This window comes from Uloborus diversus, chromosome 6 (assembly GCF_026930045.1).
Source record: "Uloborus diversus isolate 005 chromosome 6, Udiv.v.3.1, whole genome shotgun sequence".
NCBI classification, from domain to species: domain Eukaryota; kingdom Metazoa; phylum Arthropoda; class Arachnida; order Araneae; family Uloboridae; genus Uloborus; species Uloborus diversus.
The window spans coordinates 55,251,894-55,396,072 of NC_072736.1; the positions used below are offsets into that span (position 1 = coordinate 55,251,894).

At 32.4% G+C, this 144,179-nt stretch overlaps 2 protein-coding genes across 2 annotated transcripts; one reads left to right on the top strand and one right to left on the bottom strand.

The window, feature by feature from the left end:
- Window positions 1-315: 315 nt before the first annotated feature.
- On the bottom strand, window positions 316-19,505 carry LOC129224392 (uncharacterized). The gene is made up of 11 exons (XM_054858840.1): window positions 18,553-19,505; window positions 13,347-13,449; window positions 11,108-11,167; window positions 10,692-10,747; window positions 7,515-7,659; window positions 6,714-7,262; window positions 5,745-5,856; window positions 5,264-5,384; window positions 4,341-4,455; window positions 596-705; window positions 316-479 (listed from the first exon to the last, which is right to left on the bottom strand). Exons 1-11 carry the CDS (start codon window positions 19,299-19,301, stop codon window positions 398-400), a joined length of 2,202 nt encoding a protein of 733 aa, XP_054714815.1. The 5' UTR covers window positions 19,302-19,505; the 3' UTR covers window positions 316-397.
- A 323-nt stretch (window positions 19,506-19,828) lies between these two features.
- LOC129223754 (3'-5' RNA helicase YTHDC2-like) lies at window positions 19,829-67,815 on the top strand. Its single transcript, XM_054858114.1, has 29 exons — window positions 19,829-19,874; window positions 24,075-24,175; window positions 27,148-27,238; window positions 28,892-29,118; window positions 31,010-31,209; window positions 34,346-34,512; window positions 34,902-35,004; window positions 36,540-36,696; window positions 37,137-37,191; window positions 37,282-37,450; window positions 37,636-37,662; window positions 38,724-38,835; window positions 39,707-39,899; window positions 41,864-42,036; window positions 42,341-42,431; window positions 43,177-43,264; window positions 44,826-44,906; window positions 45,888-46,196; window positions 46,641-46,806; window positions 47,481-47,587; window positions 52,641-52,912; window positions 53,131-53,384; window positions 53,593-53,705; window positions 55,487-55,784; window positions 56,248-56,537; window positions 57,413-57,564; window positions 58,419-58,503; window positions 66,544-66,734; window positions 67,761-67,815. The coding sequence occupies exons 2-29, from the start codon at window positions 24,076-24,078 to the stop codon at window positions 67,798-67,800; spliced, it is 4,311 nt and encodes a 1,436-aa protein (XP_054714089.1). The 5' UTR covers window positions 19,829-19,874; window position 24,075; the 3' UTR covers window positions 67,801-67,815.
- The last annotated feature ends 76,364 nt before the right edge of the window (window positions 67,816-144,179 follow it).

A 144,179-nucleotide genomic window follows, 5' to 3' on the forward strand; every position in this document is an offset into this window, starting at 1 on the left:
GTTTTTGATAGCATTTTTAATCATACATTTTGAGTAAAACCAGTAGTGCCATCCCCCCCCCCCCCCCAAGAGCCATAACAATCCTCCTAATACCCCAACCCCTCTGAAAACGACCTCTCCAAAATGAGAAAAATTCTAAAAACACCTCCATACAAATTTCAACCCCCACAGTCTTCGCTTTGACCCCCCCCCCCCCCCTGGTAAAACGAATCACTTTGTGAGATTAGAATTAAACTCATTGGCACTTGTATGTTGCTCAAAAAGTTCAGCATCATCATAAATATAAAATTCTTTAATAATAATAGTTCTTATAAAGTGTTAAAAAAAAACAGGAAAGCATTTTTCATACAATATGGATAGCTGTGAAATACAAATTAAATCATTAAACTGTGTCAACTTAAGCTTTCTTCCCCACTGTAGTACTTTGGGCTTTTCTCGAAATTGTTTTGGCAGTTCCAGCATATTTCTGCTTATCTTCCCTAGATAAGAGAAGAAAAAAATGCATCCGTAAAAGAACAAATGTGAAATGCTCGAAAACTCAGTTGCTTAAAAATGTTACAACATAACAGTTACTTTTGTGAGCCGACAGTATTACCTGCTCATCTGTATTTTATTTCTGCAGCCTTTTCCACCCTCCCAGTGAGAACCAGATTTTTTGGTCATGCTTGAAGAACATCCAGTGCAAGGTTTATCACGGTTGTATTGCTGGTAGAAAAAATATGTTGCAATAAAAATGATGCTAATCAAGTATAATATAAATATATTTGATAAATATGCATTATTTTGAGAAATTATACATATGTACTGGAAACAAAATAAATTGTGTTTTAGTCGACCCCCTGCTTTTAAGAGGAAAATCAGGAAATAATTGAAATCCTGCATTTAATTTGAGTTCATACTTTCTGAAAACATTAGGAGCGTTTTGCCGCTAATTTTGAACTTAAACGTTATAAAAAAGAGGAAAATGAAATGTAATGAACGTTTTTGATTTAAATGATGTCTGATTTTTATTCTTTTGCCAAAAAGGGTTCACTTTTGCGATCGCGATTTTTGTAAAGAGTTAAATTTCGCTGTTACGAATTTTGTTACCTGTTGCTTTTATTTTGATACAACATCTATAAAATTTTACATTTTAGCCATATTGCGTTATTTTTCAAAAATGAGCATCAATTAGGGACGATCAAGAAAATTCATGAATGTGGCAATTCTCGCACTTTTTTGCATAGTTGGCCGTTTATGGTAACTATTTTGTAGTCAGACCATGTAAAGTTATAGCAGAATGTGGAAGAATTTGCTTCTTTTGCATCTGCTTAAAAGTGTTGGACAAAACGGGAAAATGTTCGGGGAAAATTTTCAGAACTTCTGCCCAGATATAAGTAGACTCCCTAACTTCAAACCTCATTTTTCATACTAAATTTCTCAACTTAATCCGCAAGTATATATGGTACATTAATGATCATGTATACCAGCACACAAAGCATGCATACATGTATATGTACACTGGTGCAAGAAATTAAGAGAATTTTCAGATTTAATCAATTATCTCCAAAACTACTGGACCGATTTTAATTAAACTTGGTATGTATATACATGGAAACAATATAAAACAAAATAAACATCCAAAATTTAAAATACACAAGCATGATCATGAATAACACTTGTTAGAGTTGGAGGGTATGAAACAGCTGTTGCAAAATTGAACAAAAAAATGGGTTAGTAGGGGGTATTGTCCCCTCTTACAGACATATAGGCCTTACAGTGTGACTCCATACTTGAAATGAAGCAGTTTATCAGATCCTGGGGCAATTGTTTCCTCTTGTTGAACAAGGCTGTACTCAGGCTATAGAGGGTCCCCGGAGTGGTGTTGCGAATTGCTATTGAGCTCCCAAGAGAGTCTCAGACATGCTCTATAGGATTGGAGTCTAGACATCTGCGTAGCCAATACATCCAGTGACTATACTCCCCTTCAGGAAATTTGTCGATCAGATGAGCTTGATGTGGTTTTGTGTTAACATCCATTAAAATTAATTCAGGGCTAACAGTGCCCCTCAAGAGGTGAGCATATAGCTCCAAGACCACATCCCTATACCTTGCAACTGTCCACAGAGTCAGGGGCGGCAAATAGGGGTGGTCGAGAGGGGGCGATCTCACCCCCAAATTTTTCGAGAGGAATGATAAAAAATGAGCAAATTCAATTTACGTAAATTCCAAATCAATGTTAAAAAAAAAAACAATCTTGCTGGTAATCCGTAATGGTTGATGAAACTCGACACATTTTCATATTTTAAGTGTGTCTATTTAATGAGGGTTCATAACTTTCTTCTGTTAGAAACACATTCCAGCTGCTCAATGCATAGTATGCTTTCATAGATACTCTTTAAAAATACATACTATTTTTTTAAAAAAATCACATCAACAAATACCTTTTCCAGGTGCTCCATAACTATGCAATCCCCCCCCCCCCAAATATCATGATTACTTGCTGTTAGCCAATATGTGTTTCGTTCCATACTAAGGTAATCCATATTAAAAAAATTCGTTCCCCCAAATGAAATGCTAAAATGCCGCCCCTGCACAGAGTCTCTATCAAAAACATGGAGGGGTGTGCGGGAATACAATACGTCTGCCCTGACCGTCAAACCTCCACCTCCATAATGGTCAATTTGGCGGATATTGGAGGGCAGGTAGCGGGTCCCGGTTCACCGACTATTCTTATCCTACGTTCATGTGGATAGAAGCAGGAACCCGCTACCTGCCCTCTAATATCCTCAAAAGCGACCATTACGGTGGTGGTGGTGGTTTGACAGTCTGGACAGGCATCATGTTGAATGGCTACCCACCCCTCCATGTCTTGAGAGAGGATCTAGACAGTTGCGAGGTATAGGGATGTGCTCTTGGAGCTCTATGCTCACCTCTTGAAGAGATCTATTATCTTTGAGTTAATGTTAATGGATGTTAACACAAGGCCACATAGAGCTTTTCTGGTCGACGAATTTCTGGAAAGGGAAGATATTCACTGTATGGATTGGCTAAGCAGATCTATTGACTTCAATCCTATAGAGCATGTCTTGGACACTCTTGGGAGGGCAACAGCAACTCGCAACACCTCTCCAGGGACCATCCATAGCCTGAGAACAGCGTTGTTGAACAAGAGGAAGCAGTTGCCCCAGGATCCCATGAACTGCTTCGTTTCAAGTATGGAGTCACACTGCAAGGCCTATAAGTCTGTGAGAGGGGACCATATCCCTTACTAACCCTTTTTTTTGTTCAATTTTGCAACAGCTGTTTTATATCCTCTGACTCTAACAAGTGTTATTTATGATCAAGAAGGAGAATTTTAAATTTTGGATGGATATTTGTTTTGTATAGTTTCAATGTATATACATACCAAGTTTCAATAAAATCGGTCCAGTAGTGTTGGAAATAATTGACCAAATCTAAAAATTCTCTTAATTTCTTGCACCAGTGTATATCAGTGGCAGGGGCGTACACAGGGGAGAGAAGGAACACCTGTTGGCCTGGGCCTGAAGGGAACCCAATATTTTAAAAATGAGGGGCGAAATATAGGGGTTAACAATATAGAGGCGGCCAATAAAAGTCATTTGTGATGGGCCCCAAAATTGCTGTGCATGCCCCTGATCAGGGATGATTTGGTGTCGGAACTCTGTTCGGGTACTGCTTTTTGGGAAAAAATAATTTCCCTTTCATAGAAGTCCCAGCTCAGCATTCAATTATTTCCCATCAGCATTCTGGAGCAGGAAAATATGAGAATTTGCAAATGACCTCTGATATACTTTCAATTTTCGTGCATGCTTTTCCTTCCACCCAATAAATTACGCATAAAAAAATCTCATAGCTAATCTTACCTTATGTTTTTTTAAAATGTATTCTTATTTTTGTTTCCATTTATTCATTCATTTAATTTTTTAAACTTAAAACGTAATGTAGAAACATGAAGGAAGATAGATAATTGCTGCAGTTTTAAACCTTTGTCAACCATGGAAAAATTTACAATCATGCACTGCTCAAATTAAATACTGTAAAGGGCCCTGCTGAAATTCTGCAATCAGGCCCACATTTGTTAAGGTTGGCTCTATTTATGTAAATGCATTTAGCATATTCTTGTTAATCAATGTTTTTTTTCACCCTTTGTTGATTAAAATGGAAAATTAAGCAGGTAATTGCATGAACTCTGTCCCGGATCTCCCTCAAAAATTTCCTGGGGAAACACATTTCAAGTCCTATAGTCAGTGAGTATGTTACAGAGGGGCTGAGTTTGAGAAATACCTATATTGTTTTTGCAAAGTATAACATTTTTTAAAAGCATAAAATAATCTCACTTGTTCTTTGGCACAAAAGCCGCACAGCATACGAGAAGCAAACTTCATTTCATGGTCTTTCTCCTTTTCATCATGACATAAATCACAGGGATATATTCTTCCACAGCATGGGAACCTAAAGAAAATATTTTTTGCCATGAGGAACAAAAGAATCAAATTAGTTAAAATGATAAAAGTTTGGAAGCATAAAAAAGTTTTTTTTTCTAGAAAAATGAAGAAACGGTATGCTTTATAAAACCAGTGATAGAGGCAAAACATTATGTAAAAAACTATTTTGAGATAAGGGTTAAAAAATATATATATATATATATATATATATATATATATATGCTAAAATCTGATGTAGTTAAAAGAAATGAATTTCCTTGGTCCCCCAGTGCAAGATTCAATAAACACTCTGTAGTAGGTTCATGATTTTCGTTAAAATAGATTGACACCCAGGCTCAACAATAGGCTATGTCATAAGAAACTAGAGGCCCGGCCCTTGAGGGGGGGCCGGTTGACACTGACACAAAAAAAAAGAAAGAAAAAGAAGGTTGGGGGAGGGGAGACTCCAAATAAGAGAAAATGCAAAGATTAAGTACAATTTACTCTTTTGGTATTTACTGTTGTGGCACTTAAAATAGAATTAATTGTTTTCTAGTAAGCAGTTTGGATTTTCTTCTCTCCCCCCCCCTTTATCTTCATTTCCCTCCTTTCTTTTCTTTTTTGGGGGGGCAGGAGGGGCCTGGCTACATAACTGACAAGGGGCCCATCTTGGCTCTCTGCTGCCCTGTTAACATCTAAGCACAAGAAAAGTATCAAGAGCTTATTCCACTAATCATAATTAATTCCTCAGATTGTTCTATAAATAACAATGTTTTCCAGTATTTTAAGAGAAAAGTATAAACATTGCAAATATGTACAAGAAGCAATAAGCGTACCTCAGCCAACGGAAACTCTTTTTGTAATGTTTACAAGTCCCAAATTGGGGCAGTGGCTCTCCTTCCTTCACAACAGGATCTTTCTGCTTTGCAATCTTTTTAGCTGGTATATATTTAATTCCTAGAAATAAATACAATTTAAAGATAAAACTCGCAAAACGAAGAAAACATTTAAATATGTATGAGCTATTTCACAGACTCAATTGAAACTGCTACTTCCAAACTGCATTTTTGTGCTCTGTGTCTTTTTCTTAGCACTGCTTTTGCAGCAAATTGAAGAGCAAGTTTTGAAATGCATGTGTTGACAAGTAAGCCACTGCTAAATACAAGTTAGTAGTTGAAACCAAAAACTCACCTTGGTGTTTTGGAATCTTACTAAAAGAAAACGTTGTTTTAAATCAATTTACATTACTTTTAGAATAAAAACCAAATATTTTCGTGGGCGCCGTCAAAAAGAAAATCTAATAAATAGATGACTTACCTGTAAACATAGACTCTTTTGAGGCTTGAAACTTGACTCCTCCAATGCAAATGACCAATTTTTGATTGCAATACAGACACCACATTTTATGAGTTTGGCTGTAATGCAGTCCCTAAAAAAAGAAGGAAACTCATATTCAGAATTACGACAGCTATAAAAAGGCTACTTTTTCAATATTTATCTTAAAATAACATTTAGAGTTAGTATAAATTAATAATTTTTTGGATAAAATATTTAAATTCAAAATATATAACCAATTTTGTGAACAAACATTTAAAAAAGGAGTAAAATAGTTTTTATGGTATAATGGAAAATAATTCTGCATTGTAACATTAAAAACATACGACTACTTCAGCACACGCCAGTCCTTTCAGAGTTTTCCAAAGGATGTGGGGCAAAGGGTATGACTTCAATACATTTTATTGGAAAAAAGTATCAAAATACAAGCAAAACTGTAAACTAACAATAGGTTTTCAAAAGCCGGAGGGGGGGGGGGGAACAATTGATCCCACTCCCCTGATTGCCAAATGACGAGCCTGCTCCAGCAAGAGGACTCAAAAAAAAAAAAAATTCTTTTTTTAAAAAATTTAGCCACCTTTTCTAATATTGTGATAAAGAGCCATTTTTAGTCTTGCCCTTGGACAGGTCTGTCATTTAGGGAGGTCAGGGGGGGGGGGTTGAATTGCTTCCCTGACTTTGGGAAATCAATATATTTACATGTAACTGGGTTTGTTTTTTTGCTGTTTTTGGCTATATTTTACCCTTCCCTCTTCACCCGGAAAAGTTTGAAATGCCCAGAGTGTGAAAATGTCTTCTGCTGGTACTACAGTCACGATTGTACATCAATTCAGACTAAGCCTGGAAATTAATGTCTCTACCACAGCTATTTTTTGTTCTCATTAGTCAGCTAATTTACTATTGTCAACAAAAAAAAAAAAAAAAAAATTAACACTAAGCCTTAATACTTACGCTAAGAGAAACTTGCTTACTACAGTTCAAGCAGTCAACTAAAAAATAGCACTCTACTAAATTTATGTCTACCACTTTGCAATTCAGTAGAATCATAGTTCCAAGAACATTGGAGTATGGATGAAGTGTGGATGGATTAAAAACGAAAGCAATGTCTTTGCTGCATTTTGTGCATCTGTGACAGCAATTCTTTTTTGCAACATAATTCAAATTGCACAGAGTTTTACAGCGAATACACTGCAAACTAACTGATATTTTAGAGCATGTCATTGCAGCAGCTCCTTCAGTCAGCTCTAAGTTAGAAAACAAGATTTTAGTGCCTTGATTTTCGGAATTGTTATTTTGTCTTTCTGTAGTTCCTTTCTGTTGTGGTATTTTTGGAGTTTCATTTCTGAGCATCTCAACATTAACACTGGTATCAACTCCTGTAGGTTCATCATCGGAAAGAGAGCAGGGATCCTGAGCCGTTTGCGATTCATTAGATTTGAAAAGGGCCTCAGGGGGAACGAATTCAATACCAGCTTCTTTTGCTTTCATATCACGTTGCACCTATAAAGATAAATATGAAGAGAAGATCTGAGTGTATGACAGAAAATGAGATAGTTCATGCAATGGCTAACTGGAGCATGATAATTTTAATTCATTAAGAGCAAAGAGCAGATTTTTTTTCTATTGGTTCTAGTAAATTTACATGCAAAAAAAGCATAATGCTTTCAAATAAATGAATAAGTATAATAATAAAAAAAACATTATATTCTGTAAAAAAAAAAAAAAAAATCAGAATGAGAACATCAATCATACCATTTTTAAACCAGCAATAAAAAGTTCTTCCAAGTTTTTGTCAAACCACTTAAGAAATGGCCGGAACATCATCTCAACTTTACTATTCTTCTTCAGCTCTTCAAGCCTTTTTTCAAACCATTCGACAATGCTTCGATTTAAGTACCTTCAAACAAAAACATCGAATATGAAAAATTAAGTAAAAATACAAGAATAAAATTTAAATAAATGCAGTCAATTTGCGATAACTCAAATCTAAAGGGACCAACGAAAAACTTCGACTTATTGGAAGTTCGACTTGTTGCTAGTTTCGGTTTTCGACATTTCAATATCAAAACCATTGAATATTTTTATTAATATGTACATATAACGGACAAAATTACAGAACTTAAAAATTTTTTTTAGCACATTATGCACAGTTTAATAGAAAATATTGAGAGAGAAAAAATCAAAAGCATGTGGTTTTTATTTCGATACTGCTGGAACCCCTTGAGTAGAGCTGATTCTACTTCAAGAAGGTGCACATCTTCATTGGTTGCAAATTCAGATTGATGGATTTTATCACTTTGGAAGTTTCTCTTTTTCTTTTAATATCATTGACAGAGTACTTGCTTAGACATCTTTAATAGTAAAGAAAACTCACACTGTCTCTCAGGAACTTATCAGTAAATAAGCAAACTAAAGAATGAAGGGGAATGCATCTTAACTTAGGTCAGCTTTTGAATAAAGCTACTAAAATCAATTGTCTTGACAACTTGACAGTTTAAAAGCAAATTCGTAGTCCAGCAGCATATCAAAGTGTATAAACAGTACAAAACAACAAAAGAAAACAAGCTAACTCATTTCCGCACGTGTAACTCTTTTCTCGCACATTGACTCAACAGGTACGCTTTTTGCTTTAGAGGTCTATTGTGCAGGAATTGCAAGTAAAGGTGAATTAATTTTCTTTCATAGTCACTTCTTTCTTTTTTTTTCGTTCTCCCGAAAGAAATTTCGGGTCATCTTGGAAAAAACTTTGAGTCAAAGGAAGTTAACTTCGAGATATTGAGAATAATTAGTATGGAATTAAAGACAAAGGGGTCAGGACTTGATAAAAACTTCGAGAAATCGGACTCCGAGATATTGTGAATTGACTGTATATTGCTTTGATTTTCAGCAATAATTAATGTAACTAGTTATTGAAATCAAGCAATGTACTGTAGTTGCAGATAAAAGAATAGGGAATGAAACAGTCCTTGGAAACACAATGCAGCTAGTTCACAAGCTCACACTGATTTCACTACTATTACACTAGATCCCCCAGCACGTCTTTAATTTTGTGTAAGCTTACCACATTTTACCCCTATCTTCTGCACAAAAACCAAAATCTTCAGCATTTTCCTTTCCAATTCAGAATCAATTTTTACGTTTCGAGTTTGCGTATTTCAGACTCTCTGTGCCATAGTGAGTTCTGCAACAATCAAATCTAAAGTACTAATAAAGGTTTTCCTTATTAGCCGAAAAATATTGAGCATTATAATTAATCAAAACTCCTTGTTATTTAAAACTGTTTTTAGACAATGATGTTATAAAAGTTGGTATAAATCGTTTCACTTTAATTAACGTTTAACAAGTAGTTTACATTATTTATTATTATTAAAAATCACATAAAATCTTTTGCATTTCCATCCATTGCTTCTGCTTTTTTTTTCGTTAATCTTCTGCATTTTTGGAAACAGTTGGTAGGTATACTATTACATGCAGCATAGTCAAATAATTTCCTTTTTCAATTTTTTATCATTTTTAAAGTAATGAAGTAATATTCTGATAAATTTAACAATTAAACATTCTTTCCTGAAAAGGTTCAAGAGAAAAATAAATAAATAAAAAACACTGTCATAATATATTTCTAGCATTATAACAGTAGAAAATTTTCACAGAGCCCTTTCAAGATATTTTTAGTTTCAGTTTTATAACAAATTAATTTCACTTTTTTCCGAAATTTTGAAGCTACTACTCTCAGCATTTGAAAATTCTTTAATGTTATTCCACCGAAAAAGCTGCCATGTTGTCTCCCACATGACAGCACATATAATTCATTAAAAAGGTAATAATTTCAAAGTGTGAAGAAAAAAGTTTTTTGTTTTAAAAATCAGAAATGTTTGATTTCTTAAGTAACAAAACTCAGTTCATTCCCCTTTTAAATTACTATTTTTAAGGAAAGACATTGCTGCCACACGAGGGATGAAATTCTTATTTTCTTGTATAATGGCTCTTGAAAACTGAACTCAGTGGCGCAATAGCCTATAGAGGTCACTGGTCTACTGTGTCCATCTCAGTTTATGAGGCCGGGGATCTGGGGTGCAAGAGTAGATGTTATGATTAGGCAAGCCCCTTTTCAGTTTGTCAGCAGGCCCCTCCTGCCTCCCAAAAAAAGAAAAAAAGAAGAAAAAAAAGAAAAGAAAAGGGGGAATGAAGAAAACATGGGGGGAAAGAAAAGGGGAGCATGCCCCCTTTTCTTTCTTCTTTTCTTTTTGCGTCAGTGTCGCCGGGTCCCCCCAAGGCCCAGGCCCCTAGTTTCGAACTAGGCTGACATGGCTTCTCCTCGGGTCTGCGGCTAGGTGATCAACCAAATGCGGATACCCCACAGTTTAGTTACCAAGTACGGTTAGTACTCATTTTATTGATCAACTGAAAGGATGAATTAACCATGCTCAATCTGAAAATAGAACCCTGTATAAACTCCCAGATGCAGCTTTTTCTCCCAGTAGTCATTATGTATAATCTTTTAGAAGTTCCTTGGAGTAGCTGGAGTGACTGATGCCTTAAGGATAATCTTCATAGTTTGGTAATAAATGCAGCCAAGAAAGCCAAAAAATGCAAAAAAAAAACCAGGCAAAACTCAACATTGTAATTAAACTTACAAGAACAGTCCACTAAATTTTTATATATATAAGGAATTATATATATGAAATATATATGTAATATATGTAATATTCATATATATATATATATATGTAATATTCATATATATATATACATATGTAATATTCATATATATGAAATATTACATACTTTAAGGTTTTTGTTAATTTGCAAGCTCATTATAAAATTTTTGGATAGGTTTGGTATGCAGTAAAGAAACTTGATCCAGAAAAAAATCAGTGGCAAAAAAGTAGAGGGGAAAAAAAAGAACAATCAAAATAATTTGAAACTTACTTTACTAAAACGAGGGGGATATTTTCTGAATTGCGTAACACTTCAACTTCACACACCTAAAATGTAGGATTGAACCTAATGAATTTTCTGTTGTAGATTTAATTACAGAAAAATATAACATTATTAAGAAAATATAAAAATCTTTGTGCAAAAAATATACATGTCAAAAACAGCATTAAGAACGGGAAAAAGTTGCAAATGATTTCATACATGTTTTGTTTTTTTTTTAGGTTAAGAGAAATTTAACCCAAAAACACATGCATGAAGGAATGAAATCCCAAAGCAATCTAAAAAATGATTACTTCATAAGTCACCCCAATTCAGGGATAATTATAGAACTGTGGCAACACAGAAAAGTTTGAAAGAAATGAAAAGCATCATAGAAGTAACAATATGAATGAAACAAATTAGCTTACTTCTATAGGGTAGCTTTGTGGAAAATTTGCTTCAATTTGCAAGCTTCTCATATCAAATGGCTAAAAGAAAATAATTGTAAGTAAATGGTACATTAATGCAGGGTGAAGAAGAGAGGACGCACAAATTTGAAAGTACTAAAATTTATTAAGATGGAAATTTTTCAAATAGAAAGAGAGTGCGTCCCAAATTTAGTGTTTAAAGTAAAAGGATCGAATCTAGCATTTAATGCTTAAAAAGCAGAAACTCATTTTCTAAATAAAGTGAGAACACTTTAATAAACACTGAAAAATTCTGGTTTAGAAATTTTGCTTATTCCTTATCATTAGTTAACAAGAAGCATTTCTCTTAAACATGATCCTAACGTACAAATTAAATAGAAACACAATTCTCAATCTTGCCAGATTTAATTCACTGGCTGATTATTTATTGTTTTTATATCTTTTCTCATTCTGCCTCACTCTGTTTTAAAAAATATTTTAAAAGACAGAAATCCACCAAAAAATGGAACACTTTCGCCCCTGTATACATTTTTGAAATTGAACAATAGTGCAAAAAAGTGTTGGTTGTTTTCTTTGCAACAACACTGTGATGGCAGAGAAACAAATTCTACAGAACTCATTGACAGTTCAGCGGTTCCCAACCTTTTCCCCTTTGTGAAACCCTTCCAAACTCCGAAGGAAGGTGGCGAACCCCTTGGGTACTAGGTAATAAGAAGCAAAAAAAAAAAAATGTGTGCACACATACACACACAATAAAATTTGGGAGATTTTTTTTTCAATTTAAAAATATAATAATTTTTATATATTAATTTTTCAATTTAAATTAGCTGCTCCATACATTATAACAAGAACGTAAACAAAATTGCAAAATATAGAATTACAAATATTGCTACGCACTAAAATGATCTCAAAAACATGAATACAAAACTATTTCACCAAAATATAAACAGTGATTATTCAGTATTGGGCTTCAATCTACTTTGAAAAAACTTTTTAAATGGTTTCAAAGTTTGGCTGAAAATTTTCTGACACAAGGGTATTTATCTCTATCACTAAATAAGAAGTCAATTAAAGAATGACCTTTAAAATATATTTCAGAGAGCTGTCTCAGAACTAAATGAACTTTTTTCTTCCAGTAAAACAAGAAAGATCTGTAGGTTTAAGTCTTCTTGAAGAGGACTATGAGCTCAGCTGTTTGATAAGGATATACTGTGCACATTAATCGTTTGATTGCTAAAGAATTTTCTTGTAAATACGGAAAAAGTGCGGAGTAAAATGCCTATATTGAAAAATAATAGAAGCGTATATTTTTCAATACACGCATTACTCTAATTTTTACACAAAAGGTGATTTTTAACAAAACAAATATTTCAAGTGTAATTTTCCACACAAATCTCATAAATTCCTTGCTTATATATAGCGCAAATTTAGATGGATTGTTAAATTCCGCTGATTTTACTTTTACTGCAAAAACTTACACAACCACACTTTCACCTACGAAAATTTTCTAAAGTAATTAATTTTCCATACTTACTGTGTTATTTTTGGGTTGATTCTTTCTTTCTCTTTTTCGACAATAAAGCTGGAAAAAAGTTGTAATCTATGTTTTGTGAAAATTATAGCAACAAACAGTGCGATCTCACTTCTATGCATTTTTGACTCAACACACGGGAAGAGCGATAACTCTTCGTTGGACTCAAATGGTAAAGAAACTAAACTTCAAAATATTTGAGACACTCGCTTATGCTCCATGTTCTGTTTTTATCAAGTTTAAACAATTTTTTCAATCAAAAGCTTCTGAAGAAACGAGCATTTTCCCATTCTTTCATCTGAGGACATAATATTCACAAGTAGAGCTTTTGCAGCATGACTTCTGGGCTATCATTCTTAATGAAAGCGCTAAAACCGGCGCTTTGCAATGACAGGCTTCCATTCTTTAAATGGAAAATATGTCAGCAAGTATGCAAATACTTTTTCATGCTAAGAATATCGAATGTGTGAAACCAAAATGAATAAAAAAGAAGCAAAATTTGCTTGAAATCGCTTGAACATGAGACTTTATCAGAAACAGGTGTGTTAAAACTCTGCCATTACAATATTTTTTTGCGAGCCCCTAGGGGTTCGTGAACCACCGGTTGGGAACCGTTGACTTAGTCTGACAAAAGTGGTTGCTAGCAACAATGCCTAAATTATAAATAAAATACAAGGTTGTAAATAATAATAAAAGAAAGACACATACCCAATCCGGGTCTGAGGGTTGAAATTCAAACTTAAATATTGCATCTTCTTCTATAACAATATGGTTTACAAATCTTTTCTTCAGCTGCGTTATTTCATTGTTCCTACATTAAAAGCAATTTTAAAGCACTTAAATATTCAAGCATAAATGTTTAAAAGTAAATAAATTGACAAAATTAAAAGTAAATATGAACCCCTGAATTTTTATTGTACATTCATTTTAGAAATGTGTCGTTCATGAACGAATGGGTCAAAAAGAACAAATCCTTAAAATAAATGGATCTGTTCATTCACTTAAAAAATGAACGACCGTTCTTTTGAACGGTGAGCAGTTTGGAACATAATACTGATGCACTTGACAGGGTTCATACTCTATTTGGATGAAAAAATTCCATGACTTTTTCATCACTTCAATGAAAATTTTCATGACCTCGTTACACGAAGAGAATAGCACTATTTAATCTCAAACTTGGTAATATTTGGAAATGAGCAATAGCAAAAAGTCTATATGAATGCCACAGCCTCATTGAAGCACTTACTCGTAATGAAAAAAATATAAGTGCACTTTTAAAACACTAAACTATTCTTATTTGTCTTTGTCATATAAATTTAAGTAAAGTAAAAATGCAGTGAAGCGAATATGATGATGCTTAAATGTCTGATATTTTTTTTAAAAAACAGGCAGAATGATATTGATTGGGACAAAGGTTGAATGAGTCATCACTAAGTTTCAATAAATTTGCTTCAAAAGTTACCTTTTAGTGTCAACAGTGCCTTTAATCATCCACGTAACTTGACAGTATTTTGGTTCTTTGAAGGAAAGCCACACAGTTTAGTTCTTTATGTTTCTAAACCAGATCTTTTTTGAAAAAACTATTCAGTAATGAATCAATCTTCCGATTCAAAAGTATATTTGTTTTGTTTACAAATTTGCATATTTTCAAATGCATATAAATTAATAGGTTCAGAAATTCTAGAACACGTTTAATTCCTGACATTGAACGCAGCAGTGGGTCACATGGATTAGTTTTGCGTGCCGTATGTTGGGCACTACTGTTTTAGAGCACTAGAATTCCTCTTTTTCTGTATTCTATTGCCTAACTTAAGATCTTTATTTTCTAAAACATTCAATAAATCAAGATAAACTCTGATAAATTTAATAATAAAGTCCTTAAGAGTGATGGAATCGAACTCGCATACAATTGAATTGCTTTTTTTTTTGAGTGGGCGTGGCAAAACTAAGAACGTGAAATTTTACTACCACAGAATATGAAACATAAGAAGTGTTGAAAATAAAAGAAAATTCAAAATAAGTGATGTCCAGGCAGTAAAATCACATCGCAAAAAATGGCAAGCGGCTGCGACAGAAGTGGATGCAATGAAATTTCAAAATTAAGATTTGATTTTTGGATCGTTCAATTTTCCACTTTTAATAGCTTTTATGTGCTATACTGTTAAATCACTCAAGATTTCTAATGCTCTTTTAACTACTGTTCCTTTCTCTTTGTCCAGGAAATTTTTCCATGACTTGAAATAAATTTCCATGACTTTCAATGAAAATTTCAATTTTCCATGACTTTTCCAGGTCTGAAATTCTGTTATTTTTTTCCCATGACTTTCCAGGATTTCCATGACCCGTACGAACCCTGACTTGAGATAAAATCGCATTTTTTCTTTACTTTCTGCTTTATACATAATTTTACTTCAGTCGATGCAGTAAATTTGCAATTTTCCAATAACGTATCTATTAGTAATGTTTTATTTAACTTGTTTGGGCTTGAATGACAAAATGATTGTATATTACACTTCCTGTCCCACACACCTGCTAAAATCCTTCTCATGCTTTCTGTCCCAAAATTATTTATACAGATACCTTTTATAACACTTTTCTAGCAATCTTTTTGTCTTTAAGGGGGGGGGGGGAGAACAGTTTAGAAGGCCGAAATTTTAGGGTTTCTCGTGATTTTTTTTAACAGGAAAAAAAGATCAGAATTTCTTTAAACTTAGAGGATATTTTTTTTTTCATATTTTGAAGTACCCCTTGTAATTTTTTGAAGTCATTTTCACCAGAACTAGTGGAGTTAGAAGCTGCTGTCCATGGGTGGTTGCCATCAGAGCTTGTTGCTGGTGTGCCTTATCCAAACTACAATTTTTGCCTGTAATCATTGCATTTTTTCTTTCTCGTAAACAACATATTTCCATAGCATATAAACCAAATTGTGATCAAAAAAGTTGAAAATTGCACGTATTTGAGGTGTTTGATCACAATATTATGTTTTCTACCTTTTTTTTTCACACCTCTTGAAATTAAAAAAAAATATTTTTATTAGTAATATCATCAAAGAATTAGGTTCGTATAGAGTATAATTGAACAAAGAATATTCGCACAAGTTTTCAGAATTATTTATCAAAAACTCTTTGAGCTGGAATGCACATCAGTTGAAAAAAGTTGTTTCATGAAAAACGAGATTTAAAAAAAAAACGCGATGAACATTTTTGAATCTCTACAGTTACTTTAAGTGCTCATAGCGTCGGAACTAATCAGAAATTTTCACCCTAATTTTGGCAACATATTCATGAAGAGTTATACATACTAACATTTAATGTTTTATGACGTGAAAAAAGTGAGTTTTTTGACCGGTCTAAACTGGTTTCTCCCCTTAATAACAATCTATATCAACTAACATCTGTTTTTATTTCACTTTATTTTCAACTTGTTTGGCGACTTCCAAGTCGCTCATTTTACATTCCATATCCAGAGATTTTTAATAAGGGTTACACTTGTCTAATTTTTCCCCCATTTAAAACAGTGTTGCTTTTTTTTCTGTTCTCATCGGTACTGTGGATTAATTTTGAAGCTCCCTAATATTTTTAGGTGAGTCTTTTTTAAATTAAGTTAGACAATACTCCGGCTCAGCTACCGATATATTTATTGTAACTTTTTCGTTTTACATGGTTTATTAGTATTTTATATATACAGTGCTGCAGCAGGAAAAATTTAATAACTTAATTTTCTGACATGTTGAAATGGAACCTGCAATTTCTAGAATTGAAAACATATCTTACCCTTCGACCACCAAAAAGTATCTTACAAAACGAACTATAATTGCTTTATACATCTAAACCTAAATAAAGTTTTTTTGATTCATTTTTCATAGGCATATTTTCTTACTTTTAGATGATTTTAGTTATCTTTCCTTCTAAGAATATCACTGGTCTAATAAAACATTTCGAATGTACGTGAGCATGTCGTGCAGAGAGATCACCTACAACTTTTTCAAAAATGAATGAAGTCGTTCAAATGAACGAGTTGAATGAATGGATCAAAAGAATGAACGATCATCTGATGAACGGATCATTAAAAAGAATGACATTGCCCACCTCTAATTCATTTATAATTGCAATGGGGTTAGGTAAAAAATTTAAAAAATCTGACATTTTATCATCGAAAAAAAGCTTTCTCTGTTTCTATTACATTAATGTTCAAATATATATATATATATATATATATATATATATATATATATATATATATATATATATATATATATATATATATATATATATATATATATATATATATATATATATATATATATATATATATATATATATATATATATATATATATATATATATATATATATATATATATATCTCGTCTTAGAACTTGTAAGTTCAAATATAATGCTATAAATATGAATTATTGATTTTTTCCAATTCAACAAAGTGATGATTATGAATATTTTGATTTTGATTGATTTATCATTACTGGTTAAAAAAATAGATTGGAACAGTTTCAGTATAATCCCCGGGAGGTGACTTTTCCGCTTGGCAACAATATGTAATGCCAATCTGTGCTAACGCATTTTAATTTTACAGCAACCCTTGTCAATTGTAAAGGCAAAACAAAACACATATTAAAATAACTGGCAAGCTATCCTCAAAAAAATTGCAAAAAAATATATGTTGCCCACCCAGGTATCATACTGAACCTGTTCCAAACGTTCAGCTTAATGCTTAACCTTATTTTAAATTACATCCTTCAAATAATTAAACAAGTAAAAAATTTAACTATTTGCTCTTTCGAGCATACAAAGCCTTGCAGTCCAGTATAAAAACCAAAAATCCTCAGGAGAGAGAGTGTCTTAAAAAAAGAATAATTGCAGTCCTTCAGCAGTTAAAGAGGTTTTATTGAGGATTTTATTGTTCTAGTTTACCTTATGTAATGCTTTTGATTTTTCACATCTTTTCTAACAATGAAAAAAAAATATTTGTGTATAATCCTAATTTAAAAATGTTTTTTATAGGGTTCTTTAAGCCGGGCTTCACAGGTTTTTAGTAAACCAGATTCTGCATTTATGTTTTGTGTTAATACGATGTGTTAAAATGAATGTGTAAAAAATAATTTTTTTTTTAAACACAAGAAAGCATTTTAGAAAATTGGTGCATCATATTTACCAAACATATTGGTTCCGTATCTTTGAAAATATAATAAACGCCAACGTTTAAAATTATGGGAATAAAGTACAGCATAAATTTTGATTTAACGAGTACCTCAATTTAACGATACATTTCATTGGTCCGGATGTAACTGCATTGAATGTCTATGCTCCTTGATTTAAAAATATCTACTCCATATTTACTCAACATAATAGTAGCGTATCTTCGAAATTATAATAAAAGTCAAAGTTTAAAATTACGGGAATGGAGTACAGTATAACTTCGATGTAACGAGTACCTCAATTTAACAGTACATTTCATTGGTTTGGATGTGACTGTATTGAATGTCTATGCTCCTTGATTTAAAAATAACTTTTCCCACTCCCTTGACAATTAAACCAAAGTTATACTGTACATAAATATATGCTAAAAATGTCTCATTTGTGCAAATGAATTGGGTAAGTAATAAGTGCAGGACTATATAAACATTTTTATTTCTCAAAGCTTATGTTCATGCATAAATAGTATGATATGCAAGCATATTATTCTGACTAATGTAATAAAATTTACTGGCGAAAGGGGGGGGGGGGCTCAGCACTTATGCAAATTTAGCTGTGAGCCTAATAGTTTGCAGGCTTCTGCTGTGAAAAGCAATATTTTAGTATGAAAAACGCATTCTGTATATCATTTGAGTTTCAATTGAAAAATCTACATAGTTGAAAAATATTCTTTATTTTAAGCAAATCAACTTTCTGCTCACTCACCTAATGTTTGAGATGTCTTCATTTGACAAGGAGTCCAATTCAAAAATATTTTGATTGCTTTTGATCACAGCTCTAACAACTGTTTCTTTCTGAAGTGGAATATTCACACTACTGTTGCTTTCCTTCACCTGTTGCTTCTCTTCCGTACATTCTTCAGAATTTATCTCAGAATCAGTTGCTGGAAGGGCACTTTTTGGATGATAAAATTTACACTGGTCACCATTTCTACAAAGACCTCTTTTATAATATTTACAAAGAGGTACAGATTTCGTTTGCTTTGAATTCCTATTTACATATGTTTTAGTACTGTAGCCCTCATTTTGAAGAATACCTGAGTGTCTTTGCTTGAAATTGTTATAGAATCTATAGGAATGTTGGAAAAGACAATCAGAGTTTCTGCAGTAGCCTGCTTTATAATATTTACAAATTTTATTAGAATATTTAGGATGTTCATTTACATATATTTCATCGTTGGATGAATGATTATGTTCATCACTTTCAGAACTAGGTGTTCGCTCATTAGATAAAATATCTAGGTTTTGATTGCTAGTACCAACCAGATTAACATTAGAAACAGCTGGGACTCCATTATGTAAAAATTTACAATCGTTATTTCTCCAACAACGACCGGATAAAAAGAATTTGCAAACGCCCGGATTTCTTTTCGCAATATTATTTAATTTTATGCTGGGTTTTTCGTTCACTTCTCCAGAATACTTTTTTTTCACAGTCTCTTCTGAACAATCCATACTTGGAGCTACTGTTTTGAAGAAAAAGCCTGAATTTGAAAATTTATTTTGTGAGATTGGGAAACATTAACATCAACAGAAAACATAAAACAGCAAAAATAATTTAAAATATTTTAAAATGTTACGCAATAAAACAAAATTAATGACAAAATAACCTTATCTACATAACATCTTCTTCTGACCGAAAAAAATTAAAATATTTACACATAAACAAAAAACAAAGTAAGTGCAAGTGGAAGTTTTGATTCTTTCATTATTATTTAAGCTTTGATCATTTTTTCTCTAGGTTTTGAGCAAATAAAAATAAATAATGGACCAAAAAGTCGAATTAACAGTTAGTTAAAGATTACAATAATGCCTATCTGTAAAAAAGGAGCAGTATTTAGTTATCACATGGAAAAAAAACTGTTTTCCCAATTTAGCTTTAACCGTGTTTCGCCAAATTTGGACAGCTGACGCTCGACCAATCACATTATCGTATTTTTTTTTCTGCTCTGCACCGATTTGTTTTTGTTTTCTATCGTATTGGGTAATGAAATTTTTTCGCATCAACCCAACATATTTACTTTGAAAGTAATTATTTAGTTTTCTTCTTTGTCAATTCCTTATTTTAGGTTTTTCCCATCTTTCTATAGTATTCCAATTGAAGCCATGACCTTTAATTTGTTTGGGCATATTTCTTCACGTAATTAAACTTTCTTACTAGCATTCACAAATGTTTGACTTCCCTTTAAAAGAGAAGTCATTTTAAACCTAGAGTTATTTCGTAAGAAATCTATGAACTTATTTTTTTTTTAATGAAAAGTTGACTGGCTCAAGTGGCACCCAGCTATTTATGACGCAAAATCAGGATAGTTTTTACTCAAATAGCACTCCCCAAGAAAACGTTAAAACTCTTAGAAATCCAAGAAACATCGCTTTCAAACATTTTTGGTACAGTTGGTACTTTACTCAGCAAGTTTTTGTCACTCAAAATCGTTGTGCAGTAAGACTCTGAATTTTAAATGACAGTTTTTAAGCTTAGCTAATTAAAATAGGAATTCTAATGAAAATTAATTGTCAAAGCATATTTTTAATGTAATAATAAGTGTAAAAACTCCTTTTTAGAAAATTTTATCTATTTTGGGAGTTAAGACCATTGTAACTATGTCCATGTATTTGTTTTTATCTGTGAATCTATAGTTAAAATCTGTGCATCTGTATGTGTCTCTATAATCCTATCCTCTCCACACCATCAATGTCTCTCAGCCCAATACTGGTACTTCTGAATACAGAATTCCCGGAGAAAGCTATTCTGCCCTGTTTTATCCCTCTGAGCTTTAACGTTCTGGAGATAAAAGTTAAAAACTGTATCATCATTTGTTCAGGTTGAATACAAATTTTGCATCTGTATCCAAATTTGCAAAGAAATCACCAGAACTGTCGTTCAGTTTAGCTAATTACTGGCGAGTTGCAGGTAGTAAAGCTCCCTGAAGAACTTCACTGCCGAAGGCGGTGCATAGGGATTGACAACAAAAGGTGAATTCCATTGTAACAGACGTTACATTCACATACAAAATCAATTATAAAAAGATTATGAGATGCATATAAATGCTTCTAAATAGGAGCAAGTTATTTTTTCTTGATAAAATCAAGACTGAAGATTACTTTGACCAAGTTTCAAAATTTATTTTTGTATTTAAGCTGCAAAAAATAAATAATATTTAACTGTAACGGACGTTACATAAAGTGGAACATCATTTGTGCTATGGCATGATCAGATTAAAAAGTCTGTGAATCTATTATGTAAATTTGTTCAAATCTTTTTGATTTAACATCACAAAACATGCCTCTAATTTATCAGAACCTTGGTATTAAAATTCAGTTATTCTCTTTTGTGATAAAATTTTTTAAAATCTCTGTAACGGACATTACGGGCTGTAACGGATGTTACACTGTATGACATGGACAAGTTGTATGCATGTACTGAATGATAAATTAATAGTTGAAAGGTGATACCTTAACTTCTTATAGACCATATAATAAAATCACACAGTCATAGTCAATCATTTCATACAATAATTATAAAAAGTTAAACCTATAACCTAATTATGATATTAAAAAAAATACCTTCGACAAACATTTTTGCGCACAATGTTTTTGTGACATTTACTTCACTAAAGAGAATGTTAACATTTCATGAATTCAAAAACATATTTGCACTTTATTCACATTAAATGAAAATAACCCTTGAGCTGAAACTAGCTTCACTGGAGCGCTGATTTTTCCGGAAAGCTTGATTTACCTTGTACCATTCTGCATCTGTTTTTTTCTGCTCTTTTCAGACCAGTGTAGAAAAGTTCCCGGTTTGTACCCTCAATTATTTCTTGGACTTGGTCAGGATATATCTCACCATTCAAAACAACTGTTATTATAATTCTTATAATATAAATGTTTCCGCTGATTGGCAAACAGTGGCGGATTTAGCCGGATCATTTGGGGGAGCAGCATTCTCAAATTAGCTCAATTCTCATTGGTGTCAATCCTCCTAAGAGAGCCCAAACCAAAAATAGATAATACCCTCCCCCCAAAAAAAATCAATGGCACAATCTGAACCATTGATCTACCCCCCCCCCCCCCCATGCATGGCCCGAGTTACTACATCCAGTCAGAAGTTGAGCTGAATGAGCCTCTAAATTGATATCATGAAAAAATGTCTGAACATTTTAAAAATAAAGATAAATTTTTCTGTTTCAAGGGAAAGGAAATAATTCTGCCCTGACTAGGAGTTAAATTTATTTAAAGTAAAACACATCTGATAAAAATCACTATTTGTTTTTTTAGTTTTCGTCATTTTTTTTAAACATATTTTTTCCTTTCCGAAAAAAATTCCAAAGTTCATAAGGTTTGGAGGGAGGGGGACAATGACCCCATCTTAATCTGTCCCTGCTGGTCAGTAGTTTTGAGTTTCTCCATCTTTGAAGGGACGGAACAATCTCCTAACCTTCAAACTTGAGTCAATGTGATTAGATTCATGGATTGCACTAAGTTTCTCTACAATTCAAGCCTTGTCACCAGAGTTTTTAAGCATTGACTACCAACATTACAAAAAAATAGTCTAAAATTGGGTCGGAATTTCAATGTAAAAACATTTCCAAGGAGAGAGAATTTTAAACATTGTCCTTTTCCTACCTCAAAGATGGTCCCTACAATTGCGTTTTTAGAGCTTCAATTCTAAAGATGTGATTGGGGAGAGCTCTCACACCTCCCTTTCCATAGCATCATATTTAAAATTGTCTAAAATTTTGTTTTTGGTGTTTCAATATCAAGAAGTGCTTGAGGAAGAGATCACGAATTTGTCTCCTTGACACTACCAAAGATGGTCAACCATCATGATTTAAAAGACTTCAGTTTAAAAAAATTCCGGATAAGAGCCTCTGAAATTCTCTTCCCCTGTCTAATATCATCAAAGATCATCGCAAGCTGTTTTCAGAAATAAAATTTTTCAAAATTTAGCTAAGGCTTAGAGCCCCTTAGTACCCTATTTATGAAAGAAAATTAAACCGCTTAATCAAATATTGAGTACGTCACTATTTATCTTCAAACTGTATTTACAATTTTAATCTTTCTAATGACCTTTCTCTCTGCTTATTTCATCACATTTGATATGAAAACTGGTAAAAAGAGGTGCCATCTTGATATTGCATATTTTCTTACAAGGAAAAAAAGTACCATTGAGGATCTAAATTGATTGTTAGAAATAGTTCGAGTCCACAAATGAATCAATCGGTGAACAATTTGAGTAAAACCAAAATACTGGTAAAAATTCTTTTTTTTTCACATTCTTTTTACTTGAAACACTTCTAATTACAACCCCTTTAATCAGGATTTAAAAAATTAGGCGTACCTCAAATCTTATATATACATATATTTCGTTTTATGTTAATTTGTCATTAGCCATTCGCTCCCCAAAAATGCTTGTCTATACCCCCCCCCCCACTGGCATGTGCCTTTTTCAGGACCCAGTCCAACCCTGGCTACATGTTGGCAACCATTATGAATTGTTTGATGTGTTGAATACATTTTTATAATTGCATTTAAAAATGTGTAACGGATGTTACATTCAAGTTGTAACGTCCGTTACAAACTTATGTAACGTCCGTTACATGCCTGTTTCTGCATGGTTTTTATTATAATCATATAAATTTTGGGAATTATAGTTTCTTCAACCTAAAAATAAAGAAAATAATTAAAAACAAAACTTTTTAAAAAATGTTTCACAATGTGAGGAGAATTTATTTACCTTTATGTAACGGACGTTACATATAATACATGATGTTGTAATTATGCCCCTAATTAGACTATTTATGTTCGAAACAAGCCCAAACATGGTTTTATTTTACTTTTATAGTTTTTATATCAATATTAAATTTACTCCATTTAAATTGAGAATCATAATTTGCATTACTAATAAGGTACAAAAATGATCATTTTACTTGCTAAAAAAAAAACAAAAAATAGACATTTTACCATCTCTTCCTCCACTAAATAAACATAATATGAGAAAAAAGCAACACTAGATTCTTGTTCTAGGGGTTATAAGCTTTCCAATGATATATAACTCTTAGGGATTTGTTTAAATTGATTTTCTGACCTCTTGGTTTCATGTTAGCTGGAATTCACCAAAAGAGAGCAGGCCCCACAATTCATACATATTTATTGTTATACTTTTTCATTGTTTGATTTTTCCTTAATTTAATTATTTATTTTCTTATGTTTTTCTGTTCTTTCAAGAATGACTCGTCACCGGCAAGGAGGGGTCAAAGTGGGTGAAGATTTTCGAATAGCAGTTCATCTTGCAATAAAGAATTTCAGGCATAACGAAGAACAAAAAGGTAGGAAATAATTGTTTATTTTTCTATTCAGTAGTTTTTGGTTTAAATCATGTTTTAAAAAAACTGTTTAACTGAGAAAGGTGGAAAAACTAATCTTTTGTGAACCGTGTATTTTTCAATGTTTTATTGTAATTATTATTTTTATTTCCTACAGGTGAAAGCTAAAAATTTTTTCTTTTTTTAATGTTTTTGATTGTTTTAACTAAAAAGCTCTGAACCAATCCCATTTCCTATATTTTTAGGAGGGTCAAAGGATACCTACTCAATGTATAGTATATCAAAAAACAATAAAACCCATGCCCACATATATCTAAATACATTAATTTCTCAAATTAGGAGGGGGAGAAGTGCAATTGTCCCTTCCTGATCCCCTAAATGACGGGCCTGCTTAAAGCCCAAGATATTGTTTGTTACAAATTAATAAACAATTTCAAATTCAATTATCCATTTTTAACTTGGATGTTTTCAAAAGGTGGATATAAGATGGTAATTGAAAACCATGTAGATGACCTGCACTTGTTCATTTTCTTCTAATGCTTCTCTCTATATTTATTTATATTCTTAATATGTTGATATGTAGTCATGGTGTTGTGCAGTCATGCTTTTAGTGCTTAATAATAATATACTAGTAGAAAAAAGTACATTTATTAGCTATCACTTTATCACACATCTAGTCACTAAGAAGGGTAGAGAAAGTCTGCAAGCTTTACAAAATGGACGGAAAAGCAAAGCAAGTACGAGTGAAAGGTTTTAGCTTTTGTTTGAAAGTCATGTTTGTATTTAGAGCTTTAGTTTATAGTTAGCAAATTCTTTTAATGTTTAGTTCAGAGATCACTATTGAAGTTATTTCTAACACTTTCCATCTTCTAAAGCTTTTCAGAAAGAAAACCTAGTGCACTTTTTCTTTTGTTTTTTTTAAAATTACACCCACCATCGTTCTTTCAAACATAAGGCGTCTTGCTGTCCAGTATAACAATGAAGTGGCTTCAAAAGGTGTTAGGGCCTGGAAGTCATCACAATTATGAATATCATGAAGAGAGGAGCATCTATAAAGATGCTCCGCTGTCATTGGAGAAGTGTCCTCACAGAGCACACAGAGAGGTGAATCTGCCAGGTTGATTTTATATAAATGGGCCTGTAGATAGTCATGTCCAGTAATGGTTCAGAAAGAGGCAACTCCCAGGGCTCTGGGAAGGAGAGAAAGGCGTATATGCTGTTCATCATCCAGAAGGCAAGCCCAGAGCTTTCCGTCAGCTTTGTTCCTCAGGGCAGAGACTGTAGCATGTTGGATTTTGCTTGTGAGGAGTCGCTTAGCGTTTCTAAGTGGAACCGGGCGAGAAGGTGGATGCAGGGACGCAGCCTCTTTAGCCAAGATGTTCGCTCGTTCATTTCCATAGATGCCACAATAGTCTGGGATCCACTGGAAGACAACCTCTCTTTCGGAATGCAAAAGAGAATCAATGAAGGATATAGATTGTAATCAGTAATAGTCTGAATCGCAGCCTGAGAATCAACAAAGAGAACAATATTTTGTTCAGCTGATTCTCCAATAAATCTGATGGCCATAAAAATTGCATTCATTTCTCCATCGAAGTTATCCGCCCAAGTGTCGAGAGGCTCCTGAAGAGTAAAATGTTTGGAGTAGGCACCAGCACCTGCTCTACCAGCTGAAGGAGTGGCCGATCCGTCAGTATAAACCCTAAACCAATCCTGATCAGGGTACCTCTCGTGTATTGTGGCCAAAGCAATTGAGTACATCTCAGTCTGATCAGTATCTGATTTCTTGACAGGCTGTACCAGATCAAACCTAGCTGCAGCATATCTCAGAAGGCCAATATAAGAAGATGGTCTATAGATTCCAAGTCTGGAGTTGGAGACCTCAAAGGCTTCTGCAAGTCTTTGGCACTTAAAAAGAAAAGAATGTTGAGATTTTAGTCTAGTATGCGGAAGAATGTAATCAGGCCAGAAATGCTCTTTTCTGAATAATCTTTCAGCAAGAGAAAGGGAAGCCTTGATTCGTCTGTCAGTTAAATTAAAATTTTTTGTCTGTAGCTACATAGCAGGAATAAGGGTGGACACCACAGCACCAGTGATGAGTCTTAGTGCTTACTTTTTCTTTTGTAAGCTTTTTAATCATGAAACTCCTCTTGAAAGCGATAAGAGTTCTTGTATCAGAAGTATACGCATGTGTGTGACAGTCACCTGGGGCACTATGGTACCTTCATTAGCTCAGCAAAATGAACTCTAATACAAAACTCACAAAATTTGAATTTGCTAATCCTATGAAATTTACCTCAGATGCCTTAAAAATACCCCAGATGCTTTGCCTCAGTTTCCTTATGCTTAATTCTTTAATGTGCCATGAAGGCGTGCCTGAAAACTCTTGAGCTAATCTGAGTTTCTCAACTCCTTATTGCTGTGTTACGCTCAATTCTAAAGCTTAAAAAATGCTTTTGATTACGAACTGATAAAGATCCTTCTCTTTTTATTTCCTAAAAAGATATGACAGGTTGTTAAATGCTTTATTGTAATTTTTTTCAATGAAGTTTCGCAGATGCAGATAATACAGAGGAACATGCAATTATTACTTTTTTGTCAGGCGACAAATGTTGATTGTCAGTTTTGAGTAGCCCCCAATTAATAATACTGAAAGAAAAGTAAATTTTATTGAAAAAACGTTTTGGTTGCATAGTGGTACTGCACTTGCATATAATTTTACATTTTTGCTATTGGTCGTGAAATAAGACTTGGCAGAAGTGCAACATTTTTTTTTGCAGGAAGTTTTAAAGAATATATTTGAGTTCACAGATAGTGTTAAATTTTATCAGATCTGAAGTTTTAACTATATAACCTTTGCTAATGTCATTTTCATTACTCTTTATAGTTTAGTTTTTGGTTTCAGTTATGTTTGTTTTTAGAAGTAATTATAATATATTTAAAACTAAAACAATTATTTGTTTTCTACTTTGCAGAATATGAATTTCCATCATCATTTACTTCAACTGAAAGAGCCTATTTACATCGTTATACCCAAAACCTTGGATTGAAGTCTAAAAGCAGAGGGTAAAGAGATATTTTTTGCTTTTCTATAAATTTAAATATCTCCATATAAGTTCATTGACCAGTTATATTCATTCCTGACATAACTTCATCTTCTGAATTTGGGCTTGAAATTTTATTTGAAAGCTTGTCAAATTTTGATGACCATTGTAATGCCATCAAAAGATCCTTGCTTATAAAAAAAAAAGTTTTGTGCCCTTGTTTTTAATATTTCAATAGGTGCTGCTTAATGTGATCACGTTTAATGTTATCCTTCACTTAATGTTATCAGAATCATGAAGTCCCGGAACACTTGTATATTAATATGTGTTAAAAAGTCGGACATTGTAATCAGTGTCTTCATTTATTGTTAATCAATTTTCATAAACTTTCATTTTTTCCCCCTTTTTTGTTCTTCAATCAAAAGAAATGCAAATGCAAACTCTGTCAAGCAGCTTCCTGGAAAATAAGTTCCCTTCTTATCAGTAAAGCAGAAGAATTTTATGCCCTGCTCAGTTACACTAAAATCTTAACTCTAAACGGTCAAACATTTTAGCCATGGACAAAAAGCGCAATGATTTAACTGTGAAGGAAAAAAATGACATTTTAAAATGCTCTGAAATTTAACTGAGTCAAAGAAATGCTGCAGAACAACTAAGCATTTCTCAGCTATTACTTTGTAAGTTCCAAAAAAATCCTGATGAGATTGAAACAAAGTGAATATAAATGAAAATTTAAGCAACAATCAAAAAGCGAAACTGTGCTGGAAAAGATGATGTAGTTGAATCTGCTTTGAAAAGCTGGTGCACAAATGTCAGAGAAAAGGATAAACAATTGAACGGTCGGAAAAAGCAGAAAATCTTGTTTTTAAAATGGAAAAAGAAGACTTAATAGCATTGGACGGAGAAAAAGAGCTATTCCATTCTGCTAATTTATAATTTAAAACTGCATTTTGTTGAGTAATTATAATTTTAATTTGCAGTTGTAAAAATAAATCTCCAGCTCGGTTATTCACTAATCTAAGCTGATGAGTTCTAATATGAACGAAACTGCAGTCTCTATGTGATAAATGGGCTGTCTGGTATATTGCATGTAATAAGAGTATTGCCCTTTTTCTGCACTTAGAAGCCTCTCAGAAAGAAAAAAAAAAAACTCACTGGGATTAATTTAACTTCAAACTGAAGGGTGTTAGTTATAAAAGAAATACATAGTCAAGAAGTCAGTTTTGGACAATGAGCATTTTCTTTAAAATACTTATTTGGTATTCTCTTAATATGTACACTTTTTTATTCTAAGAATTGATACTTCTATTATTTGTTCTTGTTTTGCTAATTATAAAGTGCTTATAACTATTTAAAATATGTAAATTACCCTTATATGAAAACGAAATCTTTCAAGACAAAATTAAAATATGTCCTTTCTTTCATTAAAAGGAGAACAACAAGGTAGCAATTAGTCTCTCAGTTTCTTTCTTCAAGTCTCTTATTTCCAATAACTCATCAACTGAAACTGTCTTCCTTTGTAAATATTTATTGATAAATTTTTAAACACTTAAATAATAGATTGAGATAAACTGAGGAAAACTGCAAACCACATAATATTTTGTCACCATGTTTCATTTTAGTACTTTTTACCATATCATTTTTTGTATCTGACTTATTTTATGCATTTCTCTAGAGAGGGAGCTAATCGGTTTCTCACTGTCTACAAAAAAGAAGGTTCAACAATTGTTCAAGCTGATGCTGTGTTTGAATTGGGTCCAACCTCACAAAGACAAACATTTAATCTGTTACAAAGATTTCCGGTGACTGCAAGAGAAAGGCAAGAACTTTTGCCGCCAACCGAAAGAGATCGTATTTTAGGCCAGGACAGTAAGTTTTCAGCCTTGTCTTTAGTTAAAAATAGTTAGCTTTAATTAAAGCAGCTTCATGTATACCGTATTTTCGGTAATAAGCACCGTGGCGCATACAAGCAAAAAAGTAAAATAATTGCCGTTGTGGCGCATATAACGGATGCGGCGGGTACAGTGTTTTTTTTTTTTTTTCATGTTTAAAAAAAAGTTGAAAATGCTGCTAACAGATGGCATCACATCGTTTGCTTTCATTTTGAGAAATCCTTCGCACTTGGGCGACAAGTAAAACAAAGAGGGGGGTGGGAAGGTGAGCCAGCGATTGCACGTTTTTCACTGTGGAGAGAAATGCTGATCCCTTGTGTGCGAGCAAGCCTTCTCACGTCGGAGCGAAGGGACAGGAAATCCTTCGACCTTGGGCGACAAGTAAAGCAAAGAGGGGGATGGAAGGCGAGTCAGCGATTGCACGTGTTTTACTGAGGAGAGAAACGCTGATCCATGTGGGCGAGCAAGCCTTATCCCGGCGGAGTGAATGGGTCAGGAAATCCTTCGTCCTTGGGTGATAAGTAAAGCAAAGAGGGGGAAGGGAAGGTGAGTCAGCAATTGCACATGTTTCACTGAGGAGAGAAACGCTGATAAACGTGGACAGGCAAGCCTTATCGCGTCAGAGCGAAGGGGTCAGATAGAGGAGGCAGCAAAAGTACTAGTAAGAGAGAGGGATGGATGTCCAGTTTGAAAAGGGAATTTACCACCTCCCTCACAAAAAGGGGTTGCTTGGTCAAGCAACCTAATGGGAAACTTGTCTCCTAGCTCTAATTTTATTATTCACTCACATCATTGTGTTGCATTTTTTGCTGTCGTTCGTGCATTCTTGGCTTATGTTTTTTTACGGAATTTGTACACAGTTGCTTTTGAAACGGCTCCTAAGCAATTGAAAAGTTATACTGCAACCCTTAAGTTTAAGATGATAAGGCAGAAGCAATTGGAAATCGTTTTGCTGAAAGAGTTAGGCATTGAGGAGAGATGCGTTTGCTGTTGGAAATCGGATAAATTAACCATCGAAAGTGATGGCCAATCGAGGGATGCATACAAAAATCATTAAAATAACCATTTTTAAAGTTTTTTTTTTAAATAATTTTTCATGTTTTAGAATGTGTTGTCAGCTCTAAATTTTCAGAAACAGCAACCCAAGATTATGCAGTCTCACGCAAGGCAATTTTCTTAAACTTACGTTTCATTTCATTAAAATTATAATAATTCATGTAAATCACTTGGTTTGACCTCTAGGATTCACCTTGTAAAAGCCGTGAAGGAATAGTATATATTTTCTGTTCTACCGGTGAACTTTGAATTTGTGCTGAAAAAAAGTTTCAATCCTGTTCAAATTTACATAGCAACATTGAATAAAATGAGTGTCTCAGATACGAGTTTTGTAAAGTGACTTAGTTGCTTGGTGAGCGAAAAGCTTCCTACCAAACAGCATTGAAAACAATTTAAAGGATCTATCCTCACTGACAAGCAGTTGGTGATGGGTGCAGGTTCTAGCGAAAATAGTTGTGATGAAAGAGGAAAACAGGGAGGATGTTAATTTGGCAGATACTTGGCGGGCAAACTAGACATCATAACTTTTTAAGGCTGATGTTTTTTGGGTTTAGGATGAAGGCCATTTTTTTTATAGGGAAGTGGTAAAGGTTTTCTTAACTGGGAAGTTTTAACAACAGGGTTGTTTTTGATGAGATTGTTTTTACAGTATTATTTTAAAATTTACGAAAACAATTTGTTCAACATAAATAATTTGAAGGCACTCAATAAATTTCTTTGTTTTCATGTTTAATTCATTTATATTCTGCAATTTTGTGTAACACTTCTATTTTGCTTTTAATTACCATCGAGTTTTTCTTATGTTGAAAATGTTTTGATTGCTTTGTGAAATTTTCCTCTGACAGCCCTTCGGGATGTCAATCGTTCAATGGGTCGTCTTAGCAGTGGAATTCCAATGGTTCCTCCAAGAAGATGCGAAAACGAATATACTCACTTTCGTCAAACCTTACCCATCTGGAACAAGCGGGAGGAAATTATTCAAATGATTTCTTGTCATCAAGTTATTTTGGTGTCCGGTGAAACAGGCAGCGGAAAAACCACACAGGTTAGCATCTAATTATCTCTTCAAAATGATTCAACACCTTTCCCAAACATATTGATTGTAATCAAGCACGGATTGAGAGTGGGATCATGACCCCTCGAATTTGGGGGGCTGTCAAAATCGGCGGTTGGATTATCCATATTTCAGATTATATGCAAGTTTTTTTCACATTTTTTTAAAAAATGGTCATTAAATGATTTTTGAACTTATAATTCTGTTATTGTTTGTTTTTTCCTATAACATATATTTTTTTGCGTTCAATGCTAATAGATGCAATGTATCAATGTTTTTAGCTATAATGTAAATGTATCTCTTAGTGTAATTCATATTTATTAGCTATTGTATACAGTAGTATCATTTTATACCTTTTATTCGCGGTTTTTGCTTACGTGTGGTTTCCGTGCCACTCTATTCCGTGGGTAATCGGAAGTTAACTGTATTCTTTTTTTGAGCAATTACGATTGCTTATTGTTCTCACTTGACTGTTTTGATGTCCTTTGATTTTATTTTCCCCCTGCCACCCTCTGCAGCATCACCGTCGACCGGCTCCTCACGATGCTGCTCCTACAGCGAAAGCCGTCTCCAGGTTGCATCCATGTCCTACACACACGCGCATACATACACAACTACACACACGCGCACGCACATATACACACAAACACATAGACACACATACACCTACACACACACGCGCACGCACATATACACACAAACACATAGACACACATACACCTACACACATACACACAAACACATAGACACACATACACAAACATATACACACACAAATACATACAGACACCTACACATGCACACACACAAAAACATACACACACACATACAAACAACTACCCACACATTCATGCCTTCACACAGACACAAACACATATGCCTACACACTCATACACATACCCCACCCCACATATACACACATTCATACACACAACTAACCACACACTTGTGCCTGCACACAGGGGCGGCAAATAGGGGGGGCAATCGCACCCCCAAATCTTTTGAGCAGAATGATAGAAAATGGGTGAATTCAATTTACGTAAGTCGGAAATCAATGTTGATTAAAGAAAATCTCGCTAATTCTCAGCAACTATTTGATGAAACTCGACACATTCTCAGACTAGAAAAAGTATTTTGCGTTATTTCGATGATTACTTAGAAATTCATGAAGTATTTTCCGGTCTTTTCAGAACACAGAAAACTGATAGAGAACCATGGTTAATTTTAACTAAAGAAGACATTGCCTCATATAGGCTAAATATTTCATACTTGTGTGCCCAGTGTAACGATGGCATGTCCAATGTGAAAGGCTAGTGAAAAGTGGTGTGGCTGCATGATTTTCACAAGAAAATTCCTTGATATTTTACATTCACTTTCACGCTCATTTTTTAAGTGTATTTATTTAATGAGTGTTCATCGCTTTCTTCTGCTAGAATCACGTTTCAGCTGCTCAATACATTACAATGCTTTCATAGAAACTTCTTAAAAATGCATGTGATTATTGAATAAAAAAAAGACATATCAACCAAATACCTTTTATGGGGCTCTATAATTATGCAATCGCGGAATGACACAAGATAATCTTCAAGAGTTAAAATGATAAAACCATTTTTCTATAGCTTCAAAGCAGTAATTTGACGACTGGAAGAATTATTGCAAAAAGGTTCTTTCAGTGGTGAAAAAGCTCATGCCCTTTAGCATGTATGACTTCGTTCGAATTTTTATCCAATTTGTTTGCATCGGGAAAAGGTTCTTGAAAAATGCTTTACTCTATTAAAATCTATATCTTCAATCCGCTACTCGACTTTTCAAACCACAGTTCAATCTACAATTTATCTGTGCTCCATACTACCACAGTTCAATCTACAATTGAAACTGAAAATAGATTTTTTATAGATGTATATTTCAATCAATTGTGAAAATTTTCAAAAAAATTCTTCCTTCAAGCAAATTTTAAAGAGGTGCAAAAAAAAAGTAACAAAAATCCACATGATGATATGAAATCAAACATTGATTTTTGAATATTTTGTATGAAGTAATAGATTCAGTTTCGAATAAAATTAACACAAGTTTTGATGATAATTATTTTTCTGTATGGTTGGGTGGGATTATGGTTGTTTGGATTGGATTTTGAAAACGAAAAATAAAATGTTTCAACTGTGAGTAAAATTTTTAGCGTGAGGCAAGAAAAATTACAAGCAGTATACCGACAGAATAGTTTTCACATCCAGAGACTGCAGTTTCGTCCTTGTTATGGACTCATCAGTCTGGAATAGTGAATAACAGAGCTGGAGGCAGATGATATGTCATTGAAGTTGAGAGCGCCGACATGACTAGATTATTCAATGATGAAAAGTTTTAGCCCCTCACAGTTTTTGAAGTAGTCTGAGCAATTTTGAAGAGCAAGACATAAAATGTGTTTTCATACATAACTTTGTGTTACTTCAATTATTTTTGAACTATTACAATCAGCTCAGCTAGTAGAGAAAGATTTTTTTTTATGTCTCAGGAGGTTGGAGAAATATTTTCGAAGCACAAAGGGGGGAAAAAATACCTTTTCCATTTAGCTGAACTGGCAAAACAGCACGACAATGGGCAATGATAGATTAGTAACACGATTCCCTACTCTTCCGAATTCCAAAAATCATGCATTATAACTTTTCCAAAAGGTATAAAAACTTTAGTAGCGAGATGTTTTGTATGATAACTTTTTAGTCAATGAATCAAAATTTTAATTGTTTCTAAACACTAATTTCATTCATACTAAATCGATTTTATGACAACTTTTTGTTAGCTAATGTGTGTTTGGTTTCGCTTTGGGGTTATACATATTTAAGAAACTCGACCCCCCAAGTGAAATGGTGAAATGCCGCCCCTGCCTGCACACAGACAAACACATGCCTACACACACATACCCCTACACACAACACACATACCCCCCCCCCCACACACACAAACACACACGCCTACATACACGCACTCATGATTGCGAAAAACATAATTTGAATTCAAGATGTCAAAATTCAAATTAATTTTTTTTTTCTTTTTGTGGCTAAAGTTGTAGCCAATTTGATCATTGTAGCTAAGTTTGAATGATTTTTACTTTTCTTTTTTTGATTTGTTCTAGGTGCCACAGTTTATATTAGAGCACTGTAGCAACATTGGTCAGCCTTGTCGTATTATTTGTACTCAGCCTAGGAGGATAGCAGCTGTGACTGTTGCTGAAAGAGTTTCTCTCGAATGTGATGAAAAAATCGGCCAGAGTGTTGGATATCAAATACGTCTTGAAAGCAGGTATGTGTTTGTTTAGTTTTCAAGTAGTGATTGAAAATTAGATATTACTGAAAGATTTTTCTATGTTAATTGAGTAAAAAAGCTGTTTTTATTATTAGTCTCCCACCACACAGTCAATTTTGTTTGTACCTCCACCTTCCTTTGGTACCATTTCTCAATACAACCTTTTTTTTTTTTTGATTTATAATATTTATAAAGAGACGCCTTTATTGTTACTATCCAATTTGTTCTAATGTTGCCTATCTTCATATTTTAAATTTCTCTTTTATTTGATGTTTAAAAATAAAAAGATAAGCATTTATGCAATAAATTAGTCATTTTAATTTGATGATTGTATTTAACATTATGTAATTAATTATATTAAGTTATATTCATTCTTATAATTTTAGGGTATCCTCAAAAACTTTACTTACATTCTGTACCCATGGTGTACTTTTGAGAACTCTCATGGGAGGAGATGCTTCAGTAGCTACTGTGACTCATATTCTCGTTGTAAGTACATTTTTCTGTTGTTCATAATTGGTTGAAGCTACACATATTCACATAATATTAACTATATTATGGGGAAAAATTGAGTAATATCAGGGCCGGATTTAGGGGAGGGCAGGCGGGGCTACTGCCCCGGGGCCTCCACAACAAAGGGGTCCCCACAATGAAGTTTTTGCAAAATATCCTAACTTTCATGTGTCGAAAATATCGGATATATACATATATGTCAAAATATTCGGATATATATCAAAGTATTGGATATTTTCGAAAATATGATGATCTTTTCAAACCCTGATTAGGGGCCTTCACTCTTTCCTTGCCCCGGGGCCTCCACACTTCCAAATCCGTCCCTCCCAGACGTTCCAATGTGACATGGACAGTCCCGGCTGGTTTACTTCATGTCCCGATAACATACTTGCCAACTCTACTGTTCTTAACGGGAGACTCCCGTTTTTTGCTACCATCTCCCGATTTCCCGTTTTTTACGATTTTCTCCCGTTTTTGCAGTTTTTTCAGTCAATCATCAAAAAGTTTCACTTTCTTCTCAGTAGATGGCGCCCTTTTCTATTCTACCAATGTTAGGGAATAAGATTTTTTTCTAAGTAATAACTCATTTAGTCAAAAATAGTTTTTTAAAAGCTTTCCACATTGCATGTTCAACGAACCACGTGCTTTGCCGAAAATTGCAGCAGATTTCAATCTTTTTGCATCTTGAAAATATTTCAATTATTTTGAAAGAGTGAAGTTTTTTTAACATGTGCTACCCTATACCTACTTATTTTATATTTTATTTTCATTATATATTGATTTTTTTTTTCCGATTTCAGTAATTAAGTTTTTGTAGCTACCTTTTTGGTAGAGACTGGGGAATGTACGAAACTTTAAGCAAATTCACTCCTTATTATTTTGTTTTTCCTTTTCAGTGTATTTTTCTTGCTGCTACCAATTAGCTTACATCTGCGAAAAAGCCCCATTTCACTTTAAATTTAGTATTTATGTGATTAAAAAGCATAATTTAATCATTCTGTTGGGAAGATATGTCACTAGTGGATTACCTATATACCTCTAGTGGAATCTCCTGTTTTTTTTTCTTCGAAGGTTGGCAAGTATGCGATAAAAAGATAGATTTGTTTACCAGATGGCCAAAGAAGTCTAAATATGATTAATCATTTCTGTACCTCAGAGCCAGACTGTCGTAAGTTGAAATATTGAGATTTTCTGTTTATTACTGCATTGTATGTAGAACCCTAGTTTACATGCAAATGTAATTCTAAAAAAAATATCCTCTGTAATAACTTACCAGCGTTAAAAGAGCGCGCTTCCTATCCTTTGCATGCGTCAGACAAATGATTTTCCAATCTTCAGCATGGTTTGATTCAACTCGAAGTTGAACCGAATGTCAATCCGGTGTCCCGGGCTGGACATTTCAGAAATTTGGAAGCCTAGTCATGAGTATGTCTGTATGTAAAAACTTCTGTAGATAGAAAAAATTCATATTTAGATATGAATTGAAATTTCTTTTTTTTTTTTTTTTTTAGGATGAACTGCACGAAAGAGACCGTTACAGTGATTTCTTGCTTGTAGTTCTTAGAGATTTGCTGCTGAAATTCAGAAATCTGAAATTAGTTCTGATGTCTGCATCATTAGACACACAACTGTTTTGTAAATACTTCAGCAACTGTCCTCTTATTGAAGGTATAATTGAGTTTGTTCTTAAATCTTTATTTGTAAATGCATCTTTTTTTTTTACATGCATCTGTATTTTTCCTAGACACTGAGTTTACAGTAACATTATACACTTTTTAAAGGGGGAGGGGGGGGGGGAATGATGCTAGAAATACTCGATTGAAAGATTATTTATTGTATACTTTTGAACCCAAGTACACTGTAATAGTTTGACATGTTTCATTTTTCTGGCAGTGTTATGTATTTTTGTTTAGTTTTTGCTCCTTTTCTATGTTTTCCCCTCCCTCTTTTCTATTTCTCATTTCAAATCTCATCCTAAACTGAACATTTATAGTTTTATGTGTTATTGTTCACTTTATAAGATTCAGGTGATATAATATCAATTGTGCATGAATGTTTACAGATTCGAAAATATAACATAAATGTATTTTACTTCTCTATTTACATAGTTCCTGGCAGAGTTTTTGATGTGAAAACCTTTTTTCTTGAAGATGTACTAAAAGGGTAACATTTTTTTATCTAAGTAGCTTCTATTTCATTACTACTTCTTATTGAGGGACATTTGTGTAATTGTATGTCTTTTTGATAATTTAGAACAGGGTATTCCAATAAAGCTATGCTGAAGTATAAAAGAGATTTTGAGAAACAGAAGTCAGCAAAAAAACTGGATTCTTGGTGTTCTGTTCAAAGTTCTAATTTTTCTAGCAGTCTAGAAATGCAGCCTTCCGTTCAAGACCTAACCAATTACTTTTCAGATATGGGTGTTGATGAATTTACTCTTTGCCCACCAGATGTAAGTCTTGATTTTTGGAATTATTCTTGCGACTTTTGTTTCATGGCCTAAATTATTATTTCCTACCTCATTTCTTAGATAGCATTATATTTCATATAAAAGTACATACTGTATACACTTGCATATAAGTCGAGAGTTTTAGTATAAAAAATGAGCTTAAAAGTTTGGATGTTAACTTATATGTGAGGCAGAATTTCCAAAAATTTTCCTCGAACAGTCCACAGAAAAAAACTCAAAGGATTTCCCAATTTTGGTCCAACTCTTTTTAACAAATACTAAAAAAGTAAATGCTTGCACATTCTGCTATAATTTTACATGGTTTAACTGAAATAATGGTGAAATAGTTGCAGTAAAAAACCGACTCACATTTCATTTTCCTTCTTTTAACAATGTTTATATTCTCCCAATTTTTTCTGAAAGTAGAGGCTTGGCTTAAAAAGGGTTTTTGATTTTTCCTCCTAAAATCAGGACAGACTTATTTAGGGTAGACTTATTTGCAAGATCAACTTATAGATATATATGTATAGTGCATGTTAATAATGTAAATAATTAATAACATTAAATTCCCCCTCCCCCCTTTTTTTAAAAGTTGTGTGTGTTTAATTGAACTCTGCCTTTTATCTGTATTAATTTGTTTCGATCTAAAAATAGGATTTTTTAACCAAAACTTTGACTATGTATCATGTTTGTGTAGCACTAATTACGCAGTGCTTATCATTTGCCACTTTCTTTCTGTATTGTCTTAAGCAGGTTTTGGATAAAACAGGCAGTGTGGGAAGTGGATTATAAAAATTAACATGAATTCATATATTGACTTTCATTCTGCATTAAATAGTCTGTTGTTTTCTGCAGTGGGCAGGTAAAAGGTGCGAATTTTTGATTTTTGCATCCTTTTTTTATTTGCAGGGGCTACAGTTTTTTTTATTTATTTATGTTTTGCATTTTTGTCATCTATTGTACGTTAGCTTTATTGTACAAGCTTGCTTATTTGGTTTCTGCTGCAAAAAAAAAAAAAAAAAAAAAAAAAAGCACCAAAAAAAATAAACGTCTAATTCCAGCATTTCCGTAATGTTAGTATATTGAATTCAAAACACTTTTCTTCAAATATCTCAATAACTAATTTCTGCAGATACTGCTATTTACCTGCCCACAGCAGTATTGTGTTATAATGTTCCATATATCAAACCATACTAAATTGTGCATTTCTTTTTGTAATTTGAAGGATGATGGGGAAAGGGTAGAGCCAGCTCCACATCTGGTTGCTGCAATGGATGCTGCAATTGAGGAAGCTTGGATGTCTGGGAACAAGGATTTCACTGCTTTGATGCAATTAGTTTTATCTGAAAATATATGTGGTATAACACTTTTTTTTTTGCTGTTAGCGTAAAATTTATTATTTTTTAAAGGAATAACTCAAAAGCAATTTTTAAAATATGGGAAACATTTGAATGTTTCATTTTCATGCATGGAACATGATGTACAGTGGTCACAGTTGATATGAATCATGTTTGTTTCAAACAGTTTTGATGTAGTAAAGCAAAAATATGTAATTAATTTTTAAATGAGGAAGTCTGCATGCAATCTAAGAGAACTTATTTAATTATTTTCAACTGTAACTTACCGCAGCCCACAGAGCACCGGCTTGCACCAATTGCTATAGCAGTTGGTAATTTGTGTTGTTATACATGAATACTATTTTCAAATTGTAAATATTTATAGGTAGAATCCCACTTTCGGAGAAGAACATCTGTAAAATGTTATAAAAGTTTGCATTACATATAAAAAATGAATGAATTGTAAAAAAAAAAAAAAAAAAAAAAAATAAAAATAAAAATAAATAAATAAAAGATCTCATGACCATAAATTCTTGAGCTAGATATTTACTTGCATTTTTTTTCTACTTTTCATGTTACTCATTAAAAATAGCAGATTTTAAAAAACATTTATACTTCTTAAGGGGGAAAAAAAGTCTGTCTGTAAATATTACATTTATCAAACTGCTTTTTCTTTGGATTTTTGGTGCAGTTATAACAAAATGTGTAATGCTATTTGATGATTAAATACATTGCCATTGTGTTCATTGTATATTTCATGTGCAATTAATTTAATAGTATTTATATAGTTTATAAAGTAAAAAAAAATATTATTTTATTTTTTCATAAAAAGATCTTTGATTGTTGTTTATTTATTTTAATAATTGCAAACTATTTTTTCCACTTTTCATAGTTGATTTCCAGCACAGTGAAACAAATGCCAGTCCTTTAATGCTTGCTGCTGGAAGGGGAAACATGGATGTTGTAGAACAGCTACTTGCACTTGGCGCAAGTATTCACTTAAAATCATCAAATGGCTGGACAGCCATTGATTGGGCTAACCAGTTTGGTCATAAAGAAATTGTAGAATTGCTATCTGGTCAAAGGTAGGAATTACTTCCAAGCAAGTTTTACTACACAAGCACACTAATTTTTTATTTGTGTTTAACTATTTTGGCAAGTACAAAATGTTAAAATGGTAAGTTTTATTGTATTTTTTAAAAAATCTAACATTGTAGGTTAATTAATTTATAAAGTAATTTGCAATTATTTTTGAAATTGTATTAGCAGGGGCAGATACAAGGGTAGGATCATGGGGGTCATGACCTCCCTTAACTGTCAATAATAGTATCATCCACATTGCATTCAAAACTGTATGAATAAAATGTAAACAATTTCAGTAGTTTTTCAATTCATCAAATATTTTTGAAAGTAATATTTGAAATAGTACTTCTTTTCATTCCTTATGGAATTAATTTGTAATGTCTTTGCCTATTAGGGACCTTATTCCTGGCCGATTCAGTACTTTTTATTGACTCCCAAGCAGTTTCCTAAATTTTTTGTGCACAAAATCGTGGATTCGTTCATGGGGGGAGAGAGGGAAGCATTCTTTAGCATGACCCATCCCTAAAGTGGTAGTCTGTATCAGCCGCTGTGTATTAGTATATAAAATGCGCCCGGCTGGTGGCGTGATGGTTAGGCACTGGCCTTCTACAGATTCTGACCTTTGGTGGCCAGTAGGTGGATTTTAGAGATGCAGAAAATCTCAGTGCCCATGTCGTATGATTATGCGGCATGTAAAAGATCCCTTGAATATTTGTTTAGCTTAGAATATTCCTCGGCTAAATTAAATTCCTAGTGCAATTATGCATTAAAAGAGAGCCCAGGTGCCTCCATCTGGTGGAAAGTGGGCGTCCAAATTATCCGTGCCATTGACATCCTGCGCTATAATGGTGGCACAAGAAAGACTGGATGCTGTAGCGGGAGATTGCACTAGGTCTGCTAAAGAACAGCACCCATTAGGAAAAAAAAGTATATAAAATGCTGCCAAGAACTTCAATTTGCTTCAGTAAAGTAATAAAGTTAAACATGGTGGTGATACTTATCCCACATGAGCTACCAAATCTAGACCTGGTGCAAGAGTCCAAAAACATTAAAAGACTAGAAGCAAGTGTGGATTATCAAAAGCATCCTTTACATAAAATCCAGTGTATTCAAGCAAGTGCTGTGAAGACATTTCACCGCTAGTACATTTAGGCTGCACAGTATATCGCTTTGTGCCATACTGTTAGTATAGGCATTTCAAGTGTCTGCTCGCAAAGCGTGAAAAAGTGGTCTGCTTCTATCTGTTCCTACCTGTCCCCTGATACGGCATCCAGTCTTTCTTGTGCCACCATTAAGGTGCAGGGTGTCAATGGCATGGATAATTTGGATGCCCAGTTTCCACCAGATGGTGGCACGTGGACTCTCTTTTGATGTCTTCATTGAACTGGAGCCTACTACCAGGATTTTTTCTGAAGTGTCAAGAGTTTGGGGGAAGTACTTTTCAAAGTTGATTTGCCTTGTTTTTGAGATTCAATAAATCTCTGTAATGGTCTACCACTCATGAGATGCTATCAGTAAATTCCACAGAGATTGCTTCGGCAAGCTGGCTTACCACCTTATACCCTTTACTCTGACATGGGAAGAGATCTCTTGCACACGGTTTTTGTGGCAAGAAGATAGCCTGATCAAAAATATTCAGCCTAGAACTATTGCCAATGTTGAGCCAGTTCGTAAGATGTTAGAGTGAAGAGCAAGTATCACTAGAGTAGGGATCCATATGTCTGAAAAGATTTCATTGTCCACACATTTATAAAGATGGCTTTAAAATTTTTTTGAAGGAATATTCTGGTAATTGGAACTAATTTAAGTGAATTTGTCTTTTCCCCTAAAGATTAATGAAATTTCGATGACTATATAAATGTGTGTTTTATTTTTTAGCTTATAAATGATTGTTAAGATCATGTCATAACAGATGGAAGGAATCTAGTTTTATAATAATTCTCTTGACTTTTCTATTTATATTTAGTTCCCAATGTAAATCATCTGAAAATGATGGTAATTCATTTGAAAATCAGTTGGAAATTAGTGAGGAAGATAAGATATTATTAGATTCATACACTCATAGTGTTGATGAAGATAAAATAGATCACGAATTGGTCTTGTGCTTATTGGAAAGAATTTGTGGAAGTCAAGAAGAAGGTGAACAAACTTGTTTATATTTTATACCTTATTCTATCCTTATTTTGAAATTTTAAGTATAAGTTTATTAAGATATATATGTGTTAAGATTATTCATTTAAAGTTTAGAGAGTTCTAGAATGAATGCATTATGAACATGCACATGTAATAGTGTGAATTGTTCAACCGTTAATTAGCATTTATTTTTGGTCATTTTGAACAATTAACTTATATATATAGGTTTAAAATCAGCTTTATGAATTTTGTCTTTTGTACCTATTTTTCAGTAATAGTTTTGTTTTGATCTGTTTTTTTTTTTGGTTAGGATCTGTGTTGATATTTCTCCCAGGATATGATGACATTGTTACTCTTAGAGATGGAATTCTGAATGATACTCGAAATATTCCCGAAAGCCGGTATGATAATAAATCAAAATGTTATTTGAAGTTTTATTCTGCTAATCACTTTTAATTGAGCAAGGAAATTTTCAGGAATTTTATTTTTCTATTCTTAAACTAAATTTCCATTTAAGTTTCAACTTCTCAGAATCATTATATATTCAGTAGAGTGTACGATAAAGTACTTTCTGTTTTAGAGGTGCTATAAAATGACGCATTTTTTAAATATATTGTACTATATAATTTCTGTCATTAATTATAGTAGCATCATAGTAATTTATGAAAATCCTTTCCAAAAAAGAAAAAAAAAATTTGTTTTTAAAGGAAAGAACTTAAGTAGCATCTGGAAAACATCTGCTTTAGTCCATCACATGTTTCAAAAAAAAAAAAAAAAAAAAGTTAAACAAACTTGTTGAGAATAGATCTTTTTCTCTCTTTTGGCTATTTTCTTTTATATTAAAAATTTCTTTTAAACCTTATTTCTTGCTTGTGTTTGCTACTTTATTTTCATACTCTTGTCAAATTAACCTGTATTTTTCTTGTTGATTATCTAACAGTGCTCTTGGCATTTAAAATTAAGAATCATGAAGAATTTTACGAAATTTTACCACTTTTTGTAAAACTGATATTTTTGACATTGAGTGTTTTTGTTCCTTAGTGCAGATATAAACAATAGATTTTTAATTTTGCTGAGAATGCTTCAGTACAGTTATAAAACTGTTGATCGTGGCATATTATGTTAATAATTTCCTTTTCTTGATAGAGCAATGATATTTACACTACACTCGCAAATGCAAAGTTCGGATCAAAAGAGAGTTTTCAGGCCTGTACCTCCTGGCATGAGAAAAATTGTAAGTTAAACTTTCTATGAAAGCTCTTTTTTTTTTGTTTCAGTATAAAGCTTTGTTTTTATGCTAATATAATAATATAAAATGCTCCACTTTAAAATTGAAAAAAAAAAAAAAAAACATAAAAGTATAATATTTGTTTTCAAACTTGTTATATATAATTTTTGTAGTAAGTTATCGTCCTAAGCCAGGGCTAAGGCAGAAATGCCTAAATACACCGCCAGCTCGGTTACTTCATCCGAGGACTGCAGTTTCATGCTTTTTAGCCCGGAATAGGAACCACCTGAGCTGGAGGCAAAAGACCTCTTAAGGGAGCCAAGAGAGCCAAACACACTGGTAGATAATGTAGAATTAGCACACCAGATGAGTGGCCGCAGCAATGTTGTGGTTCAACTCAAAGATTGATGGCAAAGCATGGTATTTTGTAGTAAGTTTCGTAGTTGAATTGAGTAGATTGTACTACAGATTTAGTATTTACTACTTTAGAGCAATGTAAAGAACATTGCTCTATCAAGAAAAGAAAATTGTTAACATAATGCACCACCATCAACAGTTTTCTAACTGTAACTTACTACAAAATGCCATGCTTTGCCATCAATCTTTGAGTTAAACTGCACCATTGCTGTGGTCACTCATCTGGTGTGCTAATTCTACATTAATTACCAGTTTGTTTGGCTCTTTTGGCTCCCTTAAGAGGTTTTTTGCCTCCAGCTCAGGGGGGTACCTATTCCGAGCTGATGAGTGCTAAAAAGCACAAAACTGCAGTCCTCGGATGGAATAACTGAGCTGGCAGTGTATATAATTTTGTTTTAAAATTATGCTTCACTCTTCGAAAACAGAAATGTGATCATGATAAATGAGGTGTTTTTTATAAGAGCAGTTTTTAAAATATTTAAAAAAAAACTAAAAGCTTTCTCTTAAACATTTCAGTTTTTTAAATTCTATGTTTTGTTATTTTTGTAAACTTTTTTATATAATTATTTTTTAAATCAAAATTTAGATTCAAACTGACAAGATATTAACTTTCAGTTATTCATTTTAACAGCTATAAAATAGATTATATAGCTCTATAATCAAAGATCAAAAAGCTTACTGAAAGCGTGGCATTCTACATGCACCCTACTGATTAATTATTTGATTTCTTAAGATTTAAATGAGCATGTTAATTGAATGTAATTTATTTTATTTCAGATTTTATTTTTAAATATAGTATGGTATAACCCCAATTTAACAATGATGGTCAAGGAACTGGAAAAAGCTATTTTTTAATCAACGATATCGTTACATTGAGGAGCATATATATTCACTGCAGTCAAACCCGGACCAGTGAAATATATCACTAAATTGGGTATCATTAAATCAAAGTTGTAGCGAGCTAACTTTTTTCGATTGTTTACAAAATCTTTATGTGCATTCAAACTAATCAGGTTTTAGATTATATTGCTCTGCAGTGAAACTTCTTATAGCTTACTGAAAGGGTTTCATTCTACAAGCTTTCATTGGATTAGTTATTCAATTTCTCATGGTTTAAATGAAGTGCTAAATGTTGTTTCTTTCCTTTCAGATATTAGCCACAAATATTGCTGAAACTAGTATCACTATTAATGATGTGGTGTTTGTTATTGACTGTGGAAAGGTCAAGGAGGTAAAAGAATATTTTTTCCATGTCTCATTGAATTACCAAATTTACGTTGCTTGAATAAAATTATTTGAGTAGATTGTTCATCATAAAACCATTTTATTACATTTTGATATGTTGCTTTTTAACTGCATAAATTATTAATGGTTTTATAACACTGGTAAAACAATGTTTAAAAATCTGGTGTTTTCAGAATTAGTCAGTATTTTTGGGATTTAATTAGTAATGTGGATTATGCCCTTCAACTATTCATTTTAACAACTAAAACCTTTTTTTTTATCATCTGTTTTTGTCTCATTTTGCCTATAGGCCTTTCATCATCAATGTCATAATCTCAACTTTTGTGAACTTGTTAAATTTTTTCATGAATTAGGTTTAAAAAATGCAAAAGGCATGTTGTTTTCTTGCGCATATTTCATAGTTCTGTTGGTATTTTACTCTGAACTATTACTTTTCAAAAATTCAAAGTTCGTTTTTGAATGGGAATAGATATTCGTTCTATTTTCGGCTATAAGAAAAATTGTTATATCATCTTGCAAAATTCTTGCTCTTGAAGTCTACACCAATAAATCAATAAGATGTGCTTCTCTGAAATTGTGACCCATCTTCTTGATGAAAAGCTTATGTTGTTCATGTTCAAAAGTGATAAGGAACTCGAAATGTTCAACTCTTTTAGCATCATCTGTTTTTCATTAAAATGTGCATCAGTACTGTACATAGGCATGTATTACAAATGCATTTAGAAATAGTTGAAATTTCTTCCCCCTAGCTTTGAGAAATCAATGTAGAGGGCAGGGTTCTTGTCATTTTTTGATAAAATTGCACTGAATTTATGCCTTTTACCCCTCTTGCCCCCAGAAAAATTTGAAATGAGGGACCTGTTCATAACATTTTGTTTTGACTGTTTTATAATTCAGTAATTGTGCAAACATTATGTATTTTACTTGTTTTTAATTTTTAATGAAAATTATTTTCTTTGCATTACAGAGAACTTACGATGCTTTAACGGGTGTCACACAGTTAAAAGCAGGCTGGATATCCAAAGCAAGTGCTGTTCAAAGGCGTGGTCGAGCAGGCCGCTGCAGGCCCGGACTATGTTATCATCTATACAGTAGGGCTCGCTTTAACAGTTTTCAGAAATTCCAAGTTCCGGAAATTTTACGCGTCCCCATACATGAGTTATGCCTTCAAGCCAAACTATTGGCACCACCCAATGCTCCCATTGCTGACTTTTTAGCAAAAGCTCCTGATCCACCTCCATTCATGGTGACACGTAATGCTGTAACTTTGTTGAAGGTAAAGTTTAGAATTTTGGTTAATGTATGAAAAATATTTGCATTATTTTTTCTCTTGTTTATAGTATTTGCTATTGAAATATTACAATGCCAAGAAATTGGCAATATTCTTTTTGCCAACACACTTAAAATCCAGGTGGAATAAAAATCTGGAATTTGAAGGAATCAATTTGATTTTTAATGAGTCCCAGCTATATCAATAATTATACATTTAAAATATCTTTTGCAGTAATAAAAAAGAAATCATGAACCGCTGAGAAATTGGTCATTTTTTGTTTTGAGTCATATATAATCAGCAGTCATATTTTTTACCTGACCGTTTAATTTACGTTTTCAGAAACATAAAATGTGGTACAGCTTGTACATGCACGTGTCTTTTATTTATTTGTTAATTTAAACTATTTGCAACAACAAATTTAATCAAAAATTGTATTTTATGTTTTAGACCATCGACGCATTAGATCCTTGGGAAGAGCTTACTGAACTAGGACTTCATCTTCTTGATTTACCCATTGAACCTCGTCTCGGAAAAATGGTGCTGTATTCTGTGGTACTAAAATGTTTGGATCCAGTTTTGACGATTGTTTGTTGCTTAGCATATCGTGATCCATGTGAGTTTAATGAACTGATATGTATCAATTGCTCAGTTAAAAAGTTTATACAGTGAGAATCTTAGCACTTCTGCAACTTTAAACAGTGCAAGAGGGTACAATAAGAAACAAAAATCATACATAAACATATGGTCGCAAACGCAATGCTGGCATGCTACATGTATACTAAGCCAGAAACTGATGGATACAAAACAGGTCACCAATTTATCACACAAAGATGATTGTACGCAACACTTAAGTTTTTTTAGAAGGGTTTAGAGTAGTTGCTAAAAGTTACAGCCTGTAGCTTTAATACACGCGTCACAACCATCAAAATGGCTCGTTATTGCAACAGGGAGTGTTTTGTCATTGTGAAGCATGTATTACATCTGCAGGCCACAATTTTCCAACAAACACTTTAATCCTTTCGTAACATCCAAAATGTTGGGTAAAATCATTTTTGTGTAATAAATTTGACCTGTTTTGCATTCATTAGTTTCTGGCTTTGTGTGCATTTAGTGCTTCAGCATTACGTTTGAGATCAGATCATATATTCCTATATGCGATTCCTGCTTCTTATCCTCCCCTCTAACATCCCTTAACGTTTTGCCCAAGAGTAAACTCACTCTGTATAATGGCAATGTATACTAGTTCAGGAATGATTTTTATCATTATGCTTCTACACTCTTTTCCAGTTATGATACCATCCCAACCATCCCAGAAAAGAGCTGCCGCAATTGCTAGAAGAAAATTCGCTTGTGATACTTACAGTGATCATATGGTTTTATTGCGAGCTTTTCAGGTGAGTCATTATTATTATCTTTTTTTTAATTTCTCTTTTTTTAAAAAATAATTCTATATATTTCTCTGACCTATCAAACTCTAACTTATCAAATATAGGATTCCTTTTTGTTGAGATTTAGATAACATATCTATGGTTTAGTGTACATATGAGGCAGTGAAAAGCAAAAGGATGTACTCGTAAGTGGTAAAATTAAAAATTTGCAGATAACCAGTCAAATGGTAGGGGAACCCCCTGCCTGTCTTTGGGCAAGAGATAGTACTAGTAGCCCTAGTAGGTGCTGCTGTACAACATGATTTAGAAAAAAAATCAATGAAAGCATACCTAGGACATTACCTTTATACGTGTTTTACTCAAAACTTGAAAAATTCCACTTACATCCCTTTGCTTCTCACTGTCTCATATGTGCTTAGTTAAACTAATTTTTCAGCAGAGCATTATATAAGTTTAGCGATGCATAAAAATGCAATTTGTTATTCAACTATTCTGAGGCCTTGAAATTGTGTACATTAAACAGTAGCAATTTGTTGTAACCATTTTGCTAATTATTTTTCAATTCAATTTTAACTAATTCTTGTAAAAAGTGTCATTTACCACAGTTGGGCACAGACACCTAGATAAAATTTTAGCCACCTTTGAAAGGTGTCACCTGTCCCCCCAACGAAACAAGTTCCAATGCCTAACTGTTTTATTGTTTGTTTCTTTTTTTTTTTTTTTCAAATTTGTGTGATTCTAATAACCATGTGTGAAAGTTCTCCTTGCACATTTCAAATCTTAGAAATTATTTTTCATTTAATTTATTGTTGCCATATTTGGTCAAAGTTAAGTAGAAACTGCTTATTAGGTAATACCATACATTATTCTTACTTGTGATTTTTCTGCTAATTGGTGAAATTCAGCGAACTTCAATCTACAGATTCGCGAAATTTCGTTTTCCTTCTTAAAGTTTTAAAAGAAAAAATACTAGAATTCAACAAAGACTCAAGCTTGTAAAATATAACTTTGCATTTTTGCTCAGCATGCTTTATATCGTCATCTACTTTGGAAATGATAGACAGTATAGAAAACCAACATCAAATGTTTAGAGATTGCTACCTAATTCCAGACAAACTATAAAATAATGTAAGCCTACTTTTTGATGTGCAAGGGAAAAAACAATTACGTTATTTTCAGACTGCAATCTTTTTGCATTGTGCATAAGAATAAGATTTTTTTTTCTTTTCAGCAGTGCTTTAAGTGTTCATTTATGATGTAAATAAAATTTCTTTTTATTTTTTGTTAAAATTTCAGTTTGAAAGTATAATTTATATGTCCCATAAAATGCGAATTAATTATTTAAACAACCAGAAAAAAAAAAGAACTTAGAGGAAGCATTTAAGTAATGTGGTGATAAAAACTGATATGCTTTTAAAACTTTTTGTTTTCTTCTATAGCTTAAAAGGTAATAAAAGAAAAGTTTCTAATTAGCAGAATTCTGTGATTTTTATCTTCAGATTCATGGAATTCCGGAAAAAAAACTTTCAACTTTTTTTTTTGTTTGAGCAATCACATGTGCCATTTTTTTTGTCATTTTTAGGATTTTCAAACAAAACAAGCTATTAAACAGGACTTAAAAGTTTCATTGAAATGAAAAATAATCCACCAAATAATTGAATTAAGTCATTAAAGGTTAAATAATCCACCAGATGAGAAACAAGTCATTAAATAACATGAAAAATTGTATTGAAATAATTCATCATTGGGACAACTTTAAGTATATTAAAAAGTAAAATAATCAGCAAAATAAATGCATTGAGTTATCAATGAACGTCGTACGTTGAAATCTAAAGTTGGAAAAGAGGAACTAATGTAGTAGCCATGTGAATGTTATTTTTCTATTTTTGCAAAGTCATAAAAACATAAACAAGTGCCCAAGATGATGTATCTTTATAATAGAAAAGTACCCATATTATTGAGAATTCTTATAAAATAAGTTATTCCTTCCCATTGTGTAAGGCCCAATTAAGATGAGCTAAAGTTTGCTTCTGCTATACCAGCTAGACCTCAAGATTCAGAAAATTTTCAAGTGGCCAATGGCCACTAGACTCATAAAACTTGGTGGCCACCAGTTTTACCGGGTTTTGAAAACAGCGCTCTAGTACAAAAATGGGGGGGGGGGGATTTCAATTTGTATTTTTTGAAACAAATATTATGAAAGTGATGCTAAAGGAATGCTAACAAGAAATGTAAATTATATTGATCATGGAAATATAAGAGGCTTTGGGTAAAGGTTTGGAGCTCCTGAAGCAAATGATTCATTCCACCCATTTTAAAGTTTCATAAGGAAAAAAATCATTAAATCAAAAATAAAGTAGTGTACACAGTACCATGGTCCCACAGTGAAAAAAAAAAGTATTTCCCATAAAAACAACAACAAATTCCTTTAAAATCTTTTTGTAAATCATTGCAAACGCCATGGTAGTAAAAATCAACATGCACCTTTCAGGTAACTAGTTTAATGAAAAGAATTAACTGTAAGAAAATTAGCACGAAGGGAATCAAATATTGGATAAACATATGATTTGAATTTTTTCAATAATTAAGATTATTGGGTTTTTTTTTTTTGGCATAAAAATAATTAACTACAAACCTCCTCCAGTAATATACAATTTGGCATTTACCAAGAATATATTTCCAAAAAAAAAAAAAAATCTTTTTGCATTATTTGAACTAAGGGTATGATCAAACATAGCGACTACGTTCCATACGCAGCATCTCTGTTAAGATGACTATGAAGGGAAAACGATCAAAGGACTGGCTATTTGGCTTATATTTTAATCTGATGCGATTGAAGATTAAAAAATTACAACAGTTATTCGAATAAATAGAAACTAGCCCCCGTTGTTTAAACGATTTTCAATGGAACGTATTCCTAATCGATTACGAGTATTAGCGTCCACATCACACAGCAGAAATATAATATATAACTTATAGAAATATAGTAATATAGTTTTTTTCTTTCTATTTTTAATTATGTATAGGATTTTTAATGAAATACAGGATTTATGGGACAACATGGAACATTGATTATGGCAAAGGAATGATAAAACGGGGTGCACGGGGGGGGGGGGGGGGGTCAAAACAAGTTGCCTTTTCAAGTTTTAAATTAAATAATTTGTCTTCCTATTTTGACGATTTTTTCAGAATAAAGGCTGTTTGAGTTAATTGGGAAACAAATAGAATCGGAACAACCTTCGAGGGTTTATGTAAAAAAACATACAATATGTTTTTTTGTTTTTTTTTTCACTTTTAAAGAGCCAAAATTTGCAAAATATTTTCATACTTTCAGAACAAGATTTAAAGTTTTAGAAACAGGTCAATAATTAATCCTTAAAAAACTACATTTAAAACAAAATAGTCAGCTTTTAGCACATAAGCGTCTAAATCAATTAGAATAAAAAAAAATGTTCTGAAGATAAAATTTCGCATTTTTCCAGAAAATAATTACGAATTACCCAGGAAAAAGGGCATTTTTTCATTGTTATCAATAGTTTGCACTGCAATAAACATCCAATGCCATTTTCGGAAACTTAGGCTCTTAAAAAGTCTTGTGTACTGCCATCTTTGGAAATGACCAAATATGGCGGCGACAACAAAAATTAAGAAATAATTTTTTGAATTTGTAGCGTGAAAACAATTTAAAAATAATAAATCTTCGTGAAACTACAATTCAGTTGAAAAGTTTTTAGCACATTTGCGTCCAAGGCAATGAGGATAAGATTAAATGTTAAGAACAAAACTTTTCATTTCTCAAAAAAATTACATATTTAAAATAAATTTAAAAAAAGAAAAAACAAGTTGCAGCCCATTTCGCGTTTTTTCTTCATTAGTTTGCAGTTAAAGGAAACATCCAATTCTGCTTTGTTTTTGGAAAGTTAGGCATTTAAGCAACGCGTCCACTTCCATCTTATCAGTGACCAAAAATGGCGACTACGTTTCATTCGTAGCTGAAAAGACTTTTTGATTAAAAAACGATTTTCCCAATTGACCCTACCATCCGCAGTCTTGTGCTTTAGATGCAGGAAAATGTTCTTCTCCCGCTAAATTTGTGCATAATTCCTGTTCACCCTTGGAATTTTTTTCTTTGGAACTATTGAGGGGCAAAAATGGCGTCTGCGGTCCTTTTTTATTTTATTGCCAGCTTCATTTTGGCTCAAAACTTTTTTTTCAGGAAACATCGATAAAAACGAAGATTAGAAATCAAGGGACAAAATTCCCTGAGAAAAAATTGGATTTTTTTTTGGGGGGGGGGGGCAAAATTTGAAATATCCCTGACAGTTTTAACTATGTCGTTTTCTATGACAATTCCAGGATCTGCAGGTTCTAAAATGGGCCTGAAGAAAAAAAAAAGTTTCGTATAATCGAAGGCGGTGTATAATACAATGTAAAAAAATAAAGTTTGAATTTAATATACCATTTGAGCAACTAAACTAAAAACGTGAAAAGGTGATTACTTTGAAGAAATAATCAAAATTAATCTGAAATATAATCTAAAATACAATGATTTCTTCTTGAAATCATGATTATAGTACGCTAATTACTTGAAAAACAAAGAGTCAAGACAAAGGAGCAAACGCTCTAATCTTGTGCAAATGGCTTCCTAATTCACTGTATTCTTGCTTTTATTACATAGCCTAAAACGCGTAAGAGGAGCATTCAAGCATCGTAAAATAACCAACATACAGGCAGGCAGAGAGAAAGAACATGCAAGCTTTGTAAAATAAACAACATTCAGTCGGAGTACGGTCTCTATTGGTGAATCCTTACAGTACTTACTGATGCATTGAAATTCTTTTCTTGGGATCTAAATTAAAATAACCCCCAAAAAAGTTGGCGACTGTAGAAATTTTTTGGGGTCGCCAATTTTGAAAACCGAGTCGCCACGTGGCGAGTGGCGACCGTAAATCTTGACCTTTAATACCAGCTAAAACCACTGTTAATAAATTGTTTCTCAGATTAGTTTAAATTGTTTAAAACTCCTGAAGAAATCTATTTAATGTATGTTGTATTCCAGGCATGGCAGAAAGCTAAAGCAGAAGGCCATGAACATGGATTTTGTAGCAGAAATTTCATCTCTTCAGCTTCAATGGAGATGATTGTTGGAATGCGATCTCAGCTTTTAGGCCAGTTGAGAGCTTCAGGTTTCGTAAGATCCAGAGGATCAGGCGATATAAGAGACTTAAACAGCAACTCTGAAATTTGGGCCGTCGTGAAAGCTGCACTGTGTGCTGGCACGCACCCGAATTTGATAAGAGTGGATAGAGATCGTCAACAGTTGATTACACAGTATGTTTTGTTTACTATTTTTAGAATTTTCTTTAACACATGAAATTTAAATACATTGTTTATAATTTTTCAACATTTATTCATACTTGCATTGGAAAAGGGTGTATTTAATTTTGAAAGAACTTGAATTTAAAAAAAAAACATTTAGATTCAATTTTTTCCAATTTTTAGTTTGAACTTCTAGCATATAGAACTAATTGAGTGGTTTTTATTCCCAGAAAAGAAAGCAAGGTAAAGTTTCACCATTCTTCAATTTTGAATAAATTGTCAGTACCTGCAAAGCAGCATGTGACTGCGCTGATGAAACAAATGATCAATGAGTTGCCATGTGATTGGCTTCTTTATGAAGAAATGATGAGGACTGGAAGCATAGCACATGCCCACTGTTGCTCTCTTATCACCCCTTTGACTGTGGCTTTGTTTGCAGGCCCAGCACGCTTGCCTCTCGATGCACTCCATGAACCAGATCAAGGTAAGGTATCAAAATAGTTTGCTTATTTCATATTCATAAAATAAGAGCTGAACACGTCTCTGAGCAAAATACTACCAGCACATGGGCGCCCATATGGGGAGGCAAGTGGGGGTTCAAACCCGTTGATTTGCAGTGATGTGTTCCTGTAAGTTCTCACTAGTAATTTTATTCATAAAAATTACATTTCTCTCTCTCTTTTTTTTTCCAGCTCGGTTAGAAGGTTACATGGAAGAAGAAGATAGTGAAGATGATACTAAATATGATAACCAGAAAGCAATGTTTAAGATTGATGACTGGATATCTTTTAGAGTAGAGCCTGAGGTAAAAATGTTCTTGCTTATCTGAATTTGTTTTTAGCTTCATCACTATGCTCTAAAAATATTACAGAATGTAATATTTTATCTCATTTTCTAGTTAGGTCTCTTCTTTTTCGTTGTTGAAACATATTTAAGGAACTTTCATTAATGGCTGAGTTTTATAAAGTGAAAGTTTCTGCCATAAATTCATTACTAACCTGAACTTTATTAGATGGCCATCATGCTATAGTTCAGGAGTTCCCAAAGTGCAGTTAGAAATGAAAGGTATTGTGTGTTGAGATTTTAAATCAAATGAAGTTACTGCACCAATAACTTATTTAAGTAGTGCCCTTTAAGTTGCAGAATGTATTTGGAGTCATGTGCAGAAAACAATATTTGGAGTTGAAAAATTATCTTGTTTTACTTTTCTCCATGGTAATAATGTACAAACGATTTTCTCGGCAAGCTATTTACAAATGAAAGATGAAATTGGAAAATAATTTTTCTCCAAGCATTAATAAATTTAGTAAACTTGCAAAACCGTTATTGATCAATTTGTAATATTATTAATAAAGTCATTTATCTAATCAAGGTTCATTCAATTTAAATAGTTTGCTGATAAAGTTTACAATTTTAAAATGCCTATTCAAGAGCATTATGACAAACACTCAACTCGGCTGACGAAGAAACTAAAAATACCACTCCTTAAAAGAGAGAGAGAGAGCATCTGAGTTACCAAAACATTAAATATAGCCAGCCAGAGTCATTTGCATTGATTTTTATACATGCATTTGAGATGCACATTTCCCGATGTTAGAATGTTGGCCAATTAAAGGAAAAATGAACTTTGTCGTTTCATGACGCGTCTAAGATTCACGCACGTGTCTAAGATTGGGAAATATGTTTCAATCATTGAATTAGCATTTGTGACTTTACAAGATAAAAGATAACCAAGATTTAATTAAAGCCAAATATCATATCAAAATAAACATTGATGATATCATTTGGGATTCCCAACAAAAGGTGTCACAAAGGCTACGTTCGGAAACTCACCGCTGTCGCACTGGTGCCACCGCAAGCATTCAGAAGTGCAATCAACTCATTTTTGGTGCCACTGACCAGTGTTCAGAAATACTTGCAGTTGTTCACTAGCGGTTGATCCGGTTACAATCGCTCCCACTGTGGTCTTGACGTAGTCAACGAGATCACGTGGTATTCTTCGGCCGATCCGATCGTGTTTCAAGTTTTACACTCTCTGTGATTGGAGTGTCGCCTGCTGCTGTACAAGAACTATTGCTCTGTAACCACGAGTGTTTGGAAACACTGCTGTTCTACTGTGCTCACCCGAAAAATTCCAGTGATGTCATAACCACAATCTAACCAACCACGCAATGCAACCGGGGAGGTGTTTCCAAACATGCCTAAGTTTTGATAATTGAAATAGAACTAGGGCCCTGTAAAAAAAGTTCTAATTCTTCAGAACCTAAATATTTGCCTTCAGATCAAAAGCTGGTTTTGTTAAATTTTTGTCGAATTTAAGTCTTTTTGGGAAGAGTGGAATGTGATTTCTGTATCTTAAAAGAAGCATTTCTCAAGGTGTTTTTTAATCATGCAATTTGTATTCATTTATTCTTTAAGAGACTAAGCTTCAATAACAAAAATGAGTTTTCCACAATATTAATTAAGTACTTAATTGATAATCGTATGTTTGAATTATCATTCTATTTCTTTTGTTATTTATTTATTTTCAAATTCATCAACTGCACTCTTTGTGAAAAAAAACCTTACGCTTTTCTTGTTTTCTAGATTGCTCGCTTAGTACTTCAGCTTCGTCAGAAATGGCATGCATTATTTTTGAAACGCATGCACACACCTTCTAAGTTATTGAACCAATCAGATGAAGCAGTCATACGCACAATTGTTGGAGTGTTGGCATCGGAAGACCAGGCACTCAATCTCCAGAATCCTCCAGGTATTGGTCAAAGACCAAGACCTCTAATGGTTGATTACTGTCCACCTGCTCATTTAGGGAGGCAAATGCAGTCTAGTCCAAACCATAAGGCTGCTAATTTTTATAGTCAAAATAATCCTCATAATGTACAAGGTAAGTTTATATTTGGAATTACTCTAGTTATTTATGCTCTTTTCATTTTAAATTATTCAATTTAAATGATTAAAGAGGTCATAAAAGGTCTGGGAAGAAAATATTTTGTAAATATATATTATGTTTTTCTCTCAAAAAACTTTGACATTTTTGTTGTTCTGTTAATTTTTAACCAGGGGAAAATAACAATCAACAGTAGTGTACTCGGCAAAGCACGAGAATAAAAGCTTAAAATTCAGCCCCCTTTTTTTCAACTGAGCATTGTTTACTTTGGTTTCATTGGGATATAATTGGATTTTGTTCAACCTCTATAGAATATTTGTGTGTAATGTTGTAAGCTGAGAGCTTATAACATCTTGTCCTTATTAAACTACTAATAACATAAGAGGAAATTTTAAGTATTAACATTGAACTGACTCATTAATTCTGATGTAATTTGATTTTTTCCTTCCTTAATATTCAGGTATGTTGTCTTTTCAAGATGAGCCACCGAGCTTACCAAACTGTTCATTGCCATCAAATTATGGTGATAATTACGGTAGATGTAGCCCTCACTCACGTGCAATGGCACAATCTTACAGCAGCCACCAACAGCAAATGCCCAAACCAAGCTGCAGTGCTCAAAGCATGAACAGCAGGTTTAGATACTTTATTATAAAAGCCAGTGCTTCCAGGGTTGTTGAAGTCTCAATGGCAAAAAATATTTGGGCATTTACTCCAACAACTGAAAGAAAACTTATTGGTGCAGTAAAGGTATCTGTTTCCTATTATCACTTGTTAAAAAATGGTTTATTGTCAAGTATATGATAAGAAATTGTTCTTCAAAATATATTCTCTGAAGAAGCAGTTGTTTCAATCATCAAAAAATTACAACAAAAAGTTCAGTATTAAGCAGTAAGTTACTGAACCAAGCCAGGGCTAAGGTAAAACTACATGCAATATACTGACAGTCCAGTTATTCCACCCAGAGACTATGTCCATGTTATGGACTCATCAGCCTGGAGTAGAGAATAACTGAGCTACAATGAGATAACATCTGCCTCCAGCCAGGCCCGTCATTTAGGCGATCAGGGGGGGGGGGGGGGGTCAATTCCCCAGATTTTAAAAAGATAATAAAATGAGACATTTTTGCACATATTATGGTCTTTTTTCCTCCCGTAAAATGTATTGAACGCAACCCTTTGCTTCCTTCTTGATATTTGTGAAATGACAGGTCTGCCTTCAGCTCAGTTATTCCCTATTCCACCCTGATGCGTTCATAACAAGGACAAAACTGCAGATCTGGATGGGATAACCCGGCTGTTAGTATATTGCATCTAAAAATTTCAGTAATTTATATTTTTCATATTTCAACTGAGCTTATTCTAGCGAATGGACATTTTATAATGTTGATATTAAAATAAATGTGTCAGATAGCAAATTATTCATTTGTTGTCTTTACTTTTATTTTGTTTTAACACTAAAAGCTTGAAACTTGATGTACAAAGTATCAGAGTCATTTTATTTTTAAATTATGTATAAGTATATTAGTTGTAGTTATTTTTACAAATTTTTTGAAATCTAAATTTAAAATAATTGTGGTTCCTCTTTAGTAGCTTTTGAAATTCAATTTTTATGATTTTTTGCAGGAAGGAAAAGAAGTAATTCTCATATTCTCCATACAAGGAAGTGGACATTTCCAAGGCTTTGCTCAATTCACTCAGATTATATCAGATCAGCGTCCTTCTGAATTCAGTGTTGCAAATCTTGGCCCTTGTTACCAGATAAAATGGGTGAAAAAGTAATTACAAATCTTCCCTTTATTATGCCAATTTTGAATTCTGTTGGATGATTCTTTTGAATCTTGCTCTTGAAATGCAAGAAGAAATGTATTATCAATGAAAAAAATTGAAGATTGGACATCAAGTACAGTCAAGTAAAAACAAATAAGCAATTCGTGATTGCTCAGTAATGATCGGTGTTAAATTAAAGTTATACATAAAACTGAATCGTCATATTTGTTCTTAAGTTTTGGGTATATGATGTGGGAAAGTACTGATACAAGAGGAATTAAATGCAGATTGAACAGTAAGAAGTGAGAAACAATATATTACAGCATTTTTATCCGACAGCAAGTCAAACTTCATCCTTCTTCAGATGCTACCATTGCGTCAGCCCAACTTATTCCGCTCGGAGTGGCTAGATGGTCAAAGGATAAAACAACTTTTAGTGAATGCTAGTCTGAAAGTTTTGTGAAAGGCCGGTTTTTAGGGATCAGAATTTTGTGAACGGTTCATAAACTGATCTAATTTCTGTCTAGATGACCCCTTAAGGAGATATTTTTTTCTATGGAAATTTCAAAGAATTTTCTGTTCGCCAATTAATTCGCCAAATTAGATTTTTTTTTGCCGAATTTACAACTTTATCGCATTTGATGCAGTGGGGAATCCTTAGTGCAGTCCCAAACATTAATTGTAAACAACATAGCTATCTTTTATTTTATTCTATGGATTGCATGTAAATTCTCTTTAAAGTGAAATTCTTAATGTTTTAAAGAAAAGATATTTTATATCAGAACTTGAAAGGAGATTTTTGTTACCATTGTTTTTAAATTTTTCAAATTATCATGTTGATGTAACACTTTCTTGTTTTAAGGGCAAGCATTCCTTTTCAAAGTACGCGGCACTTGCAGAATGCCTGGAATGACAATCGAAAAGTTCAGATCTCTAGAGATGGCCAGGTAAATTATTTTTATAAGTATGTCCTATGCCTTTACGTCACAATATATACAGAAACAATCACTATTATCAAGTTCAGCAATGTATTTAATTGCGCTTTAAAATCTGTAAGGAAAGGAATTACAGTATGTACATACAGTAGTAGTTATGTTCCAGAACAGCAATCAGTCTTTTTAATGTAAATGCTTTCAGCTACCACTTCAACTTGTACTTTCGCACTAGACTGAATCAACATGATTTTTAAAAAGCTGCACAGGGCTAGTTTTATCCAGCAACTGCAGTGCAAAAAACATCCCAAAATAGATTTCAGTGGGGAAACAATGAAGAGGGGGAGGGGCAGAGTTGAAAATCGGAATGTGTGAATGGTGAATGGGATTTATGATGAAACAACTTTGTACATAGCTCATTGTAAAGTTTGCCAAAGTATTCAAAAAGCATTTTATGTTCAAATAACCTTCTGTTATTAAAAGTAACTGCTATTCATAATGAATTAGCCTGTAGATATCTATGTTAAGGGACTGAGATTCACAAAAATTTCCACTAAATATCCGCTATTTGGGAGTGTTGATTAAAGGAGGCTTCACTATATATATAGTTACAAATTCTGTAAATAGTAATTATTTTTGTAATTAATTTGTTGTAATCTGGCTAAATTTGGAGTTTATTCCATTATCTTTCATCTAAAAATTGTCTCAGTAACGTAACTTGTAAATAGTTCCTGGTAATGTACATACAGCCCCCTTACATTCAAATGAAGTATATGGTACTCCCATTTCATCTGGTAAGATTTGTGAATGGAATAAAAAGAAAATATGAGAAATTGTTAGAGCGTTGTAGAAATTTCTGAATGGAATACTGTGGAAAGTTTTCGAGGTTTATAAATAGACTGAGCTATTCTTGACTGAGCTATTGCGCTGAGAGCATGTATTTAGCTCTGTGTGTATTAGCCTTCGCGCTTTGTTTTTGCATATTCAGATGTAAATACGTGTGCCATTGTTGAGTTTACAGTGTTAATTGATATTTACCTAATTGCTATGGTTAATTTAGCAGTTGCTAACGATATTTCTTGTACATAGTTGTAAATAAATCTCCCGTGTTTTTCTCAAGAACTATCATCGTTTAAAGAATTTCTTGAAGTGGCTGAACTCGTAACAATATATATATATATATATATATATATATATATATATATATATATATATATATATATATATATATATATATATATATACCTTGTTAGTAATAATCATGCAAATCAGCTGTGTAATTGAACATCTGACTGAATTTAAAAATTCTATAAAAATATAAAAGGATTACTACTCTTAATTTTAAGTGCTAGGATTGCTGATTAAGAGCAAGAATCTAAGGGAGTGTCACGCTTGATTCATGCCATCTCAGATTTTCTCCAAAAATTACCAATTCTTACTTACCTTGTTAAAAGCTCAAATCCAGAATTTTTTGTCCTGAAGTTGAGTTGTTCGGTTTTTATGGGCCCCCTAAAGGTCAACGCGCAGCAGCAAAAAATGAGCAGATTTTTAAGACATGGAAATTGCTATGAGCCACAATTGTTGCCGAGAACAATTTGCCTCCATATTCTTTTTATGTATGAAGGATTGAAGGTTCAAACTTTACTAAATGAATGCTAAAATTGTGGCATGTTGTTGCTGCAAGGGCAATGAAGGCCGCAAAAAAGTGACTTTTTTGACGTTTTTTTAGCATTTTTGAGGTCTAAAAACAGATTGCACCTTTCAGTTGCCATGGCAAAGTACTGTCGCTTGAAAGGTAAGTATATGCACTTTAAAAAATGCATAATTAATTGAGGCAAGTTTAATGTGCTTTTAGTTACATTAGGCCAAAATGGGGAAAATGTCACATTTTACTGATATTTAAACTGTCGTAATTCCTTGCGCAAACAACATATTGAAATAATTTTCTTGCCTTTGTTGTACCCTATTATTGATCTAACCAAAACAGTCAATTCCATTGAGGCAAAATGCTTTAAATTTAAAAAAAAAAGAAAAATAATAACTGGGTCATTCCATGCGAAATGAGCAAATCAGCTGTGGCTGACATGTCACAGATTTCAATGAAAATTTTTATTTAGGTAAACCAGACATATTTATGAGGGAATGCAAAGTATGAAAGTTAAAAAACGGTTTGTTGCTTTGTTATTGAAATTAGAAGTTGATGCTTACGCTAAGCCTAAATTTTCAGAGTCCATTGCTACCAGTTTGTGACTCAATAACTCCATAAGTTATAAACGTACACTTAAAAAATAAATATTTCTATATTCTATAAACAATTCTCTATTGAGAAAGAGCAAAGTAAAATTTATTCGGATCTTTTTTTGAATCTGAAATATCAACAAAGGTTGAAATTTTGCCAATTTACTTCATATTTTAAATCACTCTTCTAGCTCTTTTAATGAAAAAATAAGAGCAAAAATGATTCAGATTGAAAAACTATCTAGAACTAACTATCTGCTCTAATTTAGTAACTGTTTATGAATTTCTTGATGACGAAATTGTACTTTAAAAAATTGAAAATTTCCAAAAATTTCATTTTTTCCTCTGTTTCAGATGTTTTTTTGAAAATGAGGGAATGCTCTAAATTTACTCAATTTTTTTTTACGTAACATATTGAAGTGTTTTTAAATGCTACTAAATTTTAATCATTGGTATCAGCGTATTTTTGGTACTAGAGTAACTTGAACTAAGTTAAAATTTCATTAGTTACTTTTTATTTTGTAAGTTTAGTAAATCTAACCATTTCTTTCGTGTTTCATTTTCTCAAAAGCATGTTTATGAAGTACAGTCTGAAATGTACATTTTTTTAATTGAAATAAATGTTAGTTTTACTTGCTTTTGCATCATTTAGTCGTTTATCTAATTCTTTGAATTCTCGTAATTTCACAAGGGTCAATCCATACAGGTTCCACACAGTATAAACTACTCATTCATGTTCAAGTATTTCTAAGTTATCAAATTAAAATAATTATTTTGAAAATTACAATATGTTTTTTCAGTATAATGTATTATATAGGGCACAATATACATAATTTAAGAAGATGCCATGACATTTTCACACTTTTTATTTCTGTTTTAGTGTGTGAATTGACTAGCAAAATTGCTTAATTTCAAAGACCTGCATCTTTTTTACAAACCAAATACTAAAAACAATATGTATAACATGTATAGTACTTGAACGGCATATTCAATTGGCCAAGAAATTTTATTTTCAATTCCATCCCCTTTTGGTTTATAGGGGTCTAAATATGTCATTTTGGTCATTTTTCCGATTTTTGAGGGGCTGTAATCTATAAAGGGTGCACAAACACACAGCAACAGTTACCTATTCTTTTTAGCATCGTGCCAGTGATCAGTTTTTGTCCTATTTCATTTTGTGTTTTCGTCCCCTACGTGAGTTATCTCCCTTTGAAATGAGTAAAATTTTTACATTTGGTCTTGAACTTTAACCTGCTGCCATTATTTTAATTATTAACTTACAGCTACGTTATTCAGCAAGTAAGACTATAAACTTATGCCCTTTAACATCAAAGTGTTAAATTAACTGTCATAAATGTAATTCAAATAGATTTCGGCCAAAATGCAGAGGTCTAAAAGTCCCATTTTTGACTACGAAAATCACTTTTGATGACCTTTATGGATGTATGGAATGACCCAACTGTGCCTATTTTTCTCGTCCTGGATTTTTGCTTTTTTATGCTATTTGCCTGACTTACTGGTATTTTAATAATATAATTTGCAATATAAATTGATATTTTATTTTTCTGTGACACATTTATGATATTTTTGACATTCATTTAGTTTAACATAAGACATTAATAACGTTTAAATTTGTATATTCAATTGTAAAGTGATTTAGTCAACATTTTCATTGTTATTGTATTGAAAACTTTTTTTAATCAAACATAAAGCTCCATCTAAGACTCGTGAATGTGTTTTTAGCATAGCACTTTAAACAGATTAGTACGAAACAATTTCTGTAAAAGAAAAAAGTCTTCTTATTTTTTGAAATATTTGTTCTCAAGTCTGTTTTTTCTTCTTTAAAGCTACTTATTTAAACTATTACATTTTTTACATTCAAATAAAAATGAATTCAAAATAAATTAGTTTTTGTTCTTGACAAAGTATATTTTAAAACATTATTGATTCAACTTCTAAATTTTACATCTATATTGACTTCAGTAACATAGATATGCAGCAAATTATGTGTAACATTAGCAGCAAAACGATTTTTTTTTCTTGACTTCTGTCAGGGTTCAATTTGGAAGTGTGGAGGCCCCGGAGCAAGAAAGGAGTGGAGGCCCCTAATCAGGATTCGCAAAGATCACATTTTCGAAAATATCCAATACTTAGATATATATCCGAATATTTTGATATATATGTATATATCCAATATTTTTGATCAGCACTTCAATAGTAAATACATCCCCTGACCCGTGAAAGTTAGGATATTTTGTAAAAATTTTATTGTGGGGGCGCCTTTGTTGTGGAGGCCCCGAGGCAGTAGCCCCGCCTGCACTCCCTTAAATCCGGCCCTGACTTTTGTATACCTACCGCTACATTGTAGATAAATATAAAATATCAGAATTGTAAATAAATCCAAAATAAAAGAGTAATACTATGGAAATTGAATTTCCAATGTTTTAAAATTTAAAAAAAAAGAAAAGAAAATAGAAGATGGAAAAAATAACTAAAGCCTTTTTCTGTCGTCATAGTTTTTTGCTTGATTGCATGGTTTTTTGCCTAAATTGCTGTATTTTTGTAATATAGTTTGCAATATAAATTGATATTTTAATGTTCTGTGACACATTTAATATTCATTTAAATTTGCACATAACATTTAACATTTACAACTCTTATATTTGGGCACAAAGTCATAAAATGAATGGAGAAATAATTACTTTTCTGCTTCTGCAGAAAGGTGGATTTCGTCCCTGATATTTTCCTTTTCAGCAATTTCATTTTCTTCAATTATGAATGCAAAAGTTCATCATTGTCATCCATTTCAGCATCAAAATATTTAGCCTTCCCTTTCATTCTGCTAAAATAAGACAGAACCTGTTCTTGTGTTAAATATTCTTCTGGGCTAAACTTTTTCTTACCCTGAACAGTTAAACATCTCATTATTTTTCCAATATTATGAACTGTTCATTTATTTTCTTTTTTCCCTTTGTTGAAGCACTAAAAAGAAATTGCTTTTGATTTTGGTTTAGCAGCGTTACTTTTTTTTTGGCATTAGTGCCCATCCATATTGTGAAACCTGATTTGAAATTATTGCATAGCTACTCAATGCAGTAGCACTTTCAGAAGAGTTGGTAATTGGATAGCTTTTTTTTTTTATTTGTAATAGTCCCCATTCTCTTTTTGAAAATATATTTTTAGCTTTAGCCATTCCTGAGAGAAGTTTAGGAATTTTGTACTCGCCTCTTGCTATATGAATTGATAATTCATCAATAGTTTCAAATGTGCAAGTAAAGTTGTCTGCAGGACAAAAATGTAAACTTACAAATTTTCGGCCAATACATACATTTTTCTGGAGCTGATTTCTGTCGCATTTTTTTTTCAGAGCTAAATGGGGCGAGTTTTCAGTATTCAAATGTTCTACATTATAAAAAATTGTTAGTCCGCTTTTTGTTGAAAACTGCATTTAAGTTCAAGTTGCTATACATAACTTCCTTCCGTGAACCAATTTCAAAATATTTCCAGAATATCATACTGTTACTCGTTCATAGCAATTTCCAACTTTCTTTAAATGATGACACAGTTCTTGAGAAAACACGGGAGATTTATTTACAAATATGTACAAGAAATATCGTTAACAACTGCTAAATTAACCATAGCAATTAGACAAATAACAATTAATCACCGTAAACTCAACAGTAAAACACGTATTTACATCAGAATACGCAATAACACAGCTCAAAGGCTTCACAAAACAGAGCTAATACAATGCTCTCCAGCGCACAGCTGATACGATTCACAAGCAAAAACTCGCTCTCATTCAAATGCCACACGGCTTTATACTCAGCAAAAAAATATCCAGAAAATCCTAGTTTGTTCTACCAGTTTCTCATATTTTATTTTTTTTCCATTCACAAATCTTCTTGTTCAAAAATGGAGGGACCATATACTTCATTCGAATGTAAGTGGGTTGTATACTCATTACAAGAATCTATTTAGTGGTTACGTTACTAAGACAATTTTAAATGAAAGATAATGAAATAAATGCCAGATTACAAGAAATTAATCATAAAAATAATTACTATTTACAGAATTTGTAACAATATATACAGTGAAACCTCCTTCAATCAACACTCCCAAATAGCGGAATTACTATTTACAGAATTTGTAACAATACCATTATTTTTAAATTTGATAGAATGGTATGATTGGATTGCTGGTGTTTTAATTCGTTTGATGGAACATTCTTCTTTATTAATTTGAATAACTGAAATTTTTGCATTTTTCATATGTTCATTATAAGTAAGTGCGTCATAGACATGTTTTGCTTATACAACATCATAACCTTCAATATAATAACATTGAAATTGTTGACTAAAACACTTTCAACTAAATCAGTTTGCAAAAAAAAAATTTTTTTTTTCTTTTACAGAAATTGTCTGGTACTGATCCGTTTAAAGTGCCGTGCTAAAAACACATTCAGAAGTCTTAGATGAAACTATATGTTTGATTTAAAAAAAAGTTTTCAATATATTAACAATGAAAATGTTGACTAAATCACTTTGCAATTGAATATACAAAATTTAAATGTTATTTGTCTTATGATAAATTAAATGAATGTCAAAAATATCATATACATGTCACAGAACAATAAAATACCAATTTATATTGCAAACTATATTATTAAAATACCAGTAATTCAGGCAAATAGCATGAAGAAGCAAAAAGCAAATATGGGCAAAGTTATTAATTTTTTTAAAAAAAATTAAAGCATTTTTTACCTCAATGGAATTTATTGTTTTGGTAAGACCAATAATAAGGCACAACAAGGGCAAGAAAATTATTTCAATATGTTGTTCGCACAAGGAGTTATGACAGCTTGAATATCAGTAAAATGTGACAAATTCCCTATTTCGACCTAATGTTACTAAAAGCACATTAACTTTGCCCCTGTTAAGTATACATTTTTGTAAAGTGCATATACTTACTTTTCAAGCGACAGTACTTTTCTCATGGTAACTGAAAGGTGCAATGTGTTTTTGGACCTGAAAAACATAAAAAATGCCGGTTTTTCGTGACCTCCATTGACCTTGCGGCAACAACTTGCTACAAATTTGACATTCATTTTGTTAAGTTTGAACCTTCTATCCTTCATACATGAAAAGAATTTGGAGGCAAATTGTTCTCAGCAACAATTATGGCTTCTCTTAAAAATTAGCTCAATGTTTGCTGCTGTGCATTGACCTTTAGGAGCTGACCTGAACAACTCAATTTCAGAACAAAAATTCTGGATTTGGGCTTTTAACAAAGTAAGTAATAATTGGTAATTTTTTTTAGAAAATCTTAGATGGCATGAATCACCTCATAATGCTAGGCGTGACAGTTTCTCTTAATGTTAAAACTTACTTTCAAAACTGTAACTGGGCGTATAGACTATGGTCCATCCATAATATTTCTGGCAGATATAAAGTCAATCGTGTTCTGGAGAAACCTGAAAAGTTTCAGGCTTCTCTAGTGCAAAGTTTTTCAAAGTGGGGTCCAGATCCAGAGACCCATGAGCTCATAACAGGGAGTTGTCATGTTAGCCTGCTATAAAAGGCAAATAAGTAAAAATAACTGCAATTGCAAGGGTGAATAGCCATATTTTAGTTCAAGTTATTAGTTTTTGTGGGGAACTACACAAATATTGAATCGGGATGTTCGTTAGAGTTGCATATAAGCCAGTTTTTTGTCAATGTAAACGCACCTGTTACGTCTGTATATGTACAAGTTAAGTTGCAAATTTAACCAAATATCTGCTTTATAACCTTAACATAAATTTTTCTTTCTTTACAGGAACTAGAGCCCTCTGTTGGTAAATCACTTTGTGAACTCATATTTAAAGGGCAACCTGCTTTTAATTCTGACTGCGCCAAAACTAACCGCAGGCATGTTGGATACTGTCGAGAAAATTTCCCAACCGATCCCGGCCCAATGCCAAGGAACCAAGCTCAGTGGGAACCCCAACATCACATGCCATCCCATTGGTATGATTCTTCCAACATTGGTGGCCAAAAGTTCTGGTCTCAATCAAACATGTAATCATTTAAAAATGCACTTACTTTAAGATTTGCAGACCTATTTTATTTTGATAAATTTATATGCATTGTAAGCATTGATTTCAAAATGATAAAAGTTTTTGTAGTGTACATTTAAATTGGATTACACTGTGCCAGATACTACAGAACAAATCTACAGCAAATATTTATTGTTGAATTTGACATCAATGTAAGTGTAATATAAAATGAGACTATCCCTTTTTTCTACATTTTAAAATTCAGGTAATTTTTATCTCAGTTCATAAAATTTTAATTGCTTTTTCAAAGCTGCTGTTATAGCTCACTGTGATAGATTACATATCAATGTCTGACAGTTTTATGTTTGTTCTTTTGAAAGTGCTTTGTCAATATCCTAGAAATTCTCGTTCTTCCTTTTCTCTTAATCTCCTCGTGACATAAAATTACTTGAAACTCAAACATTTTATCTTTTTCAAACTAAGAGACAGGAGTATAAAGAAAGTACTTACTATAAGAAAACAATGGCTATACACAGTGGCGTCGCTACAGTAGGGGGGGGGGGGGTCCGCCCTGGGTGTCACCCGACGGGGGTGGAATTGTAAGTTTTTGAAAAATATGAAACTAAAATGCATTTTTAAGATTACAAATTTGAAAATTTTCAGTGGGAAAAACCTCCAGACCCCTACTTTTACTTGTTTTTTGTACATTAGACCACTAAAAACTTCATTATAACACAAATGTAGTTATTTCTGAAAACTGTATGAATTTCATATATATTTTTTTGGGGTGGAGGGTGACACCCATAATTACCGCCCCGGGTTTCACCCATGCTAGGTACGCCACTACTATACATTAATAGCTGTTACTAACTTATAAGGAAAGCTTTTGACTGTCCTTATATGCATTTATTTTTATTATTTATAGTTTTACTTGTTACTTTTTGTGCTCATTCTTTTTATTACTGTTGTTCAAAGTATTCTCTTATGTGGATTTCAGTGGCTCCAAAAGACGAAATAAGCTTAAGAAAAATGCATGAAAATGAATCATTCGCATGGAATTTTATTTTGCTTTTTTCAGTAAGTTATTAGTTTTTTAAGCTTAACACACATAAGTTATTTATTTCAATTTCATAGATTGTTTGAATTATTTTTACTGTAAATAGAAAAATGCCATTTATAGGAAATTACACTGGGTGTAATCTTTTTATTACGGATAATCTGTTTTCTTATATAATTAATATTGTCATTACATGAAACACTCCAAGTATGACAAAGGAAGTAATTTAGTTTGGCCCATTAAGCAGGAATAGAAAAATTGGAGCTAAGAAAACAAAACTGGTTTAATAAATAATGAAAGTGACTTCTTAATAAAATCTAAATAAGTCAGATTGCATTAGCGTGCAATATTTTTTAAAAATATGCAAAAAAAATATGCTGTGTATTAATGTTTAATGTTTTGGCAACTATGCAATGTTTATAGTACTATATTTGAGTACATAAAAATCTGAGATAAATGTGGGCAAAATAATTTTGTTGTGTAGTACATGTTTTCCTCTTTCTTGATGTTTTAATGCATAAACATGAATTTAAAAATATTGAATGTTTCAAACGAGGTATATTGGAATAAAAGTTTTCAGTATTCAAATGTTCTACATTATAAAAATTGTTAGTCCGCTTTTTGTTGAAAATTTCAGTTTTTATTTATTGCTTGTTTTTTTTCCTTAAAAAGTTAATCATGTGAACTTTTCTTATTAAATATTTTCACAACAAGAAAATGTTTTCAAATCTCTTTTTGTATTTGGTTCATTCAAATGAAACCAGGTCAGTACATCTAGCTTCACATTAAACGTTAGACGATGACACGTACCTGCATGTATGGAGACACCATATATTGATAGAGAGACTCATGCATGCACGACGTTTCATGTTGCACCGTAACAGTGTGGTTTAATGTCGAATAGAAGGAGGTCACACAATTTTTATCGTCCACTAGGAAATATCCTTTTTTGACCACAAGGGCTCACTTAGGGGGAGGGGGCCCAGTGCTTGTCGAATATCTGAAATGGAGAACCACCATCAATACCTGCGTTATTTTGTAACTTTACAGAGCCTTAGACGAGCCATTAAGTCAAAATGGCCAGGTATGTTGTCCAAAAGTGTCCACATATGGCCAATGAGGTGAAGACGACTAGGACTGGATTTGGAAGTGTGGAGGCCCCGGGGCAACGAAGGAGGCCCCTAATCAGGGTTCGAAAAGATCATATTTTTGAAAATATCCGATACTTTGATTTTTATCCGAATATTTTGATATATATGTATATATCCGATATTTTCGACCCGTGAAAGTTAGGATATTTTGTAAAAATTTTATTGTAGGGGCCCTGGGGCAGTAGCACCGCCTGCTCTCCCCTAAATCCGGCCCTGAAGACGACGTTGCAGTAGTTTCGGTGGGAAATGCTGGAGTTGGAACATCCACTGTATGACTTTCATTTTTTTGGACCTCTAAAACAAGTTATTTTCAGAAGACACACCGGATATCACAATGGACGACGAAGTGTATGACTGGGTTCAGTCCTGGATCCGATAGCAACCTACTAGCTTCTTCAAAGATGGAATGGACCACCTAAGGTCGCAATGGGATAAATCTGCCAACAATTTTGGCGACTATTTTTGAGTAAAAATTGTAACCGCTATTTTAGGCTAGTGACCAGGTTTCATTTGAATGCCCCTTATATATCCCTTATGCATTTTCATCATTGTAATCCTAAAAATCAATTATTACTTTATAATTTAATTGCGTTACAAAGTCCTTGAATATTAAACACTACTTTTGTTCAAAATTTAATTTCATTTTTCCAGTTCTAACTTTTGAATAAAACAGCATGGTAGTGGAACTTTGGTCTTCTTTTAAATAATTACTTGATTCTGTTTGAATAAACTTAAGAATGTCAAAATCCCAGATCATTACGTGAGATATGCAACTGACGCATGGATATTCTATTTAAATTGTTTCTTTGTTTCAATTATTCATTTCATTGTAAACATTAAATGTTGTTTAAAGTAACAAAATGCTTGATAACTGTAAATAGTTCACTTTGCAATTAAAATTAATGCATAAGGTAAACACACTGGTAGTGGCCACTTCAAGGTTTATATTTGAAGAAAAAAAAAAAAAAAAAGATTCCAGATCTCCCAGTGGATTTAAAAGTGCATCAAACGTGCTAAAGGTATTTCTTCCTGCATGTTTGAATCCATTGATTGGGAAACCTAGAATCCTATTTTATTCAAATATAAACCTTGAAGTGGCCACTACTGAAGTGTTTACCTTACATAAATAACTCTTAAATTCAATAAAGCATTGTATGTTTAATGTTGTGCTTCTAGACTAAACATTAAACTTAAATAGTGTCAAGGAAAGCAGCTTTACGGACTCTGTTTTGTTTATATTTGCTGAATCGAAAATATAACATAATTTTTCAAATTATGAAATGGTTCAGAAATATTATTTTATCAAATTACTTTTAGGTGAATTTGCAACAGTCTAGACACTTTTAGAAGTAATGACAATTGAAAAAAGTCGATTCACATCTTAGCAATTCTAAAATGCTGTTATTTTGTTGTTTACAAGAAATTTTCTTTTTCTTCGGATTGAAATTGCAAGGTGTATAAATGTGAAAATAATTTATGTCCAAAAGGTTTGGTTGTATTTATGTTTATTTGTATCAATTTGTTCGATACATGTGTACATTTTCTTGTAAATTTGTATAAATAAAACTTCTGTGTAATAAAATCCTTTATTTTGTACTTACAATAATTACATAGAAAAAAGTAAATATTTATACATATTTTAGAACTGAAATATTTTACAAAAACTTGTTCTTTTATCACATGTAAGCTGCCCAACCAATATACATCTGACTTAAATTAACAACATCTACGGCTTCCTGAAAAAATATGCAGTAAAATCAATAAAAGCACATTCTATAGAAAAAATATTTCTGCTTTAATGATTATAAGTGAAACACTTAACCTGAATTAAATGGTTAACTTGACCTTCAATCGATAGTGGTAATCCTCGTTGCTTTCCTTTTGTTTTTATAATTCCATTCAGTCGCAGCTCAATATCTTTCACATGAGTTAAACCCTAAAAAAGTCAAATTTTTAATAATGCTTCAGAAAGATTTTAATACGAAATTATTTTAACTTTACTAAATAGCCAGTTGTTAAACAGCTTCTGTGATTTCCAAGGGAGCAATTTCCAATGTTTTCACAAAAAAAAAAAAAAAACCTGTATAAATTGTAAGTAGCCAGTTTGTATGTATTTATGCTATATACGAGTTTGTTTTATAATTCTATTTATTGAGAAAAAAAAACCTCCGAGTGTATAAAAAAGTGTACTTAATGCATTTATTTTTCTTAAACATTAAAAGCAAGCTTAAAACAAAAATTGAGCAAATGTGATTTAGTGGAAAATTAAAGTGCAACAATTGTTTATATACCTGTTTGTTAGTGATTTCTCCAGATTCATGTGGTTGAACCCTAGCATTTTTCGATTTGCTCCATTCAACGAGAGGATCATGTACAAAGGGTCGCAAAACACTAAAAAGAAACAAATACTTAAAAATACAAAAAATATTTGCTCAAAAATATGTCTACCAACATTGAAATATGAAAATTAGAGAGACTCATACATAAAATTAGCATGAGTAAATTAAGCAACAAAAGTTTGAGTAAAATTGATCTTTAAAACATAAGTAGAGATTTCTTAAATTGAGCCTGTATAGGACCCAAATTTCGGCGTTCGGAAATACGGTAGGACCTCAAATTTGGAAATTGATATTACTAATATTTTAATTTTTGAAGTTAGCTTTGAAAAGGAAAAATGTTTTAAAAAAAGCACAAGTTTCTTTTCTCATATAAGTGATAATACACGTACCTTGCAGCAGGTTAAAATTTAGGAAGTTAACAGAAAAATCTGGAAAGTTTTACCACATTTTTTGGGAAATAGACTCGAAATGCTAATAACTGAAAAATCCCATTTTGGGGGAATTTTAATTGTTTTGATGAAAATTTGGGCGATAATTACTTGATTAGGGAGTTGGAGAGAAGACATTGAAATTCGGCAGTCTCCTGAATGTATTGAGAAAATTGGCAGCTGTGCTCAATATAACAAATAATTCTATCATAACATCATGACATATTACTGCAGTGCAGCCAGTATGTTTTATATAATTCTTCAACTATGTAAGTCGTCTTTAAATCAGCTTTTGACAATGAACACAATTATTCTTTCTTTAAAATTAAAGTAACCTTAAAATAGTATCATTTAATTCAGTTCCTCTACATGTGTATAAACAGAAAATGTACTTCAAAAAAATGAAACACCCTTAATTATTTGGTAATTATACATACTATAAAACAAAAGTCTCACAATCTACATAGATGCATGCATCACCACATACCATTTTTTCAAGTCATTATTGACGTTCAAAATATTGAAAATTAAAAAATATTAAATCAAATATTTTCTGTCATTCACTCTGGTAGTAAATCAATTACAATACGTCATTATTATTCTTGTCAGGAACCCATTTTGCTGTATGTGATTTAGCATTGAGCATGAAGAAAAATGGTTTGGTGCACTTTCGGCATTCTGGCCTTTTTCAAACAGTGAACGGTTTTAATCCGTCTGTTGTGTTTGGTAAGGTTTAGTATTAATCATTTCCCCAGGTTTTAACAGCTCACAACAGAACATGCCCCTCTGGTCTCACTGAACAGAGAGCATTGTCCGTCTGCCAAATTCACTATATTTGAGATGCCAAAACCATCAAATTCACATATTTCGCGATTGAAAATGTTCATCATTAGCTTCTTGAAGTAATCAGTATGATTTGGCTGCAATTTTCTTTAAATGAATGCAAAGAAATTAATCTTGTCCGCGCATGCTCTTTGTTTGGTATAAACTTCCGACATGTTGAACGCAAATCTGTATTTCATACTTGTATACTTTATACTTGATTCAGATGATCTTTTTAAGAATTTTTTAAAAAGTATTTCCTATTCACAAAAGACCGCAAAACATTGCATTTTGTAAAATTAAGTCACAAGGAACAACCTGGTGACAATAACTCAACTAGAAAATCGTCCCTCAGATAGCTCAGTGAAATTTTAGGTTGCATAACTTTGGCAATTGTTCCTTTCTGGCAAAATCAGTGAGGTCAAAGTACATTAACTCTTTGTTTTGGTGCCAAAAAATTGGCAACAGTTGAAAAAAAAAAGAATCTGCTATTTTCTCGTAAAAATATGTACAAAATTCAATAAACATCCTCAATTGTAAAGTAATTTATTTAAAAAATAATTTCATTGCTGGTGACGTCAGAGCGTAACTCGATCATTGATTTTGGTTATTATATGTATGAGGATTTTGATAAAAAGTGCAGATACAGCTTTTGTGCTTAGCATGGTGATATATTCGGATTAACTAAATTTATATTTAATATAATTAAAATTATTATTTAATTATATTAAATAAATATTTTTTGCATATTCCAGAATCTTTCTCAAAATTTGTGACCTACAGAAATTTGCACAAGGCTAAAGAAAAACATTTTAAATTAAAACAGTACCTCATGAGTGCATCTGTTTTACTTCGCATAACCCGCATAGTGACTTCACAAGCTTTTCTGAAAGCTCCTTCATATCCTGTAGGTCCCTAAATTCAGAACAGTAAATGGAATGTATAGCACATAGCAAAAAAATAATACATTAGAAAAAGGCTGAGAACTACTCATTTTTTTCAATATAGTATATGGTAAATCTCTCCTCCTGCCCCTTATTTTTTTCCCCAATGAGATGGGAACACCAAAAAATATATTATACAAATAGAACAATTGAAGTCTATTTTTTTATTTAGGATGAGGGAGCAATGAGTTCCGTTATTTTCATTTAAAAGAAAGTAAGGTGCTAATAAGAATATTTTATTGGACAATGCCGTGGGTAAAATAAATGCACGTTAATATTGTTATTTTTAGCATTCAGTAAATATTTTACAAATAAATTGTTAAGATGGGTGTGTAGAAGGTCAATATTATTTGAAAAATATTACCTTTATCTTATTGAGGAGTTTTAGATACTGATGTTCTTATTCTGTAGGAGATTTTTAGGAAATGTTTTTCTTTTTTTAAATATTAATTTAGGGGAATTGTTCTCATTCTAATTAGAATTTTTAGAAACTGTGGTGCTTACTCTGGTGGGGATTTTAACGGGACTATTGGCATTATTTTACGTTGTGGACCAGTAAAATAAAAATGAGTATTCTATTATAAAACACATGTGAAAAATCAAAAACTGTTCAATCAAGAAGCTATAAACCTTTAGAACCAATAAGAAATTCATGAAAAAATAAGACGCTTGTGAACTACCAATGTACATTGCGTACAATGGCTGGTAACGTTGGTAAATTCTTATTCGATGGATGGGGGAAAATCAAGAGAACTCTTGTACATTTTTAAATTCTTAACAATTGTTGTTCTTCTGATAAGGATTTTTAAGGGCTGTTGTCCTCAATTCTAATGAGCATTTTTAGTTATTGTTATCCTGTTTTTAGGACTAATACTGTGCTCACAATGGTGGTTTGTGGGGACTGTTGTCTCTATTTGGAGCTTTTTCAGAACCAATATCATTTCTCCAATAGGAAACTTTACTCTAAATTTCTTCGTTTTTGGGCTCAGTGTTGAACATGTGTCATCTGATGTCACTATTTTTCTGTTCTACACCGGCGAATTAGCTAGTATTTAATAAATGCTTGTTGATTCAACTCAAACATTTAACTTTCGAAAACAAAACTTTTAACCGAGAAGAAAACAATGAACATTGTAATATTAAAAACAATGGCACAATAAATCTTTCAAGATGTCTAGCAAGAAAAGTGAAATTTTATTTAATGTTCTTTATCAATGATACCAAAAGAATTTAAAATAAACTAAGCTACCACTCCTAATAGCAATATTATAAAACTAATATAAATACTTAAAAAGTAGACTTGTTTAGTTTTGGACATTTTTTTTTATAAAAAGGTGACTCTAACTTTATAAAATAAATGAAAAATTTCAGAATAGTAACATTTAAGATGGTACTTTAGTTCTCATTAAATATATGTATAACTTTTCACATCGACCCACTCTTTACAAAATTTCAAACTTTAAAAATGGACCTTTACCAAAATTCTCATGTCCAAAAACGGAATTAAGTGATATCTACCATTTAAAAATTCTTTCCCTAAAACACATTTTGATAAAATTAAGATACTTTTTTTGCGGCAAAAAATCTTAAAAGATTATTAAAAATGTTAAATTTGGGCAATTCCTTGGTAACAGATATATCATTCATTGTTGCACAAAACACTCTACAAAGACTCCTAATAGGTTGGATTCTTGCTCCATTGTATATGCTTAATGGAGAACATGGACTGTACTTTTATGCAACGCAATAAGCTTTTGAATATTTTAATAAACAGTATTTAAATACTTCTTTTTACTCAGTAACAGACGTAGCACACAAGTCATCGTCGCCTCAGAGCAACACTAAGACATCAAATCTCAGAAATAACACTAAGATATCAGGGCTGCTGCTCTCAGGTGATGATATGTCCGTACTGAATCAAAAAATATTATTTAAATATTGTTTCTGAAAATCTTCAAAATTGAATTGCAATACATAGAAGTATTCTATGTTCTTCATAAAGTTTATGCAATGAAGCAAGAATTTAATACAGGATTAGCATAAAAGAATTTCCCAGTTTTAAAAATGTATATTACATAAACTATACACTTACCACTATAAATAATACAAAAAAATAACGATTAACATTTCAAGTTTTTTTGAACGAACGAGATTACTTAAATGTTCACGTTCTGCAATGCTGCATTGGCCAGCCAGGTCCCCAGACCTAAACCCATGTGATTTTTTTTATGGGGTTTCGTCAAAGACCATGTATATACACCACCATTGCTTACAACATTGCAAGAACTAAAAGATCACATGTGTGTAGCATTACGAAAAATTGAAGGTGAAACACTCCAAAATGTATGGAACAAACTTGAACACAGGTTAGATGTGTGTCGCGTTATGAAAGACTTACACATCAAACATTTGTGAGTGAAAAGAAATTGGAATGTTTTATCTCTTTTATGAATCATTTTTAGTGCTAAAGTGTATGTAAAAACCTACATATGGGCCGCAGCTCAAGTATTTTATCTTTACTGCAGCTCATACAAAGGTGCGGCTCTTATGCTAATTCTTTTTTCCAGTCAAAAATTAAATTCATAGAACTAATAAAAGGCTGTGAAATCCGGGGTAACTTCAACTAACAATGCTAAGGTCAAAAGAATCTCTCTTTTCCAACTTAAAAATTATCTATGGGGGATGGGACAAAAACAGATGCAATACTTCTAGTAACAAAAGTGTTTTGTTATCTCTGCTGACATCCCTTCCTGGGGACCATCTGTAGACCTCAGCTATCTCTGCTGACACAGTGGAAGAAGGAGGAGGGGAGGGGGGAACACCTGCTGGGACATCTATTAATAGCAAACAAAGAGAGAGAGTTCCTTGAATTGGTCATTACAGCTAAAGGCTACTTCTGACTTGGAAATTAAACTCTGAGAGATTGAATGGAGGAATTTTAAAAGCCCTTTGAAAGCTTTTATGGTTCTTTCAGGACAAACAAAGAGCAATGCAATCCAAAAAATCAACTTTGGATGGATTGAGTAATGCCTTCTTTTAGTGCTTTAACTCTTTTAGTGCTTTAACAGGAGATAAAAGGGGTGGGGAGAAGGAGGTAGAATCTAAAATTGTGTTCTGTTACTGGGGTTTTGGGGAAATTGAAGAAATTCACCCTCTCTCTCTCTCTCTCGCAGAGCTGATTTCAATTTTACATCAAATGCTCCTACATTTTTGTAGTTCCAGGTATGATCATTTGAAAAAAGTATGCCTCCTAAACGGCTTAAAAGTTATACCGCAGAGTTTAAACTTTGCGCCGTGGAAAATGCTGAGCAAATTGGATTTGATTCATTCTTTAAAAAGTGTAACTTTTCTGTCATGCCTTTTACAGTAAAAATGTTAAGGAACAATTCATTTAACAATGATTTTTAATTTCATCAACAATGTAGTGCAGTAATGCACGTGGCAGTAATGACATCAAATTTTATTTTCCATGATACAAGGGAGCCTCTTGTTAATTTACCAGCCATAAAGATGATAACTTACGATGTTTAAACGAAAAGCCGAAGGGCTAAATTTCGTAAGTCAGTCAACAATGTTACATGCTTATACAAGCAGAGATAATATCACACAGTGGAAGGTGCAGAATCAAATATTAATGTGAAGAAATGAACATTGGAAACTTGTTAAAATCTTACCAAGAATTTATTGGTCAATAGTAACTAAAATAAATATAACTAACAAAAATAAGTTCTTAAGAATAAAACCCGGCCATAAGTGGAGGCGGAGTTCGCAACTCCCCAACACCTATCGGACCTAACTCACAAGAGGCTGACGAACACAAAAGAAGAGAGAGAGAACGATTGAATCGCTCACTATTTATACTTGCCTCATTTGCATATGATTGGGCATCAAAGGATGCCAACCTAAAACTGAAACTTTACACGTGCCGAAAGAGTTGAGAAGTTATTCTAATTTGAATAAAGTTAATTTTATATTACATTAGGAATGAGAATGCGGATAGATATCGTTTACCGATGTCTATCATATCCCCCCTTCTCATTCAGTAATGTTATTAAACTTTAAATTTTTATACAATCTTAATAGATTCAAAAATAACCCCCCCAAAAAAAATCCACAAAGGCCAGGCTTAATCTTTTACAAAAATTCAAAAATTCAACAATAAACAAATATGGATATATATCCATCATAATACATCATCCATCAGCAGCTGCAGCTCAATACATCACCGCTTATTTGATTGAAGTCCTTTCTCAAAAAAAGTCCTTTCCTATTGATGATCCACAGTCCAAGGAAATAGTAAGTCCAAGATTAACATTTCCACTGCAAACTATCTTGTCAAACTGTAATTGACAAAAATACTTGAAACAGTATCTTTGAAATAGATGGGCACAATGATTTTACAAAAAAATTTTTTTTTTCCAATGACAAAATTATTTAAAACGCTTAGTTTCCAAAAATAAACTCTTGTCATTGAATCAAATTCCTCCATCTCAAAGATTAAACCAACGAGAAATTTGAAAAAGAATTTCAGTTGTTACAAAAATATTTATACTTTAATATCCCATTATATTTATTATACTAAACAATTTCATACCATTAAAAATTAACAAAATATTTGTTCACAAAAACGATTCAGTTCAAAACGGGTCTGCGGCTTCGTAAAAATATCGGCTCTATTGGATTTACTGCCTACATGTTTTACGGTAAAAATGTCCCGTTGAATCAAATCACGAACAAAAAATAATTTTACATCAATATTTTTTGTACGGTGATTTTCAATCGGAGATTTAACAAAGTCAATGGCCGATTGATTATCAACGTACATTACAGATTTAATTTTACTTTTTCTAACAATTCCCCAGCGTAAACATTCATTTAATACACGGTCAAACCACATAAGCTCTTTAGACACTTCACAAAGGGCCACAAACTCACTTTCCATAGTGGAAAGGCTAATACAACGTTCCTTGAAGGTTCGCCATTCAATCGACGCATTATCCAACAAAATTAACTGCCCCCCGAGTGAAGTTCGATCATCTCGATTAGCTGCATAATCGGCGTCAGAAAAAGCTATTAATTGGGTTCTATTACAATTTAATTTAAGTTTTAAATCTTTTGTTTGAAAAACATAACCCAGAAGTTTTAAAAGACCGTTCCAATGAATGACACCAGGGTTGCTTTGAAACTGACTGAAGATATTGACCGCATAACAAATGTCCGGTCTCGTTCTGCTCGCAATGAAAGAAAGACAACCCAACAAATTACGATAAGGAATCTTTGACATTTCAAATTTTTCATTTTCCGTATTAGGACAATTCGATTTCGAAAAAACAGTACCTTTACAAATCGGCAATGATGAAACCGGAAAATTAAAATGTTTGAACTTTTCAAAAACTTCAATGATATATTTCGTTTGAAACAAATTCAAACCATTTTCAGTTCTTTCAAATTCAACACCTAACAGTTTTTTCGTTTTTCCGAGAACTTTTAAGTCAAAATTTTTCCTAAGTAAATTTAAAACATGATTTAAATTCTTTTCTCTCCGTGCGAGCAAAACAATATCGTCAACATACAACAATAAAATGACACATGAATTATAAATATAAACACAATTACATTCTTCAAATTTCTGAAAACCAATTTTCAATAAAACACTGTTTATCTCAAAAAACCACATACGGCCACTCTGGTGCAGACCGTAAATTGCTTTATTAAGCTTACAAACTAGATTTTCTTTCCCTTCTATTGCAAAACCCGGTGGTTGTCTCATAAAGATGCATTCTTTTAGAGGTGCATATAAATAAGCATTCTTCACATCGCACTGCAAATCCAACCAACCTTCTGATATTTTCAAGGAAAAGAAAAATCGAACCAATGAGAAATGAATCGTCGGACTAAAAGTCTGATTGTACGATTCAGGAGATTGTGCATATCCCTGAGCAACAAGTATCCCACGATACCTAACAATTTTTCCCGATTCATCTCTTTTAACATTGAAAACCCATCTTGATCCGATTGGTTTTTCATTTGCAGGCAAAGGTGTTAAATCCCATACTTTTCTAGAATGCATAACCTCTAATTCATCCCTCATTGAATCTAACCACTGGTCCTTTTGCTTAGATTTAAGAACCTGTTTGTAATTCTTAGGAAATACAATTTCATCATCTAGTCATAAGTTACATAAATTTAAATGAACAGTTTGATCAGAAATTTCACCTTGATATAAATTTTTACCATTAAAATCAAATAAATGTGGCTTAAACAAAATAGCATTTTCAGAACAATATTTTTCAACATCATTTAAAGAACGTAATCGTTTAGAAGAATGTTTCTCATAAAAATAAATATCAGTACGAGATTTATCTGACCTTGGGATTGCTTTCCTCACCCATTCTGTTTCACGCAGCTGGGCGCGTGGTGGGTTTTCCCCATTTTCACTCAAGTCAGAATTCGAATCTGATTCATCCCCGCTCGTCTCGCTTTCACTCTCATCAGAAGATAAGAATTTAGACGGCGTACTCGGGCTTTCCCTTCCGTTATCCGATTCGGAATTCGATTCATTTTCTGAATTTTGAGAATCTGATTGAATATTTGACCATTTGAGACAGGGACCCAGCACAGCTCCACTAGAGTCACTCTCTGATATATTTTTAAAAGCTTCTTTGTAATAAACATTTTCATTAAAATTTACATTTATACTTTCAAAAATTTTTCCGCTTTCGGGAATCCAGATACGAAAACCCTTAGTGTTAAATGCATAGCCCAAAAATATACCTTTTTTGGCTTTAACATCAAGTTTATGTCTTTGCTGACGGGGTGTTCCAAGATAACACAAAACACCGAAAGGTTTGACGTGCCTAGCACTTGGCTTATGTCCACCATATAACTCAAAAGGTGTTTTAGTTTGTCCTGAGTGACAAATCCTATTCCAAGTATAATTGAAATAAAGCATAGCATCCGGCCAAAATCTTTTACTTAGCCCGCTTTCTTCCAATAATACTGTTGCAGCATTAGCGGCTGAGCGATTGTACACTTCGGCCAAACCATTCATCTCTGGACTGAAAATATTGGTTAACTCATGTTTTATACCGTTATCCAAACAATAATTGTCAAAGACTTTATTTACGAATTCTCCCCCGTTGTCAGTTCTAACAGCTTTTACTTTAAGATTTAAAAATCTTTCAGCACGCTTTATGTGCCTTATGAAAATTTCTGGTACTTTGCTCTTTTCACTAATTGGATACAAAGCAGATTTACGTGAAAAATCATCAATGATTGATAAATAAAAACGTTCCCCCTTATTTCCCTTAATGTTACATGGACCCCACACATCAGCATGAAGTAATTCAAGGGGACATTTAGACCATATTTTACCTATTGGTTTAAATGAAACACGTTTAAATTTACCAATTTTACAATTTTCACAATCTATTTTTACATTTTTGAATTTAGGCAGGCCATGGACACACTCAAATTCACCGCTCTTTCTGATACTATCGGTGTTAATATGTGCCAGCCTTCTATGCCACAATTCTAATTTTTCTACATTAGAGCATTCAATTTTCTCATTTTCGAAATTATCATTACTTTTATTTAGTTTTATACTTTCTTGATACGATTTATTATACAAAATTTGAGGTTTTACAAAATAAATGCCATTTCTTAAAATTGCTCTAAATATAAATCCATTTCGACCAGATATCGTCACGGAGCCATTTCCCCCTTCAAACTTAGCACCCCCCTTATCGAATTTAGTACCCGATAACAAATTTTGACGCAGATTAGGAGAGTACATTACATCTTTTAAAACAATGATAGTATCATCAAACTTTAATTTCACAGTTCCCATCCCCAAAATGGGGAAAGTTTCATTTCTAACGGCTACAGCCATTTCTTTGTTTCGTAATGGTTTAAAGTCCTCAAACGCACTACGAATGTTGACGAAATGATGGGTGGAACCAGTGTCGAAAATAAATTCATTTGGGTCTTCTGATACTTCATTTAGATGTACTTCGGAAATGAAAAAGTTCTGGTACTCACATGCTTCCTTTTCCACTGATGGGGAACTGCACCTCGCAGTTTTCTTGTTCGCCTTCCTCTTGTTCCGGATTGGTGATCTTGACTTTCTGTTACGTTGTTCGAGGTCCTTGTCAAGCCTCTTATATTGACACACATTCCGCTTGTGGCCGGGTTTATTACAGTTAAAACAAATTAGTTTCCCTTTTACTCCTTTCTTGTCAAAATTACCCGGTTTCTTTACAAAGTTAGCTCTGCCGATAATTTTATCGTCCTCATCTTTTAGTCGAATTCGCGATTCCTCGGCAATAAGTTCGCTGACTACTTTATTAAATGTGAATTCCTGTGCAGTAGTTCTAAGAATAACTTGACAAATATTGTCAAATTCTGAGGGCAAATGACGCAAAATTTGAAAAATCAAATAATTTTCAGAGAAATTCGCGTCTATAGCCTTAATTCTTTCGAAAATTTGCCGAGTACGGGCAGCGAAAAGATTTATCGACTCTTCCTCTTTTATACGACATTGGGATAACTCTGAAAACAATGTCATGTGCTGACAACGATTGTCAGGAAAGAAGTGATCTTTCAAAGCCTTCCAGGCATCAGCCGCGTTGACCTGATTTTCGATTATCTTTTTGAAATTTTTCTCCAAATTTAAATAAATTATGGATAGAGCCACATCCTGTCGATTTTGAAAATTACGAATCTCTTGCTCAGTAGCCTTTTTTTCATCATTAGAAAAAGGTTCCTTTTCAATGCCATTAACTATCTTCCATAAACCTCGTTCCATTAGGACAAATTTAATATCCGATGACCAACTCACATAGTTGTCAGACCTTAATTTTTCGATTGGAACACTCTGGGATGCCATGATTGATAAGAACACGAAAAACGCCAAAAAAATAAAAAACCTAATTGCAAAAAAACAACCAACAAAATCTCAAAATATCCCCGAAAAAAAACCTAAATAGTGCAACTGTTACAGCTTCCCCCCTGGAACAAGTCCAGGTCTTCCGCTGAATTTAGCAGCCACTATTCTGCCTAACACCAAACCAACTGTATCCCCCCATAAAATGCAAACGAAACGTCTGAGAAAAGTTTACACTACACATGGCTTAAAGATTCGATACAAATTTCCAAAAGGCAAAAGAAAAGCTTCTATTTTCACAGTTTTCATTCAACGCCGATGCGGGGAAAACAATTTGAAAAGATTTCCAAACACTTGTCATCTACCGATTCAGCAAAAAGACAAGTCAGTTACAACATTCCATTTCATCACAAAAACACGAAGTCTAATACTCTACTCTGCTGACAATTCGAAAACATCTTAATACATCATGATACTGAACACGTAATTGTTATGATACAATTGGGTAGGGCTGGGCCCATAACCCTTATGATAACTTACGATGTTTAAACGAAAAGCCGAAGGGCTAAATTTCGTAAGTCAGTCAACAATGTTACATGCTTATACAAGCAGAGATAATATCACACAGTGGAAGGTGCAGAATCAAATATTAATGTGAAGAAATGAACATTGGAAACTTGTTAAAATCTTACCAAGAATTTATTGGTCAATAGTAACTAAAATAAATATAACTAACAAAAATAAGTTCTTAAGAATAAAACCCGGCCATAAGTGGAGGCGGAGTTCGCAACTCCCCAACACCTATCGGACCTAACTCACAAGAGGCTGACGAACACAAAAGAAGAGAGAGAGAACGATTGGAATCGCTCACTATTTATACCTGCCTCATTTACATATGATTGGGCATCAAAGGATGCCAACCTAAAACTGAAACTTTACACGTGCCGAAAGAGTTGAGAAGTTATTCTAATTTGAATAAAGTTAATTTTATATTACATTACATTAGGAATGAGAACGCGGATAGATATCGTTTACCGATGTCTATCAAAAGAAATTGCGAGATTTTTGTCAAAAAACAAGAAGATAGATTTTGCATTAAAAACTTAGTGTAGTTATTCAGACTTCTCACCTCCGTGAATTTGAATTTCAGGGATGTAAATTAATGTAAAAAAAGAAGTAAACATGTTTTCATACGCTTAACAAGTGCAGATTGAAGAAAAAAATCCCGGAAAAATGTATCTATTAGGCCTATATTAATAAAAAATTCCTCACCTCCACAACAGACCTTATCAATGTCACTATTTCTGAGGTGTAAATAAACGATGGAGGGGAATACATCAATAATAGGTATTCTACCAAAATTATAAATTGCCAGCATATCCTCAAATTTACTAAATACTATTTTTTAACGTACATTTGAAACTACTAATTAAACCGTACTTTAATTAAGAGAGCTTAATATTATGTTCCCTCTAATCATTAAAATAGCTGATTGTTTGGACAATTAACGAAATTACTGCTTTGATATTAAATTGGTCTTGATTTTTAAATATTAAAAGTTTTTTTTTTTCAACAACGCATTTTTTAATTTTTATTTTTTATTTATGAGTAAAATAAGTGGAACTTAGCTGGGCCATTGTTTATGGTTACTTCTAGTAGGTAGCACTTTCATGTAAGAATGAAAAAAAAAAAAAAAAAGTTTTCGAAACAGAAAAATATTTGTGTTCAAAAGCTATGTTTTCTGGAGAATGACCCAAATAGAGCGGCTGCTTGTGAATGTGATGGCGACGAAAAATGCATAAGACATAAGATGGTTGAAAAAGGATGAAGGAACTTTGTCCGCAATGCCGCAGAACAAACGGGCGAACTGGACAGGAGTTGCCCGATATGTCGTCAGAGGAAAACTTGACTATTTGGATAAAGGAAAGAAAAAACACTGGTGTTCCGTTATCAGCTGTTAAAATCAGGCTCCAAGCCAAAAAAATGGCATCCCAAATGAATATAAATTCTTTTGCTGGCAGTCAGTCTTGGTGTTGCCAATCTATGCGGCGCAACAGACTTTCCCTCCAGACGAAAACAACAATGGGGCAAGCGTTGCCCTCCGACTGGGAGACAAAGAAGGTGAATTTTCTAAAATTTGTGAGGAAATCGATTTTGGAGAAAAAATTTGAACTGTCACAATCATCAACATGGATGAAGTTCCTCTAACTTTCGACTGTCCTCCCAACAAAACAGTTAATGTTACAGGAGAAAAACTGAATATTGTGACAACAGGAAATGAAAAATGCTTATTTACCTGTGTTTTGTCCTGTGCGGCCAATGGCGAAAAATTACCGCTGATTGTATTCAAGGGAAAAACCTTGCCAAAAGAAGAGTTTCCAACAGACGTCGTTTATCCGGGTCAATGAAAAAGGCTGAATGTGCCAGGAAATAATGCTAGATTGGCTGAATGAAGTCTGGAGGAAAAAGAAAAGTTCGTTTTTTAAGCTGGATGGACTTCTTGTTCTAGACTCCATCATGCGCACGTGCATTTGTTAGATGTAGTTAAGAGCGCTTGCAAGAAGTTATCCGCAACAATGGCTGTCATTCCAGGCGGACTAACAAAAAAGCTGCAACCTCTGGATTTGACAGTCAATAAATGCTTCAAAAGCGAAATTAGAAAACAATGGGCAGATTTGATGACAGAGGGTCTCCATTCTTATACGAAAACGGGGAGGATGCGAAAAGCGAGCTACGCTGATGTTGTCAAACGGGTTAGCGAATTGTGGAGGTGTGTGAAAAAAAGTGTCATCGTGAACGCATTCAAAGCTGCCAAAATCACTGATAACGGCGTAGTCGATGAATCTGCCGACAGTGATTCGGACATTGACAATAACAGTGAACAATTATGGATGAAACTACTTTAAACTTATTTCATTATTCAAGTGATGGCTCTGACTTTGAAGGATTTGATTAATCTTTCAAGTGTTCCTTTTTAACACTTTTTAATTATTTATTCCTTTTAATGCTTATTATTATTTTTAAATGCTTAATTTTGTTCTAAACTTCTCTTGTTTGTTAATAAATGCAAATTGAATAAATGTTTTTTACAATGCAAGTTCCTTTTTTGAAGAATCACGATGCGGCCCATAGGCGAGGTGCGGCCCTTCTGCAATATTTTTTTAAAACTTGACAATTATTTCAGATGACGCTCTTACAGGGGTGTGGTCGATACCCCGGTTTTTACAGTAATAGATTATGAGTTATGTCAAACTACTAAAATGGAAATAAAATCATGAACATGATTACCATAGCATCAACCATATTGTGTGTCAATCTAAAAGGAACACATTCTGGACATTCCATAGTTTCACCCTAAAAGAAATAAAAATGAGTTGCTACCACTTTCAGGCCGAGGACTGCTGATGACCTTTGAAAAAAGTGAGAAAGGTGACAAATTTGAAAACAAAGGTGACTAAAAGGTGACAAAAAAGTAACTAAAAGGTGACCAAAAGCAATTTGTTAAGAACTCAAAAAACAGAAAAGGATTATCCCTTTTTACTGACTTTTACCAAAATAGGCCTATATGCTTTTTGTAAAGATTTCTACAGTTTCTCTTTCAATATATGTTTTAATTTTTTCTATTTTCTTAGTTTTTTCTTCACAATCCTTTCTTTTTTGCTCTTCTTTTTGCTTCTGTTTCAATTCCAAATTCTTTTTCCTTTCACATTCATCCATGTATGTTGTGTAATTTACGTGTGCTTGTTGCGCACATTTAATTATTTCTGGACCAATTGGTAAAGAAAGCAAATGAGGATATTCTTTTACAGCGTCTTTAACTATAAGTGTGCTGTTTAAAAATCTTTCAGTCCTTGCTGTCTTATTTTCACCAAAAAGGTGCTTTGAAATAGAAAATAGTCTTTCAATGTCAGCATTACCATGTGATAATGCAAGTGAAGCCGGGTTGGCAAGGTTTTGGACACTATGATAAAAACCATGGTGAAAACCATGGTTTTTACCGTCCTGTCCAAAACCCTAGTGTCCAAAACTATATTTTAAGAAAAATAGTATTGTGTGAGAAAACATCAAAAAACAGAATAAAATGTATCAAAGTAATGTTTTATATTGAACATTTATTCAATGAGAACATTCAACTTACTTATGCAGCTGATTTTAATCTAGTCGCATAGGAGTTGAATTCTTGATAAAAATTTCAATTTTTATGCATAAGTTTATTTATTTTTGATAATAGGAACAAAATTTCCCTATATTTATGCATGTGTGCAAAAGAAAGTGTTCAAAATATAGTGCAATAATTGACTTAAATGCAATAAATTACGATTTTTTTAGTTACAGAATGTATATTAAAAACGTAAACTAAAAAAAGAATAGCACAAGTTTTATAATATAAGTGTTTAATCATCAATTTCTTGTTCTTTAATCTAAGATTTAAAAATGATTTTTGTTAAAAAATCATGTAAAACTTATTTGCAAAAACCATTTAAAAAATTTAGCTCTTTTCTTGCACCTAAATATTGTACATTTAATAATATTCCTTTGTGTTATGAATGGAACTGAAATTAGTTGTCTTGGTAGTGTTGTGAATTTCCTTTCAAAACTCTACCAACTGTTAAATAAGTTTTTGTGAAAAAGTTATTGGCAATTTTTTTTAAGTAAAATGTTTTTTAACTGAACATTTTGAAGAAAAATATTATCAAATACAGATTAATTAAACCTCATTAATATCTTTATTTATGCATCATGAATACTGCAGTGAAAACGATTTGATTAGATTACACCCCTTTAACTTTAACATAGTTTTGGACAGTTTAAGGCAGTTTCGGACACTTTTTAACAGTTTTAGACGGTAAAAACCACCTGTCCTGTCCTAAAACAGTTTTGGACAGTCCAAAACCCAACCCTGAAGTGAAGTTTTTATCACCTTAGAAACATTAGATTATTGGAAGTTGAGTCGTTTTTTGAAATGTGCTGCTGCCAGTAGATATCAATGGTTTTGTTTTCGGATGCTTCATCATCTTTTTCCAGCTGCAAAAGTTTCCATTCATCTTGCAACTTATCGAGTGAAACATTAAAAGGCATGATTTTGGCAACCTTTATCAAATCCTTACAGCTTCTAAATTTACTTCTCTCTTTTGGATCCAAAAATTTAAAACTTTTCAGTAACCCGTTTGATGTGCAACTTTTTTCTATTACATACTTGCATGCAGTCACACAATGCTTTTTAACAGCTCTTAAAAACATAACCTTTTCATTTTCTTTCAGTTTTGACAGTTCATCTGTCACCTCTCCACTAACAACGAGATCTTTAAGAGGTAGTCTGTTACCAACTGCAAACAGTTCATCCGTGTCTACGTTTAAAAAATCAACTCACTTTACGACAGAGGCTGAGGGGGGCGGCATATTTAAGGCTATTTTTCAATTAATTTCACTGTTAAAGCTATCATTCAGATACTTTTCAAAGATTTAATTATTTAAAAAAAATCCTAAGACGCATTTCAAGAAAGGTGAGAAAGGTGACAAAAGTTGCAAAAGGTGACTAAAAGTAACCAAATTTTCAAAAGGTGACAAAAGGTGAGAAAAGTGACTGACTCCTCGGCCTGCACTTTATTTTTACGTAAAACATTAAGAATTTTTCTTTTTTTTCCCCAAAGGGATGACAGTGCATACAGTACAGTACTACTTCTGGTGACACCTGAATACCTTTAATAATAAATACATAAAATACCTTTAATTGAGAAGAAAATGTACAATTAAAAAAGTAATCAAAATACTAGCAAAGTCACGACTTTAATTCCTTATATGGCCTGTAAAAATGCTTGGTAAACAGTGGTACAACAATGGTACCTGAATAGTTGATGTAATAATGCAAAAGGTTTGCTATTTTGAAGTTCAAGATATAATATTCAAATAAAGTGGCGCAGGGGGGGGGGGGGGTAAGAACCCCCCCCCCCAGAGGAATTGGATTTTACATAAATGCATATTCTAATAACAGTAGTTTAAACATATAAAAAGACGGTTTTGATCCAGAAGGTATTTTGATCAAAAAAAAAAACCCTTCAGAAGGTACATTCAGTAAATTACCGCCCATTAGCCAGGGCTAAAGCAGAAATATGTGAAATACACCGCCAGCTCAGTCTTTTCCAGCCGAGGACTGCAGTTTCCTGCTTATTAGCACTCATCAGCCCGGCATAGGAAAGTGACTGAGCTGGAGATGAAAAACCTATTAAGGAATCCAATGAAAGAAGCCTCTTAAGGAAGCTTAAGGAATCACTTTCCTATGCCGGGCTGATGAGTGCTAATAAGCACGAAACTGCAGTCCTCGGCTGGAAATGACTGAGCTGGCGGTGTATTTCACGTATTTCTGCTTTGGCCCTGGCTAATGGGCGGTAATTTACTGAATATACCTTGCCTCGCGTTCAATCTTCGAGTTGAACCGAACCATTGCTTCAGTCACTCGTCTGGTCTGCTAAATCTATATTAGCTACCAGTTTGTTTCGCACTCTTAGCTTCCTTAAGAGGTTTTCCATCTCCAGCTCAGTCACTTTCCTATGTCGGGCTGATGAGTGCTAATAAGCACGAAACTGCAGTCCTCGGCTGGAAATGACTGAGCTGGCAGTGTATTTCATGTACTTCAGAAGGTACTTTCAATAAATAAAAAAAAAACCCTTAGGAAGGTATTTGTGATTTAAAAAAAATCCTTCAGAAGGTAGTTTTGATTAAAAAAAAACAGAAGGTTTTTCTCACTGCGCTAGTGGTCATATGAACAAAAGATTAATGAATACATATATACCTTATTGAATAAACAATTAAGATCCACATGGACAGTATCCCCACAGCTGGAATCAAACAATATATTTTCGCCATGTCTATCTCCCAGGCCAACAATGTAGCCAACCATACTCATAACTGCAGTAGTACGTGCATAGGCTAAGCGAGCAAGATACCTGATAAGAAAGTTACATCAACTTATTGGAACAAACAATATAGTTTACTGAATTGAAATAAATATTGAATTTTAATTGCTTGCATAATATATTTTGAAATATTTAAACATTTTCAAAAAAAAAAAAAAGTTATAATGGCAGTGGCACAACAGGAAAATATACAATGATAATACCATTTGGTTCTTTTTAAGTATAAAATGTTTCTGCACAAAATCAATGTGCAACCTTCTTTGGGTTTAAAAATGGGAGAACAAGCAAATCACACAGATGCCAGCGTTCTTCAAAATATTACGAAGATGTATAACCTAATTATTAACCCGTAACAGGGGAAGTGAAAAAGTCGGACATAACAGGGGACGTGAGGTCTCAGAGACCGCTCTACTTTTTTTTTCTTAAATCGTGTAATAAAGATAAATTCCTGCAAAATCCCTTAAATAGTCTTTGTACTTTTGTTAGCACGGCAAAAAAATATTTTTGAATTTTGAACTGAAATATACCTTTTTCGAGGAAAGTTAACAAGTGCCTAAAGATTTTTCGAGAGAAATCATATGTTGCAGTTAATATTTTACTTTTCCGAATAAAAATGAATCTATTATCAATTAATGATTTTATTTTAGTTGTTTAATATATACAGGACATTTTAATACCAGAAAATTGATTATATCACATTACGGGAAAATTTTGGCAGCCCTTTAACTATTAGTATTTTACGTCGTATTTCCAAGAATAATTCAACCTTTATTGTCTTTAGAACATCATTGCGTAACTTTTGTAAACATTTCAAACAATTCTTAACTTTGTGTAGAATATTTTGCATTTCTTCTGCGTAATGCAGATAAGATAAATGAACCTATATCCGCGGTTCTAAAGTTAAGAGCCATGTTTACTACAGCCAAAAATTTTAACACTGAAGGGGAGGTGCAGTCTCACAGACCGTTTCCAAAGAATGCAATGAAATTTAAACCAGATGCACTTGCCAAAAGATACTGATAAGCAAGGGAGGTGTTCAAGGTCACAAAACAAAAAGCTATTGAAAACCATTCAATCGGACTGAAAATAAAATAGGGGTGGTGGGATGAACTTTTGAGTGATCTGTGAGACAGCACCTCCCCTGTTAAGGGTTAAGATAAAATATTTTATTTTTGGAAAATATAAACATGCTTTTTAGACATTAACCAGAACATCTTTGCTCCCTGATACTTTTAAGTTACAAGCTTGCTACAATTGCCACTGTTCTGAAGTTAATTTTCAAAAAATGCAGAATCATCATCATCATAAAACTAATTAAGAAAATTTTGTACAGACTGTGTATAATTGGACTGTTATTTATTGCTATTTGTTATTATTGAAAATAATTAACTAGGTTTTATATTGTTATATTACATTTTATACCTTTTAAAGTTGTATAAATTTATCTGAGAACTTATAACCTTAAAATAACCTATTTAGCAGTTAATAACAAAAAAGTTGCCTTAGTAAAAAATAAATAAATAAATCAAAGATGAGGCTCTTTGCACAGTTTTCACTTTTAACTAAATAATGAGTCAACTCTGAAAATTCATTTTATCTTACCATGTAGTAGGATTAGGAAAGGTTGTGATGAACCAATCATGGAAGACAGGTGGAAATTTTGGCAAAAACTTTGTTTTAAATATATGTAGTTTCTGGCTGTAATGTAAAAAAGATATATATATATATATATATATATATATATATATATATATATATATATATAAACTATTAATATGACAAAATAAATAAATTATCAAATAATGCATTAATTAAAATATTCTTGGAGATACTTCAAATACAAATCATCTTAACAACTGTAACACAGGAAAAAAAGAATCCCTGAATGAATTTTGAAACAGTGAATACTGTATTGGCCAGGATATCCAATGCACCTTTTTTGTCAATAACATAAGAACTGTTTTAAGTGCTGTCATTATAATGAGTCTAAAAGTACTATATATAAATAGTTATCATATACAGGGGTATCCTTCCTACAACACGGTTAATTCATTCCGTGTAGTATCATAGCCGTGTTATATGAGACTTTTTCAAAAATATTTTTTTTACTTATATTTTAAACTAATTAATCATGTACATAATAAACATAATGTTAATATGTACTATGTTGCATCAAAACCCTGTAATACGAGACTTAGAAATAATCTGAATCAAGGGATGTGTATTGTGTTATATCGAAATTAAGTTTTAAGGTGCAAATTAAATTGCTGAAATTTCAGCTTAATACAACATACAAACAAAAACTGACAACCAAAACACACATTGGCTCACTGATCCAAAATTAAAGTTGTTATAAATGATATAACTTAATTATTTTACATACCTCCAATTACTATTATGAGCAACAAGAAAAAAACTTCATTAAATTTCTTGACTACGAACAAAACGCATTGTATCAGAAAAACAATCTAAGCTTTTCTATACCAATAAAGTTTGTCTGAGCAACAACAACAAAACAAAATCTATATAAATAAAAAAAAAGAATATATATATTTATATGTATGTATGTTCCCTATACAGATCCACAGTTTACGTTGGATCTCAACCAAATTTAGCAAGGGAAGTACTTGGGCACCCGAGAAGGAACATAGGGGGTTTTTGAACGCCAAAAAAGTACCCAACTGTTCAAATTTTAATTTTTTGGCCCGAAAACAGCATTAAATGGATCCTTCTACCTGAAATAATTATCCAACTAGTTCAAATTTAGCGCCATTCGAAAGTCCGCAAAAAAAAAAAAAAAAAAAAAAAAAAAAAAAAAAAAAAAAAAAAAAAAAAACACCTGGAGTACATTTACTTCCTTTGAATTAAAAAAAAAACAAGGCTGTAAAATCACCAGAAGAACAGGTTTTAGCATTTTTAAGCCTAATGGAATAGCAATTTCATATCAGAAAATTATCGTTTGTGGTATCATACTTTAAAACCATTCAGAAGGGTTGCCACTTTTTTTCTTGACTGTGACAAAATAAAATTTTGTTTTTGTTTTGAGGCAAAAATTTCCCCTTTTGATTTTTATTTTTTGATTTATCTTCTTCTTCTTCTTTTTTTTTTTTTTTTTGTACTGCCAGCAGAAATAATCAGGGATTATAGTTGTATTTATGGAGGGTTGCGTTTTATTTATTCGGGAATTTTTTTATTTGCGTTTTTCTTTCTTTATGAATGACTATTTAGACAGGACATTTCAGTTCTTTTTTCTTTGAAGCCTAATTGTGGAACATGCGTCACTTGACGTAACTTTTAGTTTCGAGGTAGACAGTGGGAAGCTGGGCAATGTGGCTAATATAAAAAAAAAACTATTCTATTTATTTTATTTCATACTTTGCTTCGACTAAATTTTTTAATTTATAGTTTGCTAAATTTAGGTTACAAGTTTAAAACCTTTGTTATATTCTTACAATGCATTGGAAACAAAATGATTTTTATTATTTTCTTTTCAGAACCCTAAAGAGAAAAAAAAAGGTATTTAAAAGTTACAAGTTAGTGTTATATAATGGGAAAATGAACTTTTTAGTCAGAGATGGAGAATTTCTCTAATAAGTTTCATAAAAACAAAGTAAAAACTTATTGGAGTTATTATCATACATTTTTAACACAGTATTAAACAAAAATGAAATTCTGTCTTTTTAAAAAATAACTTTTATGTTATATCAAAACCTTGAAGTATTAAATTCAAGTTTCGTACTGTGTAATATTGAAACCTTGTTATAATAATTGCAAATTTGGTGCTGCGTATAATTGAGATCGTGTTGTCCAAGCACTTTGGTACACAAGGGACACCTGTACACCTATATGTATGTTCTTGTCTGTAAAAACATCTGTCGACGAGTTTTAGACCTCAGAAAAACTGTTCAATAGTATGCATAAAGAACTATAAAAATACAGTACGGTTAACCTTTATAGAATTTTAGACTTTGTTAGAGCGAGATCTAGAGTGTGGAGTATGATTCATTTTAATTATTTTTAGATCTTAGGTAATTCTTGTGAATATGTTAAAATCTTGTTTCCCCTTTAGATGTGTTGGGAATCCCTAATTTGAGATAAAGAATTTCAGAAACAAATATATTGGTTTGAATTTGTTTGAATACAACAAAAAAGTATTTCTTTTAATTCTGATTTGTGACAAACAATGTCTGCAATTGAATATGAATTACCTCAGCATTTTAACCTGGGAGTAATAAATTTGCTATTCAGCAAGCTAGTATCAGTAGCTAATCACTGCTTAGCTGCACTTTTAGTGTTGGATAATTAATTACAGTTGACTCTCGATAACTTGATGCCTTATAACTCGAATATTCCTTTATCTCAAAGTTTTCATTCGGTCCCAAAATAATTTAGTGTTTTCAATACAAAGTTGTCTCTATATCTGAAATGTACTCCTTTTAAGTCGAAGTTTTTACGAACATTTCGTTTCCATTTCATGCATAAAAGTGTAGCCAAAATAAGAAAAAAAAAGGGGGGGGGGGGGTTCCTTTTACACATTTCTTTGCTTATTAGCTCGTGTGAAGGTGATAATTTATTTACAATAGTGCTCCTATATGTACATAGTGTTGCAAGATTACGTGAGAAGTAGCCTATTGGGTTACTTTTTGCCATGGATGACGACTTAAAATTATGGCAAAAATTGAAAAAAGTTTGCTTTACTTTCTAGATGACTCAAATAATCTGCTTTAAGGACAAAAAAACACATTCAAAGCAGTCAAACTGAAATCAAGAGAAAATAAATTGGGACTATGACATACAAACATAATGAAGTTTTAAGATGCGATAAAAAAGTGAGCAGTCAAAAATAACTTCCCTTTTTGAAGTATCAGGGTTGGTATAAAAACTTTTTTTTTTAAACCAGTTTTTTTTTTTTTTTTGTTTAAACTGGGTTTATTTGGTGTTTTTAACTATTTGTAAGAAAAACATTTTATTTATTTTAGGAAAATCATGATTTTATGAATTAATTGTTAAGGAATGTTCAATATTCATATTTGTACCCAATTTATTTGTAATTAATTAAATAATTAGGAGAAAAATCTTGTAATTGCATTTCCTCATAGGCAGAAATTTCTATAGGAGAATATTGTTTGAAAATCTAAACTATTATTAAAAAAATACAATACGTAAATGGGTCTTGGTTTAAATAATCAAAGAAATCATTTACTGTGATAGTTCAGACATTATTAATTACAAATAACCAAGAACAAATTCTTGCAAATTAATATCCTCATAATCATAGCTATCTACTTAAAATTAAAATCATGCATGCTTAAACATGGAAAGCATTCTGCAGTATCTACAAATGAATCAAAAGTCTGATGTACATTAAACAACTTTAAAAATCAAAAGATCAACGCATATTTTGTTTAAAGATTTTTAAAAAAGTTATAAATCATCTAATTTATTTACTTAATGTACCTGTGACAACAATTATAGAAGCAGGACAAGTAGGTTTTAAGAAAATCATTATGTTTTCTACTGTAAACATCATTTCTCCTGGTTTAATGCATTTAGGAACACAATTTTTTAATCAAAGAAAAAACAAATAATTAAAAGCCTCAGTATGAAAATACTCTTTTTACATATTTTAATAATGAAGACTGTCATAAAAATTAATGTTTATTGATCCTCCATCATTCATACATGAGACTTCTTTTATTATATTGGGATAAAATTCATTGAAAGGTAAAAATTTGGCATTAAATTTTTTTTTATAAGAGCACAGAGTTACATGAATATTTTCTGTGTTCATAATTTTATGTATTTTCTTTCCTTGCTCGACTACATCGTCTATCAGGGATGCAAAAAGTGTGCAGATATTAGCGCAATTTTATGCCTACTCTAAGTGTTCTTGGACTTCTTCAGTTATTTTTTTTTCTCGTCATTTAAATACTCTAGCGTTAAAATTCATATACACTATGCATCGCTTCAATGGTACATAATCTATTTCAATGAACCTTGATCAAGCAAATTAGGAACTAAATGAAGTTTTGGTTGAAATATATTTTTTGGACTATTTTGAAATGCAAAAAGACTGAAAAATAATGTTAATTGAATAAATAAAAAAGAGCTACTTGGCTTTATTCTCCATGTAATTTTAGAAAAACTTAGTTGGTCTGCCTTGTATATTTTTGTACATAATAGGAAAGCTGCATTGATTTTAAAAAAGAAAAAAACAAAAGAAAAACTATTTAGCAAACTTTTATTACCTTAAAAAATATAAGTTTCTTCATTTATTAAATCTGTAATTTACCAATAAAGCTTTGCTAGTTACTTAGCATCAATTCGATTTTACTGCTTGCAATAATATGTAAAATTTACGAAAACATTTGGGAGAAAACAATGAAGTTTTTCAAAAAAAAAAAATTTTTGAAAAAAAAAAAAAAAAAAACACATGGTTTTTTAATAAAAACCACTTGGTTTAGACTGTGGTTTAAACCAACGTGGTTTAAACCAAACAACCCTGCGAAGTATCTTAAGAAAAATGATGTGTAAGAATATTTTTTGTAGTACTAATAATTCATTTTATCCAAACTATAAGTGTTACAGTCTATGCACCCATTATGCACTATTCCTGAAAAAGAAAATAAACATCATTCTTAGGAAGGCTTATTGAGAGTTGACTGTACTTGCTTTTAAAATGTTTTACAGTTTATACTACTCACTGATGTTTCTAGTTCAGTCAGCATTAAGTAGCTAGTTTAAAAGATAAAATTTTGTATCAATTAAAAGTTATGATTTTTTTCGCAGATTGCAACCAGTTTTTTTTATCATTACTATTCATTCAACAGAATACACAGATACAAGCCTGAAATGTATAAATATAGATAAAGGTACAGAAAAATTGTTTGAAAAAGATAAATAAAAATTTAACTTACTCAAAAGTAGTAGTTTTAGTCGGCATTATAGCCCTGATTTCTCTTCCGGTAACAAACATTCCTTTTAACTTGTACAACTTGGATAAAATCATACGAAATCCAGCTAAATTTGGAACCCATTCAATGAGGCCACATTCTTCATTTAAAGGTACAACAGCCTAAAATGAAACAATCCAATACTTCTTAAAATATCGAAGCAGGGAAAATTTTAATTATTTTCAACCCACAAAAAGCACAAGGTATAAAATATTATTACCATTTTTTTTCAATTAAAAAGTAATTCTGAGAACAATGGGATGCTTCAAAAATATTTTTACAGTTTTGGAAAAAACTATCAGCAAAAATGCAAACGAAAGTAATGAATAATAACATGGAAAAAAAATCTCGCCAACAATCAAAATTTGTGATGTCATGTGGGAATAGTATTTAACATCAGAAAATTTGTTACAATTCATAAAGGTGCTTATCCAAAATAATGTTTGAACATAAATGACCCCTTGCTAACCAGACATATCACTTAAGTATTTTTGCTCAATAAAGCTAATAACGTAATTTTTTTTAAATAAATGAATATTAAGGATGCCTTATGACTATCAGTGGCGCAGCAAGAGGGGGAGATGAAAACACTCCACAGAGCCTTTGGTTTTAACATCAATACAAATTCTAATACAGTAGTTCATGCATATGACGGGGTTGTTTGATCAAAAAAACCCTTCAGAAGGTATGTTTGATGAGAAAATCCCCTTCAGAAGGTATTTTTCATCAAAAAAAAAGAAAAAACTCGTATTTGATCAAAAAAAAAAACCCTCCAGAAGGTACTTCTGGCTGCGTTAGTGATGCCTACCAATATAAATATAAATAAAACAAATAACAAAAAATTGTATTATCATAGATTCCACTTCAAATTTCATTTATCATTTTTTTAAAAGATAAACTAACATAAGTTCTTATATATAGCTGACGTCTTCGAGCTTCTGGATCGCATTTCAGATATCTGTTGACTAAATTGTTGAACTCCATCAATCGACAATCCTTCCTTAAGTCATCCTGTGGTTTAAAAATGATAAATAAATAAATGCACATATGAAAAATCCAATATCAATGAACTGTAAATGTTAAATGGCTTTTTTACCTTAGGTTTACACATTATTGGATATAACTTCCCATCACTACCTTGAACTGTAAGCTTCTTCGGCTTTTGGAGCGAAGAGAAAACCTCTACCTAAAATGAGTGTAAAAATTAAAATTAACAAAAATTTAAAGCAAACTTTTAGGACAAATATAGCAAAAGGAAACATACCCCGTCTGCAAAGCCTCGTATATAAACTGGTGAAAATGGGAATGGGTCATGCTCAGAATTACACAAAAAACCATTTGGGAACGTCACGGTCATCTGAGTTTGAGAAGGCAACATAATGTGACTGAAAGACCTGTTAACAAATAGCAATGTAATTTTGTATGATCTATCTAGCAAAAATTTGAAAAATTCCAATAGGTTGTATTAAACTTTTTCTGCATAACATTAACAGTTAAACTTCAGTACCATAAACCATTTTCAGGATAAATACAGCATCATGAAATTATAAAACCACTTATAAATTAGTGGCATGTTTAAAGAAAACAATGCAATATGCAAATATTTAACTTTTCCATTCAAAATTTAAACATCAAACCCTTTTTTTTTTTCAACTGTAGAAAAAATTTCACATTTTAAATGCATTTATATTTTTAAAGATCCCCTTTTGATAAAATTATCACATTATACATTGCATTAACTTCAATTTATGCTATAGTTTTCCCATTGAAGCTTTACTTGAGAAGCAAAGATTGACTGATAACCACTTTTGGTCACTTAAATAAAAAGTGTTTAAGATTAAAGTGTGAAAGTTAAGATAAAAAGTGTATAAGAAGCCTGTAGATGTTGTTTACATTGATTTTCAAAAAGCTTTCGATAAGGTACCGCATGTTGCTCTACTTAGCAAATTAGCTGATATAGGAATAGGAGGGAAAACTTTCATTTGGGTAAAAAATTTGCTGACCGGAAGGAAACAAAGAGTAGTTGTAAGGGGAAATTATTCTAATTGGAGTGAGGTCTTAAGCAGGGTTCCTCAAGGATCAGTGTTAGGACCTGTTTTGTTCATTGTCTTTATGAACGATATTCACAAAAATATTTCTGGGAACATGAATTGTTTTGCTGATGATGTCAAAGTTATGGGGACTGTAGAAAATGAAGAACAAGCAAATCAGCTGCAAGAGGATCTAGATCATATTACGGAGTGGGCTGATAAATGGGGTATGACTGTTAATATTGGGAAATGTCAAGTGCTACATTTAGGGCATGGAAATAAATGTACAAGTTATTATTTGCAAGGTTCAGTCATTAGTCAGGCAGACAAAGTTACTGATCTGGGGGTCCTAATAAGTCAGGATTTAAAGTTTAGCCAACAGTGCAGCATTGCTAGCAACAAAGCCAATAAGATGCTTGGGTTTATCAATAGATCTATTTCAAATAAATCTAAAGAAGTTCTTCTGCCCTTATATAGAAGTTTGGTAAGACCCCATTTGGAGTATGCTGTTCAGTTTTGGTCTCCTTATCTTAAGAAAGACATTAATGTATTGGAAAGGGTTCAAAGGCGGGCTACAAGGCTAATAAGTGGACTTTCCCACTTAGATTATGATTCCAGGCTTAGAAGGCTAAAAAATGTACAGTCTTGAGCAAAGAAGAGACCGAGGGGACATGATTCTGCTGTTTAAATTTATTAAAACGAAAGATGTTACGGGGCTAAAGTTTAGCACTGAAAACAGGACAAGGGGTCATTGTTTTAAGCTATTTAAATCTCAGGCTAACATGCATATTAGGAAAAATTATTATTTTAGCAGGGTAGTGGAACCTTGGAACAGCTTACCGGAAGAGGTGGTAATGAGCAAAGGAGTAGACAGTTTTAAGAGGGCCATTGATCTTCACTGGGGATTGTAAATTGACTAGGACCAGTCTAGCTGGGCCCAGAGCCTGTTGCTGGTTGTCACTTTTGTATTTGTATTGTATTTGTATTTGTATTATCAGGAAAACTGGAGGATATAAATACCATATTAATTTTCATACTTTTTATTATCTGCCTATATTTTTTAAAATTTAAAACATCCATTGCACTATTTAAAATTGTTGAAATCTGATTTCAATAAAAAACTTTTTTTTTATAATATCTTTGTATAAGCTTTCATTTTAAAACTTTTATTTCATTGCTATGTAAACTTTTGTTATGTTGTTGTTGCTAGTCCTTATTTGTTAGTAAGGCTAAATCAAGTCAATGGCTCCTAGGACTCTGAGCAAATCGAGCACATAGGGTAGATAATTGAAGAGAGTCGAGGATATGGTCCAGTGTAGCCTGATAAACAGTACACCTAAGACACATAGGACATGTCTTTGTATGTCATAGATTTCAGATGACCACTAAGAAAATGAGATATGACAGTCTGCTGCAATGGAGGGACAGAGAAGCACCAAAATGGTACCAGAAGTGTGCAGGTAAATATTGTTTTATAAACTTTCCAGGTATTTTATTTTTTTACAAAATCCATCATCTAATCATTCATAAATTTATTGGTTTTATAATTTCTTAACAGTTGTACAGTATTAAAAAATTAAAACACTGTGAAAAATATTTTACTTTATCAGTTTGAGAATGAAATTCAATATTATAGTAAAAGGTTTAATGTTGATATAAAAAGCTTTCATCTACGAAAAGAGATATGTTAAAATGTAAATTAAGTAAAAAGTGTCGGATAATATTTCTTTGTTGCATAATAGTCGCCTTCCTGTCACACCCATCAATTATCCTATCAAACTGGATCCATCTACTCCTGTGTGGCTGCAGTTCACCAACCATCACCAATCTCTTGTGATCCCATCATTTTTTGTCTTTTAGCCATACTGTTTAATGTTTCTGTTTGCACAGAATTGCATACTCTATTAATTAGCTCTTTTGCGTTCAGAGTCCTCAAGCAGCTTTGAAGGTTGGCAACTAAATTGTTCAGAGTTTCAAATGTCCACATATCAAATTCAGATGGAATAATCGGAAATATTGCCAGATTAGCCAATAATAAGGCAGCTCTCAATGCTTCATTATTTATTCCTCCTGCATCCATGGGCGGATTTATGGGGGGGCAGAGGGGGGCAATGCCCCCCCAGTTTTGGGAGGACTTTATGTAGTAACAACACATTTTCCAAAAAAATTTTCACATTATTTTTTTTCTTTTTTGACTAGTTCAGATGGGCATGGATGAATTTATAAGAGGGGGCCATAGGGGCAATGCCCCCCAGTTTTGGGATGACTTTAAATAGTAACAACACATCTTCCAAAATCTTAAAAACGAAAAATCATTATTATTTTTTTCTTTTTTTGAATAGTTCAATGAAAATGAAGAAGATAGTGAATGTCCTTTTCTGATGGGAGAAAAGAAAAAAAAGAACATTAAATACAAATAGTACAGCTGTCACTAGGGTGCTGAAAATATGCCTAAATTCACTATTTTGGACTGAAAACCATTTGGGCGAGTATACAAATGAAAATATAGTGAAAAAGAGCTATGCATTCAGCTGCAACACTTATAATAATTGACGATTATTTTTAAATTAGAACCTAAAACAAAGGGAACCCCCCCCTCCCCCATTTGCGCTAACAGAACAATCTGCTTGTTATGATTTGTTTTCTTTCTTTTCAGAATGTTTATTTTCAATTTGCGTGATTTCAAAAACTAGATATTTTGTGTTGTTACAGACGAAAGATTTTGAAGAACCTTCTGGATTCACACGTTCAGATTGGTAAAATTGTAAAAATCCTTTAACCGTAAAAACTGACGAACTTTCGTAAAAATTACAAAAATCTGCAGGTAATAGGGCCGGATTTGCCTATAAGATAAACAAGCTATAGCTTCGGGCCACTGCTTTGAAGTGGGTCCCTAACTCGTAAAAAATTGCATGATTTGTTCCTTGAAAAATGGAAAGTGCTTGAGAAAACCAATTTCATCTTCAAGTGCTTGAAAACCTTGAATGTTTGGAAAAGCGTGGCAACAAACCTTAAATTTTAAAATTTCTAACAAATGGTAGGGGGAGGAATGCCAAAATATGTCAAATTCAGCTCCTTGCTACATCCTGCATCAAAAAAGTAAAAATCATGGTTCTTATGTTTGTAACATATTGCTTGAAATAAATTTTTGTGACTCACACCCAAAAGCAGAATACTTTACGATGTTCTGCAACGTAAAATCATTTGACCAAAATTGTTCTGCAAGTATTTCAAGCATTGTACGCGAAAAAACGTGACATTTTCCACAAATTGGGTGGCAAAAATCAAAATCGTTTCATATAGGAGTTGTTTATTTTTTTTTTTTTTTTTAAACTGGACTGTTGTTATTTATTTCTGTGGAAATGAAATATTTTCGGAAACATCACAGCTTTCAACCAAATGACTAATTAAAGAGCACATAATTTGGAAAATTAGTTGATCATGAAAACTATAAAATCAAAGAATCTTTAACAAGGTGTCAAACCTAAACCGATTGAGATTTTACAAAAATAGTTTATATGCTTTCCAAAATGCATAGAAAGAGCAAAGATACAAAATTTTATAAAAATTCGAACCTAGGTGTCAAACCACATTTTTTTGGTTAATTTTACATGGCATGAAGGAGCAATTAAAATAATGTTACTAAATAAAGAAATTACTGAAATAATAAATAGAATGAGTCGAGGTTGGGTTGCATATAATAAAACACTTCAAAACAATTGAAATATTTTTTGGATGCAAAAGGATTGAAATCTCAAACAACAATTTCCGGCGGTGGACGCGTTTCAATGTTGACATGTTTCCAAAACATAAGTGTATGGCGGAAATTGTAATAATGAAGATCGATTGGGAAAGACTCCAAAGGATTAATCAAATTCAACATAGCGAGTTTTCCGCCAAATTATCGTAATTTGAGATAATTTTAGATTTTCTTTTAATTTTAAGAAGTTCAGTTTCTATAGATTCTCTGCACCGCAATTTTTGCAGATTTTCGGCACCGCGGTTTTTGCAGATTTTCAATGAAATTTGCAGAACTTCTGCAGAAAATTTGTCAATTTTCCTTTCACATTTGAACAGAATTGTTCTGCTGCTCAGGCATATGTTCTGCGACGTACGTCGCAAATTTAGTAGTATTCTGCTTTGGGGGACTCACATGTTTCATATCTTGCTATTTATTTAATCCCGAATGCAGTATTTTGGAAATTCTTTTGTATTGATTGCTTTTATCTTGCTTCTACTGCATATTGTTAATCTGTTTAGCCCAGAAAAAAAAAAAAAAAATGATACACTACCTCCGTTCCTTTTCGTTTCCTGCACTGCTTATAATTTAAAAGAAGGTTACTGTAATGAGAATTCTATAGTTTATTTTTTCTTTTAAACTTAAAATAGCTGTTTTTTTTTTCTTTTTTTACAAAGTTTGAATAATACTGTGCAACTGTATAATCTAGTGCTTAATTTCAGAGATTGGAAAGTGCAAATGAAGTGCCTTAAATTATTAAATGTTCTAAAATCCTTGAAAAAAATTGGCACAGTATAACCTACTAGGGCTCTTGGGCTAAAACATCCAATCTAACCAACCAAACCTTGAAAATAATTAGACAAGTCTTTGAAACTCCTAAGCAAAGTGTGCTTCGATTTTATTTCTTATCAAGTGTATAAATTATGAATTGTTCTAATAAGTAGTATGTTACTCTCATGTTACATATTTTCTAATCCTGTACAGCATTTTTTTAAAGTATTGACTTACATCACAAAGCACATTTAAATCATAAAACTTGAAAAAAAAAGTCTATTTTTTCCCGAGATTTTTGTTTTTCCAATTAACCCTTATTAGGCTTCAAAATGCACAATTTTACATCCATTTTACAAAATTTCCTCCGGGGGAGAAATCCCCGGACCCCCTAAATTTGGGGATATTCTTTATCCCACTTAAAAGGGAGCCCTGCGTCACTCTCTTGATACCAGTCACCTCTCTTAAGGTCAATTCAAAAAGGATAGCAAGAAAACACACATTAATGAAAAAAACACACCAAAGAAAAAAAGAGTAAAAGCATGGCCTTATGCGTCGCAGGAAAACAGACCAAAAACATAGGGGGAGGGGCAATTTAAAATGTTGCTCAAAAAAAAAAAAAAAAATCCTGCCCTCCCAGAAACTTGGTCCTAAATCCGCCTATGCCTGCATCCACGTAAAAAACAAATGTTTAAGTATTTAAAAAAAATATTTTGAAGACCAATACTAACATACAAAAATTCTAATCAAATGAACAAAATATAAATGAAAGTAAAATGTTTTCCAAACATAAAACTATTGTTACTGGCACATTTCAAAAACTTGGTAAAATTCAGGATATGGCTTTTATGGAACAGCATGTACTTTATGCTTGATAACTTTGCAGATCAAGTTTTATTCTTGTCTATGCATCATTACAACAATACTTTCTGCTAAATGATTGCTCAGCAGTTTCATTTGCACTAACTTCTCATTTTTGATTATTTCTACTAGGGATACACCAAAAACCATATTTTTCTGAATGCTGAATGTTCAGTTAAACCTATTTAAAGGTAATATTTATAAATTTATTTTAAGTCAGTTTGAAATATTAATTTTACATCCTTGTGAAATGTAAATGCATTTCTATTGAACAACCTAAATTTAACAGCATAAAGTATAAATATTAATTCAAATAAAAAAATTATAAGTTATTCCCAAAGCAAAATCATATTAATACAGAAAATAGCTAATTTGCTTTATGTTTAATTAAAATTCTGCATAAATTGATAATTAATTTCTTCCCTGATATATGATTGATAACTGATATATACATGGTATAACCATTGGGGTTACTACAGGGGGAGGCGGTCCGCCCCGGGTGTCACTCGTCTAGAGGGTGACACCCCAAGTGAACGTGCAAGTTTTTGAAAAATATGAAGCTGAAATGTGTTTTTAAAACTACAAATTTAAAATTTTTCCCAGGGGTAAGCCCCCAGACTCCCCCGCCCCGCTTTTGTTTCTTTTCTGTACTTTAGCCCACTTAAAATTTCGTTATGACACAAATGTAGTTGTTTATGAAAACTGCATGAATTTCACGCTTTCACGTTTACATAGTTTTTTTTCTTTTGCATTTGTAAGGGGTGGGTGGTGATACCGCAAACTATCGCCCTGGGTGTCACCCATGCTAGATACCCCACTGGGTATAACATATGTTTACAAGGGCATCCAAATAGGCCCATATGGGCCCCCAAAGGGGAGAGGGCTTTGCAAAAATGTTAAAACATTTCTTCCTCCAGCCGTTAATGAATAATTTATTAAAAATGTCAAATTTTAATAACTCTAATCTGCACTAAAATCAGTTTCCATGGGGTTCCAAAATATCCTGCTAAACCATGGGGAAAATATCTGAGGCCCCCCCTTACAATTTTGCATATGGGCACCCTTGTATGTTTATGTCATAAATTAAAAAACCTTGCAATTTATACAAACCCAAATTGCTTTAAATATTATTAGAAATTACAATTTGATCAAGTGATTTCCTAATATTTTAATTTCTTCAGTAACTGATCAATCGATAACAAGAACCGATAATTTAACATCTGAGTACTTTCTTTTATATAACAATTTAAAATCCTAATGATCATTTCAGCTTAGCAATAAACATTTTAAATTTTTCAGAGAAAAAACGGAAGGTGATTGAGATGAAATAGTCAGAGTCAAATTCAAATAAAAAGTCTTCTAAAGTGACTTACCTTTCATCTATTAATTTGAGAAGACTAGGAAAACTTTCACTTAAGCTCAGAGTAGTGCAATCTCCAACATTTTTATTACTCAGCTCCACAAGCTTATCAGCCAGTCTTGTAGCATCACTTATGAACTTTCCCAGACTTGGATTTAGAAGAATAGCTTCTTGAAAAATATCCTTGCATCTTTTACTACGGGTAGGATAGGAAGACTGGGGAAAGAAATATACAATGAATTTTAAAAGAGAAATTTTTCATCATGTTTAACATAAAACTATATATTGTGGTCATCACAAAACATTCTTTGACATTTTTCTTCTGAGTTGTTGGAGCTTAGGTATAATTCTACTAAATTTTGCTGTAGGCAAAAGCAGAATCAAAGCTTGAAAAATTAAAATAATTTTGAAAGCCTTGCTTAAATTAATTTTAAACATCTTATGTGAAAACAAATAAAAAACCGTGCGAGCCCTGTTTTACAATTGGTCATCATACCACTTACTATTTTACTATTAAAAAAAATCAATGGTACATGATTATTTGGAAATTCGAATGAAAAAAACAATCACTGTACTTTATACCCTTCCCCTTTTTCCAAAAAAAAAAAAAAAAAAGAATGTTTTTTATGAAAAGAATGAAATGAATACTAAATAGAAAAACTGAGGTGCCTTAAGTTACAAAGAAAACTTACTTTAGAAACAGCCATCATCATCCACATTGTCTGTTGAGAATAAGATGCAAGAAGCTTGGAAATTAGTTTCTGAAAAAAATAAATAAATAAATAAATAAAAAATCATGCAATACATTGCAAAGCAATTTTATATAGTACACTCAAACCTGTTTTTGTGCAATCTTTTTTTGTGCGATGTATGAAAATTTCAATCAGATTGGGACTCAATTGACGAAATTATTTACAAAACGAGTGGGCAAGGTAGTATTTTCAAGTGACGACAGGGACACCCTGATGGGAAGTCACTGTGACCTACCAAAAATTTCCTTATTCGGGAAAATTTGTTTGACTATTTGGCAAAGTTATCACCACTTGGTTTACTTTGATTTCCTTTGAAGAAGCAATTCCAAGTTATTTCGTAAGTTTTTGGGTTATTTTCTATGTGAATTTTTATGTGATCCCATCCATTGCATTAAAAAAAAAAAAAAAATAATAATAACTGTTCCTGCTTTTTATAGCTACGCGTGAATTTTTGAACGATTTTTTTAATGTGATTTTTTTTAGGCAGTCCCTATCCACTGCACAAAAACAGGTTTGGGTGAAAATATAGTTATACATTGAACATATATAAAATGTAGTTTTATTTAATACAAGTTAACCTAATATAAGGCCTTCGGGGAAATATTAAGTCGAATAAATAGCCAGTTAAAATTGGATTTATGTAGGTTTTTTCTTTTTTGGAGGGGAAAACAGTTAAAATAAAAAGGATACAAAGAACTTGTTGATATTAACATGCTATAATGGGGTTGTTTCCTTCAGTCAAAAGTAGTACTTTTAGTCACTGAAATTGATAGAATAAGCAAAAAAAAAATAAATAAATAAATAAATAAATAAATAAAAATAACATGGACCCAGAAAATTCTTTCATTTTCCGAACAGTTATTTTTTAATTAATTTTTTAAGCTGTCCGATATTTTGAACAAGGTGTGGTCTTGATGGCGTCACAAATGATGTTCTTTGGCGCATCTTTGTACCTCGTTTCGACGTTATGATAATCAAGAAGCGAATTAAAATTGTGCTCTATGCTTGCTATCAACCATATCATTGCCAATACAAGTGAGTAAAGGTGTGAATTAAATATTTTGTTCTGTGAATGGCAACACAGAATGGCATTTCATCATTTGTGATGTCATCGGCAAGAAATACAAACAATAAAAACGCAAGGATTTAAGTAATTTTTTTAAAAATATTTAACTTAAACAAATTTTTAAAAAATAGTTAGATCCTATGTTTTTAAGCATGTTCCTTCAGAAAAAAATACTTTTAAAATTTTGGAAACAACCCCATTCAAATCTAATTTAAATTAATCAAACTGCAGTACAATGTCAAAACTCTAAAGGCACTCTAATGAAGTTTTAATACATTTTTCTTTATGTTCAGTTGACAATGAAAGTAAATTTTTGGTAAAAAAAATAACTACATAATGTACACTATGTACACTATGTACATTATTGTATGTTATGTATATGCATAATGTATAACCACTTCTTAAGGGTAATCTCTTAGTTCTTTCGAAAATTCGAACAATTTGAAAATACGAACTACCTGTGGTCTTAATTAGTTCGCTTTTTGACATTCTACTCCAATATCAATATTAAATATTAATTTTCTCTGCTGCTGGAAAAGAGTATAAAATTGTTAATTTTTTGGAGGGATATGTAAATTTTTTTTGTGGTTTAAGAAAACACAAACCTAACAAAGATGATGAGACAGATAAAGGGCAAAATTAGTGGTCTCCATCAGCAACTAAATGCAAAAAAAAAAAAAAAAAAAAATGCCATTTAACAAATCATCTATCAATTTTCATCCCCAAAAATAACTAATGACCATTAAGTGTACAAAAAGCATGAAGTAATTAGGCAAATCTTTTCCAGCAAAAACAAACTGCACCTTTTGTAAGCTTCTTTGTTAAAACTATATTACTTAGATTAATTGAGGCAGTGAGAAGCAAAGGGACCTAAGTGACAAAGTTAAAAATTTGGAGATAACCAGTATACATGGTTGGTGGACCTCTCCTCAGTCTTGGGGCAAGAGATAGTACTAGTAGCCCTGATAGGTGCTGCTATATAGAATGATTTAGAAAAAAAAGTCATGAAAGTCTACCTAGCATAAAAAATTTAAACGCGATTCACTCGAATAGTCCACTTACATTCCTTGCTTCTTACTGCCTCAATATATTTAGAATACCCATTACCCCCGTAGAATTACCATCCTTTATAGCAAAGTCAAAGTGATCAAACAAATTTTTGTCCATAGCCCTAATCTTAATATATAAAAATCTTCTGTGTGGACGTTTGTCACCATAAGGCTTTTAAATGGCTGGACCGATTTTGATCAAATTTTTTGTGTGTAATTAAGTTGTGGCAAGCATGGTTTCGAAGCGCGATGGATCGAATCGGAAACGTTTTTGTTAATTAATTTAAACATTGGATGGTTATGTCTCCCAAATGATTAATATTTATTATAACCTATTGTTGAGCGAGAACTGAAATAAATATTTAACCCATTGCCAAAGGACAATAAGAAAGCCAGCTCTGCTTTTTGTAATGAAATTTCTTTCTGTGACATGTCAATTGAGAATAGATAAAACGTACAGAGGGAGAGAGAAGCCTTCATTTCTTGAAAGCAACGATTTTAAGTCCAGTGATATATTTTAAAGTAAAGTACTGGAAGAAATCGGATTTCTTTCAGTAACCAAAAGTACAGTACCTAGCAACGTTTTTTTCTCGACTCATAAACCCATCCGAATTTTGGCACCAATGGCAAGAATAGAAATTTTATTTTCATCCAGATAAGTTACAACAGGGTAGTTCTGTACACAAAAGATCAGTGCAGTGGAAGATTTTTATCTTTGGCGGAAAGAACAAATTTGAGGAACTACTTGATACCATTGATGAATGATACCACCTGTTAACTGTAATACTTCTTACAGAGTTAGTGAAAGAACTAACATTTCATCTACTTTCTGTGAATAACTGATGAAGAGACTTCTTTAAAAAATAACTAAAATTTATTAACACGAGAAAGAAGGTAAATATAATTGTATAAACATAACTGAAGCCAAAGGTAAAAAAAGATTAATTAAATATGACTAGCAAGTTAGTTAAGCTCATCCTAATACGGCTCGCTAATCTATTACTACGATCAGCCAAGCACCGTCGGCAATCCGCCGAGCAATAAGAGCTCTACCCTAGCTACCTTTTACAGGACAGACATCACCGAACGAGTCTTAAAAAAGAGAGAGCGAATCTCAGCTCCGATCGCTATTAAATAGTCTGTCCTCATCATTATTCACATCAATGCCCTCACATCCACGCAACCAATGAGGATGCACCAAGTGGCAGAGACGCCTCCCTGCTAAGCCAATGGCGGGAGTCTGTTACGTCACACATCTGATCCGATCACTCACTTCCGATTCACTCGGATTGTTGGTCCGAACAAGCATCGGTTGATTATCGTGAAGTTCAGTTACCTGGGCAAAAGTAAGTGTAGAGATATTTATAGAAATTCTATTTCTAACACTACTTTGATATAACCCCCCAAATCGGAAATTTGGCGATATTTTTTTCTCGCCAAGCAAAATACCTGTCATTGTTGCCACGAAACTTTAAAAAAAAAACTCAAAAAATGGTACAAAATACAAGAAAATACTAAAAATTTGGTAATAGAAAAAACCTAAAAGCTGAAAAAATCTAAATTGGCAACACCAAAGTAAGAAACAGCAACCCTAAAAAACCAGTAGGGAGTGCCAAATTTGGTGCGTAATTTTTTTTTTTTTTTGGGGGGGGGGGGGTATATCAAAGTTATACCAAATTTGGCAATATATGAAGATCATTCAAGCACGCAGAGAAAGATAGGGGGATATTTTGATAGTTGGAAATCTGGCGCGTTCGTCTCATCTTGGCATTAATAGTTTTATTTTATTAACCATGCTGATTTATAGTAACCCTATGTAAATAGATGTTTCCTTTCTCTTTGTTTAGCTTTGCAACGAAAAATACCTCTTGCGCAGGCACTGGAGCCAAAAATTGACGCCACTGAAGAAAGATCGCCAGATTCCCAATTATCGGAATATTCCTAAAGACAGCAAGTGAGAATGCTCAGCGAAAGAGCGGGATTTAAAAGTTTTCGTTAAAAAGATCGGACTGCTAATCGATTAGATGTCGCTTCCTCACTGATCGGCTGGATTACAGTGACGTGGTGGCTTGGCGATTTTGGCCATAAACAATAGAGTTGCGGGATTATTTGTTTGCATTTTAAAGCTACTGTTAATGTAATTTATTGTATTTTTTGTTTATTTCGCGAAATATTTTAAATTGCAAAGAATTGTTTTTGGTTAGTCATGTAAGTTGAAGAATATTTGTTTTATATCAGGGGGAGGGAGGATGAGTGATTTTCGCTTATTCAGGGAACTGTTTTTACCTTTATCATTCTTTCAAATGATATTCTTTCGATTGTTTTATTCTTTTTCATACGGGGGACGTTGCAGCGGGATTTGCCGTTTGTTTTAGATGGGTAGTTAGTTTTTTACACTTAATATCTGAGGAAAATTTTTATCCTGAGTATGGCTGAAGGAACAAATCATAAATTTTGTAAAGATCTTTCAAGTATACGAGAAAAAATATGTAATAATACAGCTGCTCAGAGGGCATTAGATAAATCAAGTTGTAATAAATATACACATTCTGACACCAAGCAGCTTAAAACATTTTCTTTTCACTCTTTTTTTGTCAACAAAGAAGTTCAAAATCCTTGATAGTTTATTGAAATTTTTCAATTTACCGAGTTTGAACAGAGCAACATCTGTCGGGTCCTCTAGTTTCATTATAATAATTTAAACAATATACAGTAAAACGTGAAGAGGAATAGAAGCTATTACCTTTTCGCCATCATTTGCTATATACATTTATGCTAAAAAAGGGTGCAACTGCACTATTTTTCAACTTTTTTTCTCAAAATATTGCTTAAACTGAGCAAAAAAAGAAAAGGCCGCAGTTAAAAAAAAACATTCCTAATGAAACTAACTTCTAGCCGCTCACAATTAAATAATTTCCTCCACTTTGCCCATTACAGACGGAAAAGGTTGTCCAATGCGGAACAAGGGAGAAAATCCCTCCTTTTATTATTTTTCCTTTACGATTTGGAAACAAGGTCTTTAAAAAATTTCAAAGGTGTAATAAAAATGCCCCACTAAATGAAGACCATCAATAAACACAGTCGGATCTCGATATTAGGTCACCCTTTGGGACTTCACAAAACTGACCTGATAAGCAGGGTGACTTTATAGCCGTTCATATATATTTGTTGAGAAATTAACATGTATATACATCAATTCTTTGTAAATTTAATGCATTAAAAAAATCAGTTAATTAGGTTAAAATAGCTTAATTGATTTGGAAAAATTAAATTTTTTGGAATCAATAAGTAATTTCAAAATCATTTTGTTTTTCAAAACTTTCATTTAGAAGAAAGCTGCATACAAATATGCTCAAGCAAAGAACTAATGTGCAACTTACTTACTCAAAATTATCATTAATACGGAACTGATGCATTTTTTAAGCACAATGGTTTCTAAATATTTTTTGAAAATGTTCTTTGGCTTCTCATGACTGATAAAAATGTGCGATATTTGAACGCATGTGTGCGTTACTGCTTCATATTTTAGTAAGCATCACTGTCCTAAGACCCACTTTTTACTACATTCTGTGCACTATATGCTAGGTTAGTAGGAAAAATAGATCTTCACTTTTTAAGGACAGTATATCGCCAAAAATTATTGAAAGTGAATCTGAGGCACTGAAATCATTTAAAGAAATCAGACAAAAGTGACTTTATAAGCGATTAATGTATTATGATCTGACCATATATCCGATAATACACAACGCAGAATTCCTATTCAGTGAGCCGGGACTTTAGAAAAATGACCTTATATGCGGGGTGACCTTATAAGCAGATGACATTATATCGAGGTCTGACTGTAATGAATTTACTGTTCGTTTTAAAGTTGGAGGTACACTCTTAAAACTATTCTGATCATTTTTACTTGAGTGTCATGTTTTGGGCAGTAACTATCTTTGGGCATTTTAAAATACTATAATTATACTACACATAATATCATTTAAACTTGGACTAACAAAATAAATTAATATTTTACCTGTAAGTGCACAGAGATAGTAGGATGAGAATGACAAATTCTTGACACTAATTGTGGGAATGCAGTCAAAAATATATAAAGAGGAACATTTTCATACAAATCTTGAACAACCTAAGAAACAAATAAATGAAACAAAAGAAAAGGATTTGAATTCTTAATAATTACATGTATTTACATATTATATATTGTCATTTTTACTTTTTTCCCAGCTAAATGTAGTTATTGCTGCAACTTGAACAGTTCTAATTTAAATAATTACACAAAGAAAATATATTAGGAGTACACTCTTTTTAAATTCAACTGATTCTAAAAATTTTCAATATTAACCAACAAAACTACACACGTCATTTTTTTATTCAAAAAAAAAAAAAAAAATAATAATAATAATAATAATAATATATATATACAGTCGGACCTCCATATATCGAAGTAGCAAATTGCCGGGAAAAAATTCGATATATGGAAATCTCGATATATAGAAACAACCTGTTTTTATCATAAAAAATCCCTAAAACATTAAAATTAAAGCTAATTTTCTTGTATGAAACCCGATTTCTAATTTATTTGAGCATCGGATTAAACGAAAGTTAAGAATAAAAAAAAATAACAGAAATTACACCTTTGCGCCTTCATACATCTTCATTCTTCGGCAATTCAACTTGATCCGCAACATTAGGGTATTTTCGTTTTGACAATGTAATCGACAAAAAAGTAAAAAACCAATCTACTTAACCTGAATAATTTTTGCTGAAGCTAAAAGACTAATAAAAATGATAATCAAACTTGAAACTGATTTTACAGTGTTACTGGTTACAACTAAGATTTGAAATGAACGTGATGGGAATTTAAGAACTCCAGAACGGAACAACGACCTTTCTTCACACCCCTCAACCCCAGATTCCTTATGAGTTTCATAGCAACCTTAGTGAGCATAATTTTCTCCCCTAACCTTCATTTTTCATGAGACAAACAGTCTAAAGTGGAAAAAAAAATCTACGAATGTCTCAAGAAAAATTTCGATATATAGAGATTTTTTTGATATATAGAAACAAATTTTCTATGTAATGAACATGGAAATGTGCTAGGATTTCGATATATAGAAAATTTCGATATATGGAAGTTCGATATATGGAGGTCCGACTGTATATATATTTCTGGAAGTATGAATTGTTTTGCTGATGACATCAAGATTATGGGGATTGTAGAAAATTGAAGAACAATAAAACATCTTCAGGAGGATAAGTGGAGAGATAGCTGGGGTGAAGTTAATGTTGGAAAAGCCAAGTGCTACATTTATGTCATGGAAATAAGTGTTCAAGTTATTATTTACAGAGTTCAGTCACTAGTCAGGCAGAAAATGTTATTGATCTGGATGTCTTAATAAACCAGGACTTCAAGTTTAGTCAACAATGCAGCATTGCAAGTAACAAAGCCAACAGAATGCTTGGGTTTATCAATCGATCTATTTCAAAAATATCTAAAAATAAGGCCTTAATAGAGTTTGGTAAGACCTCATTTAGAATATGCTGTTTAGTTTTGGTTTATTTATCTTTATTTAATTCTTTATTGGAAAGAGTTCAAATAAGGACTAGTGAGGGGATTTTCAGATTTAGATATCAACCTTATCTATCTGTAATGCTCATAACAGTGTATTTCAGCATAAACAAACAACTGGACACTGGACGGCACATCCCGCTGCAGATTGTTCAAAATGGCAGATGGCACGCTAGCATAAGCATACGTAGCACAGCTCCAAAGTTCCTACAAAGTTGGTTGAGACGTAGCATACACTCTCTGATCTTACCGAAAGAAAACCTTAAGTGTTCAAGTTAACTGAAAGTGCAACAACTTGTAGCGGGAATGCATTTCAGCCTGCTATTTTTAACTTTACTGTGTCGAAGACATCTTTTCTGTCTGAATTTGACGATGTTACACAACTTTGTAACCAACTTTTTTTAAGAATCTTGTAGTTTTCACGGTAAAAACGCTTATTCAGAGTTTAGCCACCAGATGGCACTGTGAGTGTCATTGAGTGGCATATGGCACCTTTTCCACATCTAGACCACACTTTTATGACTAGAGCCCTTGCTATTCAAAAGTTATTGGTGTAACGACAGATTTTCACAAGCACTCTGTATGTTGTATACAGTTTTTTTTTTGCATTTAATTCATGCTCTGGTATTTTTAATTTTTTGTTTTTGGTAATTTTGTCTGTTGCTTATTATTGTTACATACAAATACATACATATATGACAAAGTTAAAAAAAATGATGTAAAACTTTTTATTACAATAGAATTGATCCGATTCAAACTTTCTGCCATTATCTTTGAAGAGTTAGGTGTTCTCTTTGATGAACTGCTGCTGTTGTCTGGAGTTAGAAGTGTCCCTAAATCAAACCAAATATCCAGAAGTCTTGGCAATGAATGATAAACATTTTTGCACCCATGTTTTAGAGACGTTCCAAAATTACGAACAACGTGTACCATTATTTCCCTGCAAATGAATTTGAATTAATTTTTTTAAAGAGCTATATGTTGTTTTAAATCACTATTGGTAACAATCTTAAACTAAATATACTGAATAATAATAATAGTAATAACGATAAAGAAACATATTTACGCTCTAGAATCAGGTTCAGTAGTGGAGTTTAACATTTTATCAAAATATTTGGCTAGGTGAAAATGACTTGCTTCCCACTTTGGCTGCAAAGTCACAACTTCCTTGTACATATTGATTAAGCTGCTGCTATCTACAATTGAAGACTCTTCACTATAAATAGCAAGAAGTAATTTTGCCTAAAAATATAAATTTCTATTAATATATAGCACAGTTCATCAACTCATTTTTTAAAGTATTATTTTAATGCCATGTGTGTGCGTATGGTTCCTTTTTTTTGTAAGGACTTTGGCTTAACTTGAATAGCCTTTAATCCTTTGAGCTCTTATTTCGTACTCAGTGTGATATTAAAAATTTGCGGTTGGAGTCTGATGTTAGGCAGCGTCAGATGTATGTTGTTTAAACTGCTATATAATTTTTGCAGACTTAAAATGGCCTCTTTAAACATGATTATAGGATACTTGTATGACTTACAATACTGCTGTGGGAAGGTCAACGGCAGTAACTGCAAATTTTTCATTTTCCTTTTTTTTTTTTTTTTTTTTTTTTTTGCATTTTTGTCATCTATTGTACGTTAACTTTATTGTACAAGCTTGCTCATTTGGTTTCTGTTGAAAAAAGTGTCAAAAATGCCCGTCTAATTCTAACGTTTCCCTATCGTTAGTATTGAATCCCAAACGCTTTTCTCCAAAAATCTCAAAAACTCATTTCTGCAGGTACTGCCGTTTATCTGCCCATGGCAGAATACTCTCCAGTTACAATTCATAATCTCTTTGGACTTACCAGGGGGAAAAAACTTTTTTTTAAAGAATGGACCACAAAGGTTTCAAACAACAAACAAGATTTGTGTGGCTTAAAGTTATTTTGTATTCAATTAAAGACTTTACTGATAATTCTGTAAGACAAAATGAAGTAATAAATATTTACTTAAATTTCTCTTTAAACTACTACTTTTTAATTTTTTTACATTTTGTCTGTTTTGTTTCCTTCCATTTTTCATGCTTTATAAGCATTCAAAGTATATTTGAAAAAAAAAAAAAATTTTTTTCTTCAAAAAATTGCCAGATGAACTAAACAAGAAATAAATATGCATTCATTGAACAAAGGTAAAAATAAAACTAATGATTTTTTTAAAACTTATATTTCTGTTTGCAAGATACAAAATCAATAGAAACCCAAATGATCCAGATTTTTCTTTTCAAATATTTCCTAAGCCACATCTCATGACTTTTAAAATTGGACAGTGACACTGCATTGGTGTTGTTTCTTCACAACTGTTTTTTCTGTTCTACAAGTGATTTCATGAAATTTAATAATTTTTTAATGTGTCCTCGACTTCAGGACATAAACTTTTCTGTTGCTCACTTTTATAACATTGCAGAATTCTGTTTGGCCGATTGTGGAAAGTTATAGTCCTTGAGGACGCGAGCAGAGCTCAAGGAGTCTTCCCTGCATAGGGGGAAAATGTAATAGAGACAAAACTATATAAAAAATATGACCATTGCGTTTATAGGTTTATCAGCTAAGCAATGAAGGGAGCAGAGCTTGTCATTTTTACTTTTTTCCCAGCTAAATGTAGTTATTGCTGCAACTTGAACAGTTCTAATTTAAATAATTACACAAAGAAAATATATTAGGAGTACACTCTTTTTAAATTCAACTGATTCTAAAAATTTTCAATATTAACCAACAAAACTACACACGTCATTTTTTTATTCAAAATAATAATAATAATAATAATAATAATAATAAACATCAACAAACATCAATTAGCAAACAATAAATTAAGAAATTAATTATTTCACTCAAGATATTTACAGCAATCTAAATTGAAATAAATTATAAAGTAGTAAAGTAAAAGTTAAAAACAGTAGATTTCGATTGGTTTGCTACAATGTTGCCTCCGTTCTGACCTCATACGGTCAAAGAACTATTTCCTCTTTTATAAAACCTGTTAAAAAAATTAATTCATAACGCCAAAACATCGCTAAACTCACCAATATGACACATGTCCTTTCTTCCTTCCCTACCTATTTTAAGGAATGAGCTCGTTTCTCAGATGATTAATGAGGCAAGTCACTTTTGCGGTCGGATTTTACTCATCAAGACCAACTCCAAATAAAGAGAGACAAATATAATAAGAGAAACAAATTCATGAGGTGGAGGGACAAGAAAATATTGGTTAGTACAAGCAGACTTTTCAAGAGCTGCATACACTAAGTAAATAAGTGAAAACACATGTCTAAACATGTTTTCCAAAACGCAAATGATATGACTAAAAGGTGCAAATGATCATATTGACATGACAATACAGAAGAAGAGTACCAGGGTATCAGGTGAATCCTAAAATTTTCAGGAATTTCAGATCAAGAATGAGTCTTACTAAACAGGAGCACTGCAAATTTAAATTTTTGGGAGGTTGGAATTCTCAAATTGCCAAATAGAACTCCAAATTTTGCAAAATGATAAAAGAAAGTATTTGCCAAATAGAACTCCATATTTTGCAAAATGATAAAAGAAAGTATTTGCCAAATAGAACTCCAAATTTTGCCAAATGATAAAAAAAAAAGATCTGCAAATTTGCAGAATAAGGCAATTTTTTTGGAGGTCCCAGACACCTCCCATTGTGGGGGTCCAACAACTGTTGCTCAAATCAAGGAAAAAAATGAATAAATTATTAATAAATAAAAGCATTTGCTAAAATAACTCCTAATTTTTAAAAGATTCAAATATTTACATAAAAAAATTACAAAGTTTTTAAAAACTATTTCTAAAGACAAAGCAAAGAGAATAGAAGTTAAAGTACTCATTGACAATATTTAATTACTATTATTAACCGACTTCAAAAAAGGAGGTTATGATTTCGTATTACGGCTTTTTATGTGTCTTTTCGAATTATTCCAACACTTCTGGACCGATTCGATTTTTTTTTTTTTGTTTAAAAGGGTATATTTCCCAGATAGTCCCATTGTAATTTGGTCTGGATCTGATAAGGGGTCCCGGAGAAATTCAAGAAACTTTAAATTCCATATGTCATGGTCATGTGGTGTTGCTGTGATCGGTGTATTTTCACACCTAAGCTTTTGGCGTTCTCTTGAACGATATTTAATTCTCGCGGCACATGGATAATTCATTTTCTCAACGCTGTGCCGCATGGTAATTTTTTATTATAGGTGTTACTAATGTATTTATTACTGCGTAGCAAAGCAGTAAATTAAATATATTTTGCTACTTTAATAGTTGAATCAATTACCTTAATATTTTATTTACTAATAAATAACTTTATTTAGTTAATTAAAATAAAAAGTTCTTTATTTAATATTCCAATTTTTAAATATATTTAGTGTTCAATTCAGGAGGAATTGAATACAGAACACTCCTCCCCCACGATTTAATTTATATTCTTTAATAATATACATTATAACTGTGTATGAATTCTGAAGTTTGACGAATATTCTGGATTTACTATTTCACGATGCCGCCAGTTCAATTTGAAATTAGGGTTATATTAATTAGCAGGCTTCAAAAAAAAGGAGGAGGTTCTGAACTCGTCGGATTTGTTTTTCCTCTGTAGAATGTTCCATAAATACTCGAAGACACCTGTACCCAGGGGCGTGCACAGGGAGGGGGGAGGGACACCTGTTGGCCCGGGCCCGAGCCTGAAGAGGGCCCAATATTTTTTAAACTAACGGTGAAATATAGGGGTAAACAATATGGAGAGGGGCCCGGAAAAAGTCATTTGTGATGGACTCCAAAATTTCTGTGCACGCCCCTGCCTGTACCGATAAGGAAAAGTCTTTTTTTGTTTGAAACAGCATAGTTCCTCGGCGGTCTAATGTTAATCGAGTTCAGGTTTGATGAAATTGAGGGAACTCTTCAAATATTATACTCACATTTAAATCGATTTGTACTTTATTAACTTTGTATATCGTCTCACTTAGTGAACCGGTTTTTATGCTTCTTTTTGTTTAGTGGTGGTTTTGTTTAGGGGTAGTCAAACTTAGGTTCCAAATCTTTGATTTACCCTATTTGTTCTTTAGGGAAAAGTTAAGGGCAAAACAGTAAATTTCATGCAATTTCCCTCACAAACGATGAAATATAAAACCCATTGACAAACAAAGGCCATAAAACAAAGGTTTATACTTTCTTTACCTATAGTTAAAGAAAGTACTAAAAATATATATTATTAAGAGTAATGATAATGAAAATTTTGAATTAAGGATTCTCTGAAGCAAACATAAAATTCATTCTAGTGGAATTTTTAATCTTCATCTATAATAGGGCCATGTGAAGAAACATGTGATTTTTATCATGAGTTACATGACACGTATTGCGAAACATAAATTACAATTCTAAAATTTACAATTTTACAAATTTAAACTTAAAGCAATTTTTTTCTTTTTTAGTGACTCGTGCATTTGCTTTCGGAAAGCAAACTTTGATACAGTTGAAGAAATGATGAAGACAATTTTTTTTTGTACATAGTTATGCATTTGAAAAAGAATTTCTTCACAGTCATCGGAAGTCTCCGAGACGCTCGCCGTGTTATTTACACCACTAAAAAGCAAAAAATAAATTACTTTTAAATAAATAAAAAACTGCCTTCAAAAAATACCCAGAAACTAAAAAGCAAAAAATAACAGATTACACTTACATAGTATTTCCTACCCAAACATAGAAATGAAATTTATTTTACAATTCCAGTACAAAAATCAACTAAACTAAACACCGAATTATAAAATAAACACTGATTTAAATTACCATACGATGAATTATTTTAAATACCTAACTAATTATATACGATCTCTTAATTTTTAATAACCTTTTGAAGTCGGGGCCTCCTATAAACTACTACCTAACGTACCTGAGTAGGTTTAGTTTTAAAGACTAATTTCCCATATAGTTAAATTAGTGTTTAATTCTGGATTTGGTGGGTTGTCAGTTACGTTATGTAATCGTTTATAGGAGGCCCCGACTTCAAAAGGTTATTAAAAATTAAGAGATTGTATATAATTAGTTAGGTATTTAAAATAATTCATTGTATAGTAATTTAAATCAGTGTTTATTTTATAGATCAGTTTAGTTTAGATGATTTTTGTACTGGAATTGTAAAATAAATTTCATTTCTATGTTTGGGTAGGAAATAGAATGTAAGTGTAATCAATTATTTTTTGTTTTTTAGTTCCTGGGTATTTTTTGAAGGCATTTTTTTTTAATTTAAAAGTAATTTTTAACTAATTAAAAACAGAACTCACTTTAGCAAGCATTAGTTGTTGCTCATCTACAAGATGTTCTGCCATTTGGACTGAAGGAAAATGCTCAGTAATTCCTTTCTGCAAACAATAAATTGCTTGTTCTTTTTCCCCCTAATCAAAATCAAGAACAGTATATTGGAATAGCTTATAAATGCAAAGAAAGATGATTAATTACAGAGTAAAAAAAAACATTTTTCATTTTTCCCTTACTTTATCCCACAGCCACTTTGTTTTTTCTATAAATAAATCAGCAGATTTTATCACACCAGCTTCAAGAAGACAGCTGTATGCTCTCTGGTGGCAGCCACTTCTAGTTAAAATGAGAAAATTCACTTACAAGAAGTATGCGAACATTAAGTGCATTCACATTACAGTGTGTTCCTTAAAAATATAATTTTTCAAATGAAGAGTTCAATTCATTATTGCCTTTTAAAGCACATCATTTTGAAAATTTTCAGTAGATTTGTTTCATGTATAAAATGATCAAAACAAAATTATGTGTCAAGGCTAAGCATGTTACAGCTTCGCTTTGGCTATTTAATGCATTAGAATTCCAACAACATTTAAAGTAGATGTTATGAGCCAATGTATAATTGAATGTGATTTCCAATACTAGAAAAACAAATCTATCTTTGATTATTTAGTTTTCTTTCAAATGCATATGGATGTAATTAAAAATAAGTAATAGTGAAAGCAAAAAAATTGTTGCAGTTTCAAAATATTATTTCAGCTATGCATCATAATGCTCACCAGGAAACCACACTATCAAGGAAATTCGAAAAAACAAAACAAAATTGGTAGCATTTGGAAGAGCATCGTAAAATATGTCTATGGCACAAATATTATGTGCCCTCGTGACCCTGTTATCGAAATATGAGATCTTAAAGTTGGCCGAAATTTTAAGTAAAGTCGCCAAATTTTCAGCGAGTTTCTCACAGAAATGGTAAATATGGCGCAAATTTAACATATGCATCTAACAAGACATCTCATTACCATTTTTGGTCTTTACCAAAGTGTGTGAGAGATGTTTTAAGTAAATACTTTACTCGGGGGTAACTACGGGGAAGGGGGATTCATGGCACAGGCTGCTCCATCAAAATTTTTAGGTGGTTGTTTTTAGAGATATTTTCCTCATCTGGAGGTTGCCCTGCTTTGTGGGGCCTTCCAGTTATTGGGGGAGGGGGGCACTTTCGCTCTTGGAGGAAATAGGCACCCCTACTTTACGTGTGTGTGTGTCAAAGTTAAGAACCACTATCAAGCTCATCAAGTGGAAAGTTTATCCAGGATTACAACAGTTTTACCCATAATATCATTGCATTATTTTTAGTAGTAATGTTTTTATATTTACACATTATACAAGCGGTCTAGAGTGGCTAGACTCTCCTCCTGAGGTGCCTTTGACGTCTCATATATCAATGACGTCATATGCGTTTGTAGTCTACAGGCTTGGCACGAAATTGAAGACATAAAATAAAGTTGGAACCATTTTTTGGTGACTTAGTTTTGGCACCAAATGTCACGAAGTTTTCACGTATTTTTAACCTATTAGTCATCATCACTGTCGTGCAACAATCATCAAAGTCACGTGACATCTGTAATGACATCAGCCACCCAATAACAAATCAGGGGCAATCTTTAAGGGAACATAAATACATACAGGCATGCATCCAGTTCAATTTTAATAGTGTAGACTTCAGATTTTACAGCGTTTAAAAAGTGGTCAACTACTGACAGACGCTGGTCAACTACTGGAAGTGAGTAGTCAACTACTGGCAAAATCTCTCTTTTTAACTTCTATTCAAAATAACTTGAAAAATAGTACGTACGACAGAAAAATGATTAGTAACCGTTGCTCCTGATAGTTTTATAGACACATAGAAAGATTTTCAATTTTTTTCCATTTTTTTCCTGTGAAATTAAATAGAACTTGTAGAAATTTTCACTAAATGGTCAACTACTGGCGAATCACCCTACTTCACTTTAGCTAAGGAATAAGCTAAAGAATGAGCTTCTTTCTTTTCCTCAAGGGATCACATTTTCATGTGCACACATAGTGGCACATATGAACATGTGACCAGTGGTGGCACTATATAAGAAGGCTGCGGAGTAGGATGAAAATGACCAGTGCCGACTACTATATGGGGAATTTTAGAGCCCTCGACTCTCCGACTCCTTCACCCCAAAATTTGTCCAATTCTGACTCCACAAGTACTGTCAAAGTTGCAGATTTGAAGGAAAAATGACAGACTCCAACTCACACTCTTGAAATTTTAAACCTTCGACTCCTAACTCCGATTCCTTTACCCCAAAATCAGCCCGACTCCGTAGTCCTGCCACATAGATCAAGTACCACTACTGATTACTGTTGCAGGGTAGCTGTGTCAGTGGCCAGCAAACCAGAAAAGAAAGCAAATTAAGAACAACCAGAGTGAGTCCTGTAGTTTCACAATAGTAGGTGTTTCAAAATTTGATGAATAGCAGATATTGCAGATTTGAAAAATGTATGTAACTATGCATTTTGTTCACAAAAAATATAATTAAGAAGCAATATAGGGTTGCCATCCAAATTTTGCTTCAAAATAGTTGCTTTAGTAGCCTAATTTGTAAAAAAAAGTCACCTAAATAGTCTCCTCAGCACAATGATTAAGTTGCATTTTTCACCCATTTAGTTGCTTTTTCCAATTTCTTTTAACTATTTACTAACTCAAAAAATACTTAGTGTAACAAAATCACACAACAGAAATTCTTAAAACATAGCTATTTATAGTAAATGCAAAAAAAGAAAAAAATCAAAACTTAATTTCTCAGATCTAACATGTGTTTTAACATCATTCAACATTTTTTACTGGAACTACTACTTCAAAAAAGCAACTCTCAGAATAGTAATGAAGTTGGTATTTAAATTTTTTTTTAAATACTTACAAATTCAAAAAAATACATTGTGTCACACAATCAAAAGATGACTACCTATAGTAACTACAAGAAAATAAAAACTTATTTTCCCAAACATAATATTTTTTTTAAGATTAACTTGGTTCATTCAGCATTTTTTAATGCTACTAATAATAATAGAATTTAATGAAGATCTTTTTTTTTTTAAGTCAAGACAACGGAATTATAAATTGAGTTTGAACTTGTAAAACATATTCATGAGTCTTCAAAGTATTTAAGTTAGGAGACAGTATTGACACTTTCCCATGCATTTTAAATTTTAAATTGTCAATACATTTAAATGTTGATTTTTTTTTTCAATGCTGATCAATGATTTGTGTATTTCAAAGTCTAGTCGTTTTTAAAAATTAAGAACTGTGAACTAAAATGAGAGTTTTTTCATACTACTATTTAAATGTAATAATTAAGCAATAGCTGTATAGAGAAAGTAATTAATGTAATAGGTAAAATGGCTTCTGAAATAAGACAAGTAAACAACAAACTAGTATAGGGGAGGGGGGGGCACAAGTGAACATGGCACCATGACAACGTCAAGCAAAACATCTTAAAAAATTCTTAAATAATGGCAGGGCCAGTTCTACTTCTTAACCTAACTTTTAGGGCAAGGACCCAGTTTATGTTCCTGTAGTGACAGGTTTTTTGTTTTAGCAGATGCTGATGTAATGTTATCAGGCTTCTACATGTGAAAACATATTTTAAATTACCTAATAAGCTAAACTTAATTATTGCAAACCAATACATGAACATTCAAGTAAATTTATGAGTTGTTAATTGTTAAATCAATTTTCATTTAATTTTTTTATATTTTATATTTTAGTGCTATTAGTGATCACTTGAAGCAGTTTCCAGCTAAAAGGAGTCAAATTTTCATTTCATATGAATTTCTCCTAGAGTTCAATTTTTAGTTACGTTCATTTCTATGTGAACTTCAAAAAACAAGAAAATTAAATTAGAGTAGCTTTGAAAATATTTATTTTGGGAATAAATTTGAAGATAAACAAGTTTGCTAGTTTGAAATTTCGTTTTTGTCCGAAAATACGTAACTAATAACAACTTAAGAACAAAGCTTTAAAAAAATAAGAAATTATTGAAATAAAAATCAAAATAAATTGCTTTAAGATGGCATAAGTTAAAACATCTAAGACCATTTAAAAATATTAAAACACTAACTGGATGCTAAAAGATTAAAATTTCGAGCGCGGCAAAACATTTTCGGCGAAGCACGTGTTCAACGCTTGAGTGTTTGTTCTCTATATTTTCATTTCTATGTGAACTTAAAAACAGGAAAATTCAGTTCAAGTAGCTTTGAAAATATTTATTTTTGACATAAATATACAAGTAAGGAAGTTTGCTAGTTTTGATTTTCGTATTTTTACGAAAATACGTAACTAATAACAACTTAAGAGCAAAGTTTAAAAAAAAATAAGAAATTATTGAAATAAAAACCAAAATAAATTGCCCTAAGATTGCATAATTTAAAATATCCAAGACCTTTTAAAATAGTTCAAACACTAACCGGATGCTAAAAGATTTCAATTTCGAACACGGCATGCAATTTTCGGCGAAGTACGTGTTCAACGCTAGAATGTTAACAAACAAGAACGGCTTTAGTTTTTTGCCGTACATACTAGAATAACTTAAGTCAAAGCACTGGAGATCATTATTAATAATGCAATTTTATTACAGAAAACGAAAATTTTGCATTTGAATTCGACCTCAGTAGATCGACACGTTCGCCGCGCGGCGAAATGCTATTGACTGTATGATGCAATCTCCATAGTGTGTTGGAATGCAACTGATTGGCTCAAAATCGTTCTTCCTATTTCTTTTTCAGTGAATTTCATAAAAGATGAAAAAATAGTCGCTTTTTATTGCAAAAAGTCGCCGTTTTTTAAAAAATAGTCGTTTATGGCCTGTTTTTTGCCAAAAAAGTCGCCATAGTCGCCTAAGGTAAGAAATAGTCGCAAAAGTCGCCTTTTTAGTCGCCAATGGCAACCCTACAATAATAAAATTATGTATAAAAATATTTTTTTAAGGAAAAAACAAAATTAGAATTAAATCGCATACTTTCTTGCAATTTTAGCACTCTTCAGCCAACAATTTGAGATCTCTTGGTCGAATTTTCGTGCCATTTTCGGATATTTTTCTTTGCCAATTTTTAAAAGCACACGATGAAGGTCATATACTGGTTCTTGATATCTAGGAGAAGACTTAAAAAAAAAAAAAAAAAAAAAACAATAATAATAATGTAAAACAACATAATGATCATAAAAAGATGAAAATTCAAACAATCAACTTTAGATAAACATTTGTTTTTATTTTTCAAAAAGAATTATTATTATATATTTTTCTTTTTCTTTGGCAATAATATTTTTTGAGCTTATTAAATAAAGGTCCTGGCATATTATGAAAACTAAATCTTACTTGTATTAGAAGTCCTCGCACTTTTAGTACAGGTAAAATTTCATGGAAGAGTGTGTTTGTTTGTGCAGTTAAATCTTCATTTTCATACAAATTGAAAATAGTTTTCACAGAATACTGAAGATCAGTTAACATGTGCATTCTATAAAAATAAAACCACTGAAATGCATGAAATTGAAAGATTTTTCACACATGTTGATACAAAAAGGTATACGAAACTAAAGGAATGGAAAAAAAAAAAGAAAGAAACGAGAAAAATATTTAAAATGGCAAAATACATATTTTTATTTGCTCATTAAATAGGGAAGTTTTCGATTTTATTTTTATATGATAGAATAACATGTATGAACATCATAGGTGAAAATTTTTTTGCGATATGATAAGTAGTTTTTTTTAAATTAATTTTTAAAGTTAAAGCGATTGTGACGTCAAATGGCACAGGAAGTGGCGTCATGCGCTCTTCCCCCGCGAGAGAAGACGAAGGAAGTGCAGTTGGCTTCGAAGACGAAACGTAAGGCTTACCTCCACGCGTTTCTGGAACATTAAACCTCTCATCCTCTCGGAAATATTCAAATACCATCATTGATGTTACTTGAGGAAGATTATTAGATTGTGCTTTAACGAATGCAGCCTCCATAGTGTGTTCAAAAGGATTATTGAATTTCTAAAAAAATAAAGATATCAGCACGCTCAAAATGTCTGTAACGAAAACAAGGGACCTTCGGCGGAAGGCTGCCCATTATTGCCCTGTGATGTAAGCTCGTGACGTTTCAGAAGAGCGCACTTTTGTGAGTAGATTTTTAAAAAATCATTAAAAATCAATCACAGTGTTTTAAAATTTGGCGATGGTGAATTTTTTAATTTTGAGGGTCAAATAACAATATCCGATAGTCAAAATATGAACATTTTATAGGTTGCAACTTCCCTATTATATGTGCCCTTTTACTTCTGTTTTTTTTTAATTTAAAGTTTCAAAAACGTATTACATTTTTAAAAATTTTGTAAACAATGGCTTTTAAAAATGTATTGGAATAATATATCCCACTTTTAAAAATGTTAAATGCAATATCATACACAATGCTGGAAAAGTACTTTTAAATCCTTTTTTGAAGAAAAACACAGTGGAAACTTGATAACTCCACATCCCTGGGGAAAATGAAAACATGTGGACTTAAGCAGATAACAAACTGAGGTTCCATAATTTTAATTCTTAAAGAGTTTCTGTGTCACTTACTTACTAATGCTTTACATTCACATTGTGAAAAATAGTTCCAATAAATAAATTTCTTTTCTTTTTCTCTTTCTTTCCTTTTTTTTTTTGAAAAGTACATGATGAAATTACTAATATTATTTGATGACCTCATGAGAAATAAATCCATAAATTTTGGAAAGAGATAAACTTGTCTGTCAGGTTTGTTAAAATAAAAAGTCCTGCTCACACTTTTAGTAAAAACATGTCATGGTGCCTTCTTTCTCTAGAGGACTCCCCTGGTTACATTTATCCAACCCTTTCCCATCCGTTTAAAACTGTACAAACAGCAAAGAGTGTGATAACTGACTTCCCTGGGTAAAAGATGGAACTCTCTAAAAAAGCTTTCCAGAAAAGGATTGACTGACGAAGAAACTGCAGGGTAAAATTCTGAGAAAAGGTGAATATGAAAGAATGTTGGTATCAAAAATTGGACTAGACTAGCTATTGGATGTCGACTTATAGAGGTTCCTGTAAATATATATCAAGTTAGAGAGGATTTTGCCTATTGCAATCAGCATTGGATCAACTATAAGAAAAATAAATGTTGAGTTCCCGGGGTAGTCGAGTTATTGTGGCAAGTTACTGAAGTTCCACTGTATTGACTTTTGCAACACAGAGAAAACTCATGAGGGAACACACAATAACCGAAGGAAAACCAATAACAAAAAGGGAAACCCTCATTAGATTAATTAAAAAAAATAACGAAAATATTAAAAAGATATTGTTTGTAAAAAAGTTAGTGACTTTCCTGTTGAGGGAAAAAATGCAGACAATGTAAGCAAAAGGGGGAAATATTCAATCCTCCAGGTTACACAATTGCAGGAAAAGAATTAAGTGTACAAGATTTAGATTTTCTTCACAAAAATTAAGTTTTGAAGTAATGCTTTTTTTTAAAATTTAGTTTATCTATTTTACATTAACATACACACATACAACATTGCACATGTTTCATGCAATGATATTTTTGTCCACAAACCACCTTTAGCAACTGGTAAATTATGCTTCAAAATTGCCCTATAAAATTCACAAAGAATAAACTCCTGGATTATGTGGCTACTTAAAAAAACTTTCGACTACATATATAAATGTCTGCTGTCCGCTGGCTACAAATTGAATTTTCATGTCTAGTAAACAATATAATTTCAATGAAAACAATTAAAAAATTGGCTCACAGAACTTGAAAAAATTAAAAAAAAATATTTTTAAAAATTATATGATAAAATATATTTTTAAAAAACATGTGAAAATTGAGAAAAATATGTCATTACTTAATGAAATAAACTACTACCAAATTCAGAAAAGTCAAAACAAAAGCAAAAAAAAAAAAAAAGAGGTAGGGAGGAGGAGGAGGGGGATAGAGACTTGGAGAAATCAATGTATTAAAAATCAGTTAAAAAAGAAAATATCTGCAGAAATAAATACAAATACAAATACAAACGTGACGACCAGCAACAGGCTCAGGGCCCAGCTAGACTGGTCCTAGTCAATTTACAATCCCCAGTGAAGATCAATGGTCCTCTTAAAACTATCTACTCCCTTGCTCATTACCACCTCTTCTGGTAAAATGTTCCAAGGTTCCACTATCCTGCTAAAATAATAATTTTCTCTAACATCCATGTTAGCCTGAGATTTAAATAGCTTAAAACAATGACCCCTTGTCCTGTTTTCAGTGCTAAACTTCAGCCCCGTAACATCTTTCATTTTAATAAATTTAAACAACTGAATCATGTCCTATCGGTCTCTTCTTTGCTCAAGACTGTACATTTTTAGCCTTCTAAGCCTGGAATCGTAGTCTAAATGAGAAAGACCATTTATTAGCCTTGTAGCTCGCCTTTGAACCCTTTCCAATACGTTAATGTCTTTCTTAAGATAAGGAGACCAAAACTGAACAGCATACTCCAAATGAGGTCTTACCAAACTTCTATATAAGGGCAGAAGAACTTCTTTAGATTTGTATGAAATAGATCTATTGATAAACCCAAGCATCTTATTGGTCTTGTTACTAGCAATGCTGCACTGTTGGGTAAACTTAAAATCCTGACTTATTAAGACCCCCAGATCAGTAACTTTGTCTGCCTGACTAATGACTGAACCTTGCAAATAATAACTTGCACACTTATTTCCAGGCCCTAAATGTGGTACTTGACATTTTCCAATATTAACAGCGATACCCCATTTATCAGCCCACTCCGTAATATGATCTAGATCCTCTTGCAGCTGTTTTGCTCATTCTTCATTTTCTACAGTCCCCATAACTTTGACATCACCAGCAAAACAATTCATGTTCCCTGAATTATTTTTGTAAATATCGTTCATAAAAACAATGAACAAAACAGGACCTAACACTGATCCTTGAGGAACCCCGCTTAAAACCTCACTCCAATTAGAATAATTTCCCCTTACAACTACCCTTTGTTTCCTTCCAGTCAGCCAGTTTTTTACCTAAATGAAAGTTTTCCCTCCTATTCCTATATCAGCGAATGTAAACAACATCTACAGGCTTCTTATTGTCCAAAGCCATGGTAACTTTATCATAGAAATGTAATAAATTAGTTGCACAAGATTTACCTTTCCTGAAACCGTACTGAAAACTAGTCAATAGATTATTAGTCTCTAGAAAATTTACTATCTTAATTTTTATCAATGTTTCAAAAATTTTGCAAACCACCGAAGTTAGACTCACAGGTCTATAATTTCCCGCACTTCCTTTAGACCCTTTCTTGAAGAGCGGTGTAATGTTAGCCAGCTTCCAGTCCTCTGGCACTGTCCCAGAGTTATAAGAAGAATTGAAAATATTTACAATTACATCTGCTAATTCCTCCGCACATTCAACTAAAATTTTTGGATAAATATTATCAGGTCCCGGAGCCTTAGTCTCTTTAAATTTTTTCAAATGAAGTAAAACATCATCCCTGAAAAATACAAAGTCCTCAAGCTGTACTATAGCTTGTGTCTTGTTGGTGTCAACTGTTGAGATACAGTTATCGTTAAAAACACTCGAAAAAAAGCTATTAAGAACATTAGCAATATCACTATCGTCCTGAACTAAAATTCTGTGCTCATCAACCAGTGGCCCAATATGACTATTTCGAACTTTCCCCGAATTAGCGTATGCGAAAAACCTCTTGGGATTCCTGTCTATGTTATCTGCCAGTCTTTGCTCCAACTCTCTTTTCTGAATCCGAACCAAATACTTAAATTTAGGCCTTGCCTTACAATATTGGAGCCTATCTGCACTGTGACCTGTTTCTCTAAACCTATGAAAAGCAGCTTGCTTGTAATTTAGAGCGTCTTTAGTTTCCCTGGAGAACCACATTGGCCAAATTTTAGTGTTGACACCCTTTCTCCTAAAAGGAACATGATCCCTAACCGTATTCGCTAGATTTTCCTTAAACTCTGCCCACTGAAGATTCACATAGCTATTGTCCAATCCAGAAGAAAAAACTGCTTTCAAACTCTGCCGAAGTGCCACAAAGTCAGTATTTCTGAAATTGGGCACAAACCTAAAATTCTCTACTTTGTGCGTATCAAATTTAATCCCAAACCTAATACTGTTGTGGTCACTATCTCCAATGTGTTCCCCTACACATAACCCCTGAACAGAACCTTCTATATCACAGAAAACTAGATCCAAAATCACGTCCTGTCGAGTACCTTGAGTTACAATTTGATCTAAAAAAACAGTCACCAATTACTTTCAAAAATTCCTCTTCTCTGCTATTACTATGGTAAAAATTATTCCAATCAATTCCTGGAAAATTAAAATCTCCCATTATAATGACTGACCCCTTGCTTGAAATGTCACTAAAAATACTAAACATCTGTTCATCTTGACCCTGGCTTAAGTTGGGTGGCCTATAAATGTTCCCTAAACGTTGTTTATTGCCCTTATTGCTCATCAACTCCAGCCAAATCATATCAATCTCATTAGGTTTATCATTAATTACCAATTCGTTGCAAGTTAAAGTGTCTCTGACATAAAATAAAACCCCACCACCTCTTTTACCTACTCTATCTTGTCTAAACAAATTATACCCAGCAATAAATAATAAATCATCATCACTTTCAGTAGCCCATGTCTCGGTAACTCCAATAATATCCAACCTCTCGTCTATTATTATGCTTTTCAATTCTTCCATCTTGTTCCTAATACTACGAGCATTTGTATAAAAAACCTTAAGTAAGCCCATCTTACCTTTATTTAATGCTGCACGATTATATGGATCCCAACTGTTAAAATCATTTCTCTTATTAGCCACCCTATTTCCGTTTCTACTAAAATCCCAATAGTAAGTACTCATTCGAATTCTGCTCCTTAAAGCATGCCCCCCATTCCAACTTAGTTTTTTGATTCTGAATCCTCTAAAAGCAAACCACTAACCATTTTGACCCCCGTAGAGCTCAGATGCAGGCCATCCCTAGCAATCCAATCGCGTTTACATTTACTCCACACATCAATAAACCTGATACTACGCTTAACGCAAATTTCCTTGAGTACCAGGTTCATACACCTAGCCCGTTGGTTTAACCAATTCCTATGCACTCCATATCTGCGAAGCAAACCAACCACTGGGACATTTGCCGAACAGTTGGTTGCTTTGTCCAACAGGGAATCCCATTCCTTAGTAAACTCATTGTTGTTACTATGGCCTACATCCTTAGTTCCCACCCACAAAGTAACTACATCCTTTTTATTAAATATCCCCTTCTTTTCAGCAACCCCATTTACATCTCTCACCCGAGCCCCTTACAAACAACATCTAGCCACCTTACGTCTAACTCTGCCTATTGAGTTTCCCACTTCACGCACCACTGAATCTCCCAAAATTATACCCTTTGTTTCCCAGTCTGTCGCCTCAGCAATAACTTTCCCCTTTACCTCTGGAATATTCCCACTATCTAACACACTGCTAATGCCCACCTCCTTTTTACTAACTTCCCCCTTTCCCTCTGGAGTGTTTACCCCATCTACACTCCTACAGCCTAATGCTAACTCACCCTCCAAAGTAAGCATCCTAACTCTGATTTCTGAGAGTTCAACACAGTTAGTGCAAATGAAATCCTTCTCAGACTCATCCTTCCCCTTAAACAAGCAGAACATCTGACATAGGTCACAAGAAATCCACTTGTCCCCTTTACCACTTATAACCTCCTTCATTATGCATATAACTCCCAGTCTAGCTCAAAATGGTACACTTAAAAAGTCAATACAAAAATACAAAAATGAAGAAATAATGCTAATTATTAGAATTAGAAAGCATTGGAAGTAAAAGGTACAAATATTACTAAATCCTAAGACAAGCAGTAAATTAAAATAAACAAGTTACACCCTAAACAGAGCACTCAGGCTTAACAACAAGAAATCAGCACAATTTAGGCTTAGCTAAAAAGAATAGAAAAACACTTTAAGAAAGCAAGTAAATCAAAAATAAGACTTAAAAATACTTAATTATATGATAAAATACAATAAAAATACTGAAACTAAAGCAATAAAATAAACAATTACAGTAAAAAATCACTTATCTCAGGAGCAGCAAAAACACTCCCCACAAATAATAGGAAACTATACCTTGTTAAATACTCATAACCTCTTAAGTAAGAACCTTTTTCCATTGAGACAGCAGACAACGGTGCCATTTGACTACTTCTAATTGTGTTAGAAAGCTTATGAAATCCATCTAGATCCTAAAACAGAAATAAAAAGCAATGAATGAAGAGAAATACATTTCTCAGTTTCTACAGTCTGTACTCTTTTATGTACTTTATCCTAGCATAAGCTAATGCTATCTATCAAAATAAAATCTGGTGAAAAATATTTGGAGAAAATTTCAGGTGATTAGTACAATTTGCAGCATATTAACAGCAGAAGAGATGTTTAAAATGTACAGGATTTCTAAAATGTTCCAATGACTAAAACATCTAGATTATAATTGATTGAAAGGACAGCAGCATTCAAAAGAAAAAAGCCATTAATGCTGTTACTGTGCAAAATTTTCATAAAACTACATATGAAAAATAAAATTTATATAATTTGGCAAATACCTTGTTATTTGCAAGATGAAGCAAGTTTCCAACACCCACTGCCCATGCAGAGTCACAACTTTCCTAAAAAAAAATCATCATATAAAATATGAAACTTTCAAGAAAATATTTCACTCAGTTAATATTTACAGATAGAAAATGGTAAATGCCTCTATCAAGAGGACTTAGTGATAAACCTTAAAGATGTGTTGTCCAAATTTATTAATTTGAATCATTTCAGGAACATCAAAACCATAATAAACTACAAAAAAAAAAAAAAAAAAACACCCATAAAACCATGTGACACATTTCCAATTTATTCATTTCAAAAACAGCCTTTTCATACATGAGAACAAAAAACACACTATTTTAACCATATTCATTAGGGTCTGGTGGTATACGTCAAATAATAGCTACAGATTAAGAATAAATGTTCAAATGAATGTGAAAATTTTATTATAGAGTAGGGCACTTAGAAACTACATTTTGAATACAAAATTTTACAACTGGTAAAACTTCATTTGGTTAAAAAAAAAATATTTTGGGTGAATATGAAAAACCTTAAAATCTAAACACCTCTTTTAACTTTCTTGGGAAATTTTGTTTGTTAGAATTATGAGCAGATTGTCTGGCACAGTAAGCTTCCTACATGTCTCAAGAACTCTTACTTATTAACAATTAGCTGAATCTATTTTAGATAATTTCTTAGAACAATTTAAGTAAGATGGGGTAAAGTGGTCATAATATTAGGTTTAACGAATATTGTTCTTCTAATCAGTGATGTTCTCATCTTTTTTCTGAGGGTATACTCCCAGTAATCCATTACGCACAATATGTGTATTTGATCATATGCATAATATGTCATTATGTGAAAATGTTTGAAGCTTGAGGGTATACGCTATATGTCTAAAAAATGTTTCAGAGTATAGGGCATATATGGAGTATACCCTATGGGAACACCACTGCTTTTCATGTCACTTAATCGTTAAGTATAAGGCAGATATAAATTAAATATCAATTTTACTTGATATGTATTGTTTTTACAGTGAACGGGGTTACATACACGAGTATATGCATATACTTATGTAAGCACGTATAAAAATGTATTCACATAAATGTACCAATAAATACGTATATGGGTATCTGCAAGTATTTTTCATCTACATGCATACAGATATACATTCGACTATAAACGTATATACTCGCTTATACTTGTATACTCAGGTAGACACGTATATATGCATACGTACTCGAGTAGACACTTACATACAAGCATATGATATACAAGTATACAGGGTGAGTTTAAACTCGTACTCTAATTATTAAAAGGTGTTAGAGGAGAGCACAAGAAGAAAGAATCATAAGGAATGTATGGTTACAAACACAACATTGACGCAATACATGCATGCAAAGCCAGAAATTGATGGATGCAAAACAGGTCACAAATTTACTACAAAAAGACAATTTCAAGCAACATTTTAGGTCACAAGAAAGTTTTAAAGAGATTGATGAAATTTGCAGCCTGCAGCTGTAATACATATGCGTCACAATCACAAAGCACCCTCTTTTGCAAAAACGTGACTTTTGAAAAACTTTCATCAGTTGCTGCACCTTTGTTGCGATGCGTGTTTAAGAGCTCTTACAGGGCGTAACTTTTAACAATTGCTCTAAATATTTCTTAAAAACCAAAATGTTGAGTAAAATCATCTTTGTGCAACAAATTTGTGACCTGTTTTGCATCCATCAGTTTCTGGTTTTGTGTGCATGTAGCCTGTCAGCGACCATAAGTTACTTACGAGAGATTCTTTGCTTCTTATCCTCCCTTCTCATACTCCTTAGATTTTCCCCCAAGTGTTTGGATTCACTCTGTGTACATTGTATACATGTATAAAAGCATATATAATTGTGTATACATACATGTACTGGTGTATACACGGAAAGGTAGGTATATACCTTTATACAGGTATATAATTGTGTTGACACGTATATATACATATATACTTGAGTTTCCAAATATGTATACGAGAGAAGACATGTACAAACACGCACTGGATGTATCCACGAATTAAACTCGTATATACCCATATGGGTCATTCTCCAGAAAATGTAACTTTTGAATGCAAATATTTTTTCAATTTCGAAACCTTTTGTTTTCATTTTTTTTCATTCTTACATGAAAGTGTTACTTATTAGAAGTAATCATAAACAATGGCCCAGCTGGGAATATTATATTAAGCTCTCTTAATTAAAGTACAGCTTAATTAATAGTTTCAAATGTATGTTAAAAAGTAGTATTTAGTAAATTTGAGGATATTCTGGCAATTTATAATTTTGGTAGAGTGCCTAAGATTGATGTATTCCCCCTCCATCATTTATTTTCACCTTAGAAATAATGATAGTTATATGGTTTGTCCCGGAGGTGAGGAATTTTCCATTAATACAGGAGTAATAGATACATTTTTCAGGGAATTTTTTTCTTTTCTTTGTTGCTATAATCTGCATATGTTAAGCATATGAAAAGATGTTCACTTGTTTTTTTTACATTAATTTACATCTCTCAAATTTAATTTCACGGAGGTGAGAAGTCAGAATAACCATACTAAGTTTTTAATGCAAAATCTATTTTTTTGTTTTTCGACAAAAATCTCACAACTTCAACTATGGCTGAAAATAAACAAGGGGGCTCTCTTGTATCATGGAAAATAAAATTTGGTATGATTACTGCCAAGTGTTAATGAGGAATGACATTTTGTGTTTAGGTAACGGAGATGAGAATTTATTGTGTGACATGACTTCTTGTTATACTAAAATAAACTAAAATGAACTAAAACACAAGATTAAAAAAATTAAATGTATTCAAACAATTAGTATTTGAGATACTTGTGAAAGGAATAATCAATAAAAAAGTATATACTTTTGATTAAACAATTATTAAACAACATAAACTGTCACACAAGGTGTGTGACACGCCACCGAGGTGAGAATTCACATGTTATGAACCAAAAATACATTAAAATAAAACTTATTAAAAAATTGTTGGCAGGTTTAAATAGATATATTTTTGAAGAAATCAAAAATCATTGTTAAATGAATTGTTCCTTAAAGTTTTTACTGTAAAAGGTGTGCGACAGAAAAGTTACACTTTTTGAAGACTGACCCATGTATGTATGTACTTGTACACTTATATATGCATATATACGTCTACTATACACGTATATACTCAGGTATGCACATACTCAAGATACAAGTGCATACATGTATATGATGTTCGCTTATGTGCATACATACTCGTACATACACGTAACACGTATATACTCCAGTAATTAACCACGTATACATGCTTATATACTCGTGTATACATGTATATACTTGAGTAGGCAGGTGCATGTATATTTATATATAAGTTGATGTATATATGTATCGACTCATACATGAACGTGTTTACTCATGTTTACACGACACCTATATCATATATACTGGTGTATACACACATACACTTGTGCCTATACTTTTAACTGTAAAAATAACCAAAATACACAAATAATAGGGTTATTTATAATAGTTTTGTGTCCATTTTTAACTATGACCACTTTGCACCATGCTATGATCACTTTCCTTCACCCCATGGGGTAAAGTGATCATAATTACATAGGGAAAAGAAAGTGTTATAAAACTACTTAATTCAATATTTTTTTACCTGAAATTCATTGTACCGTGTTCTCTTTAATGATGCAATGTAAAACAACAAAAAAAAGTTGAAGTGTTTAAAGAATTTATTGTATTTATTATCCACCTACGATTCTATGACCACTTTACCCTACCAGACCCTATAGTATATTTTCACCCCACTTACCCCTTGCAAAAATGATTCCAAACTTTGCCAGTTTGCTAATTTCCAAGCTGCTTCTATTCTGTACTGGTTAAGTTTCTCATTCCATTCAGGCCTACATACAAAACAAAGGGCGTTTTTTAATATAGCTTGAATGCAAAATAAACAACAAGTGTTTTTCAGGACTTATACAAATGGAAGTAACATACAAAATCAAGACATGGAAAATTTCGAAAATTTAATTTGTTGAATCAGTTACTTTGTTGATCATTCGGGAATGCAAAATCATGTTAAGCATTCTGCACATTTTACAAAATTTATAAATTTTAGACAGCTCAAATGAAATAAAATTAATGCAACAAGATATGAACTGCATAAGTCACATCTACACTAATCGAGATTATTAATAGTAAATATCAATGTTGAACATTATTTTGCTTTGAAATTCACTTTAAGCCTGAAATGTATAAAATTATAGATAAAACACTAAATGTTGTTAAAAGCAATCCATTCAAAATAATAAAAACTACATAATTATCCTGTAGCAGGCATTAAAACTGTAAATCATGAAGATTCTAAAAATTATTCACAAATTACTAAGACACTTAGCTGAATTAAAACATTTAAAACAACATTTTTATTCAGATGCCTCATGATTGTAATAATATTGAAACAAAAATAAACAACTTTTTTTACTACTTACAGACTTTTAAAAAAAAATCTTTTTAGTACATTTACTTAAAAGTCTCAATGTTTATACTACCACGCTTATACTACCCTGGGCAAGTAAAGGGCACTACATAACAGCACATTTTTACATTTTTGAATTTTTTGCATTTTTCTCATCTAATGTACTTTAGCTTAACTGTACAAGCTTGCTTATTTGATTTCCACTAAAAAAAAGTCTTAATTTCAAAGTTTCCTTGTTGTTAGTACTGAATCCAAAACGAGTTTCTTCAAATATCTCGAAAAACTCATTTCTGCAGACGCAGTCATTTTCCTGCCCGTGGCAGTGTATCCTTGCATATGTGTCAATATGCAGTCAGAGTAGAGACTTGGATCATAATTAGAATATTTCACACAAAACTAGTAATGAGCAAAAATATGAATTTCTATGCTATTTCAATGAGCCAAAAACCAACAACGAAAATAAATAATACAGTAAAACCTTGTTATAACACTGGGGCACCCCTTGCAGTTACAATTTAAAAAAAAAAGAAGAAAAATGGAACGGCTATATGATTTCTGATATGAAAGAGCTAATAATTTTTGACTAAGAATAACAGGAGACATGGTAGTATTCATGTTATAACTGATTCTGCTGTGTACTAAGGCTTGGCAGAATGGGGTTCTACTGTATATTAACGGCAATTATTTGATAAATTGAAGATCATCTAATTTAACAAAGTATGACACTTTCTTGTATAATATAAATAAAAAACAATTATTGCATACTTCTCACTTAGAATTCCATTGGCATATGAAACTGCAGTAGTAGGTTGATCCATGCCTAAAAAGCATTTCAAAAGGCCACAGTAGTAGTTTACTTCATCAGGATACAATTTAATGGCTTTTTCATAACAAGCAAAAGCACCCTGCATATCCCCTGAAATAGAAACAGATCCAGATACATTTTTAAATTTAAAACAGATTTTTCTGTCTTTTCAATCTCTCCTTACTCTACTCTCATTCTTTTCAGAGGTAAAAAGGACGAGAAAAGATTATTCTATTTTTTCTTTGTTGATTTTTCTATTTCAGAGACATCTTTCTATAAACGACATCAAATGAATATTTGCCGCTCACTGAACTTCATAAATAGCTCCTTTGACATTCAAGCAAAAAAGTTAGGTATATGGTTGATTCTCAGAATTCTTTTATAATGTTACTTACCCAAAAATTACATATGAGACAGTGAGAAGCAAAGGGGTGTAAGTGAACATTTTCAAGTTTTAAGTAAAACGCGTTTAAAGATAAGGTCCTAGGTAGGCTTTTACTGAAAAGTTTTCTAAATTATAATGTTTAACAGCACCTACTAGGGCAACTAGTACTATCTCTTGCCCCAAGATAGAGAAGAGGAGAGGCTCCCCTACCATTTGTACTAGTTATTTACAAGTTTTTAATTTTGGCACTTACAACCCTTTGCTTCTCACTGCCTCATGTACAAAAAGAAGCATTTTAAAAATTCCAAACTATTGGCACTGAAAGCTTTTTCTCACAACATTCATGCTCAACAGATGTTTCATATGTAATAGCGTGAGATACCATGCAACTAAATATAGTTTTAAAACAAAGATGACCAGCAACAGGCTCTGAGCTCAGCTATAGTTGGGGCAGATCTAACCTGGCAGCATTGCGAAGGCTATGTAGATCCTAATCCCAGAATTACAATGCTGCCAGGTTAGGTTTGCTCCAACTATAGACTTTTCCTCGTCAAGTTATCAAACTTCAATGAAGATCAAGAACACTTTTGAAAATATTCACCCAGTAATAATTACTAATGTAACAACTGCTTCTTGTAAACTATTCCAAGCAGCTACAACTCTATTACATTTTCTTTTTTCTTTTTATTATTTTAACATTAGCCAAGGTATTGAATAGCCATAAAACATTAATCTCTGGCTCTCTTTCTTCTGTGGAAACATGTAGACATCAATACCTTCCATTCTTATAGCTATTAAACAACTGAAAATGAATTGTGTCCTGTATAGTTCTACATTTATCACACACAATACATATAAAGTCTTTTATTTCTACAATAATAATCTCAATCTAAAAGTCAACGTAAACCCTTCCTAATAAGGTAATATCTTTATTTAGGTAAAAGTATCAAAACTAAATAGCATACTTAAAGTGAACAGCCTTATAATCAAATAATAGTTCACAGTTTTTCATTTTTGTTTAGCGGACCAGTATTTATTTGACTTATCACTTCACTTTCCTCTAATTATATTAAAAGAATGATTATGATGCCAAATGCAATTATTTTTTTTATTCATTTATTTTATTTTATTTATTTTTTTTTTTTTTGCAATCAAGAATAACATAAATTTTAAAATTTATTACTGAACTTAGCAGAACATTACTTAAACTTATGCTTTGTTTAAAATAATATGCACATTCATGTGTTACTTAAAAAGGGAACATAAAACACAAGACAAAAACAAAAGGCAAAAAGATTATATTAGGAAATATACATTGGTGAGCAATGGCTAAAGACAGATAGCAATGCAGGGTTAGCAACCACAAAATGGAAGGCAAAGAAATATGGAAATTAGCATAAGTTCGGGACAAATAAGGCATGTTGTGAGTATGAAATTTTAGACTCACGACGTAGCTGGTCACGTGATAGCGCTGATAAGTGATATAAAGGATTGGGTGAATGATGACCATTGTTGTTCAAAAGCAAAGTTTGATGGGAAAGAATCAATTGACTAATTGGTATTTTTCGGTATGTCTTCCTGACATCCCTTAGATGATTTGTGGCCATGTGGTTGGCAACATCGAAGAATGGCAGAAAGATTTAGAAGTTGCCAGGGTGTTCGACATCAGCCACAGGTTGTTTCTAGAGTTTAGAAAACACTTCAAATGGAATGTGTAGCAAACGCCACCAGGGAGATCGTGTACGCAGTACCACATCAGGAAAAGGATTGGTACTTAATGCTAGCAACGAAAAAGAACAAGCGCAACACAGCTACTGAGGTAGCAAAGCAGTTTCCTGCAGCTACTAGCAAGCAAATATCCCGAAAAACTGTAGCCAGATGTTTGAATGCAGTAAGGCTATATGCCTGTCAGCTTGTTTTGTACATCCCCATTGCCTAATTAATTTCTTTAAATTCTTTTTCATGGATGGCAACGTAACATGTCATTAACAATCGCTGTCCAGGAGTGTCTAGCTCACTCAAAATATTCAACCCATCGGATGGCCAGTATGTTCTATAGGTCTGAATCATATTGAAAATGTTTGGGATGCTTTGGGGAGCAATCTTGCTGGTTGACAACGCCCACCAATAAGGAAGAATACCTTTATCCGTCGCTGACAGAAGAATGGGATAAATTACCCCAACATCTGCTGAATAACGTTGTGTAAAGTATCACATGATGTGTAGAAGCTTGCCTCGTCTCCATGGTAGATATATCCCATATTGATATCTTACGCCTTGGAGCGGTAATTACATTTATTCACTTTTACGTATTCTGCCCAAAATGACCGTTTCATTCCTTTGAACACTTTTCAATGCCTTCTGGATTTCAGAGCACAATAAATTATTGTCATTGCAATGTTCTAGAGTTCTGACATTAGTTCACTTCACTTGGCCAATAATAGCCCCTAAATAGCCCATTGGAATCTGTCCTTAGCAATTGTCCACCAGTGTACTATAAAAAACATTATAAAAAGCATTAGTGAAATAAAAACTAGGACAAATGCATCACACAAACCAATAGCTTCATTTTCAAGAATCAAATCCATTAGAGAAGTTTCCTTCTTTCTTATCGCAGCCACTCCTGCAACTCCATCAGGTTCATCCAAAGCAGTATAAATTTTCTGTAAAAAATCAATTTTGTTATTTAAAAAAAAAAAAAAAGCTGTGATGGTTTCCTGTGCTGTTTCCATTAAATGGTTATCAGTGTGAAGAAACAAGTCCCTACCATGACAAATGAGATTTTTTTCAAAAATTATTTAGATCAGCCCGATAAAACAAAGCAACTGTTTTGGCTGATCAATCTTTCATCATTGTTCTGTTTTGTAACTGTTCTAGTGCCTAACTAAATTGATGATTATTCTTGTTTTATGAAGGTCTCAGAAAATAAAATAAAATAATGTTTTTAACATATGGAAATTAACAGAACTGATTTCTACCATCTAACAACACTTTAAATGAAAATCTTTGAATCAAAAAACCAAATAAACCATTTACAGGGCTCCCAACACATTTTAGCCATAGAAAAGGGTAAAAGAGGACCAGTTAGGATTAAAAAGAGGACCTTGGGAGGACCATTCATAGTTAAACCCAGGGAAGTACCAAAAGGCAAATTAGCTGCCTGGCAATAAATACGTGAAAATAATTCGTTAATTAACCATAATAATGATTTTTAATGATAAATCCTTATCACCTTCTGCACAACTGAATTTTTTATCCATTGAATTATATTATTTACACAAACATTTGGATGGGAGAGGTGACAAGCAATCATGTAACTAACAATCTTACAGAGTAACTTTAATTGTAAAATAAATTTTCTACTAATTAACAGGTAAAAACTGGCTAGTTAAAAATAATCACCTAAGTGACTGATGAATTAGTGCATACCTAATAAAGACTTTTTAGATACAGTTATTACAGTAAACACCTTAGCACATAATAGTTTACAAAATTTTTCACATAACCAGTTTAAAGAGAATTCATTTTTATATAAGGTATTGCAAGACAAGAATATATAGTTCAGAGGCAAGGAGGTTCCCTCCCTCTCCACAGTCGTTGGTTTTTACAAATATTTCCAGCCTAAATATGGCAAGTTTATATACATATGAGAGTTTATGACCAAACACCAAAGCAGGAGGTAATTTCTAGCTACGCTACTGACTTACTAAGTTCAAAAATATTAGAGGATTGACAAATCATTTATTAGTATGCTAAATATCCAAATCATTTCTTCATATGTATGTATTAGTTGTTTGGGCACGAAAAAATATTGTAACTGTCTTCATGTATATATAAAAATCAGTGAGAAAGAACATTTTTTTATTAAAGTCACCACACCCAAAAATGTACAAATGCTGCTCAAGCGATAAATACACTGAATGTAAATTTGATCCTGCTTTTAAAGGATAACTTAATGCATACTTGCCAACTCTACTGTTTTTAATGGGAGACTCCCGTTTTTTGCTTTCATCTCCCGATTGCCCGTTTTTTACGATTTTCTCCCGTTTTTGCAGTTTTTTCAGCCAATCATCAAAAGTTTCACTTTCTTCTCAATAGATGGAGCCCTTTTTTAGTCTACCAATGTCAGGGAATAGGAATTTTTCTAATTAATAACTCATTTAGTAAAAATTAATTTTTTAGAAGCTTTCCACTTTTCATGTTCAACGAAGCACGTGCTTTGCCGAAAATTGCAGCAGATTTCAATCCTTTTGCATCTTGAAATTATTTCAATTATTTTTAATGTTTGAAGTTATTTTAACATTTGCTACCCTATACCTGTTTATTTTATATTGTATTTTCATTATATATTGATTTCCTTTTTTTTTCGGATTTTAGTAATTAAATTTTTGTAGCTACTTTGCTGGTAGAGGCTGGCGAATGTACGAAACTTTAAGCAAATTCACTCCTTATTATTTAGTTTTTCCTTTGCAGTATATTTTTCTTGCTACTGCCAATTTGCTTACATCTGAAAAAAATCCCCATTTCACTTTAAAGTATTCATGTTATTTAAAAGCATAATTTAATAATTCTGTAGTGAGGATATGTCGATGGTGAATCACCTATATACCTCTAGTAAAATCTCCTGTTTTTTTTCCTTCGAAGGTTGGCAAGTATGCTTAATGTAATAAATAAATGTGTAATTTCAGATTCATAGAGCTATATTTTCAAATTAAAAATATTCATTATGAGTATTTAAAAAAAAATAAGGATACAAAGTTTTAGTTTTTAAAAATAAAATTAAATAATATAATTTGAGGTAGCATATGTCAAAACAGCTTCCAATTTTAAAAAATATTAAAATAATTACAAGATGCAAAAGGTTCGAAATCTTGAACACGGGAGTCAAATTTTTGCAAAATATGTTCACTGTTGGAAAAATTTCCAAAAAAAAAAAAAAATTCTCTAAAACTAAACATGACTAAAATTGAACATAAAATATGCTAGTCTAGGATAGCATATGTGGAAATAATATTCGATTGCGGAAAATATAAAAATATGTAAAAGATGCAAAAAGATTGAAATCTCAAACACAAGAAACAATTCTTCGCAAAGTTCGAGTAAGTCCAATGCTCCAAAAATAAGAAAGTTTATTATCTATTAAAATTAAACAAAAAATAAGCTAATCTATGGTAGCGTACATCAAAATAACTTCCGACTGCCAAAAATATCAAAACATTTACAAGATGCAAAAAGATTGAAATCTCAAACACGACAAGCAATTTTCCGCGAAGTGAGAGTAAGTTCAATGGTGCCATGGTTTCGAAAAAAAAAGTAGTTTATTATCTATTAAAATTAAAGAAAAAATAAGCTAATCTATGGTTGAGTGTGTCAAAATAACTTCCGATTGCCAAAAATATCAAAATATGTACAAGATGCAAAAAGATTGAAATCTCAAACACAAGAAGCAATTCTTCGTGAAGTTCGAGTTCGTGCAATGCTGTATTGGTTAAAAAATAAGAAAGTTTATTATCATTAAAATTAAACAAAAAATAAGCTAATCTAAGGAGGTGTTATGTTAAAATAACTCCCGATTGCCAAAAATATCAAAATATTTACAAGATGCAAAGAGACTGAAATCTCAAAACCCAGCAAGCAATTTTCGGCGAAGTCCAAGAAAGTTTGATGTTACCATGGTTCCGATAAAAAAAAATAGTTTATTATCTATCGGAATTAAACATAAAATAAGCTAATCTAAGTTAATGAATGTTAAAATAACTTTTGATTGTCAAAAACATTAAAATATTAACAAGATGCAAAAAAGATGGAACTCGGCAAACGCAGGAAGTAATTTTTCGCGATGCTACATATCGAACACAAGTTCAGAAAATTGCACTGATGAAACATTCTTGATTTTTTTTCAAGGTTTTTCAAGGGCGTACGAACCTGTGAGAAATTTAGGTAGCAAAATGCTTTGATTTGACGTCATAACTTCTCCCCCACTCTTTCCATGTTACAGCGGTTGAAGGTATGAGTAATGACGTCAATCTGAAGCGAAATAATACCAGAAGT

Excerpts from the sequence above, each read along its gene's own strand:
- LOC129224392 (XM_054858840.1), bottom strand. The coding sequence starts at position 19,301 with ATGGATTGTTCAGAAGAGACTGTGAAAAAAAAGTATTCTGGAGAAGTG. Across the intron at positions 10,748-11,107 it reads CACAAAGCTACCCTATAGAA|GTGTGTGAAGTTGAAGTGTT; the intron begins GTAAGCTAATTT and ends CCTACATTTTAG. Across the intron at positions 7,660-10,691 it reads ATCCCCCTCGTTTTAGTAAA|GTACTTAAATCGAAGCATTG; the intron begins GTAAGTTTCAAA and ends TTTTGTTTGAAG.
- LOC129223754 (XM_054858114.1), top strand. The coding sequence starts at position 24,076 with ATGACTCGTCACCGGCAAGGAGGGGTCAAAGTGGGTGAAGATTTTCGA. Across the intron at positions 31,210-34,345 it reads GCAGCGGAAAAACCACACAG|GTGCCACAGTTTATATTAGA; the intron begins GTTAGCATCTAA and ends GATTTGTTCTAG. Across the intron at positions 53,706-55,486 it reads CTTTTAGAGTAGAGCCTGAG|ATTGCTCGCTTAGTACTTCA; the intron begins GTAAAAATGTTC and ends CTTGTTTTCTAG.